General features: G+C 38.0%; 2 protein-coding genes and 1 long non-coding RNA gene across 3 annotated transcripts in view; 1 reads left to right on the forward strand and 2 right to left on the reverse strand.

The window, feature by feature from the left end:
- Positions 1 to 235: 235 nt before the first annotated feature.
- Positions 236 to 62117, reverse strand: LOC121387819 (limbic system-associated membrane protein-like). Its single transcript, XM_041519038.1, has 11 exons — positions 61937 to 62117; positions 59936 to 59988; positions 58722 to 58745; positions 53425 to 53637; positions 52764 to 52909; positions 42487 to 42637; positions 22375 to 22579; positions 10042 to 10194; positions 8392 to 8520; positions 5863 to 6150; positions 236 to 468 (listed from the first exon to the last, which is right to left on the reverse strand). The coding sequence occupies exons 1-11, from the start codon at positions 62115 to 62117 to the stop codon at positions 236 to 238; spliced, it is 1776 nt and encodes a 591-aa protein (XP_041374972.1).
- A 30609-nt stretch (positions 62118 to 92726) lies between these two features.
- Positions 92727 to 130132, forward strand: LOC121383090. The gene is made up of 3 exons (XR_005959256.1): positions 92727 to 92852; positions 118353 to 118475; positions 129913 to 130132. It is a non-coding gene; the product is annotated as an uncharacterized LOC121383090 (long non-coding RNA).
- Positions 115816 to 144179, reverse strand: part of LOC121383080 (deleted in malignant brain tumors 1 protein-like) — a 135642-nt gene continuing 107278 nt past the window's right edge. The window contains exons 25-32 of the mRNA XM_041512856.1: positions 144114 to 144179; positions 137175 to 137516; positions 133474 to 133580; positions 131931 to 132138; positions 130284 to 130646; positions 127103 to 127450; positions 126220 to 126540; positions 115816 to 117786 (exon numbers count right to left, since the gene is read on the reverse strand). The exon at positions 144114 to 144179 is cut by the window's right edge and continues 258 nt beyond it. Of these exons, the coding sequence (XP_041368790.1) occupies positions 117293 to 117786; positions 126220 to 126540; positions 127103 to 127450; positions 130284 to 130646; positions 131931 to 132138; positions 133474 to 133580; positions 137175 to 137516; positions 144114 to 144179 (2249 nt within the window). The 3' untranslated portion in view covers positions 115816 to 117292. The remainder of the gene's footprint in view (positions 117787 to 126219; positions 126541 to 127102; positions 127451 to 130283; positions 130647 to 131930; positions 132139 to 133473; positions 133581 to 137174; positions 137517 to 144113) is intronic.

Consider the following 144179-nt stretch of genomic DNA (forward strand, 5'->3'; position numbering starts at 1 on the left):
TATCAAACATTTGGTAATTCTGACATATAGTGTAAGACAGGAAACCCGCTACATTTTTCCAATAGTAGCAAGTGATCTTTCATATGCACTACTCCAAATCAGGATAGCACATACCACGACGTTTGATAAACCACTCGTGGTGCACTGGCTTGAGAAAGAAATAGTTAGATGTGCCCATTGACAAGGATCGAACCTAGCCCGACTACGCATCAGGCGAGAGCTTTATTGGGCCATATTATATACCTGAAAGATTATTTTCTTTTTTTCTTGGAAATGGTGGCGTGGTTTTTCTGGGGAATAAATTGAAGTATTTTCTGTCGATGCTCTCCCCTGCTGGGTACAGTGGGTACACCCTGGAAGGTGACGTGGTCGTCGATGTCGTTCTCCAGAACGGCTTGAACTCCAGCTTGGTCCTCCTCGTCGTCGTCACTGACGCCACAGTCGCCGGTCGCCGGTAGGCGGAGTAGTCTAGGAAGAAACAAAGCAGTGACAATTACAACACTTCATGGATATATTCATAGTTATCAGATATTTGTTTTCAGAGAATGAATAGATTAAAATCTAGAACTTCATATATTTTGGAGAGTACCAATTATTACCCTCAAAATTACAGAATGACATTTTAGAAAAGTTAAAAAGTAGTTTTTGTTTTAATGTTCCTGTAAGCGTCAATGACATGCAATAGTGAAACACAGGCTTCAGTTATCATTCATTTATCAGTAATCATCTAGCATGCAATAGTAAAACACAGGCTTCAGTTATCATTCATTTATCAGTAATCATCTAGCATCAAAATTAGAAGGCATTATTTTTCTGTGATCACGACGGGGGAGTGGGGAGGGAGCGAAAAAAAAGAAAAAAAAAAAAAGGAAACGAATCTCCATACCTCCCATAACAAAGCACCCCACGTAAAAACACACACTTATCCCACAAAAAACCCCAACACCCATACAAAGAACCTCCCCCCAAAAACCCCAACAACAACATAACCCCCCCACCCCCAAAAAACAACAACAAAGAAACACAAAATAAGTAAAGAACAAAAACCTAACAAGCAAACAAAAGAAACAACAACAGAAAAAACCCAAACAAAACAAAGCAAAACACAAAGGACAACAACAAGAGCAAAACAAATATAATATAATAATAATAATAATAATAATATTATAATAATAATAATATTATAATAATAATAATATAATAATAATAATAATAATAATAATAATAATAAAAAAAAAGTGTTAAACAAAGCAAAAAATAAACAAAACAAAACACACAAAACATTCCTGGTGAAACTAATAATTTAAAAAGCTATCGTGTGTTTGCTATTCACGAGACGGTTTATTCAAACACATCTTCATAAATCAAGGCTAATATTCGTTCCTCGTATTCAGCCTTGATACATGTAGTCAAGATTACTGATATCCACTACTAGCGCCCTCTATTGGAAGAAAATTTGTAACACCGATTATGTCCCTTACACGATGACATCGCTGACCAATCACAGCATCGGTAACATGTTACAACCTTGAAAGCAATATATCAGTGTTCGCCCGCCAACATGGAGTTTACATAACAAGGAAATCTATAAGGAACGTTGCGATTCGTTGCAATCAGATCTCATCGCATCCAATGAAATTTAAGCATTTTGTGGCACGATTTCTTGACGACATGTATCAAGGCTGAATACGAGGAACGAATATTAGCCTTGATTTATGAAGATGATTCAAACATAGACTTAAAATTAATAGATGAGCTTCCTTGTCTCAGCAATCAACGATTGCGACAGTAGCTACTTACGACAGTCGTAGCCTTACGACCACGTCTTGAAAGTTTGGATTCATATTCCAGTACGGATTCCCACACAGAGTGCGTGTTAACAGCCCAGCTGAGAGGTGCAAGGCTACTGCACCAACTTTTTTTGTCTTACACCCAATAACAGTGTCCTTTGTGCTGGGATGTCGTTAAACATCCATTCATTCTGACATTCTTTCTTCATTTTAAACTATTTATTACAAGACAATAAATAAAGACTCTCCAAACTATTAGCCAATAGACCTCTAGTATACGATCGAGAGAAATCCCCGACATGAAACATATTTATAACTACAGTATCATAGCTATAAAATTACAGTGGCTAAATAATCCTCCGTTTGGATCCACCAAATGCAAGAAATCGTTTATTCATGCTGAGAATTTACGATTGCCCTCAGGAAGTAGGGCGATCTCGCCACCGGTCGATCTCGCCCGGGCGATCTCGCCACGGGAGAGATCGCCGTAAATTCCATATACTGCTGGGCGAAATCGCCGTACTATATATATCTAACTAAAGAGGAATTTTATTATTTAAAATGTTTATATTACTATCATTTACTGCATGAAATGATACGAACAATGTTCAAATCAAATGTGATGTGTCCTTTTTTTCTGTCTTTGCCTGTTAAAGTGTTTCTTGTGAGTATAGTTTTCTCGCAGTGACCACTGTGCATACCGTTTTAAAGACGATTAACACTAATAATAGTGAACTCTAATCAACATATAGACATAAACTGTTATAATGAATTATAATTTCCCTGTAATGAAACTGAAATCGTGAAATGCTAATAAGCAATATATCTTTATATCTGTCCTTGTATCTTATCTCGTTAGTTTTCTGTTACTGGTAATTTAATGTGATCAGTTCTATAAAACCGTAGATGTAAAGAACATATCGAAAAAAGAAAACGTACACAAGCTTTTAGTTTGACATTTTATTAATTTGTAATATATAAGTGTACTATGAAATGGAACACACAAACATGTCGGCGACCACGCCCAACTTTTTGAGAAACCAATATCAAACCCAAAACATGCACTGAATAATAATAAGCTTAAAGTACTGTCAGTCGGGCCAACTTTGTTGTAAACAGTATGGAAGACAGAAAACAGACAGATGGAGTTTCAGTTTGAATTTTATTAATTTGTTACATTAATATGTTCTCAAACAATAAGTAAGTGTGCAATGAAATGGTACACAAAACGTCGGCGATCTCGCCCAACCTTGCTGATATGGAGTAAACTGAACAAAAGCAATGACAGAAAAAACAAAAGCTTGGGAATAAAGAACAGTATCAAACCCAAAACATTAATTAAATATTATTATAATAACCAATTTATTGTAATAAACAGTGACATTCCCGTCTGCTTATATGTATATAGAGTACGGCGATTTCTCCCAGCAGTATATGGAATTTACGGCTATCTCGCCCGTGGCGAGATCACCCAGGCGAGATCGACCGGTGGCGAAATCGCCGGACTCCGCCCTGAGTATACAAACATAAACCATAACAGGGATCATCGTAAACTAGCTCGATGCTTTAAATTCTTTCACTGCGTGAGTGGACCTTTCCAAGCTTGAGACAGTAAAATAACCACAGGTCAAAGTAATAACGTGTGTAATAGTCTAATGCTCTAGAACTTACACCTAAACCGACGATAAACCGATTGTGACTTTTAGTAGATTCTTTTACGATAAATTAATAATTCATTGTTGCCGTTTAACATAAGGCGGCAGGTAGTGGCACTACTGTCCAGTAATAAATATGTGACATCTGCCTGACATGGTAAATGGACACGGGTGGTGGAAGTGGAGGGCAAGGAGGCTACCCCCCCCCTCCCCCAATAATTTCATTGGCGCCCGAGTAATCATATTGCTTGTAGACTTTTATGGCGTATAATTAGGTACTCCAAGATCTGAGTTTGTATTCTATATTAAATTGATATGTATCTCCAGAATACAAATGATGAATCATGTCCCACTATGTCATGCAAAGCCAGCCCCCCCCCCCCCCCCCCCCGTAATATATTATATTTCCGCCACGTATGATAAATAAATGAATGAACGGACGAACGGATGAATGGAAGGAAGGAAATATCTTAAACACAGAGTCAGCTGGTTTCGGATAGGTGTCGGGTTTCTTCTTGTAGCGTTTGTGCTGGTCATTTACATTTAAGTTTAATGCTATGTGAAACTATGAAAAAACTAAAAGTATGTACATAGTGTGTAAGATTCAGGAAAATGTGTGTATGTTGGATACAATATAGGCACGGGTGCAGGAAAATGTGCGTGTGCGCGCGCGTGGTTGTCTAAACTGTAGCGAGCGAAGTGTTGGGGGGGGGGGGGCGATGTCGTGGTGCGTATGTGTGTGTGTGTGTGTGTATGTGTGTGTGTGTGTGTGTGTGTGTGTGTGTGTGTGTGTCAAGTCATGCTTCTCTGCTATACAATAAATATCAAAATAGGCTTGGAACAGGGTGGGAGTTTCGACCTATAACATCCTCCCTTTGTATATGCGCCTGCAGTACCTGGCGACCGTTTGGTTGCCAACAATTGACAACCTGATACACAAGAGTGCACTGTAGCGGTATTCTCACATATACAACCAGAATACGACCAGAGAATACGACCAGAGACCTAAGGCAATATTCACCACCAGCATTACAAGAACTGGAGTGGGGAATCGATTCAAATTTCGTCATTGATCATCGGTTATAATCGGTTTACACCAACCGATCAACTTTCGATTTTACAAACGGTTAGAATTGTATGAACATAATTTGAATTAGAATCACCATCACATGACCATGCACTTATTGTCGTGGGATGGCCCCTCTGAATCACATCGGTAGAGTCAAACCGATCAATATCCCATTGCAATCGATCATCACATCGGTAGAGTCAAACCGATCAATATCCCATTGCAATCGATCATCACATCGGTAGAGTCAAACCGATCAATATCCCATTACAATCGATCATCACATCGGTAGAGTCAAACCGATCAATATCCCATTGCAATCGATCATCACATCGGTAGAGTCAAACCGATCAATATCCCATTGCAATCGATCATCACATCGGTAGAGTCAAACCGATCAATATCCCATTGCAATCGATCATCACATCGGTAGAGTCAAACCGATCAATATCCCATTGCAATCGATCATCACATCGGTAGAGTCAAACCGATCAATATCCCATTGCAATCGATCATCACATCGGTAGAGTCAAACCGATCAATATCCCATTGCAATCGATCATCACATCGGTAGAGTCAAACCGATCAATATCCCATTACAATCGATCATCACATCGGTAGAGTCAAACCGATCAATATCCCATTACAATCGATCATCACATCGGTAGAGTCAAACCGATCAATATCCCATTGTAATCGATCATCACATCGGTAGAGTCAAACCGATCAATATCCCATTACAATCGATCATCACATCGGTAGAGTCAAACCGATCAATATCCCATTACAATCGATCATCACATCGGTAGAGTCAAACCGATCAATATCCCATTACTTTCGATCATCACATCGGTAGAGTCAAACCGATCAATATCCCATTGTAATCGATCATCACATCGGTAGAGTCAAACCGATCAATATCCCATTACAATCGATCATCACATCGGTAGAGTCAAACCGATCAATATCCCATTACAATCGATCATTGGAACCACTTAGAACAAAACAAGTTTGTTTTGTATAACGGCACCACTAGAGCACATTGCTATTGGGTGTCAAACATTTGGTAATTTTTATATATGGTCTTAGAGTGGAAACCCGCTACATTTTCCCATTAGTAGCAAGGGATCTTTTATATGTACCATCCTACAGACAGGATATCACATACCACGGCCTTTGATATACCAGTCGTGGTGCACTGACTGGAGCGAGAAATAACCCAATGGGCCCACCGAAGGGGATGGATCCTAGACAGATCAGACCGCGCATCGAGCGAGCGAGCAGTTTACCAATGGGCTACGCCCCGCCCCCTTATCTAGAACAAGAACACTTTGGTATTTTGCCTCACCATATAACACCATGCTCTCTTTGTCGCTGCCCAGGTCGTTGGAGGCGAAACACGTGTATTTGCCGAAGTCGTCGTCCTCGAGCAGTTTGATCTTCAGACTGAGTGTGATGGTGTTGTCGCCCTCGTCGTACGTCTCCAGCCGGTACTTGTGGCTGTTGGCGATTTCCACTCCGTCACGCAGCCACACCCGCTTGTCGACGGGGTTCGCCGATATGACACACTCCAGAATCGTCTCCTTGCCCGTGTCCTGTCCGATGCGTTTGTTTGGTAGCCGAACCTCTGGAGCAACTGTAAACAGAAAAGGAAAACAAAAAAGTTTGTTTTGTTTAATGACACCAATAGAGCACATTGATTTATTAATCAGCAGCTATTGGATGTCAAACATTTTGTCATTTTGAAATATAATCTTAGAAAGGAAACCCGCTATATTTTTTCCATTTGTAGCAAGGGATCTTTTATATGCACCATCCCATAGACAGGATAGCACATACTATGGCCTTTGATATACCAGTCGTGGTGCACTGGTTGGAACGAAAAATAGCCCAATGGGCCCCATCGACGGGGATCGATCCTAGACCGACTGCGCGTCAGGCGAGCGCTTTACCACTGAACTACGTCCCACCCTATACGAAAGGAAGGGCGTTCGCTTTTTAACAACACCCCATCACATTGTTTTAATAATAACAAAACAAACTAACCATCCATCTATCACATTGTCAGCAATGCGCCGATGTACATGATGAGTAAACATAAGGGGAATAACTCTAGTAAATATTTTTTTGTAAAACAACGTATATGTACAAGGGGAAATAACTAAGATAACGTCGTTGTCGAATACGTTTTATAACGCTCATTAAACATCTTTTATATAAAACAGTTGTGGAGGACTAACACGCAGACATAATTATTAGGCTGGATACGGTAACACAAGCGATTTGCACATTAAAAGGGACTGCCCTATGTTTGTTGCCAATTTAATTAATTAATTAAGACGTTTCCAATTAATAGAGGCAGTGTTTAAAAATTCTTTTTCATTTTATACTCAATTGCCGATGTATTTTTAGTGCCAGGGTGTCGTTAAACATTCATTCATTCATTATTATTATTATTATTATTGTTATTTTTTTTTTTTAAACACTAAACTTAGTTATTAAATGTTGTTTTGAATATTAGTGTCTGTATATACACGTGTTTGTGGATACTCAAGCGTCATGTTGCCTCCTACTTACATATGGTTTAGGCCATTTATTGTGGGGTTTTGTTTACGTACAAAAGTATTGGGACGTAAAATTCAGTTCGAACTACCACACACTCTAAGGCGATCACGATTTATATATATATATATATGAAAGCATATTGGGAATGGCATAGGCAGCCAAAAAGTTAATTGCCTCCAAATAAAATAAATTGATTATATTTCAAACTCTTTTGTGTCACAACATTACAATTTTCTGTGTATCCTTTTCTGTGTATCCTTTTCTGTGGAAATAAACGCAAGTTTATGTGTGACCTGAAGTAGATCTACACCACTTACTGTTAGTGACCGTGACGTCGGACGATGTTCCAATGTAAACATTCTTTGCAGCAAGCTACTTGCTTTTTTGTTTCAAAATGTTTACGGGAAGTGTAAATGTCAAGTATACAGTTCAACAATTATTGCTGTAAATGAATGTTTTAAAAATCAGGAAACGACCGACCTGAAAATTGAGCATACATCCGTTATGCCCACGGAACTCATTTCTTATTGACTTGATGACACATACAACGCAAGGTTATCATGCTAGCAACGGAGGTGTTATCAGGCAGTGACATAATAACACTTCGAATTATCATGTAGGGGTTATCAGGTCACAGGAAGCATGGTTGCAAGATAATATGCTGTAATCTACTCGCCATTATAAAACCAAAACAATATAACATTTTATAAGTGTTTATAAGCCATAACATACATGGCGATATTACGAATCTGCTATTAGTACATTCAATATCGTATATCTGCATAAGACTGATTCTAAAAGAAATTATGCAGCCAGGACTCACAGTCATGTGCTTTGCCTACTGTTCTCAACCACGATATATGGTTAAAGGTTTTGTTTAACGACACAACTAAAGCACATTGATTTATTTATCATCGGCTTTTAGATGTCAAACCTTTGGTGATTTTGATAAATTGTTACAGAGGAAATCCGTTACATTTTTCCATTAGTAGCAAGTGACCTTTTATATGCACCATCCCACAGACAAGATAGCACATACCACGTCCTCTTATAGTCGTGGTGCACTGGCTGGAACGAGATATAGGCCAATGTTCCCACCGACGGGGGATCGATTCTAGACCGACTGCGCATCGAACGAGCTCTGTACCACTAGACTACGTCCAGCCACTAAGTCAGTGTAAGTGCCAAAAAGCTTTCTACAGCTTCTGTAAACATAGTTTTGTCTGAATGTGCATAGAACGATTTCAAGCAAGGAACTGTGCTCAGTGTATTTTATGGGCGAAGTACATTTGATGTTCACGAGATAGCTTACACTCCACCACGATCTTCATGAGTCGGTTGACGGCGGGAGGGACGCCGTTGAAGGCGACACACTCGTACACGTCGCCGCAGTATCTGCTGACGTTGTGAATCATCAACACCTCGCCGCTGACGCCGATTCCTAAAAAAAAAGGTATTTATTAGAATGTATACATTTTGAAAATTCTAATATCAAGTTTAGAGGCTTTCAATCAGACCTGGTTATGTTCAAAATCGTGGTTTTCAGAAGAAATAACAACAGACACGCCCACCCCTCCCCATCTCATTAAACAAAAAACACACAAAATAAAACAACCCAACAAAACAAATTAAACTAAAAAAAATACTAGAGCACATTGATTAATTAATCATCGGCTATTGGATGTCAAACATTTGGTAATTAATTAATCATCGGCTATTGGATATCAAATATTTGGTAATTTATTAATCATCGGCTATTGGATGTCAAACATTTGGTAATTCCGACTCGTAATCATCAGAGAAAACCTGCTACATTAATGCAGCAAGGGATCTTTTATATGCACTTTCCCACAGATAGGAAAGTACATATCATAGCCTTTGACCAGTTATGGTACACTGGTTGGAACGAGAAAACCCCCAATTAGTTGAATGGATCCACCGAGGTGGTTCGATCCTGCGACGCAACCACCTCAGGCGCCAACAACAAAACAACAACAATAAACAAACCGAAAGCAGTTAATTATTATTATTCATGTATGTACCCCAGCCCCCTTACCAACATCCCCAGACCTAAATTAAACGGGGGTGGGGTATTGCATGTATGTCTCCCAGCCCCCTTACCAACACTCCCAGACCTAAATTAAACGGGGGTGGGGTATTGCATGTATGTCCCCCAGCCCCCTTACCAACACTCCCAGACCTAAATTAAACGGGGGTGGGGTATTGCATGTATGTCCCCCAGCCCCCTTACCAATACTCCCAGGCCTACATTAAATGGGGTTGGGTATGGCATGTATGCCCCCCAGCCCCCTTACCAACACTCCCAGTTTATTCGGTAAGCGATAATTGCCGAATGCTTAAGACATGAGAGTTATCTCCCTTATTTTCGTGTGAAGGTCGTTAGGCCTAGACTGTATTTCAACGATCACAGAGTTTCATAAAAGGTATTTGGTATATATTAGATCCATTTTAACACAAAGAGTTAGTATCTTTGTTAGAAAATTATCAAATCATTATCTAACTGCCATTTGACAGCTACGTTAGTGGCTTACAACTGCCTCGTACCAATTGTAAATTTTCACTGTAATTTACTCGGCGTTCGATGAAAAAACATTCTAGGCCATACGACTTTCACACGAAAATACGGGAGATAACTCTCATGTCTTATACATTCGGCAATGATCGCTTAGCAAATAAACTGACAGTTACTTCATGGATATCCGATACCAATGAATACATCATAGGTGTTCCGAAAAGTCGGTAACCAATTCATTATTTAACTAATTCGTACTTCTTCGTAAAGAATATTTTAATCGTTAAAAGGGCACTTACGACTACCGTAAGGTTGCTTTGTAGAACGGCTGTAAAGTTTACAGTGCCAGTTGTAAAATTCACCGTAAGTCACTACAATAAACCCTAGCTACAATTCTTTCGTGGAACGGGGCCCAGACGACTAACTTACTTTCTTTGACAATGGAGTCGAGTGTGGCTTTGTGTCTGTACCACGTGACCGTGGGCTCGGGTATTCCTGTGACGTTGCACACCAATGACACCGTGTCTCCCTCGACCGCTGTCAGGTCTCGTGACGACAGCTGACCAATCACTGCCGCTGGAACTAAAAAGTATATTTCAACCTTTAAATCACATGTGCTTATAATTCCAATCTCTGAAAATGCCTTCGTTATAAACCCTTGAATTGGTCAAATTCGTATCATGTGATGATAAAAACTGACATTCATAGCACCATGAATCTCAATTTAGCGCTATTTTTGGCTTATAGCCGGAACTACTTTATGAATTATGTCAACAAAGGAATCCCCGAGGAATTTCCTTGAGATTCTATTTTTAGACATCAAACAGTAATCGTCTGCTGTCAAACTTCCAAGTGTCAGCGTTAGACATCGTAACAAAAAAGTAAAGTTTGTTTTATTTAACGACGCCGCTAGAGCAAATTGATTTTTTTTAAATCTTATCATCGGCTATTGGACGTCAAACATATGGTCATTCTGACACTGTTTTTAGAGGAAACCCGCTGTCGCCACATAGGCTACTCTTTTTTACGACAGGCAGCAAGGGATCTTTTATTTGCGCTTCCCACAGGCAGGATAGCACAAACCATGGCCTTTGTTGAACCAGTTATGGATCACTGGTCGGTGCAAGTGGTTTACACCTACCCAGTGAGCCTTGCGGAGCACTCACTCAGGGTTTGGAGTCGGTATCTCGATTAAAAATCCCATGCCTCGACTGGGATCCGAACCCAGTACCTACCAGCCTGTAGACCGATGGCCTGCCACGACACCACCGAGGCCGGTACATCGTAACATGTCAGATGTTCCTATACAATGTTTTGGAGATTTTAATTTAAACACGTTAAATCTCACAAATACTTGTGTCGCACCACTTGAAGTCACTCACACGCCAAAACCATCCTGTGTTGTCGCCACTTCCACAATTACAAGGCCAGTAAACACAGAAACTCGCGACACACCTGTTTCATCCATTTCCAGAAACATTGAAACCACTTTCTCCATGTCAAATCTATCAATATATGGAATTTTCACGCACTCACAAATTTGATAATTGTAATTTCAACGTCGTAATTGCCATTGGTAAATCTGGACAGTAATTAAAAAATGGCACCCATGCAGTTCGTAGTTAAATATTCATACACCAACCGCTTCACATATAAATTATACCATACAAAATAGGTCGCTTCATACATTTTTATTACAGGTTAAAAGTTATTGAAATTACTTACGTTATATGTTTATAGTGAATTCAAAATGTTTCTAGTTGGTATTGACATTTAATGCAAAAAAATTAATATGAATTGTATTAATGATTGTGAGTGAGTAAAAGTTTTACACGTGCGTATATACCACGAAGGTTTCACGCACGCCTGTCACGGGCTTAATCTCTGACTTTCGCCAGTGACTAAGTCCGGGCCAGGAGGGGGGAGGGGTACGTTTGAGGTGGGCGGAATTTGGAATAAAAAATTTAGTGGTCGGTCAAAGACCTAAGTCCTAAAATCCTAACGACATTCTACACTTCTACACATGTCCGGACTAAGAATTTAAAACCAAAAGTTTTTGACTGCTCGGCCTAAAAGGTTTTAAGGTGATTTGAGCAATTGATCGGGCACCAAAGTAAAATGCGTTGGACTATTTATAAAAAAATAAACATAAGAATTTTGAGCCGCGGCCGAAAATGTTTTAAAGTCCAACTAAGCCCAAAAAAAGAAAATGGAGGTTGGTGTCTACTTTGGCGAGCCTGAAGATTCCCGGAGTAGAGGCAGGAGATGTTGGCGTCGTAGCAAAGTACGCACTACAGCACCGTAGTCGGGGCCGCAGACCGCCCGGATCATCTTGTGGATGTTCTTGTTGTCCAACTTGGCCGGAAGTATGACTTGGCGGTAGGTCTTGTCCCTCTGGTGCGTCACGACTACGGTGTCATGAGTTCCAAACATCTTGTTGTGGAGTTCGTATTTGCTGCCGTCCTCCAGGGATCTCCAGTCTGTGTTGAGGTGGCTGCCTCGTAGCTGCGTCGGGTCAGTCGTGTCCCCCTGCATGTACTGGTGAAGTTGTTTATTCAGTCCGTTCACAGCGACGGTCCATTCGGACTCTTCAGGGGGAGCGACTACCGGGGCTGGTCTCTCGGCCTTGGCTGGCCGGTCGGTCGGTGATGTTGCCTTCCTTTTTTCTCCAACGGTGGTCGATCGGGCCGATGGCGAGGCGACTGGCTGTACCGGAGATACCGGCCAGTTCTTCCTGGGCCATGTGACGGTCGGTGATGGAGGGTCGTTGGGCGTCTCACACACCGCAGTGTTGAGCTCGTCCAGTTCGGTGGCCGACGGTTCCCTTGGGGCTGGTCGCGTCGTCTCAGGTTGGACTGGGGGCGGCGTCGCAGAAGGGACCGCCACTGGCGGTTGAGCCGCCAGCTTAGATCCCCCCCGTGCCGCTCCTGGCGCAGGTTTCCTCTTCCTCCACTTCCGATTCCTTGTCGGTGAGATCGCGTCCCCGTACACCAAGGTCACGGAAGCCCGTGACCCGGTGTGCGTGACGCGATACTCACTCAGCTTTCCAAAACTGGCGAGCAGTCCCCCCAGGTGGGGGGGGGGGGGGGGGGGGTAAGTCAAGAGCGCAGCTAACCACGTCTACTCTCATCGCGAGTTGAGTTGAAAGTTCTTAATGATTGTAACATTGTCATTCTCTCATTCGGCTACTGACGGGAAAAGCCGAACCACTATAGGGATTCAGCTAATGTTGAGTATGAATTTCGTGTTAATAAAATAGTAAATAGTTGGAAAATAGAGTTCACTTTTTATTTCAAAGAGCTTTACATTAATGACATGGTTATGTGTTTGTAATTATAAGAATTGAACGCCATTCATACAGTGTGTAAAGCGGTTTTGCGTTTCATACTAGCATGAAACTCAAAAATGTTCACGTTCAATTCTTAAATAAACAGTATTATTATTTTATTTTATTACATTTATTATTTTATTTTTTTTGTCCGGTTGTTTGTCCGTCTGTAAGTTCGTTAATTTATTTATTTTTGACAATTATATAGGCTTGAACTCTCCCCCACCGTCAATAACAAACAACAAAACAACAACAACAAAAAAGGAGTAAAGTTTGTTTTATTTAACGACGCCACTAGAGCACATTGATTTTTTATCTTATCATCGGCTATTGGACGTCAAACATATGGTCATTCTGACACTGTTTTTTTTAGAGGAAACCCACTGTCGCCACATATGCTACTCTTTTACGACAGGCAGCAAGGGATCTTTTATTTGCGCTTCCCACAGGCAGGATAGCACAAACCATGGCCTTTGTTGATCCAGTTATGGATCACTGGTCAGTGCAAGTGGTTTACACCTACCCATTGAGCCTTGCGGAGCACACACTCAGAGTTTGGATTAAAAATCCCATGCCTCGACTGGGATCCGAACACAGTACCTACTAGCCTGTAGACCGATGGCCTAACCACGACGCCACCGAGGCCGGTAACAACAACAATACTCCGACAAAAACAGACAAATTGGAGCCCCATCTAAATTTGGCTATAAATAGTCATTAACGCTTAACATGTAAGCCTGTTAACATTATGCTTCTGGGTTCACCGATGTCGGATGTACAGTATGACAAGTAGATGCTAGCTAACCCCTGATATAAACACGCTTCCTAGGGGAGTGGGCCTGGAGGCAGCTCTAGCACCCCCAATAATTCTGGATCAAAAATATTATTGAGAGTAAATGTTAAGGCAGAGATGAATTTTACTTGTAGAATGCAGGAAATTGATGGAGTAAATCAAATTCGGGTAAAAATTATAGAGATATTCGGGCAAAATGAGCTGGTGTGAAAACTTTTCACCATATATTTCCATCATTCTACCCACAATAATATTTATAATCCATGTAAAAATGCATAACCATTCGTTTGTGACCCTGTTTAGCTGTTTGGCAGTAATGCTAATATGAAATCAGAATAAGTGTTGTTATCCAGATTCGGACATTTTAGCCTATGCGCTCTGTCACTGGTCCATCTGGGTTATAATGCTTTTTCAAGATCAATTCATCTCAACGAACCATGTAGGCGCGTGTGCAGGGGGTGGGTGGGTGGGTCGGTATTGGACTCTCCCCTTTTCAAAACGAATTTTCTCTTATTAAAATATATTTTCCGAGAGAGCATGACCCGAAACCTCAGAAAATTCACTCGCCGCAGTCTAGACTAGACGCTCCCTCCCCCATAGTCATTTGCACACTCGCCTGCCAAGGCTGTGGAAAAGACAGGGCAGGGCAGGGCAGGGCAGGGCAGAGCAGGGCCATTTCTAGCGTGGGGGATAGGGAGAGGGATATACAGCTCCTAGAAAAATATAAAGTTACTAGCCTTGGTGGTGGCGTGGTTAAGCCATCGGACATAAGGCTGGTAGGTACTGGGTTCGTAACCCGGTACCGGCTATCACCCAGAGTGAGTTTTAACGACTCAATAGGTAGGCGTTAGACCACTACACCCTCTTCCACTAACTACTAACAACTAACAACTAACCCACTGTCCTGGACAGACAACCCAGATGTGTGTGCCCAAGACAGCGTGCTTGATTGAACCTTAATTGGACGAAAATAAGTATTTACTGAAGCTTGATATTTTACAGCTTCTTTTACCCACTTGAGGACGAAAATGTAAATTTTTGGTCCTACTTTATATAAATATAGTTTAAAATCTGGCTTGTGCGAGCCCCCCACACCCAATTAGATACTGTGCCCCCAACTAGAAAGTGTGCCCTCACCCTCCGGTTTAACGTACTTATATCATTTTATTATTTTAAGGTTAAAGCACGCTCGTTGTGGGTGCAAACTTAAAACGCGACTGCTTTACCACAGGCCGTGGTTTGTGTTACTTACTGATTTAATTATTTATTTAAAATACTAGTAATTATGATAATGCAATCGTAGTCCAGCAGAATTATTCCACCAGTTTATAATTCAATGTGAGAGACGAATTGTTTCTTTAATTATACCTACTCGCTCTGGGTTGGAACCGGTACCGGGCTGCGAACCCTATACTTACCAGCCTGCAGGCCGATGGCTTACCCGCTGCGCCACTGAGGCCGGACGGTTATATACAGTAAATGTGCGGAAGGTGTATGCGATTTGGCTCCCTTGGGGAAGTCGAGTCGTCGGCTGTGTTAATTTTAAAACTGCGTTGGCGCTTAATGTTTTCACGTATTTGAGTATTTTACTATGGAACATTTGCGTACTGATGCATACAGTTATGTGTTTTTGCGATGTATGTTCGAGTGGATTGATGTGGTTCGTGAACTGCGAAGTTACATAAATGTTCTAACTTTCAATTTGTTGTGTTATTTGGAAAGTGCGAGAAACAGGCATGAATTTAAATCGACTGTGAAACCCGTATAAAACTTATTCCTATACAATCGCTAAGCAGATACACTGATACTGTGTTTATCTTTAATGTTACTGTTCTAATGTAAAGGTTACTTGTATGTTTCATATATTTAATATACATATATGGAGATCGAAATACCGGTCTCGACTTTTTTAAATGTGGTAACCGATTGCACCGTGAATAACGCCAAACTAGGATACATGCATGATTCCTGAAACTATATTTCGTTGAGTACTTTGAGTCCGTAAAATCTAAAGTGGACTGCATAAAAGCTACAGTTAATATCATACATAAACACTGGTAACAATGACGTAACAATATGATGACAGTTTGCATCCTTTCGAAATGCGCCTCCAATTAAAGCATTAAAACACCAATACGAAACGGACAGGAAACAAAAGAGCATGATGGTCATCTAGAAAAGAAACTGCTTAAGCCAATTACTTTCTCCAACACGTCTGGCGTGCCTTCTAAGAACCTGTCAGCATTTATTGCATTTAGAAACACTCGGATAACTCTTTCGTAAGATCATCCGGATGTGGCGCGTTTATAGCGAAGCCCCACAAAGAGGAGAAGCCATTTAGTAGCATTAGCGCCGACAATAACATCGATCAGGGATTATCACAAAGACGGGATCGGTTTCTCCTCCATCAGCTCGAGCTAGACTTACGAAGAGCGGATTTCACTCAAATATATCTCTATATTAGAAACGACCCCCCACCTCTGTGTGTCTCTCTCGCTGTCTATCTAGCCGTCTGTCTCTTTCTCTAACTATATGTCAAAATTACCAATTGTTCGACATCCAATAGCCGATGATTAATAAATCAATGTGCTCTAGTGGTGTCGTTAAACAAAACAAACTTTCTCTCTATCTTTTCCTCTGTCTCTCGCGCTTTTTCCATCTCTCTGAGAGAGAGAGAGAGAGAGAGAGAGAGAGAGAGAGAGAGAGAGAGAGAGAGAGAGAGAGAGAGAGAGAGTGTGTGTGTGTATAATTGTGTGTGGTGAATAGGCGCACAATGAAAGTGGACAAGGACTGTGATGTGGAACTGTGTAGTGATGGAAGGTGGTTGTTTTACAAATATAGCGAGATTCAGTTCATAAATGGCTACTAATGTCAGACATTGAACCACCAAACAGTCTAGTATTCATTACACAGTTCACTTCCGGGTTAAAGTTCATTGAGCACGGTATACGATAGTTTCTAACTGTGACACTTGTTATGGTTCACACACTCCGTTCTACAGTGACGTAGGAAGGTGCCAAATGGGGGGGGGGGGGGGCGCACACACACAGACACACACACACACACACACACATATATATATATATATATATATATGTGTGTGTGTGTGTGTGTGTGTGTGTGTGTAAACAATCGCTGCTGCTACTGGATCAAGAAAAGTGTGTGTGTGTGTGTGTGTGTGTGTGTGTGTGTGTGGTAGGGAGTGCACATCCCCCCGTGGGATGAATTACAATGAGTTTTATTATTTAACGGTAGTTCCTTGTACTGGAATTTGCCGTTGATATGTTGCCATATGATAATGAATGTCTTGAGACATGGCTGTTTAGGCTTGAAATAGGAAGTTAAAATATTACCTGCTGTTATTATTATTATTACTTTTTAAACGGAAGGTCAACAGAAATATGTCCTGCTAAGGTGTAACCTGGCCTGTCACCGGGTGTAACGGGAAGGTTCGAGTATAAACAAGTAGGACCCCTGAGGTGTATTTTAGAGCCGGGTGACCGTTGTGGATGAGTTCTCTCACATCTCACCACCTGTAAAGATTGATGCTACAGTCTTACGGGGTCATGCAGCACAAAAACCCCCAACCCAAAACAACCTCAAAACAATACAAAACCAAAACCAAAACCAAAAACAACAACAACAACACCAACAAAAAGAGAGAGAAAAAAAAGGAGACGCAAATGTTCCAAATTTTAGAGTGAAAACAATATATTGAAAATATATCTTCCAAATGGTGTATGTCGTTAGAGCCAATTACTTCTATTAGCAATTTTGATTCTAAAATCATAGTGGCAAATGGCATCTGTTTAGTCAAACCTTAGTTTGAGCCACTTTGAAATAGAAAAACAAACAACTACAAGTACAACATCAAATTATAAAAATACAGTAACTAGAAAGCTTAACGTTTATAGCTTTGATTACCAGATTTTATTATTAAAGGGGGGGGGGGGGGGGGTATATATGCAATAGTTAAAATGTATGAAAATATTTACAATAAGTTTCTCAGACATAATTGTGTTGGCATAAATACGTGTGCGTGTATTTGTGTGTGTACATGCGCGAATGCGTGTACGTGTGTGTGTGTGTATACGTACGTATGCGTATGCATGCGTGCATGCGTGCGTGTGTATTTGAATAAAGTACTTAGTCAAGAACGACGAGAAGCGTACTAAGTGCAAACGGACAGATTTCAATTTAATTCCTTTTTTCTTTTCTTTCTTTCCTTTTCTTTCCTTAATTTCTAACGATATCACATCTAATAAGTGGAAACCGTATCTAACGTTTCCAAATCAAGCCCAATACACCAGGAATGGACCACATTGAAATAAATCTCATTTCGTAACCAAAAAATGCAATCATTTACATTTAGCCCTTAGCTTGGTATCCCATGAGGCGCAGTAATTGGCCGGCCGTCACAAACCATTCTGTGAACCAACTGACAGCATGAATTGGTGTCCGGCCCCTTTCATAATAGACTTTCCGGATTTTGCCGAATCCGAGACAGTTGAGCATGGGGATAAAGCGGCTAATTCCGTATAATAACGTTAGCTACAGTAACAATTGGGAAATAATTTTCTGGTAGATTTTGCAGATTTGAAACGATCGGATGGGATGGTGTCAGCCAAATGGGATCAGTGGCGAGTATCTCGGGAGATCTGGGATATTAAAGGAATAGATAAGTCGCGAGCTTGGCACCGCACTTGGTCGTCCATTGATCTCCGTAGAGACAGACGAGAGACGAGATAATCGCGGGAAAAGACATCAGATCGGCGTAACCGGAAATGCTTCACGGGATAAAATGCTAAACTCTCGTTATTAGAAGACACATGTGGTCATGACAGATCAATCCAATGTTATATAAAAATTAACCTAGCTCGGGCAAGCCAAACGTTTATGGAAGGAGGAAGAATGATTACTAGTATTCATTTAGCAGTGAGACGTTGCAGAAAAACTGAGGGGTTGGCTTGGGTTTCAAAGAGCGCTGTCAAAGATGTAGACTGTATTAGTCAAGGACAATGAAAGGCTAAAAAGGGGAAACAAAAACAGTGCCCCTCTCCTTACCTCCACCCGTCCCTGTTGACATAGGCCTATAATAGTATGGTTCCATGGCTACTGGTAAGAAACACCTGACAATAACACTATGCTAGGTCAACAATCCAGATAATATACTGTTATCGAGACAAAGATGAGTGAGATGTTTTGGGTTTGTTTATTGTTGTTTTTGTTGTTGTTGTTTACAACTCGAAATTAACACTTCTGTTAACGAAACTTTTAATTCGCATAAACTGACTGATTATGATTAAACCAGTAGCAGGTGAACTGCGTTTCGCGCTCTTTTACAGTTTGTACAACAACAATTCAAACAAAAACAACTGGAAAAAAGTTAACCCCCCCCCCCCCCCCCCCCCCCCCCCAATACTTTATATCCAAAGTCAAAGTGACTACTGACAGTGACTACTCCCAGGACACCAGCTCCGATGACCTAGTAACGGCACTGTCAGCGCGGTCCACTAGACAAGAGTGTGACGGATGACCTGTGTGTGTACACAGCGAGCGCTGGCAGACTATCTTAATGGGATTGTGTCTTGTCGTGCCAGCCAGGCCCGCGGAGACAGGTGCTCGAGTTCTCTGACGAGCGTCTTTCCCCACGCAGCGCGACAACGTGTCGGATCACAGATAGTCCGTTCACAGACGTCATCATAGCTATATTAAGTACATTGTTGTTGTTTTTAAAGGAAAGAAAAAAAAGGAATTAAACGAATCTTTTACTTACGCTGATAATTTCCTTTCAATAAGTGAAGATGTTAAATGAAAGTGCATGTACGTTTGTTACGTTTTTTGTTTGTTTGTTTTGTTTTGTGTTTTTTTTAGTTTCGTTTTTACATGGTACGTTTTACAACAGTTATTTGGTAGGTTAGACATCTTACAGAGGTAGCCTACACATGACGCCAAGTCAATGACTGATACAGGAGCATTATAGATTTATTCTTCACTGTATGGTGTACATGTAATTATATAATTCCCAGTTGTAATCTTATCTAGATTAGTCTTCATCTAACACATGGCGACGCACTGAACGTGCAAATTTGCTTTTTTATTTTACAAATGAACTTACATCATATGTGGAGATTTAATATAATATTTTAAATCTTCACTGAGATGTTTAAATGTAACTGTTGTAAACGCGCTTACCATGCACGTGTAAACTTATATTTTCACGTTTGCCTATTTAGTTTAGATGTGGTCATTCATTACTCTGTATATGTAGGTTTAGTTTTGATCTTCACTGCATTAATGTAGATACCCGTCACTGGTACTGGAACATTTAATCTTGACGGATTTGGTGTATAGTTTTTACCTTATATGTGTAGATCTACAGTTTTAATCTTGAGGGGTTGGTGTATATGTCCTTACCATGCACGTGTAGATTTACAGTTTTGATCTTGGCAGGTTTGGTGTATATGTCCTTGCCTTGTACATTTTACAGTTTTAATCTCCAACGGTTTTGTGTATGTCCTTACTTTGTACATGTAGATTTACAGTTTTAATCTGGACAGGTTTGGTGTTGATCTGACAGTTGTAGACGCCCTAGACGGTGTGACCTGACCATGTACGTGTAGATTTACAGTTTTAATCTTGACAGGGTTGGTGTTGATCTGACAGATGTCGACGCCCTAGTCGGTGTGTCCTTACTTTGTACGTGTAGATTTACAGTTTTAATCTTGACAGGGTTGGTGTTGATCTGACATATGTCGACACCCTAGTCGGTGTGCCCTTACTTTGTACGTGTAGATTTACAGTTTTGATCTTGACAGGGTTGGTGTTGATCTGACAGATGTCGACGCCCTAGTCAGTGTGCCCTTACTTTGTACGTGTAGATTTACAGTTTTGATCTTGACAAGGTCGGTGTTGATCTGACAGATGTCGACGCCCTAGTCGGTGTGTCCTTACCTTGTACATGTAGATTTACAGTTTTAATCTTGATGGTGTGTTATTAATCTAACAGTTGTAAACGCCCTGGTCGGTGTGTATGTACTTATCTTGTACGTGTAGATTTACAGTTTTGATCTTGACGGGGTCGGTGTTGATCTGACAGTTGTAAACGCCCTGGTCGGTGTGTCCTTACCTTGTACGTGTAGATTTACAGTTTTGATCTTGACGGGGTTGGTGTTGATCTGACAGTTGTAGACGCCCTGGTCGGTGTGTCCTTACCTTGAACGTGTAGATTTACAGTTTTGATCTTGACGGGGTTGGTGTATATGTCCTTACCTTGTACCTGTATATTTACAGTTTTAATCTTGACGGGTTTGGTGTTGATCTTACAATTGTAGACGCCCTGGTCGGTGTGTCTTTACCATGTACGTGTAGATTTACAGTTTTGATCGTGACGGGGATGGTGTATATGTCTTTACCGTGTACGTGTAGATTTACAGTTTTGATCTTGACGGGATTAGTGTTGATCAGATAGTTGTAGACACATTAATCAGTGTGTCCTTACCTTGTACGTGTATATTTACAGATTTAATCTTGATAGGGTTGGTGTTGACCTGACAGTTGTAGATGCCATAGTGTCCTTATCTTGAAGGTGTAGATTTACAGTTTTGACCTTGACGGGGTTGGTGTTAATCTGACAGTTGTAGACACTCTAGTCGGTGTGTTCTGACTGTGTACGTGTATATTTACAGGTTTAATCTTGACGGTGTTGGTGTTGATCGGACAGTTGTAGACGCCCTAGTCGGTGTGTCCTTAGCTTATACGTGCATATTTACATTTTTGATCTTGACGGGGTTGGTGTATATGTCTTTACCTTGTACGTGTAGATTTACAGTTTTGATCTTGACGGGGTTGGTGTATATGTCCTTAGCTTGTACGTGTAGATTTACAGTTTTAATCCTGACGGGGTTGGTTTTGATCTGACAGTTGTAAACGCCCTAGTCGGTGTGTCATTACCGTATACGTGTAGATTGACAGTTTTAATCATGGCAGGTTTGGTGTTGACCTGACAGTGGTAGACGCCCTGGTCGGTGTGTCATTATCTTGTACGTGTAGATTGACAGTTTTAATCATTACGGGGTTAGCGTTGACCTGACAGTGGTAGACGCCCTGGTCGGTGTGGTCTTACCGTGTACGTGTAGATTGACAGTTTTGATCTTGACTGGGTTGGTGTTGACCTGACAGTGGTATACGCCTTGGTCGGTGTGACATTACCTTATACGTGTAGATTGACAGTTTTAATCATGGCAGGTTTGGTGTTGACTTGTCAGTGGTAGACGCCCTGGTCGGTGTGTCATTACCTTGTACGTGTAGACTGACAGTTTTAATCATGACGGGGTTAGCGTTGACCTGACAGTGGTAGACGCCCTGGTAGGTATGTTCTTACCTTGTACGTGTAGATTGACAGTTTTGATCTTGACGGGGTTGGTGTTGATCTGACGGTGGTATACGCCTTGGTCGGTGTGACATTACCTTATACGTGTAGATTGACAGTTTTAATCATGGCAGGTTTGGTGTTGACTTGTCAGTGTTAGACGCCCTGGTCGGTGTGTCATTATCTTGTACGTGTAGATTGACAGTTTTAATCATGACGGGGTTAGCGTTGACCTGACAGTGGTAGACGCCCTGGTCGGTGTGTTCTTACCTTGTACGTGTAGATTGACAGTTTTGATCTTGACGGGGTTGGTGTTGATCTGACAGTGGTAGACGCCTTGGTCGCTGTGTTTGACGCTACGTATGTGCAGGTTCCAGTCTTTGGTGTACGGACGCTCAATACTCATCCGTTCATCGTCGATTATCCTTCGGTCTTCGAAGGTCAGCAGTGTTGACCACTGGTCAGTCCACACAACCTATAATATCGAATAGAGCATCCGCTTGGTAACAGAAATATACATGGCCGTCATTGACCTATATCAAAGATCCACCTTTTACTTAACATTATATTGTATCATGTTAGGGTATAATTCTCAAATACCCCAAACAACAACAGTAATAATAATAATACAAAAATATATATGCATATTACAAATATATGTATATGCATATGCACATGTATATGCACATGCATCTGTATGTGTATATGCATATGCATGTGTATGTGTATGTGCATGTGCATCTGCATGTGTATATGTATATGTATTATTATGTATTAGTATATATATATATATTTGGGGTGTCACGATACACTTACCTTACGATACGATACGTATCACGATACTTAGCCATCGATACGATACCTGATTCGCAATGTTTTTTCCCGTAAAACAAGAAGTTGAAGCTTGAGTGAAGTGATTTAAAAATTAAAAATAAACTTGATAATATTAAAACACTGATTAAACTCTGATTAAATGTAGAACTACCACATCACAGGTATATTGACATAAGCAGGCACATGTATGTATATTCTCTGTCCACTGTCGTTTTTTGTCAATAAGTATATACCAGTACAAACTGGTGTTGGTAAATGGATATATAATTAATATAGGTATAAATACGTGGCCAAAATAGGAATCGATACAAAAGCAAGAGCATCATGTATAGTATCGCCAGCAGTAGTATCGTGATACATCGGTGTATCTTTACACCCGTAAATTAATATATATATATATATATATACACACACACACACACACACACACACACACACACGTATACACACACACACACACGTATACACACACACACAATGTGTACATAGTATTTATGTATGTATGTATGTATGTATGTATGTATGTATGTATATACATGTATGTATATATGTATATATATATGTACATGTGTAAGTGTGTGTGCGTGTGTGTGTGTGTGTGTGTGTTGTGTGTGTGTTGTGTATGTGTGTGTTGCAGTCGTGGAGTAGAACATGGGGGTACAGAAGGGGTTTGTCTTTAAGTGCTGGTTTCTGAAATGGTGCACTGACGTATCTGATATACTATCAGCGACTACATGCGATCGACTAGCTAGTAGAAGATCTTGAAAATACAGTAACTTGTGGAAGCGTTAACATTGTCAAATACGATCAGGGCCCGTGCTTATAAAACTTAAAGTCTAGACTTTAATAAAGTCCAGACTTTAACGTAATGCTATTTGAATGAGGTTTATAAGCACGGGGCCAGAAGCATGAACGTGAAGTGTGTATGTGTATGTGCGTGTGTGTCCGTGTTTTTTTAAATATAGAATCGCCAAATAATATTTCTACTAACAAATGCCACTGATATATGATTGTAAAAGGCTACCGTATACGAAGAATACAGAGCTTGGCCAATATTGCAAGCTTATTTTAACAGTGATGGAAATGAAAAGTTAACTTCACGATAACTGACCCGACACCAGTAACAGCATGGCGCGAATCGAATCCCAAGAGAGCCATATTCTTGTGTTGCGTTAAATTCCAGTCATACTCCGTGAGACACTCACACCGACCGATAAACCAATTGCGGCCGGGCAGAAGCAGCTAATTCTTGCAGTCCTTAATTAAAGACAATGCAGGAAAAACGTAATTTCTTAACCTCATCAGCCTTCGATCAGTTTCAGAGCGGCAAAAGGGGGTTGACCAGACAGCGTGAGTTACGGACGTAAGTCTCGCCTTGGCCTCCCCAAGCACCGTCGGACGGGTCAGTAAACAACAAGAATAGATGTAAATATATTGATTCCGAACAATGAACGAAATCATATTTGACAGAAGAAAAAGCCAACGGAGAAATAAAGATGGTCAAACGCTCTCCTAGGATGGCGAAAGTGTTCGATACTTCCCACTGAAAACCTTGTTCACAACCTTCTCGCCTTGTTCTTCGACGGGAGGCAATTCCCAGAGCTGGTGGCAATCCTAATTGAGTATTATTCAGCCTGTAGAAGGAGTCGGGTCGGATCAGAGTTAAAAGTCGGTGTACTGTGAAGGAGAGACACGTGTTTTCATTACCGAAAAAAAGGCAATAGAAGGGAAGTTTTTTATGCTTTAAGAGACTTGGAATTGGTAGAGAGGTGGATAAACCATTAAAATTATTGCTGGTATGTACTGGGTTCACATCCCGGTTCCAGCTCTCATCCAGAGCGAGTTTTAACAACTTAGTTGGGAGGAACATGACCACTACAAAGACGTCTCTTTCACTAACAACTAACGGGTAATCGCTAACCCATTGTCCTGGACAGACAGCACAAATAGTTGAGATGTGTATGCCCATAGAAGCGTGCTAGAACTTTAATGGGATATAAGCATGAAAATACGTTAAAAGAAAAATGAAATGAAAAATTATAAAAAATTAATCCATACCTGTAACGTCACACTATTGTTTAGATTAGGTGTAGATTATTTTCATGAATCCACACGTCCTCGTACATTCTCCACTACAGCATATTCCGATTTTGCTACTACTGTAACATGGTTCTGGCTAATAGAGCCTACATAACGCTTAAACGTACTTATAATTAATACACTTTCTTGTTTAGTATCAGTATATATATGTACAATGTGAAATATGGTCGTTTTAATGGTTGTAGTAAACCGCTTGTTTATCTCCTAGTAATTTCAAACCTACGAAAAATAACTAAAAGCTATACTAGGAAGTAAAATGATGTTTAAGCTTCTACAAAGACACGAGGAGGGCAGGAAACAGTGTGGATATACAAACACGCAAAGACACGAGGAGGTCGGGAAACAGTGTGGATATACAAACACTCAAAGACACGAGGAGGACGGGAAACAGTGTGGATATACAAACACTCAAAGACACGAGGAGGACGGGAAACAGTGTGGATATACAAACACTCAAAGACACGAGAGGGCGGGAAACAATGTGGATATACAAACACTCAAAGACACGAGGAGGGCGAGAAACAGTGTGGATATACAAACACTCAAAGACACGAGGAGGACGGGAAACAGTGTGGATATACAAACACTCAAAGACACGAGGAGGGCGAGAAACAGTGTGGATATACAAACACTCAAAGACACGAGGAGGGCGGGAAACAGTGTGGATATACAAACACTCAAAGACACGAGGAGGGCGAGAAACAGTGTGGATATACAAACACTCAAAGACACGAGGAGGGCGGGAAACAGTGTGGATATACAAACACTCAAAGACACGAGGAGGGCGAGAAACAGTGTGGATATACAAACACTCAAAGACACGAGGAGGGCGGGAAACAGTGTGGATATACAAACACGCAAAGACACGAGGAGGGCGGGAAACAATGTGGATATACAAACACTCAAAGACACGAGGAGGGCGAGAAACAATGTGGATATACAAACACTCAAAGACACGAGGAGGACGGGAAACAGTGTGGATATACAAACACTCAAAGACACGAGGAGGGCGAGAAACAGTGTGGATATACAAACACTCAAAGACACGAGGAGGGCGGGAAACAGTGTGGATATACAAACACTCAAAGACACGAGGAGGGCGAGAAACAGTGTGGATATACAAACACTCAAAGACACGAGGAGGGCGGGAAACAGTGTGGATATACAAACACGCAAAGACACGAGGAGGGCGGGAAACAATGTGGATATACAAACACTCAAAGACACGAGGAGGGCGAGAAACAGTGTGGATATACAAACACTCAAAGACACGAGGAGGGCGGGAAACAGTGTGGATATACAAACACTCAGAGACACGAGGAGGGCGGGAAACAGTGTGGATATACAAACACTGAAAGACACGAGGAGGGCGGGAAACAATGTGGATATACAAACACTCAAAGACACGAGGAGGGCGGGAAACAGTGTGGATATACAAACACTCAGAGACACGAGGAGGGCGGGAAACAGTGTGGATATACAAACACTGAAAGACACGAGGAGGGCGGGAAACAATGTGGATATACAAACACTCAAAGACACGAGGAGGGCGGGAAACAGTGTGGATATACAAACACTCAAAGACACGAGGAGGGCGAGAAACAGTGTGGATATACAAACACTCAAAGACACGAGGAGGGCGGGAAACAATGTGGATATACAAACACTCAAAGACACGAGGAGGGCGAGAAACAATGTGGATATACAAACACTCAAAGACACGAGGAGGACGGGAAACAGTGTGGATATACAAACACTCAAAGACACGAGGAGGGCGAGAAACAGTGTGGATATACAAACACTCAAAGACACGAGGAGGGCGGGAAACAGTGTGGATATACAAACACTCAAAGACACGAGGAGGGCGAGAAACAGTGTGGATATACAAACACTGAAAGACACGAGGAGGGCGGGAAACAGTGTGGATATACAAACACGCAAAGACACGAGGAGGGCGGGAAACAATGTGGATATACAAACACTCAAAGACACGAGGAGGGCGAGAAACAGTGTGGATATACAAACACTCAAAGACACGAGGAGGGCGGGAAACAGTGTGGATATACAAACACTCAAAGACACGAGGAGGGCGGGAAACAGTGTGGATATACAAACACTCAAAGACACGAGGAGGGCGGGAAACAATGTGGATATACAAACACTCAAAGACACGAGGAGGGCGGGAAACAATGTGGATATACAAACACTCAAAGACACGAGGAGGGCGAGAAACAGTGTGGATATACAAACACTCAAAGACACGAGGAGGGCGGGAAACAGTGTGGATATACAAACACGCAAAGACACGAGGAGGGCGGGAAACAGTGTGGATATACAAACACTGACATTCTAAAGAAGACAGTCTATCTAAATGTATCTATGGTCGATCAATCAATCAACCATTTCACTCGTGCTGACATCCACTGAGGTTCAAGCACGACTGTGTTGAGTACATCCTCCAAGATTCCCCAAGACAGTCGTGCTTGAACCTTCAGTCGGTTAAAAGTCACTATTAGTTACACACATCTTAAAAAGGGTAAAGTTTGTTTTTGTTTAAGACCGCCACTAAAGCACATTGATATATTAATGATCGGCTATTGGGTGTCAAATATTTTGTAATTTTGACATATAGTCTTAGAGAGGAAACCCGCTACATTTTTCATTAGTAGCAAGGGATTTTTTATATGCATTATCCCACAGACAGAACAACACAGCCGTTGATATACCAGTCATGGTGCACTGGCTGGAAGGAGAAATAGCCCAATATGCTACATCCCGCCCCTTTAAAAATGGAAGCAAAGTCTCGATAGTATCTTTAACGGAAAGTTAAAAGTCCAGTACTTATGGAAACTATTTATGATAACGAGACAATCAGAACAGAAGCCGGTGATCCTCTCTTGTTTGTGTGCCGCTATAAGCCTCTTATGTATCTGCAGAACCTAGCGGCACATTCGCCGCCTCACTCGGAGAGAACTCTCTGGCGGAGTGAGAGGTGTGCCCATGACAGGCGTGTTGAACAGTGATAGAAGCAAGCCAAATATTGACCACACCCACACCACGCCCAGCGGTACACCGTGCACGTTATGTGTAAATTCACAGTATCACTTAGCGCCCTGCTTAATCTGACCTAAATTTGAGCTCACAATAATATGATGATCTTAAACAATTCGGGGTCGTAGTTGTGTTTCTTTTTGCACTAATAAATGATAAATAAATGGTGAAAATGAGAGATAATGCATCTAACAACACCCCATTAAATTGTTCTCAGATATGACATAATATGTATCTACACCATAAGGAAAAATCTTTGCTGGCGTCTCATATGTTACTATTTCAGATCTCGTAGTGAAAAAGTGGGGTGTAAGTGTGTGCTTAATTTGCTACCCTAACTTACATTATAGGGTGCCAATTAATACCATATTTAATTAATGCCATATATAGTCACATGCTAAAAGGAGCTGACAACCACTCTCCTTAAACTAGTCTCAAGGAAGAGATGGGGATTGAGAGTGATATCTCGTTTTAGCAGTAAAATAACAAATTCACCACAAGAAACCCCCGTTTGTTTTGTTTAACGAGACCACTAAAGCACATTCATTTAAAAATCATCGGCCATTGGATGTCAAACATTTTGTAATTTTGACATATAATCTTAGAGAGGAAACCCGCTATATTTTTCAATTAGTTGCAAGGGATCTATTATATGCACAATCCAACAGACGGGATAGCACATACCACGGTCTTTGATATACCAGTCGTGTTCAGATGATAAAAAAACAAAACAACTATGAGACAAAAGCCTTGCTATCGCCACAGAAACTCGTCCTTCAATTATATACGTCTTCGTGTGTTCGCATACAGCACAACAAAAACGTACTGGTAATCAATTATATACGTCTTCGTGTGTTCGCATACAGCACAACAAAAACGTACTGGTAATCAATTACATACGTCTTCGTGTGTTCGCATACAGCACAACAAAAACGTACTGGTAATCAATTATAGATGTCTTCGTGTGTTCGCATACAGCACAACAAAAACGTACTGGTAATCAATTATAGATGTCTTCGTGTGTTCGCATACAGCACAACAAAAACGTACTGGTAATCAATTACATACGTCTTCGTGTGTTCGCATACAGCACAACAAAAACGTACTGGTAATCAATTATAGATGTCTTCGTGTGTTCGCATACAGCACAACAAAAACGTACTGGTAATCAATTATATACGTCTTCGTGTGTTCGCATACAGCACAACAAAAACGTACTGGTAATCAATTATATACGTCTTCGTGTGTTCGCATACAGCACAACAAAAACGTACTGGTAATCAATTATATACGTCTTCGTGTGTTCGCATACAGCACAACAAAAACGTACTGGTAATCAATTATAGATGTCTTCGTGTGTTCGCATACAGCACAACAAAAACGTACTGGTAATCAATTATAGATGTCTTCGTGTGTTCGCATACAGCACAACAAAAACGTACTGGTAATCAATTATAGATCTGCTCGATTGTCTTTGACGTAACGTAATCGTACTTTATTGTTCTATATTTGTTTCTTTGGACTCTTCACGCTGTTTTATGGAGTCTAATCATATATTATGCCGCTGTGAGCTAAGCGAACGCGATCTACTTCTTCAGTACATGGGAAGTAATTTATTAATGACTTGTCTAATAAAGTATTCCAATATTCCGAACGGGCTGAAAACCGACTCGGTGCCATTTCCAGCCAACAAAGACCAATGTCTAGTTTTCCTTTTCCATTTTCCCCAGCTGTCTGTTGATAGCGTATGCTTTCAGCAAATAGTGAGCATAAATACGTTTAGCCAATGGCAATTTTGGACTAGACCTTTCGGATGGACGTTTATTTAGCATTGCATTGTATTCTGGGGTCATTGAACTTCGCATATACATACACGTTCGAAGCTGTGATTACGTTCGTAATAAATGCTTAGATTGGCTAAATGCATTATCACGTATTTTAAAATCTGAACTTTATAATTCCATGAATATGAAAAATTATCAAATTAAATACACAGCAAATTTAGCCATAAGAAATGCTCTTTATGGGATGAAGTTATAATCCTCTGCATTAAACCCCAAGTTTTTTGGGTCCTTTTTTCCCTTTTTTTCATTAATTTTTTTGGCAGAAGAAATAGTTTTATTCTTTAAATGTTTTGAAATAAATACACGCGACGTGAACCTCAAGTATGGACTGATCGAGACTAACGTTTATCATACACCATTAATAATATAGTCGTTACCGTCAAATAATTATTTACAGTTAATAATACAGTCATGTATTTACAGTTAATAATTACCTTTAAATGGTTAGTTACAGCTAAAAATCAAGTAATTACCTTCAAATTATGATTTTAACTTGTAGGGAGTGAACAATCTTCAAATGAGGCCAAAGTACACCATTACTTAATTATTTGTTCATATTGTAGATCGTTTGGCTTGGTCAAGAGGTGGGTTATTACATTGTTGAAAAACAACAGAACAAAACCAAATAAAGTCCCACCCCCAAAAAACTCAACAAAAACAACAACAAGAACAAAACCTCCAACAAAAAACAACTTATAAGTTCTGCTTAAAACGTTCACACACATTGTTCATAGCTATGTTTTGTTCATTATGTTCACTACCACCCCGCCCTCCTCTGTTTCAAACGTTTCTGGTTACCACTACTGTGGACGTATCATTGTATGTAACGTGGATTTTCGGAGCATAACGAGTTTCATTTATAGTTATCCCATTGTACACTATTATCATTTTCCTGTTTAATTTATATGCATACCTATATCCAATTATGGACAGTTAACGTTAGGCGATAAAACCAAACTGGTGTGCGATTGCGAGAGCTCGACCTGAAGATACACAAGGTGAAGAGGTACTAACAGAACACGGTGATATTAATTGAACAGGCCTGTTGAATTACTGAGTTTGACTTTGTTACTTGAACAGGCCTGTTGCATGACTGAGTTTGATGTTCTTACTTGAACAGGTCTGTTGAATTACCGAGTTTGATGTTCTTACTTGAACAGGCCTGTTGAATTACTGAGTTTGATGTTATTACTTGAACAGGGCTGTTGAATTACCGAGTTTGGTGTTCTTACTTGAACAGGCCTGTTGAATTACCGAGTTTGATGTTCTTACTTGAACAGGCCTGTTGAATTACCGAGTTTGATGTTCTTACTTGAACAAGCCTGTTGAATTACCGAGTTTGATGTTCTTACTTGAACAGGCCTGTTGAATTACCGAGTTTGATGTTCTTACTTGAACAAGCCTGTTGAATTACCGAGTTTGATGTTCTTACTTGAACAGGCCTGTTGAATTACCGAGTTTGATGTTAGTACTTGAACAGGCCTGTTGAATTACTGAGTTTGATGTTAGTACTTGAACAGGCCTGTTGAAGTACTGAGTTTAATGTTCTTACTTGAACAGGCACGTTGAATTACCGAGTTTGATGTTATTACTTGAACAGGCCTGTTGAATTACTGAGTTTGATGTTATTACTTGAACAGGCCAGTTGAAGTACTGAGTTTAATGTTCTTACTTGAACAGGCCTGTTGAATTACCGAGTTTGATGTTATTACTTGAACAGGCCTGTTGAATTACTGAGTTTGATGTTATTACTTGAACAGGCCTGTTGAATTACCGAGTTTGACGTTCTTACTTGAACAGGCCTGTTGAATTACCGAGTTTGGTGTTCTTCCTTGAACAGGCCTGTTGAATTACCGAGTTTGATGTTATTACTTGAACATGCCTGTTGAATGACCTAGTTTGGTGTTCTTACTTGAACAGGCCTGTTGAATTACCGAGTTTGATGTTATTACTTGACCAGGGCTGTTGAATTACCGAGTTTGATGTTATTACTTGAACAGGCCTGTTGAATTACCGAGTTTGGTGTTCTTACTTGAAAAGGCCTGTTGAATGACCGAGTTTGATGTTAGTACTTGAACAGGCCTGTTGAATTACCGAGTTTGGTGTTCTTACTTGAACAGGCCTGTTGAATGACTGAGTTTGACGTTGTTACTTGAACAGGCATGTTGAATGACTGAGTTTGGCGTTATTGCTTGAACAGGCCTGTTGAATTACCGAGTTTGATGTTATTACTTGAACAGGCCTGTTGAATTACCGAGTTTGACGTTCTTACTTGAACAGGCCTGTTGAATTACCGAGTTTGGTGTTCTTCCTTGAACAGGCATGTTGAATGACTGAGTTTGGCGTTGTTACTTGAACAGGCATGTTGAATGACTGAGTCTGACGTTGTTACTTGAACAGGCCTGTTGAATTACCGAGTTTGACGTTATTACTTGAACAGGCCTGTTGAATTACTGAGTTTGATGTTCTTACTTGAACAGGCCTGTTGAATTACTGAGTTTGGCGTTGTTACTTGAACAGGGTTGTTGAATTACCGAGTTTGATGTTCTTACTTGAACAGGCCTGTTGAATTACTGAGTTTGGCGTTGTTATTTGAACAGGGCTGTTGAATTACCGAGTTTGATGTTCTTACTTGAACATGCCTGTTGAATTACCGAGTTTGATGTTCTTACTTGAACAGGCCTGTTGAATTACCGAGTTTGATGTTAGTACTTGAACAGGCCTGTTGAATTACTGAGTTTGATGTTAGTACTTGAACAGGCCTGTTGAAGTACTGAGTTTAATGTTCTTACTTGAACAGGCCTGTTGAATTACCGAGTTTGATGTTATTACTTGAACAGGCCTGTTGAATTACTGAGTTTGATGTTATTACTTGAACAGGCCAGTTGAAGTACTGAGTTTAATGTTCTTACTTGAACAGGCCTGTTGAATTACCGAGTTTGATGTTATTACTTGAACAGGCCTGTTGAATTACCGAGTTTGATGTTATTACTTGAACAGGCCTGTTGAATTACCGAGTTTGACGTTCTTACTTGAACAGGCCTGTTGAATTACCGAATTTGGTGTTCTTCCTTGAACAGGCCTGTTGAATTACCGAGTTTGATGTTATTACTTGAACATGCCTGTTGAATTACCTAGTTTGGTGTTCTTACTTGAACAGGCCTGTTGAATTACCGAGTTTGATGTTATTACTTGACCAGGGCTGTTGAATTACCGAGTTTGATGTTATTACTTGAACAGGCCTGTTGAATTACCGAGTTTGGTGTTCTTACTTGAAAAGGCCTGTTGAATGACCGAGTTTGATGTTAGTACTTGAACAGGCCTGTTGAATTACCGAGTTTGGTGTTCTTACTTGAACAGGCCTGTTGAATTACTGAGTTTGACGTTGTTACTTGAACAGGCATGTTGAATGACTGAGTTTGGCGTTATTGCTTGAACAGGCCTGTTGAATTACTGAGTTTGATGTTATTACTTGAACAGGCCTGTTGAATTACCGAGTTTGACGTTCTTACTTGAACAGGCCTGTTGAATTACCGAGTTTGGTGTTCTTCCTTGAACAGGCATATTGAATGACTGAGTTTGGCGTTATTGCTTGAACAGGCCTGTTGAATGACTGAGTTTGGCGTTGTTACTTGAACAGGCATGTTGAATGACTGAGTCTGACGTTGTTACTTGAACAGGCCTGTTGAATTACCGAGTTTGACGTTATTACTTGAACAGGCCTGTTGAATTACTGAGTTTGATGTTCTTACTTGAACAGGCCTGTTGAATTACTGAGTTTGGCGTTGTTACTTGAACAGGGTTGTTGAATTACCAAGTTTGATGTTCTTACTTGAACAGGCCTGTTGAATTACTGAGTTTGGCGTTGTTATTTGAACAGGGCTGTTGAATTACCGAGTTTGGTGTTCTTACTTGAACAGGCCTGTTGAATTACCGAGTTTGGTGTTCTTCCTTGAACAGGCCTGTTGAATTACCGAGTTTGGTGTTCTTCCTTGAACAGGCCTTTGAATTACCGAGTTTGATGTTATTACTTGAACATGCCTGTTGAATTACCTAGTTTGGTATTCTTACTTGAACAGGCCTGTTGAATTACCGAGTTTGATGTTATTACTTGAACAGGCCTGTTGAATTACCGAGTTTGGTGTTCTTACTTGAAAAGGCCTGTTGAATGACCGAGTTTGATGTTAGTACTCGAACAGGCCGGTTGAATTACCGAGTTTGGTGTTCTTACTTGAACAGGCCTGTTGAATGACTGAGTTTGACGTTGTTACTTGAACAGGCATGTTGAATGACTGAGTTTGGCGTTATTGCTTGAACATGCCTGTTGAATGACTGAGTTTGGCGTTGTTACTTGAACAGGCCTGTTGAATGACTGAGTCTGACATTGTTACTTGAACAGGCCTGTTGAATCTCCGAGTTTAGCGTTGTTACTTGAACAGGCATGTTCAGTTAGTGAGTTTGGCGTTGTTACTTGAACAGGGCTGTTGAATTACTGAGTTTGGCGTTTTTACTTGAACAGGCCTGTTGAATGACTGAGTTTGACGTTGTTACTTGAACAGGCCTGTTGAATGACTGAGTTTGGCGTTGTTACTTGAACAGGCCTGTTGAATGACTGAGTTTGGCGTTGTTACTTGAACAGGCCTGTTGAATCTCTGAGTTTGATGTTCTTACTTGGACAGGCCTGTTGAATTACTGAGTTTGGCGTTGTTACTTGAACAGGCCTGTTGAATTACTGAGTTTGACGTTGTTACTTGAACAGGCCTTTTGAATCTCTGAGTTTGGCGTTGTTACTTGAACAGGCTTGTTGAATCTCTGAGTTTGATGCTCTTACTTGAACAGGCCTGTTGAATTACTGAGTTTGGCGTTGTTACTTGAACAGGCCTGTTGAATTACTGAGTTTGACGTTGTTACTTGAACAGGCCTGTTGAATCTCTGAGTTTGGCGTTGTTACTTGAACAGGCCTGTTGAATCTCTGAGTTTGATGTTCTTACTTGAACAGGCCTGTTGAATTACTGAGTTTGGTGTTATTACATGAACAGGCCTGTTGAATTACTGAGTTTGGCGTTGTTACTTGAACAGGCATGTTCAATTAGTGAGTTTGATGTTCTTACTTGAACAGGCATGTTCAATTAGTGAGTTTGGCGTTGTTACTTGAACAGGGCTGTTGAATTACTGAGTTTAGCGTTGCTACTTGAACAGGCCTGTTGAATTACTGAGTTTGGCGTTGTTACTTGAACAGGCATGTTGAATTAGTGAGTTTGATGTTCTTACTTGAACAGGCATGTTCAATTAGTGAGTTTGGCGTTGTTACTTGAACAGGCCTGTTGAATTACTGAGTTTGGCGTTGCTACTTGAACAGGCCTGTTGAATTACTGAGTTTGGCGTTGTTACTTGAACAGGCCTGTTGAATTACTGAGTTTAGCGTTGCTACTTGAACAGGCCTGTTGAATTACTGAGTTTGGCGTTTTTACTTGAACAGGCCTGTTGAATTACTGAGTTTGGTGTTATTACATGAACAGGCCTGTTGAATTACTGAGTTTGGCGTTGTTACTTGAACAGGCATGTTGAATTAGTGAGTTTGGTGTTATTACATGAACAGGCCTGTTGAATTACTGAGTTTGGCGTTGTTACTTGAACAGGGCTGTTGAATTACTGAGTTTGGTGTTATTACATGAACAGGCCTGTTGAATTACTGAGTTTGGCGTTGTTACTTGAACAGGCCTGTTGAATTACTGAGTTTGGTGTTATTACATGAACAGGCCTGTTGAATTACTGAGTTTGGCGTTGTTACTTGAACAGGCATGTTGAATTAGTGAGTTTGGTGTTATTACATGAACAGGCCTGTTGAATTACTGAGTTTGGCGTTGTTACTTGAACAGGGCTGTTGAATTACTGAGTTTGGTGTTATTACATGAACAGGCCTGTTGAATTACTGAGTTTGGCGTTGTTACTTGAACAGGCATGTTCAATTAGTGAGTTTGGCGTTGTTACTTGAACAGGGCTGTTGAATTACTGAGTTTAGCGTTGCTACTTGAACAGGCCTGTTGAATTACTGAGTTTGGCGTTGTTACTTGAACAGGCATGTTGAATTAGTGAGTTTGATGTTCTTACTTGAACAGGCATGTTCAATTAGTGAGTTTGGCGTTGTTACTTGAACAGGCCTGTTGAATTACTGAGTTTATCGTTGCTACTTGAACAGGCCTGTTGAATTACTGAGTTTGGCGTTGTTACTTGAACAGGCATGTTGAATTAGTGAGTTTGATGTTCTTACTTGAACAGGCATGTTCAATTAGTGAGTTTGGCGTTGTTACTTGAACAGGCCTGTTGAATTACTGAGTTTAGCGTTGCTACTTGAACAGGCCTGTTGAATTACTGAGTTTGGCGTTTTTACTTGAACAGGCCTGTTGAATGACTGAGTTTGACGTTGTTACTTGAACAGGCCTGTTGAATTACTGAGTTTGGCGTTGTTACTTGAACAGGGCTGTTGAATTACTGAGTTTGGCGTTGTTACCTGAACAGGCCTGTTGAATGATTGAGTTTATTAATGCAAGAAAAACGTTCCACAGAGCCAAACATATTTATCGGTTACACAATAGCGAAGACAATAAACAAGCTGATATCACTGCTAGCAAAAAGTACAAGAGGACGATCAGAAAGCACAGTAAGGCTTATAATTAAAAAGTAGAAAAAAATCTTTCAAATGTAATAAAAAGTGACCCTAAGCATACTTTAAAAATAATAAAAGGTTAAAAAAAAGTATTATCTAGCCCCTCCCTAGAAGAATTTCATTTATTTTAAGAATACCAATTGTTATAAAGACGAGTAGATGATGATGTTGTTAACGTGGACGAGATAGCTTCAGCAGTTGACTTGAATGACTTTTTGAACAAGCCAATAACAGATGAAGAAATAAAGAAAGCAGTAAAACAATTGAAAAATAATAAAACACCAGGACATAATGTTTTAAACGAATATATAAAAACTACGCTAAACAATCTTTTACCAGTTTATATATTTTTTTTTAACCTAGTCGTGGATAGTGGTAAATACCCAAGTGAATGGCTAAATGGCACTATAACTACAATATATAAAAACAGCGGAGATGTACATGATGTTCAAAACTATAGACCTATGACATTAGTATCCTGTTTTAGTAAACTATTTACAAATGTACTTAATAACAGACTAACTGCTTATGTGGATAAATACAACATTTTATCAAAAGTCAAAGCTGGCTTCAGAAAAGGTTACGCTACAAATGATTATGTGTTTCTACTTTATGCTTTAGTTGAATTATTGAGAAGGAAAAAAGGAAAGTTGTGCATTCATTGGTCTTTGGTGGAAGTTATTGAAATACAACATAGATCGGAAAATGTTCAGAATAATTCATCACATGTATAATGGTATTAAGTCATGCGTTAGAAAAGATGAGTTTTTTCCATGTGATATAGGAGTGAGGCAAGGAGAACATTTATCACCTTTTATTTTCATTGTATTTAAATGATCTAGAAGAATTTTTACAACATCAACAATGTACAGGTATAACTATCAATGCATTTGATTTTGATATATATTTGAATATTTGTTATGTTGTATGCAGATGATACTGTATTATTAGCTAGAAATGAGAATGAACTTCAAAAAGTATTAAATGCTTATGATACTTATTGTAAAACATGGCACCTGTCGATAAACACATCCAAGATCAAGATTGTGAAATTTGGTGGGACAAAGAAAGATTATAAGAAAATATTTTATTTGGGTAATCAAATAATAGAAAACATGAATGAATACAAATATTTAGGTATCTGGTTTGAAAAAAGTAACAAATTTAATTTATGCAAGAAACATTTAACACCACAAGCAAAAAAAGCCATGTTTTACATTTTAAAAAAGTCAAATGAACTTTCTTTGTCGATAGAATATAGACTTCAGCTGTTTGATGCAATAGTTGTTCCTATATTACTATATGGCTGTGAAATTTGGGGATTTCAAAATATAAATATTATAGAAAAGATTCATACTCAATTCTTACGATATTTAGCGCCTATCAGGGAAAGTACTCCAATATATATGTTATATGGTGAATATGAAAGAACACCTCTATCTCTGAAAACACATCTAAGAATAATTTGCTTTTGGTCACGACTGTTAACGGCTAAAAGCCTAAAACCAAATACCAAATAATGTATTACGATTTTATTCAATTCGGTACGCATTATAAATGGATAATTAACATCAGAGATCTATTTTACCAGCTTGGATTGAATAACGTTTGGGACCAGCAGTCATTTAAATCAGTGGAGTGGTTAAAAAGAGTTGTGAAGAGAAGACTGTCTGATCAGTATCTACAAACATGAAGAAATGACATCTTTACGACCAGCAAAGGAACTACTTATAGAATATTTAAAGAAAAATTGGAACTATAATCATATTTTAACATTCTGGATAAAACAATGTACACAACATTTTTTCGATTTAGAATTTCAAATCACTTTTTACCAATTAAAAAGGGGAGGTGGACAAATATTTTATATGAAAATAGAAACTGTACGCTTTGTAATAGCAATATTGTTGGAGATGAATTTCATTATCTATTTATATGCAAAAAATTAGACAAGAAAGATTACAATATTTTAACAAATACTATGTAAATAGACCAAATATATACAAATTCCAGCAACTCTTCAGCTCAAAACGTATTAGTGTTCTTAAAAAAATTGTATAAGTTTATATCAATTATTAACAAACAATTTTGTGCTTCTTGACTTACTTGTAATTTTAACTGTTTTTAATATTTAGCTGCTCATCTGTTTGTATCGTGGTATATATGTTTCTGAAATCATCTTGACAATTTGTATGCTTATTATTATTTATGTTCCTTTGATGCCACCGAATAGGGCCATGAGAGTAAATAAAGTTCTGTTCTGTTTGGCGTTATTACTTGAACAGGCCTGTTGAATTACTGAGTTTACTACCAGTGTAAAACTGACTTCGAGTGATACGTGCATTGTTTGTGAATCAGCTCACGCACGCCAACTCCAGATCCAGATCTTATTTGGCCAAATAACTAAGGATAAGCATTATGATAGTTTTTATATTTACAAAAGCGTCAACAGCAACAAGTGAAATGTGTAGTGATACCTAATAATGTTAAGAAAATGCGTGATAAAGTTGAAATTATTATTAATGAAATTACTTTACTACATCTAACTCGACGAGCCTCCAACTTGTTTTATGAAAACAAGTAAACATTTAATTAATAATGACTAATTGTTGATATTTTTATATCTAGATATATAACACAACAAAAATTGGATAACACACATGTATATGTATTTGTTATAAGATAAATGTTACACGTCCTCTACCTGAATTGGCTAACTAACCACTAGAATCCAGTAATAATCATCGATCACGAACTATCCCGGTGTTTATGTTACAGGTATGACACCTACATCAAAATATAATACTATTAATATAGCTGAGTTACAACCCATCGGCGGTTGGGATAAAAAGGCGGGGTATATACTTTATTCCATTACACTGTAATTAGGTTGGTTATCTCTTGCGTAAAAACCTATTTGGGCAACGGCCCCAGTATTCGACCACTTAAGAAAGAAAGGATTATAACATGTTCATTTTATTGGCATTTGCTAATATTTGGGGGGGTTTTCGTACATACTTACTGGCAATGCAATTCATGAAATAGACTCAAGTTTTGTTCATGCGGTATACCCTGACTAGAGTAGGACTAGAGTAGGTTTGAGTGCCGCAATGAACAGTATTCAGTATTCGACCAGATGACCCAGTATTCGACCACTTTCAATTTAACTAATAAAACTAAACTTTGAAGTTTATTTATAGTAAACGCAACATATATCAAACAACTAAATAAAAAACCTGTTGATTTTAACAACTGTAACACATATTAATGCATTTACGCACGCACGCACATGCTTGTATACACATTCACACACGCACACATACGTTCTGAAAAACAGTCTATTTGGTCCTATCTCAATTTACAGATAATGATATTAGACTGAAAATAAAAGAAAATATAATTGTGTAAGTCCTGACAAACAGCACCAAAAGACATAAAAGTAATACATTTGTGGTTCTTGGGAGTTTATTTTGGGAATGTATCCTCAAGCTTTTCTATTGGTCGAATACTGGGGCAACTTTATGCCATGATTTGATCACGTGGTCACGTGATCGAAATTATAATGACTGAGGTCAAATTGCATTGCCAGCTCTGTTTGATCATAAATAAAAACATTAAAGACATTTTCAAAGATTTCAAATGGATTAAAAGTATTGCAAATGTTTACGGAATGTTGGATGGTGTAATAGCATGCAATAAAAATGGCCGACTGTTCATATACATGCATATATACTTACGTTCATTCTCATGGTTATCGTCTGCTATTGCGTTTCCGGAAGAAAGAATGTTCACCCTGTCCAGTATGTTCAAAATACTTTTGGAAAATCTATAGGCTATTAAGTTTAAACGAGTATCGTAATTAATTAAATACACTGGTCGAATACTGGGTACTGGTCGAATACTGGGGTCACTGCCCTAATTATTCATACTCCCTACACATATATAATTTTGGGATAGGCAAGTTACTCTGGTCCATAAACACACTAGATAAAAGTACCAGGCTACGACACACTGTGTGCCAGACTATAACAAAATACAAGAACATCTACCACATACCCTGCCGGACCATAATAACGCCACATCCGGATATCAGCTCGACTTGGTGTTTTCATCTCCCCATCACATATATCTTCCAAACCTCTACCTCAGTGACGTTACGTAAACTTTCAAACAGCTGATTCACTGACGTAACTAACTTTGATAACGTTCGGTTAAGCTATATATATATCTGAAGAGGACGTTATGGAAAACACCTTGACGTAATGATGGCTCATAACGTTCTAAGCGCTAATTGTCTTAAGTTGTGTTTGTTTAATTAACGTATCTGGTAATTAGTGCTCACATCCCTGGTGTTAGATAAGATTATAATACATCTAATTAAACTGTGAGCCGCGATGAATACAGCTATCTAAACAGTAATTATTAACAACTAAAGGTAAACATGTATTTAACGGATAACCCTTGTGCAAAGCCCAAATAAGCAATGATTTACCCGATTAACTAATTAGTACAACTTAACTACAACTCCCAACTAATTTCCTTTTGCCAATTTTCTCTACAGTGGGGATTGGCACAAACTACATATCAAGATATATTAAGAAAATAAACTAGGAAGTTATAAAATTTAGCCAAAATCAAATACCGGTATTGATAAACTCAGAAAGATTGCCATACATGTATAACACATACGGTCACCTCAGTGTGCTAAAAGTGTGTTGTAATGTTCGAACAAGTCGAAGCTAAGAGATCGGTGTTTCCTATTGGCCAATAAAATGGAATTTAGTAAAATGACGTCCTACATGTTTGTCCGTAGATACATTACCCCGTGTCGATATTGTGGGTTGTGAATTCTACGTTACATTGACTGTATTAGGAAACAACATAGCATAAATTGTGTATCTTAATCATGGTCCCTATAAAACCTGTAAACCACCACATGTTGCCGCTGACCACACGCAGATATAATGTTCCCATACATTTCAACTTCTCCGATTCGTCGCAAATCTGTTGGATAGACCATTTGAGACTGTTCCCATAAATATTATTGCTGGTTTGCGACGATCTGCGTCGTGATACATATTATATAAGAACCAGGCTTTAACCACTGCATTACCGATGTGGGTTAGTTGTCTTACTGTCTAACTGGGTTAGTCAAATAAGAGACCTGCTTCTCACTAATGGTTTTGGTCACATATGGTATAATCAAAATGTAGAAAATCGCAATACATTTATATCACTATTCAAACAAAGAATGACTGATCAATTTATCCAATCTATGTATGCTGTATTCAACAATTCTCCAAAATGTCTGTTATACAAATTCGTTGTTAATAATTATTGCTTACAACCTTATCTTCAGAAACCTATTGCCTTGAAATACAAACATATTTTGAGTAAATATAGATTATCTTCCCATAATCTTTTTATAGAAACGGGCAGATACCACAATATTGACAAGAATAATAGAATTTGTCGTCTGTGCAATATGAATGTAGTAGAAGACGAATATCACTTTGTTCTAGTGTGTCCTTTCTTCAGTAAGATAAGAGATAAATATATTAAACCTTTTTATTACAATAAACCATCGACATTTAAATTAACGCAACTACTATCCAGCGACAATTCAAAACAGCTAATTAAATTGTGTAAGTATTTGAAAACTGCTACCACGCATAGAACAGACAACATTGATACATGACATATGTTATTATATTGTATATTATTGCTATGCATGCATTACCCATTTACTATAGAATTTTATCGATTGTAACCCGATGCTACATACCATTCCCCGCAGTGTGTACATTATATTATTTTATATATAAATATGTATGTATGCCTTCAAAATGTATATTTTTTGGCAAAAATAAAATGTGTGTTTATTACCTGATGTTGTCCCAGGTATTTGACCGAGCACGGCAGGATGGCGGTGGCGCTCTCCTTGACGGTCACGTTCACCACAGGCACGTCGAAGTTGGGTTCCAGGATCACGCTACCTGAAAATAAACAAACAAACAAACACAAACTCGTTATACAGCTGAAATATCAAATTATTTTCCGACAAATAATTTAAAGGAGCATAGCCCTGTGAAAATATTGTGTCGTACTTCTAGTTCAAGCTTGCAGATTCTTATAGTTCGTCCCATCATCCGAAAAATAATAAAAAAGTTTGGTAAATAATTTCAGCTTGGTTTGATGTAGGAAGAAAAATAAAAGTGTTTTGGAAATAAGTTATTTTTTACTATTTTTTTTGTGTCCATTTTAGAAAAAAAATCGGCTCAAAAATAAATAGCGTGTAGTAATTACCATAGTATGAAAAAAGCATTCCTATGGAGTATCTTTGTTTAATGTCTTTTTTTTAAATGAATAATGTTCAACTTAACATTTTGCTCTTTACATTTATATATGAAATACTTAGCTGGAAGTAGCAAAAGATCAAAGATATTATCTGTTTTAAGGTGCTTTTAAATCCAAATATGATTAGTTGGAGAGACAGTTTTTAAAGTTTCATAAGTGATTACAGTATTGCAATAACCAGTTTAAAAACGAATTTCAAAACGTTTGAAGAATGTTACATTCCCCAAAAAGGACATTAAGATATTAATTGTTTTAATATTCTCTTTGTTTTTGATCATACTAATCTCTACTAAACCCAACATAGTGTCTAGATGTGACGTTTGAAGCGCTTCGGAATTTTCTTCATACTAGATTACTGTAATTACCTTCTAGAAATACACCCTTAATGAATTGTCATAATGTATGACCACTGAGAACACTTCAGCTGATCACGAACGTAAGTATGTCTCCTGATACATTTTGAACATTTTGGGTTTACGAATGATGGACAAATTTGTAGATGATTATACACTTACAAATAACTCACATCACTAGATGTGAAGAAGATATTATGGTTGCAAACAAGAAACGATGTTTTAAACAGAAATATCACTAGAACTATAGTGCACGTTTATAGAGAATGTCGAAAGTGTCAGGGAAGTGGCCCTGAATCACTGTCTTACAGATAATGTTGAACATAAATAACATTATATATATACTCTTCAAAAAAAGAAACGCAAAAGGGTACAAATGGGTTATAACTCCGATTTTATGTTTCCTACCGGTTCATGCTTTGTGAATATAAGGTCATTATAAACACAATACGGTTACATTCGATAAAATACTGTACAATAAAGTTAAATGTGAATATTCGCAAAAACGCAGCCACGTGCAAACCATGTCACCACTATGCAACATGAACACCGACAGTATAAAAGTGCAGGGTGTTCGCTTGCCTGGCCTCTGTATCTGGCCGACAGTTGACAATCCAGGACATGCCAAGTCTCAGTGAACCGCAGAGAAACAATGCCATCGGCCGACTAGACGCAGGCGAATCCAGAACGGCCGTTGCCAGGGCATTCCATGTGTCTCCAAGCACCATCTCCAGACTGTGGGACCGTTTACCAGCAACATGGATCAACACGTGACCTCCCTAGATCCGGTCGACCACGGGTCACTACCCCCGGGCAGGACCGCTACATCCGGGTACGCCACCTTCGGGAACGACTGACTACTGCCACCTCCACAGCCGCAGCAATACCAGGTTTGCGCAGGATATCCGACCAGACCGTACGGACCGCCTACGTGAGGTAGGAATTCGTGCCAGACGTCCAGTTCGAGGTGTCATCTTAACACCACAACACCGTCGACTCCGACTGCAGTGGTGCCAGATTCATTGGCCTCAACTGCGATGGAGACAGGTGTGGTTCAGTGACGAGTCCCGTTTTCTGCTCCGACGTCATGATGGAAGTACGCGTGTATAGGCGTCGTGGTGACCGTTATGCGGCAAACTGCGTGCAGGAAGTGGACAGATTCGGCGGGGGTAGTGTCATGGTGTGGGCAGCCATCTCACACACTGGCAGAACTGACCTGGTCCACGTGCAGGGCAACCTGAATGCACAGGGCTACATTGACCAGATCCTCCGGCCACACATCGTTCCAGTTATGGCCAACGCCAACGCAGTGTTCCAACATGACAACGCCAGGCCTCACACAGCACGTCTCACAACGGCTTTCCTACAGAACAACAACATTAATGTTTAATCGATATCACCGGATTTGAACCCAATTGAGCATCTATGGGACGAGTTGGACCTACGCCTCCGACAGCGACAACCACAGCCCCAGACCCTGCCCGAGCTGGCAGCAGCCTTGCGGGCCGAGTGGGCCACCATCCCCCGGGACGTCATCCGTACTCTGGTTGCTTCAATGGGCAGGCGGTGCCAGGCAGTTGTCAACACACGCGGAGGCCACACCCGGTATTGACTCCAGATGACCTTGACCTTGGTGGTTGTCCTATCACTTACTCACAATGGACTAGAGTGAATGTGAAGATCCTGCAACATTTGGTAATTATCGGACTCACCATTCAATAATTTTCAATTCTCCAAATGTTACGACAATGTGGTTTTGCGTTTCTTCTTTTGAAGAGTATATATATATATATATATATATATATATATATATATATATATATATATATATATATATATATATATATATATATACGAATAGAAAATCCTTCTGTTCATTATTTTGATCTTTGTTTTATTTACCCTTAATTATTATTTTATTCCCCCTACCCACACTTCGTTTTACCTCAGTCATAAAGTGTTACCATACTTTTAATCTTTGACCAGTAGTTTGTTCTGCAGCTTGTATCTTACGTTACTTTATTTGTAGGTTCTTTTTTTATATAGACTTAAGTATATTATTTATTATTTTAATTACAGCTTTAACTCTGTTTTTGCTAGTGATTTTATGTGCGTATTTTAATTTTTGTCGACAGATTTCCCCGATGAAGCCTGGACAGGCGAAAATTTGAATTAAAGAGGGATATGGAGGCTTCTGACTTTTTCTTTATATATAATATATATATTATATATATATATATAATATATATATATATATATATATATATATATATATATATATATATATATATATATAATACATAAAGAGTAATGTATGTTATAGTAAATATGTTCAGATTGATTGTACATTTTGTTCAGAGAAAGGGAGGGAGAGATAGAAGGGAGAGAGAGAGAGAGAGAGAGAGAGAGAGAGAGAGAGAGAGAGAGAGAGAGAGAGAGAGAGAGAGAGAGAGAGAGAGAGAGAGAGAGAGAGAGAGAGAGATATGAAGTAAAACAGCAAGACAGTTCTAACATTAAAAAACCCATACACGCACATACACAAGCACGGAACATAGCTTGATAACAATTGTATTCATGTGATTAATTTCCTATCAGTTGTATTATAGTTTATTAATGTTCTGTGATACTTCGGGAAGTAGATGTTCTATCAAATTACTATATATTACATCTGCTGCTGGAGACGAGAAGATTAAAAAAAAACCCCAACAACAACAAAAAATAAATAATAATAATAATAAAATATTAGATGAAACATGTTCAACTAATGAATGATACAGTGACCACTTGGTAAACACATGGCTAAGACTGTTCTTACTAAAATATAAATGTTTTTCTATGGAGTATCTTTGTTTAATGTCTTTTTTAAAAATGAATAATGTTTAACTTAACATTTTGCTCTTTACATTTATATATGAAATACTTAGCTGGAAGTAGCAAAAGATCAAATATATTATCTGTTTTAATGGTGTCTTTAAATTCAAATATGATTAGTTTGAGAGACAGTTTTAAGTTACATAAGTGATTACAGTATTTCGATAACCAATTTGAAAACGTTTGAAGAAAGTTACATTCCCCCAAAAGATGTCCTATTGTTTCTTTACTTACATTACAAAAGGTGCATGTTTCAGTATCAATAAGTTTTACCTTGAAGGCAAAAATATTTGTCGTTAGTATTCTGTGTAATATCCTATATTGGAACCATCTTAATTTTACTTCTTGTGTGGTGAGAAATGGTTTCATATAGATAATGGGTCAGATAAGATCAGTACTAAAACGAGTTTGCCATAGTGGTATTTGGTACGTCTCAATATGGTAATGTTTAATAGTATAATTTTTAAGTTGGGGAAAACATGTCAATAAATAGTTTTCAAAGCTTTAACATTTAAATATATCTATCATGCCCAGGCCTCCCTCTTTAACATATTTACACATGGTGATTGTTTTAATTCTATCCGGCTTTTGGTTCCATACAAACTTAAATAATCTTTTATTTAATTCACGCATAAAATATTCAGAGGGATTAGGTAGTGTTAAAAGTAAGTAGCTGAGTTTAAATATTAATAAGGATTTTATTATAGCTATTCTACCAAGTGGTGTGATAATTCTTCATATCCAATTATTTATTACTTGTTTAATTTCAAACAATTTAGAATTATAGTTAAGTTTCGGCATTTCATCTAGATCAGTACTAAAGGTAATGCCAAGTGCTTTAAAAGTGGAAGGATTCCATTTTAAATGAAGGTTTGTAAATATCTGACTGCACTGTTCTTAAATGAGCCAATCCATATGATTTCAGATTTAATTATCATAATTAATTTTTAGTCCAGATAATTTCGCAAATATATTCAAAGTATTTATTGTCTCTTCGAAGGACTCTCTACTACCACCACAAAATTTGTATCATCAGTGTAGTGTGAAATGAGATACTCTTTATTTTGTACTGAAATTCCTTTAATTTTCTTATTTTTGCGTATAAGTCCTGCCAGAATTTCTATACAAAGGAGGAATATATATGGCGATAATGGGTCCCTTTGTCAGCATCCACTTTGTATGTCAAAAGAGGAAGATATATTGCCATTAACTATAACACTTGATTTAATATTTTTGTAAAAAACTGAAATCCAACGTTTAATATGATCCCCAAACCCCCAAAATGTGAGAGTCTTATGTATGAATGACCATGAAAGAGTCAAACGCTTTTTCAAAATCTACTCTTAGTAACATACCAGGAATATTTTGGGATTCATTGTACTATAAAATGTCCTAAAAAATCCTTATGTTGTTACCAATATACCATTTAGACATAAATCCAGTTTGATTTTCATTGATTAAAATATAGAGGACCCTTTTTATTCGTTCAAATATGTATGTAGATGCTAATGTATATACAACATTTAAGAGTGAAATAGGTCGCCAGTTAGTTAGATAACGTTTTGATTTATCTCCTTTAGGTATACAAGTTATTAGTCCTAGTTTCTGTGTTATCGATAATTCGTCATTAATAAAAGCATAATTAACAGACCTCAGTACAAAGCAACCTATATCTGGCCAAAATGTTTTTAAAAACTCAGCAGAGAAACCGTCGACTCCTGGACTTTTATTATGCGTCATACGTCTTAGAGCGTTTGATAGTTCTTGATACGTTAACATACCTTCTAAATCGTCAGTTTGCTCTTTAATAAGTTTATTTAGGTATGTTTTCTGTAAGTAAGTCATTTAAATCTATGTTACAAGTGGCGTCTTCTTTAGAGGCATATAAGTTTTGGTAAAAACGTTGTCTCATTAATAATTTCATTTTTATCTGTAACTATAGAACCATCTTGTTTCTCAATCTGAATCATTGATATACTAACAAAATTCCTATTTTCTAAATTACAAATATAATTATTTATTTTTTTACCCTCATTAATCCATTTAGCTCTTGATCTGATATATATACCGTCCATTTTCTTTTGTCGCAACTTTTCTAACTCAATTTTCTTTGAATAAATATTTTCAAACTCCAGGTGTTTGCTGTTTTCTATAATTAATTGTTTTTCATATTTATTATTTTCTTTTTTCAAATAAAATGAGTATGAAATTGTTTTTCCTCTAATTTCCATTAATAAAACTTCTAAAAATAGTTGGTCACAAATCTGAAACTCAATTTCATATAGTGGGATATCATCGATTGCATCCAAATTAAAGACTAATATAACATACTGTTTCTTAATATCTGAAATAACATTTTTGATTGTTGTTATATAATTTTTATTTTCTAAAAGTTAATTACTAAATCTTCAATAAGTACTGCGCCTTTGATGTTCATATTCAAAATTAAGACTTACAATAGCATGATCAGTTCTATACCCACAATTTATATCGGATTTTACTACGGATGAATACAATGAATCTGATATTAAGAAAAAATCTAGACGAGCTTGTTTAATTGGTGTGTTTCTCCTCCATGTACACTTGTGTAATTCAGGATTATGATCTCTCCATATATTAACAAGATCGATTAACAATGGTCTCTAATACTTTATAACGTGCTTTTGGGTTATTAATATTTATATAATTGTACGTATCGATATCAGGGTTTAAAACAAGATTCCAATCTTCACCAAATATACAATGTTTATTACTAAACAGTTTTACTTTTTCTAAGATTAATTGGTAAGAATCATCTGAATTTGGACCGTATAAATTTACTAAAGTCAATCGTATATTGCAAATAGTTATATCAACTACTAATACATTTCCTCTGTTATGTCGAAATATTGTGTGTATTTTGTATTCAAAAGTGTTATTTATCAATATTGCAACACCGCGGGATTGGCTACTATAAGAATTAAAATACATTCAAATTCCCATTCAGCGCGAATAATAGGCCCTTTTTCTTTTGTAATATGGGTATCCTGAAGAAAACAGATTGAAAATTGTTTTGATCTAAGGAAATTAAAAACATCCTTCCTTTTTTAACATCTGCTAGTCCCCACTAAGTCATTGAGTATCATTGTTAGAGAAGTGAACACTACAAGTCCTTTGATTGGTTATAAATGTGAGTGTGTTGATTGTTAAAAAAAAGTTTCATCTGGGCTAACAATGTATGCAATTTTATTTCATCTAGTACCACTGTGTCAAGTAGCCTTGTGCTTGGAACATGTATGGGGTACCTATAAAACAGTACTCAAATTCTGTGCAAAACTAGGGGTGTTGTAAAAACATCTGGTTATTCCGAAAATGAGTCATGAAAGGTACCATTTTCTTCAGTTGATACTTTGAGGTAGGGGTTGTAGTACTGATATTTATGGTTCATAGTTTGGTTGATATATTGCATATAGTATTTTTAAGCACACACGTTAACATGGTCGCCAGTGTGATTTTATTTGGTATAGTACAACCTATAGGGTCAGAGGGAGACGTCATGAGATCCATGAGTCCCAAGCCCTGTTACATATAGCCCTGTTTATATTGAACTTGTTAATTACACATAGAGGACAGACATGTCTTGTTTCTACAGGTATACATTGACAATTGCAACCATCCTGTTATGATTTCGATAGTGTATGGTTTCTACTGCATTGCTAAGACGTAGTATGTGACATGTTGTGGAATAAACAACATTGTCCGTGAGCGCGTGTTTTCAAACTACCGACACGTGACTTCTGTATATTCGCAAAACATGTACCGTTCTGTAAATAATATTTTAGTTTTCTGGAAATATTAAAAAGTAATGTAAAGTTAAAAGTTTGTTTTGTTTAACGACACCACTAGAGCACAATGATTTATTAATCATCGGCTATTGGATGTCACACATTTGTTAATGTTTACATACAGTCTTAGAGAGGAAATCCACTACAGTTTTCCATTAGTAGCAAGGGATCTTTTGTATGCACCATCCCACGGACAGGATAACAGATACCACGGCCTTTGATATACCAGTCGTGATGCAATGGCTACAACGAGAGATAGCCCAATGTACCAACCGACGGGGATCGATCCCAGATCGACCGCGCATCAGGCGAGCGCTTTACCACTGGGGTATGTCCCGCCCCGACCCCCCCCCCCCCCCCCCCCCCCAAGTAATATGATACTGCAACCTAAAAGTATAGATATTAGAAAATATTATAATTCTTCAACCTAAAAGTACCAACATTTAATTAGTAAATCAACAACTAGTACCGAATAGTCCAACAGAGGGCCCGCTAATTATCGACAAATTTGCGGGAATGATGCACATTAAAAAGAAAAAGCCAAAAAGAAGAATATTATTTTAATGTTATTATTGCGTTAACGTTCAGACTAAAACAGTAAATGACAGCGAGGTTTTCTCAAACGAAGCTTGATTTCTCCGGAGAAGCGACCGAGTGCCTCGTCAGTCGAGAACTGACCAATCAGGTCTGACAGCTGGCGTGAGGTCAAGCCCAACGGCCCGAGGGTTCGTGATCGTTTTGTCTCTTATGTGTGTTTTTTCCTCCTTTAATTCTATTTCACGCCTTCCACTTACACATTCCGTCATAACAAAATGTCAGTGTTGTTTCGCATCAAACGGAAATGGAAAAACGTGCGTCAGATAAGTAAACCCGCTGTGAATGTTTGTATCTCATACAGGCGTCGGAAGATGCCTGGAACTGTGTGTGCGTGTGTGTGTGTGTGTGTGTGGGTGTGGGGGGGGGGGGTATGTATTAATTCGACTTAAATAATCGTCAGTAAAGTTTGTTTGTTAACGACACAACTAGAGCACATTGATTAATTAATCATCGGCTATTGGATGTCAAACATTTGGTAATTCTGACACGTAGTCATCAGAGGAAACCCGCTACATTTTTCCTAATGCAGCAAGGGATATTTTATATATACTCTCCCACAGACAGGAAAGCACATACCACGGCCTTTGTCCAGTTGTGTTGCACTGGTTGGAGGTGGTTCGATCCTGCGACGCAAGCACCTCATCCGAGCACTCAGCCAACGAAGCAAAATCTCACATCCCCCCCCCCCCCCCCATAATCGTCAGAGTTGGGGATCAGCGCTTCTTCATCTTACCAGGGGCGGGACGTAGCCTAGTGGTAAATCGCTCGCTTGATGCGCGGTCGGTCTAGGATCGATTCCCATAGGGCTATCTCTCGTTCCAGCCAGTGTACAACGACTGGTATATTAAAGACCGTGGTATGTGCTATCCTGTGTGGGATGGTGCATATGAAAGACCCCTTGCTACTAACGAAAAAATGTAGCGGATTTCCTCTCTAAGACTATATGTCAAAATTACCAACTATTTGACATCCAATAGTCGATCATTAATAAATCAATGTGCTCTAGTGGTGTCGTTAAACCAGGTATATGACATTTCTGTGTAAATACAGATATTATATTTAGTGTAAGCGATGGGTGCAATGCACAGCTAGAATTGCTCAGTTAGTGATAAAAGCATAAAACTTGGCACAGTCATTCTTCAGCCTATACTGATACTTTTCAAAGGTGGAACCATTGAATACAGCTTTGTGCTTAGCAACGGTTGCTAGGAAACATATTTACCCTAGCAACGAGCTTTTTAAGCCTATCTACTCCATTCGCAAAGGTTGGTTTTATATTTCAGACGTTTCATTTTAAAGACAATTAGTGTCACCAGAAAACAAAATAACACGTGTTTTGTTGCTAGGAACCAGACAGAAAAAACATACCAACTGTCTGTTTATATATGTATTATATATTCGTAAAAGATGCTACTACTTCATATTGCCTAATAGTCTACAGAAGATAAATGTTTTGGGTAAATAATCTACACAGGTTGTCATAATTGTTATCAAAAACATTAAATATTTAGTTGCTTAGTAACCTATTTACAATACCAACCGGCTATGTCCACAAAGTAGACTACCTGTAAACATGGGATTCACTTAACTCAAACAGTCATTTTATCAACAGAAGACCTAATTCCTGGAAACAATGAAAGCAAGGGTATTATACACCATACATCAAATCAAAACATTGTTGCTATGCAACGCATTCACAGTAGCAACCAGCTATTTTCAATTATGTTATCACCTTGAACCATCTTTAGACCTTTGCCATAGCTTTAGGCATTGTCACAATCTCCCCTGCACGTGCAGTAAACAGTGCATTCTAAGTGCGCCTTGTACACATTTGCACCCTCTACACCTGCTCCTACACGCACACGTCAGCAGCTCTGGGCAGGATGCTCTGGCTTCCGGCAAATTTGTCCACAGGGGCCTCCGCTATTCTGGGCAAGTTCATCCTCACTCAGCACAGGAGGGTAACTGGCGATATGGCATGGTAGTACGCCCCCAGTAGTGCTCATCTCGCAATACTGCCCCCCTGATATGTTGCTGTAGGGCAGCCTTGGTGGGAGGAAGGGCTGACATCTGACACACTTTGTGTATGAATAGAAGCTTTCTAACCCCGTTGATTGAGACACATGTTGAAGTGCTATCATAGAGAAGGACAGTGAAATACTCTAGGGAAGCTTCTTTCTCTTCAGATATTTGCTCTGGTGAATTGTGCAGCACATAGAAGGCTTTAGTGAATTCATCATGTGTTCCCCACACTTTCCATGCAGTCTTCTTTCCCCACTTGGGAAAACTGGGATACAGTGTCACAGCCTGTGAATACGTGAAACACCGGTAGTGCCAAGTATGTTTTGTGGGCCAAGTGATGCACATATCTCATGAGTCGGGATATAGTGAACTTCCTTGCCAGTAGCCATTGCAATCCACAGTTCTATCCTTCCTAACTGCTGCACAGTCGATACCGCTAGTACAACTACATCGGTATCTACTGTTCGAACAAGGATCTTGTAAAAGCCCTGCATGACGGCATCAGCAACATGTACCATGATTCTGGAATCTGCTTCCTCATGATTGCAGGGAGCTACGTTGGTCGTATCTTAAGCAGATACACAGACTACAGTATCACTATCGGTAACAAGAGGCTGCTCTGCAGATGCACTTGCCATCAGTTCATCGTTCAGAAGTTTAAACGAAGGAACTGCTGCCAGTTCTTTGGTATGCGGCTGGACACCTCCACGCGTCTCCGTTTAGTAGGACCCGTAGCACGCTTGTCTCTGGTCTGTGCCTTTTAGACTGTTGTCGAATTACTGATCCCAAACAATGTCTACTCGTCGAGCCTGATTTTGCTCCCTTTTGATATGCGGAACAAACACCTTTGCAGTGTAGTCGCCAAACGTCTTGCATCCTCCATGTCTAAGAATGTTCACGAGTACAGCACCATCCATGATGCTCACGCCCGTCTCTGACCTTACATCATGTGTAGACTGTACATGTTGTTCAAGACAATCTATGAGATCCGACTTTTTCCCTGGCAAACGTAACTGCCCATAAGAAGATAGAGATGGTGGAAATGAATGATTTTCGTGGCTGAAAAAATTGTTCATGTCACCATATCTCGTCTGGCATGCAATATACAGCCTTGCGAATAGAGAGAATTCAATTGTAAGAAGATCGACCTTTGTCCCTGCTTTATTCAACCTTTTTGCTTGTGCGTTGAACAGTACAGCCTTGTTCCTAGTGATGGTAGCTGTTATTGGCTTGATGTTTGGCCTGAGACGCTCGTCCACGAAGGTTGCTTACTGCTCTTGACCGTTTGATTGTATAGTTGTGAGGCACTCGATCGACTGCTGGTCCATAATGTCCTTTGAATATAGTCCCAGAAGGTCATGGCTTTCTTCCTCAAATGTGCAGTGAACAATTGCTCCAGACTGATGTTAGCATGAAGAGTAAAGTTTTAGATATTAAATGCATTATAATTGTTTTGCAAAATTAGTCTGCAGGCAACCTATATACTGGTTGCTAAGGAAAATATGTTGCCTAGCTACTGTTGCTACGCTATGTACAGTTCACATTGGCTCCACCTCTGTAAATGTTTAGAATGTTGTGTTGGACACTTGTGCAAAGTTTAGTGCTTTTATCACAATCTGAACAATTTTACACCCCTCACCTGGACTAATTTGAAGGAATTAAATATTGACGTGTAAAAGTGATGTGTAAAATAAAATGTAAAGTAGAGACAGATATTTTTAATATAGGCTCATCCATTCATGTATTTGATAAAAATAAAATACTATTTAAACCAAATACTGTTTCACTTGCTGCCCTACAAAAGAGAGGAAATTTCATACACGCAAAACAACAAAAAACCCAACAAAAAACAATTAAAAGACCACTAACAAACAAAATTAAAAAAAAAACCAAAAAAAAAACCAATAACCCCAACCTCCCCCCCCAAACACACACACACACACACACACACACACACACACACACACACACACACACACACACACTATAATGATTAAACATTTTATTCTTCATATGCCCTTTGACAGATCCACTTAATACATTCCCATATGTGAATTCAACATGAGCATTCATATGTATGAAGCATTCAAGTAGTTTGGGTATTTATCCTGATGTAAATATATCTTTACATGATGCCCTAACATTACGAACATCAAACATACGAACATCAAACATACATACGAACATCAAACATACATACGAACATCAAACATACATACGAACATCAAATAAAATTCACATTTTATGACACAAAATGTTCCAACAAAACAGTTGGAGAACAACACTAAATTCCCTTGAAAACGTGTGCTTAATCTCCAAGTTTTCCAAGAAGCAAGATACCAAAGCCCCTTTACATATAATGTTCCCTTCTGGAGTTCGCCTCATTTGCCTTCGATAAACTTAAACTTGCCCTTTAGATTTTTTTTTTAGATCGCCCTTACAAAATCGTGTACCCGCCCCTGATTCCATATCACTATTAATTTCTTACACAGAAAACACGCCCGAGAACGATAGATTGGTAATTCACGCATTAATGACACGTACTAATGACAGAACAATTCAGACATGTTTTATAGCCGTCACCGTCTCTTTCCGAATAGGAACTTTTGCCACGGCGAACCCAATAGCCGTCAAACAGAAGCATGTAATTGCGGGAATCGGTCGTAGATAAAACCAAGTAATTATATAGTGATATTAAATTTGCTTGTTTTATGGAAATATAAACAGAGCGATTAGATGCCGATCGAGAAAGGAGGGCCCCGCGGATTACGACAACCATAAAGCGTACAAGACCATGCGCGGTCGGTGCTTCATCAACGTCAGATTACTACGCAGACGATAAATCTTAGTTCCCAGTTGGGGACACTTTTGTCATTACGTACATGCGCGAGCAAATAGACTCATGTTCTGCTTGTCCATTACAGCGAAACCAGAGTGTTCATTATCTTAAAAAGTAGGAATGAGTTTGACAAAAGGTAGGCGGCCATATTCACTGAATGCAGTGAAGTGTATAACTGTAAACATGAAACGTTAGCGGCGATTTGAATTTTCACCGTCTTCCGCCTACTAATGGGCCTACGCCAGTGGTAAAGGGCTCGCTTGATGCGCGGTCGGCCAACGATCGATCCCCGTCAGTGGGCCCATCGTTCTACCCAGTGCACCATGATTGGTTTATGAACGACCTTGGTATGTCTGTGGGATGGGGCATATAAAAACATCCTTGCTACTAATGGAACGATGTAGCGGGTTTTCTCTCTGAGACTATATGACAAAATTACCAAATGTTTGACATCCAACAGCCGATGATTAATAAATCAATGTACTCGTTTTCTGCTTATGGTAAAATGTAGCGGGTTTCCTCTCTAATACTATATGCCAAAATTACCAAATATTTGACATCCAATAGCCAATCAATGTACTCTAGTGGTGTCGTTAAACAAAACAAACTTTTTAAATAGCAGTAATCCCACCATTCGCCTAAACGTGTCAGGACGACACCGCCATGTGTGTGTGTGTTTACTTTCTAATAGACTGGTAAAAAGAAGAGAAAACCCCCACATTACGATTCGGTTTATTAATTATTTAAGGAAGATGTGGGTGTACCGAAATGCTCATATACATAAAAACATGCGTACGTAAAACATATACTAGTATACTGACGACCAAAAGAAAGTATACAGAAACCTTTATACGGCACATTCGACCCCTAGTGCCGTTTGTGAACCGATATACATGTGAAGGATCCATGGGAATAACCTGTGTCACATTTTTAGTAAGGTGATGTATTTTAATTTTAACATTTACAACTCTGCAATCGTGAAATATTTATGCCTAAGAAAACATAATTTATCAACTTGTAGTTTAACGGCTTACCATAATGACAGTTTTAAAATTTTGTGTGTCATTGTGACCTCGACATACACGAACGTTATAATACTATCTATCTGTTTGGACATCATAGGTTATTCCCGTAGAACCTTCATATTTCATGGTAATTATTGTGTATATTGTGTTCCTATTTTGCCAAATGATAATACATTCGAAATACAACACTTGCATCAACTTGTGCTTTGTAGCATTTTTACTATTTATAACAATTGATCGGTATGCTATTTTTTGATCGTCAGTAAACTAATATATTCTTTATAGTGAAATAACCTAGTTATATCACCTTATATTATGTTACATATCAAACGTGTTCTTCTAGTCAGTATATGTACTATTATATGCTGCTAAACCTAAACAGACGGTTAATGAGATGTGCACCATTATTGCAGCCAATGTTTGTCGGAATAAGAACTGGTTGGACCGTTAGGTTTTGCAGTGTTGTAGGGGTGGGGAGGTTGTGCAGTGTTGTAGGGATGGGTACATTATGCAGTGTTGTAGGTTTGGGGAGATTTTGCAGTGTAGTAGGGGTGGGGAGGTTATTCAGTGATGTAGGGGTGGGGAGGTTGCAGTGTTGTAGGGGTGGGGAGGTTATGTAGTGGATGTAGGGGTGGGGAGGTTATGTAGTGATGTAGGGGTGGGAAGGTTATGCAGTGTTGTAGGAGTGGGGAGGTTATGCAGTGTTGTAGGAGTGGGGAGGTTATGCAGTGTTGTAGGAGTGGGGAGGTTATGCAGTGTTGTAGGAATGGGGTGGGGTACATCTATAATTATGGTGTAAAAAACAGGATTGATTCCTGCATCTAAAATTGAATGTCATAACATCTTGTAGTGTTTTTGCCTGTATACTGAGCTTTAGTAAGAATTGTTTCCCTTTTGGACCCCTCGAAGTAAAGAGCAGTACATTCCCAGTCTGGAGCTCGCCGCGGTAAGACGTGTTTATTTTTCATGTGCACACTGCACGTGCTTTCGTGTGCTAGACTTGGGAATTCTCCATTTTGTTTTGTTTTTATCAAGAAAATTGAGCTTTCTACTGGGATGTATGCGGCCATTGGAACTGATTGAATGCTGGGACGCGTCTCGTTTCGACAGCCTGCATCATCAGGTTGGATTCCTTTTCAGCAAGATTCCTTGCCTTCACTTTATTTTTGCGGCTGACTTTTGTCGGCTTGTTTTTACGTGACTCGTATGACAGCCATTCTGCAAAACGCCACGGTTACATGTCCGAGCCTGTCCTAGCTGCACTGGAAGATTGACCGCCTCACCCTAAGAAGAAATAGGAAGCGGGGCTGGCCCGCACTACTCTTTTCTAGACTTTACTTTATTTTATATTGATACCATCTCGTATACTTCGAAGCCGGGTCTGTCCGCACCTCTATACCGGTCATGACGACTGGACTATACTCTAATCTGATACTCTCTCGTTCAGACGGATCCGGCCTCTCAAGGTCTGTATATCAGCACAGCACTACACCTTCTACATCTAATGACTGTCACTCATGGGGTTTTCTTGACGAGATGCAACCCATCTCGTCCCTATCAGATGTACATCTTAACGGCCTTAACGAGGCCACACACGTGGACATATAGATCGGACTTTAAACTTTTAGACATTTGTTCAAAATTTCATGTCGAAATTACTTCTTTTTAAAATATTATTAAATAGTCCGATCCTCTCTTCTTTCTATTATTTATTTTCGGAGTATCCTCCTAAAATGTTCCAAATTATATAAATATTCGGCCAAGCAGTCAATTCCTTTTTATTTTTGGATTGTTAACTTTTTAATGTATTTTTAAAATTCTATTAACGTTTTCACTAATTGCTATTTTAAAAATTCTGCCCATTTCCAACTCTGTCTCAACCCCCTTCTGTCCCAGACCCAGTCATTGGCGAAATCAGAGATTGTGCCCGGGAGAGACGTGCTTGAACCTTAATTGGATATAGGTACATTAATGTGTTATTCGATCCAATTCAAAGAGCGGTAATATTTCACTCTAGGTGGCGAACTTTTATTAGTAGTATTTTTTTTAAATATTAGAATAATGTCACAGGAACTATATTCATGTTCTAAGGTAGAAAGTTAACATTATATGCGCATTTATAATGTTAAAAAACAACAACAGAAAACACACACACCCCAACACAGGTGAACAACAGTAAGGTTCCTGTTTTGTACCTATATTTGTATATGTTTTAATAGGGTTATTTAATTACCCGACAGTTCATAGACAGCTTATGCTGAAAAACGAACATGAACAATAACAATCTCCTTCTCAGACCCACCATCCCCCAAATTAAAAAAAGAAAGAAAGTTATTTAAAGGGACACACCCTAGTTACGGCTATTTGTTAACCATTACGGTGTTGTTTTTCGCTATTAAACCCCATTTTTCACAAATAAAATTGCACTTTACTTACATTTTATTATTTAGAATACACATTTCCATTCACCTGAAGTGCTTTTTGGTAATCCTGATGTTTGTAAAACCACGAAATGCATTTTTTGCATTTTTTCACAAGACGTTCTGTCGAGAAAAAAACGTTAAGCAAGCGAGGTCCAATCTTTTTTAGAGGGGATATTTCCATTTCAATGTCACAGACGTTGGTATATCACGTGACCGTTATCATTTTGGTTCGGTTTGTTTTCTCGTGCACGGTTCGCGCAGTCAACATCCGATTTGTTGTTGTTCATTTGTGAGATTTTTCTTCACAGTTCGTGAACATTTTCAGTAACAATAAAGTTCAGACAAGTAAGTGTCTCAATACAAAACGTTACAAACCCTTAAAACCAATAATTTTGCTAAGTCTTACGATATCTGGAGAGGGGATACAACCAGGACAGAACAGTTGGAACATGTCCAGGAGAGGTGAAACGAACGCACACCAAGTCTGTGAAATTTGTCGTGACGTAGGCATTGTTGTGCTTCGAGCGACATCTACCGGTGACATCAGAATACTAACTTTCAACATTATTTCAAGCAATTGGGACATGGGAATTCCCATGGTATTTATCGATATAAAACCTGCTTTTTCACTCCATTTGATAAAAACGTGATCTAAGTGTGTTACAGGTTTGTAGATTAACCAAATTATAATTTATTTTCGCTGGATGGAACTAGGGTGTGCGGCTTTAAAATAAATAAATAAATAAATAAATAAAATAAAATAAAACATAAGCCATCTACCCACCCACCAACACTGTTTGTTTCAATATTCTGAAGTCATGACAAAAAAGAAGTTATTTCATTATTTCCTGTGATTATGCATTATTATTGAGAGAGAGGAGTTATTAAAGTTTGGATTTTTTCGTAGAATTGTTAATGTGTTCGACTATTTATGCAAAGCGCCATACCGCATATCACATAACGATCTGTGTTATTGGAAATACCAAGACGTGACATGTGCTGCTAGGAACAGGCCGTCACGCACCGAATGCCAGGACAACTTCAATATCTGATATTTGTGTTTCTCGAAATCTGACCCTGAACAAACATAAAAGGCATAAATCGTTATAACATTCTCATTCGACGAAAACAACCCGAGAAAGCTGCCGCCGTCATCTTCATTTCTTCATCACGTGACCAACAAGGACAGATGCCCATTGGCCTAATTTACATATTTATGATTACCACTCTATCTGGACTAAAAACCCACTATCTTAGAGAGACCGTTTCACAATGATTACTCATGGAATAAACTGCATCCATTTTACAACTGTTTTACGGGTCACGTTTTCCCCAAGAATAGTATTGATTAAAACAAATTGTTCTTTTATTGTTCTTTGAATGGACCAGCGGTTCCGGTTAAAGTCCGTTTTTGCGCACTGCGCATGACAAAACCGGATACCTGACCACAAAAGTGGCACTAATATGGCGAACACTGTTCCCATGGGAGCCGTAACCGCGTGTTGTGTACGAAGTGCTTAGTCTTTGACACACCCAGTCATCTTTCCCTTCCACTTAAGAATATCGATAGCTATTTAGCTACTTTTCCAAAATAGATTGATTTCAAAAATGTGAAAATGTTTGCAGAACAAATATCAAGTAATCGTGTTACATTCACTAGCGAGGATCTCAATTTTAGTGCGTTAAATTTTTTCAATAGCTGTGATATAATTGCTTCGTTTGATCGTTACTAATCAAACGGATCTGAAACCAATTCCCGATACAGTGTAATTAAAGCGCTAATTGCCCATTTCCGCATATTTTGTTGTCAAGTTTTGGGGTAGCGATTCTTTTTTATATTATTGGAGTACAATGAAACTACTGTTTACCGAAATTAACGCGACATTTTGACACGGTTTTCGATGTATGATGTTATGCCAAACGAAAGCACATTTTTAAAATAATGAACGTACATCATGTCTTCGCGCGTGCTTTGTTGACTTATAGTAAGGTGTTCATTTTCCAGATTTTAAACACTGCGCTATTCCCAGAAACATGATAATATGAGGATACATAAAAATATAGGCAACAACCTGTTCAGGACCGTCACAGTCTGACTGCTAAAACGAAATCTTAAAATATTTTATACTGAAAATTTAATAAAAAGTTAAAGTTCGTTTTGTTTTAGAGCACATTGATTTATTAATCATCGGCTGTTGGATGTCAATCATTTGGTCATTTTGACATAAAGTCTTAGAGAGGAAACCTGCTATATTGTTCCAGCAGTAGCTAGGAATATTTTATATGAAACATACCCACAGACAATATAGCACATACCACGGCCTTTGATATTCCAGTTGTAGTGCACTGGTTAGAACGAGAAATAGCCCAATGGACCCATCGACGGGGATCGATCCTAGACTGACCGCGCATCAAGCGAGCGCTTTATCGCTGGGCTACATCTCGGCCCCTCTTTCTAGACCATGACAATGTGACTGCTACAAGAAATATTAAAACATTTTTCAATTAAAATTAAATAAATTAAAAATTAAGTTAGCAAGTATTTATATAAGTATACACAAAACAACAAATAAATGAAATAAATAGAATGGACGAATGAATGAATAAATGAATAGATGGTTGGATGGATGGATGGATGGATGGATGGATGGATGGATGGATGGATGATGAATGAATGAGTGAGTGAGTGAGTGACTGGATGGATGGATGGATGGATGAATGGATAGATGAATAAAAGCGACACCGGTGTGATACGCCTGTAGATTTCCATGACTTGTGTATATACTATATACTAATGTACTGCATGTTAATGTCTAACATAAACGCTATTTCATATGTGAATAGTGTATGTGTTAGAGAATAATAATAATAATAAATAACACGAAAAAAACCCCGCTCCCAGTCGTCATGATCGTCAGAATAAAGCACAGCACAGCATGGTAACGCCACTTTACAAATCGCGGACATGATATATGAAAGCTGGGGCAAAGGGCGCCGATATGAATTTGATAACGGCTTGTATCACCGTGTAGTAATTCCTGGTTCAGCTCCCTGGCCGATTCCTGAGGATGATGCGGGGGTAATTTAGTCGTTTCCAGCTCACGTGGGATTCCACAATTTATATCTGCCCACTCCAGAAGTGCTCCAGCGGTTAAAGATATGAATATGATGTAACGAACATGACAATCAATGTTATTTGCATTCATTTCGCCCTGGGCGATGTCTTAAACAATTTTAGTATCTGGACCCGAGAAACAGAGCTGAGTAAACTCGTGTCATACAGAGCCGGTTAATTAGTAAAATAAGTGAAAAACCAAGCAGCCGGCCGGCAAGCGCGGGGTGTAGTTCAGCACGCCTGAGATGCGGGTTTTTCCAGTTCAAGTTCTTTATTGCTTTAGGGTTTTACAACTTATCAGCATAACACAGTGCACAACAAAATAATAAATATATACAGGATTATGGTGGAGAATAATAATAATAATAATAATAATAATAATAATTAATTAATTAAGGTTCTATTGACTTATATTATTTAATACATACAAGTCATTATTAAGTATACTGAGAGATACATGTATTATTGGTTTAATATACATGTAAACAAATAGTACTATACTGAATAAATAGAAGTAATATTAATATTAACCAATTTGCTCCAATAGCTGATCTCTAACGACATTTGCTCTAAATAAATATTTTCCGAGATTATTAAGTTATTTAGCATTGTCAGCCGATAATAGCTGGGCATGTTTGAAAACGCTTGGACGTCTATGGTAATATATTTTAATAAATCATTCTTAAATCATTATATCGTGGGCATTGAAGGATAAAATGGAACTCGTCTTCTATTTCATTTTTGTCACATAGTGTACATTTTTTCTGTCATCTTTCAATATTTCTATACCTGCCAAATTCTATATTTAATTTATGTGCACATATTCTGATTTTAGTTATTTCCAATCTAATTAAAATTAGTTCCACTATTACATGTGGATCTAACAGCAGCCCGTTGGAGCTCATGTCCAGTTGACCTTTCATTTGACCAATGAAAACCTTACTAGCAAAATCATGCCAGTGATTTGAAAATAATTTGAAAACATTCGGGATTATGCCGACGATATACGAAATGATTCGGGTGATTACGAAGTATGCCGGAAACTAAGTGCAATATAAAATTTTATATAAAATTAGTTTCAAGACGAAAACAACTGTGATGGTGTAGCCATAAAATCTGTTTATACTAGTTACAATCCAAAGTGTATTATTGCACTTTTCCCCCTGTTTTTTCAATGTTGAAATTAACCAACAAGTTCGCCTATTGCATAAATAGTCTCGCCCGATATTTTTAGAATTTGTATGCTCCCGAATAACGCTATAAAAGGCGAAGTGTAATTTGTCGATTGTTATTTATAGATGAAATGTCACCTGGACATGGGAGTCCACGCAATGCTGTTAGCTCTACTGGTAGACCCAGTAGAGCTAATTTGAATCAGATTGAGTTATTTCTTTTAAATGACGAACGTCCAATAGTTTTCTAAGATAATCTTGTAATATAAAATTATTTAACAAATGTTTGTATATAGACTTCCCTTTGGAGTTACCATTATTCTACTGTAACATTGTTGCTTGAATATGTGTTATCCTTTCTCTAATTACATTGCAAACATTGTTATCAACATGTGCTAAGTTCCATATATAATAGTTCGTTTAGTTCCTGTTTGACCTTCATTAACCAGTCATCTTCATACTGAACCATTTCCTCACATATTATTCTTAATATACTGTTATTAGTGTTGCGCAGCTTTATCCAGTATTTAAAAATCCATAATTTTCGTATAATTTGCATTGGGAATTGTCGTAATTCAATATAAACAAAATCATTACAAGTTCTTTTTTATACCCCTAATAGTCTTTTACAGAACTGTATATGAATGTTTTCAATGTCTTGGCCAGGATTAAAACCCCACACTTCAGGGCCCGGTAACATAAAGCACTCGTAACACTTGTGTCAGACGTGCACCATTCATAAAGTACGTCTGACGTAAGTGTTACGAGCGCTTTATGTTACCGGACCCTGATCCGTAACTAAGAATACTATTAACATAGGTGTCAAACACAGATAGCATTGTTTCAGTATTAAAATAATTATTATTACACACTTTCGGTACTGAAAATAGAACTTTTCGATCCTGTTCTGCTACTCTCTTCTGTGTACGACTAAATTTATCACTATAAAAGAATATGCCTAGGTAATTCACAACGTCTGTCTGGCAACCGTTATAAAAAACATTTATCATTTTCTTCCACTTTTCCTCCATTTCTAAACACCACAATCTTTGCCCTAGTTGTATTTACAGTCAAATCCCATTTAAGAGTATAATCAGATAGTGAATCAAACATTTTCTGCAGTGCCTCTGGTGTTTCAGTCAGCAGCACCATGTCATGAGCATACATTATTAAAAATATGTTTAGCATTTGTATCTCAATATAGGGAAAATTATCCGATAGCAACTGCATTTCACAATCATTCACGTACATAGAAAATAATACTGGAGATAAAACATTGTCATATAAAGACCGTATAATAATAACAATTCTACCCTCGACGCCCTGTTGAATTATTTTATGCCACAGATTTTGTCTATTAACAAAATACAAAGCTTTGCTATAATCTACAAAACAACAATAAAAGCGATTTCGATTCTTCAGTGTTCTATGTATTAAGTATTGTAGAGTAAATATGGCATCTATAGTGGACAGATCTTTTCTAAACCCAAACTGTGCGTCAGAGATAACATTATTCTTTCTATCGAAATCTATTTATCTGTTATTTAGGATAGAGGTAAATAATTTTCCAAACAGCTAACTAGAGTACTTCCTCTTTAATTATCTGTGTCATTAACATTTTCCCTTTTTTAAAACAGGTATAATACAACCAACTGACCAAGTATGCGGGAAATGACCGGATTTGTAAACATTATTAAACAGCAAATGTACACATGGTATCAGAACATCCTTACAAGTAATAAAATATTCGTTTAAAACATTATCATACTCACAGGCTTTATTAGGCTTCAGGCCGTGTATCGCATCACACCGCGTTAGATCGTAGGATCGACCCATATGGTTATTTCTGGTTCCAACCCGTGCCCCACAACTGGTATATCAGTTATATTATCATATATGTAACAAATTGAAATTTTTACGTAGTTCAATCAAATGGTCAGTAATTTACACAGAAACATGAATGAAAATAGTGCTTTGTGCTTCCATGGATATAGTACATGTGTGAATATTACTGAATGTCGAACAAGAACAAACGAGGCAATCGTAAGTAAAAAATATTAAAATAAAAAATAAACCCAGGAAAAACAACAACAAAGAAACCTAATCAGTGATTTATTTTGTGTGGGGTTTTTTTTAATTGTTGCCTTTTTTCGTTTCGTTTCTTAAATGCACAGGTATTTTCAATTTCTTTTTCTTACCTGTTTTCTTTCTTTCTTCTTTCTTTCTTCTTTTTTATCTACTTTTCTTTTTTTTCTATTCGTTTTTCTTACTTTCTTTTTTCATATATTTACCTTTGACACCCAATTACAGATATATATCTTTGTTGCTGGGGTGTCATTAAACATTCATTCCTTCTTTCTCTTTTTTTCTGTCTTCCTACTACTAGTATATTATCTTGCAACACGCCAACAGCGTAATACGAAACTGAAACACAATATTAGGCTATTGTATGTAGTTTGGATGGCCTTTTCTTTACAGTATCTATAAACTACCTATTGTATGTAGTTTGGATGGCCTTTTCTTTACAGTATCTATAAACTACCTAAAATGGCCACTGTATTTCGATTTTACATTAAATCATAGCGACGTCTCATTTTAATTAATTATTAACAAATAACAAACTCTAATACCTTCAGTTCTTTTAGAGCTTTTAAGTGTCACTCTGATTTATAAATACATGTAACTGACATTTGAAAGTTATACTGAGCATTATAAGAAACGCAAATCAGTTTTATGGATAGTTTTTGAGGAGATATTTATTTGAAATAAATTACATAATTAAATAATACTGCAACTTGTCATTAATTGTGTTAACCTCTACAGCAATTGCTGTCATTGAATGATGGATCTTTCATTTCAGGCAATGTGTCGAGAAATTACCTTGAAAAGTCAGGCAATGTGTAGATTTCCTGAAATATTTAGGCAATATACAGATTGGCTGAGTGAATCAGGCACTTTACAGATTGCCTGAATTTTTCAGCCATTCTACAGATTGCCTGGTTTCACACATTGCCTGTAACATACATAGGCGGGATTTAGCTCAGTCGGTTAAATGATCGTTTGAAGTGCTTGCGTCTGCAGGATCGAACCACCTCGGTGGATACATTCAATTAATTGGGTTTTTCCTTTCCACCCAGTGTACCACAACTTGTCAAAGGCTGCAGTATGTGCTTTCCTGTCTGTGGGAAAGTGCATGTAAAATATCCCTTGCTGCATTGGGAAAAATGTAGTGGATTTCCTCTGATGACTATGTGTCAGAATTACCAAATGTTTGACATCCAATAGCCGATGATTAAATGATCAGTGTGCTCTAATGGTGTCGTTAAACAAAACAAACTTTTTTATATTCGTATAGCTATTACTGTCTAATATCGGTGGAACATTTTATAAAATGATTATTGTTACTGCACGAAAATATGCACATTTTATATTTAAATACCGGATACTGAGAATAAAAGATGAACATTTTAGATCGCTGATCATGTAGGTAAACTAAAAGCTATTCTAAAATGCTTAACACCGTCTTATTGATCTCCAAATATGTATCCACTAATTTACGAAACGCAGACCCCTGTGCGAGTGAATAGAACTGGTGGGGTCCACACAGTATTGCTATCCAGTTTTGTTAGTAAGTAATTATTGCTAAATATAAGGAAAATATCGAATTTTAAAGTCGCAAACCCTAGTTTGAAGGTGTAAAAATTAACACTAAGTTTGGTTAATCGACAAATCAATAAGACACTTGGATAAAGTTACAATAGAGTGAAACAACTCTGTGAGGTTGAAACGAAGAAAAACACGTAAACATAGACTAGAGCGTGTTTCCATTACTTACTAGAGGTACGTCCGTTTCTACAAATATGAAAACTGGATTTTATCGTGTTAGAAACACGAGGGCGACCAGAAACACTTCGAATGTATGGAATGAATAATCTAAATTACAGAATCTAAATAATGTCTGATTTTAATTATCAAAAATGTTTGTAATAATGGAAAATATACCGTAGTGTTTAAAACTAGGGTCTGTCACATTAACTCAAAGAAAATTAAATTAATAGTCGCATTTCTTTTATTGTTCGGTATAGTTAGAAATAGTCATTGTATGTTTAGTTGGCGAAATACCAAAGTTGCAAGAAATATGTAATATATTGCATTGTACTTTATTTATGACTGACGCATGTAGGTTTTATTTTCTGCTGCTAATTTCAATAATTTGAAGCTATATTCCGTGTATCATCACTTGACCTAGTTCACAACATGACTCAGATGGATATAATGTGCAGCGGCCCCGTTAAAGTGTCACTGTTGTCTTTTGAAAGGCTGTGGCAAATGTTAACTGCATCTTGCTTTTTGCAAAATGAGCATCACATCCACGCGACTACTATCGCTCCCCGGCCCGCCCCTTGCTTTGGGGTTTTTCACCACACCAAGGAATCACTCGGCGTGCCGAGAAGTGGTCATTTAGACCCGTGTGTAAAGAGTCCGGCGATCGGTGATTACTCTTTAATCAATCGTGTGTACACATCTGTCTGTGTGATGGTCAGACACACCAAAGATGACTTTCTGAACTCCAAAACCTGAGAGGTGACGGAGGTTACACACTAAGGCTCGATTTCTCCATGGTTCAAAATCGGTTTGAAAGAGGAAGGAAGGAAAATGTTTTATTTAACGACGCACTCAACCCATTTTATTTTACGGTTATATGGCGTCAGACATATGGGTTAGTGACCACACAGATATTGAGAGAGGAAACCCGCTGTCGCCACTTCATGGGCTACTCTTTTAGATTAGCAGCAAGGGATCTTTTATATGCATCACCCCACAGACAGGATAGTACATACCACGGCCTTTGTTACACCAATTGTGGAGCACTGACTGGAACGAAAAATAGCCCAATTAGTCCACCGACGGGGGTCGAACCTAGACCGACCGCGCATCAAGCGAACGCTTAACCACCGGGCTACGTCCCGCCCCGTTAGAAAGCAGATCAACGATGAACGATTGACGGAACTTTGTATTTGACGTTAAAGATTCACTAAACTAATGTAAACTAATGCCTCATTAGTCCCCTACCGGTTCAACCGGGTGTGAGGGTGGGGTGGGGGTGGGGGAGGGACTATTAGGTTTCATCTCCGTCCTTCTGTCTGTCCGTCCGTCTCTCTCGGATTTTTCTTTCACAATGTTTTGAGATATTAAGCTGAAATTTTGTGTGTAGCTTTATTATATATTGCTACAAATTAAGTGTCACTTTCATGGCGATTTACCCATTTTTAACAGAATTATGGACCTTGAACTTGGAAGATACGAATAAAGTGTTTTCCGGACTTTCTTTTTGCAAAGTCTCAAGATATCGAGCTGCTATTTTGTGTATAGCTTTATCACATTCTGTTACAGATAACGTTTAACTTTTATGGCGATTTACTAATGTTTCTCGGAGTTATGGCCGTTGAACTTAGGATATATGAAAATGTATTTTCTGGACTTTTCATTTTAGCAATGCCTAAAGATATTTACTCATTTTTGACACAGTTAAGGACCGTGAACTTGGGAGATTTGTTGGGCCCTGTAAGGGACGTGTAATCTCAGAATGCTTATTGTTTTAAATGCGACGCCACACGCTACTAGTGCTCTCTGGTTATGATATTTCTGTTACGTGTACATTTAGAGAGAGAGAGAGAGAGAGAGAGAGAGAGAGAGAGAGAGAGAGAGAGAGAGAGAGAGAGAGAGAGAGAGAGAGAGAGAGAGAGAAAGAGAGAGAGAGACGATGGATGTAGGCAGAGATGATTCGCTAAATGGTATAATTGGGGGGGGGGGGGGGGAAATGGTTAGCAAAAAGAAAAAAAAATCAAAAAACGAAAGAACACCCCCCCCCCCCCCCCCCCCGCAAACAAACAAACAAAGAACAAAACTTGGAACAGCAGTAATAACCTTTAAACATAACATTGACTGCAAGTCTTATACTGTAAATGTTAATATGTGTTTTACGATATTTATAAACATTTTGATTATGAAACATGATTTATTGTGCATTTTCTTCCAGTTTTATTTCATACTCTAGTACAGAACCAAGAAACCTTTTCTTTCTTTTTTTAACTCGCTGTTTTGTTAACATCAATAAACTTACATATATTTATCATAATATTGAACGATGTAAATAAAAATGGTTTATTTTTCAAAACTTATTTTTTTTTTTTTTTTTTACTTCTGGTAGAATTATGTTGTGGTAGCAGGTTTTCTCTTGTTGTTTAGACCCACCATTTCAAGTATCGTAAAGTCCAGCACACACGGTGACAATCTTGCTAACCAAAGTGACACGACTACCACTTTGCTCACGATTATAGTTCAGCACACACGGCGATAATCTTGCTGACCAAAGTGACACGACTACCACTTTAATGGAGTATCCCTAGCTACCTACTGTGAAGTGGCAATGCACTTTGTATGCATTTTATATGCTGATGATACTGCGCTTATAGCAACAAATGCCTCTGATCTACAACAATCTTTAAATGTGTTTTTCCAGTACTGTAACAAATAGAAACTAAAATTTAATGCAAATAAAACTAAAATAATAATTTTTAATGGCAACAGAAATGATTATAAAAAAGCTTATACCGTAGGAAACCACAAACTAGAAAACGTAAATGATTACAAATATCTAGGTCTAACTTTCACTAAACTAAATTTTTTTAATATAACCAAAAAAATTTTAAAACAAAAGGCAACAAAAGCAATGTATTTTGTTCTATCAAAATCCAAAGACAACAACTTATTAATAGAATGTAAACTAAAATTATTTGACTCCTTGGTACTTCCGATTCTTTTATATGGGTGTGAAATCTGGGGTTACGAAAATATAGACATTATTGAAGCCATCCACATAAATGTTTTGAGACATATCTTACCTGTGAAAAAAGGAACCCCATTTTTCATGTTATATGGAGAACTAGGAAGAAAACCTCTTAAGTTTATTATCCAACAAAGAATTATAAGTTTCTGGGCCCGGATTGTCTCTGGCAAACAAACAAAAATATCGTTCTTATTGTATCGGCTAATGTTAAACGACTCTCCTTTACATAACTATCATTATAAATGGATGAGACATGTAGAAGATATATTCAATAACTTAGGTATGACAAATATTTGGTTGTCACTTAGATTTACCTCAGTACGTTCTCTTCTTGATCATGTTAAATTAAGGCAAAATGACCAGTATTTACAACAATGGAATAGTGACAAATCCTCATCTTCAAGAGGCAAAATGTACTCCATATTTAAAGAAAATCTTTGTTCAGAGAAATACTTTACTTTATTACCACAGAAATCCTGGACAACTTTACTAAAATTCAATACATCCAATCACTATCTGTCAGTCGAAACAGGATGCTGGAACAACATTCCAGTAGAATATAGAACATGTATATTTTGTAATAATGATATTGGTGACGAATTTCACTATTTATTCATGTGTACGTTTTTTGCAAACTCTCGTAAATCATTGTTAAAACCATATTACTATATTAAACCTAACATGCTTAAATTTAAACAATTAATGACAAATAATAAAATAAGTGTTCTTAGGAAATTGTGTAAATTAATAAGAGAAATCATGGACAAATGCCATAAACCCTAAAGAACAACAGAAAAGTATTTTTGATAATTATGTTCGAGTGTATTATTTATTTATTATTAGAATTAATAACTCATTTATATTGTGTATATAGTGTTCACATACGTGTCTTTAATATACTATATATCATACAGGTACTACTTGCATTACTTGTATATTATCACTATTTTGTCAAAATAATACGAGTATGTAATTAGCAAATTACCATATTATCTCCTGTAAACCCCATCTTGTCACTGTTTTATATTGTGTATTGCATAAACCTCATATGCCGTTGTGTAACGGCCCGAGTCGTAATAAAGTTTCTGTTTCTGTCTAAAATGGCATCGCCACCTGAGACAGTTGAAATTGATATACTGTTAATTTTATGGAGGAGACGTCGTCGTTGTAGGCCGCTAGAAATTCACGGAATACATGGATGCGACAATGGCTTCAAAAGAGACAATGCTAGGGCATTTTTTCGATACTGCTACAAGAACGATTTTGTAGTGTCATTTCACTAATATGGTCGTTTGTGTTCGCCATTTTGGACAGTCACGTGATCAACTACTGCGTTCCTATTGGCTGACACACTAGAACAAAGTGATATTCGTCTTATACTACATTCATATTGCACAGACGACAAATTCTATTATTCCTGTCAATATTGTGGTATCTGCCCGTTTCTATAAAGAGATTATGGGAAGATAATCTATATTTACTCAAAATATGTTTGTATTTCAAGGCAATAGGTTTCTGAAGATACGGTTGTAAGCAATAATTATAAACAACGAATTTGTATAACAGACATTTTGGAGAATTGTTGAATAAATATATTGGATAAATTGATCAATCATTCTCTGTTTGAATAGTGATATAAATGTATTGCGATTTTCTACATTTTGATTATATCAAAGATGACCAAAACCATTAGTGAGAAGCAGGTCTCTTATTTGACTAACCCAGTTAACAGAATGTGGTTTTCTTATGCACTCGCCATATAGGGTGTTATAACACTCTTTCAAAATACAGTTATCTGTATTCAACAAATTTATGCAATATTTAACCATACGGATGTTCCTACTTATGTACAAAGGTGATCTACCCAATTCAAAATAGGCCATCATATTAGTAGTGCTCCTTTCCACGCCTAAAATACGTTTACAGAATTGTAAATGTAGGATCTCGTGACTATTTGCTTTGTTAAAACCCCAAACTTCACAGCCATAATTTAAAATACTGTTAACATATGTATCAAACAGTGATAGTAATGTTTCTGCATTTAAGAAATAGTTACTAGTTTTACCAAATAGAGCAGCCATAGCTTTTCTACCTTGGTTGCATATTACCTTCAGAGCGGTATTAAATTTTCCATTATAATGAAGACAGACCCCAAGATAGTTAAAACTGTCAAAAATTTCTAAATCGATTTCATGGTATGCCCACCTTTCTTCAGGTTTCACATTTCCACCTTTTCTGAATACTACAATTTTACTTTTATTAATATTTACTTTTAAATTACATTTATTTGAGTATATATACAAAGTGTCTAACATACTCTGCAACTCCATACAGATCACACGTAGTTTGTCTCTTTAATTTGTAGTCTAGACGTAAATATCTGCAATGATTGGCCGGAACCGCGCATGCCCACTATTATTGTATTTAATGGACGAATTTGTAAAACGCTGTCTGTGACACGAACAGGTTCTGTGAACTGATGTGAAGTCCAGAGGTAGTTATTTAAACCAATAAAATGTTTCCAATGCTGTCACAAACACGAAGACTAGCAGACACGGAGTTTTTAATGTTTGAAAGATCGCTAATTGACATTAAATGGTTCTCTAGGTAGAGGTCTGTCGGTCATAAGAAACAACGCAAGTCTCCCATTACTAGCTTTAGTGAAATTCGCGAAACGATTTGCCATTATTTTTCACAATTAATCTGTATCTTGGAAAAGTAAAGTTCCATCTGTAAATATAATTACGGAGTGTCGGTTATTTCTGTTACATTTCATTCGACAAATCTAATAATATGTAAAGCAGGACATTCCATAAAACCAGAGAACAATTTCCGCAACAACAACCCCCCCCCCCCCAAAAAAAAAAACCCTACAAATTTTAAACACAAAATACCAAATCCGTAACATATGAAGCGAACTCACAACAAAATAAACAACCCACCACCGTCCATGCCATCTTCAAACTAAAAACAAAACAAACCCAGCGGACCCCCCTCCCTCCCCTAACTAATCCAACCAAATAGCCATAAAAAGTAACCCCAAAATGTGAAGAACATGTATATTAATACAACCGTGTACATCTCCAGTACTAGTATTCTCTAACTTACGAATATTTAGATTTCTTTTTTAAAATCTATCCTTCAGAGTTGCAGTCCTCCTACAGTCGAAGTAGGAAGCGTTTATCGTGCTCGTAATGGCAAAACAACTAACAGTGACTTATTGAGCTACAATTTGAGGTTCTAATAGACCAAATCAATTCATACTGCGATAAACTTAACGTTTACTAATAAAACTGATATAAGCAGCGTATCAACACACCCAGGAAGTACAGCAATAAAATGTGTGTCACATCTAATCTACCTGTGTGTGTGTGTGTGTGTGTGTGTGTGTGTGTGTGTGTGTGTGTGTGTGTGTCACATACCATTTAAGAGATTTAATTAATGTTTTTAATAGCAACCGTCATTTTTGCTGAAAATTGCACTTCCATTTTTGGGGGTACCCCGCATTAGTTTCAACCTCTGGTTTATACTGCATAACGACTGTATAACAGTGTATTTATGTATTGTCAATGGATAATAGTATTTGCACAAATAATTAATGTCGCATGTTACTACCAATCACACCCACAGCTACTTTTACTCCGTTGGTACTATGCAACCTATACGAAAAAGGAGTATTTTTCAAAAAGTGTCCAATTGGGTGTTTTCATGACTATCAGGGTCTTCTGTATTCTGATATGATGTGGAAGCATCAGTGTTATGCAAAGTTGTATACACATGCAATGTATCATATTTAAAACCAATAATAAATAAAAAATACTACTCTTGAAGATACATACTATGGGTTGGTTGTGTATGCTTAGTTGTATATGTAGTGTGTGCATGCAAAGTCAGAGTATCTGATTTCCAATAAATAATTCCCTTAAAATTCATTTATTGCAGTGACCCCGTGTTTGAAATAAACACCACTGCATCCACAAACAGTAGTAAATTAATGTGGTACACATCATGGTGGGAGGGGGGGGGGGGAGGGGGGATACACCCAATGTATGGAATATGCTTAGATGTCAAGTCACTGAATGCAATATTTTCAAACCTATCAGCCTAGTTTGTTTTCATATATGTATTATTAAATCCACTGACAGATACCAACAATATGTGTTGATATTTTATTAATAATCTCCAATGATTGGTGTTTACAGACATGTATCATATCTTGAGTTATCATTAGGTTTTTACATTTTAATTTTTTTATTTGTTATAAGAAAAACACATTCAAAGCATCAAAAGTGTGCGAAAGTAATTTTTCTTTAATTATTTTATGTTTTAACTGAATATAATATTTATATTGTATGCATTACTACAATCTGTAATGTAACAAATCATTTACATAGTAATATTGGAAAATATAGCTTTACATGTGTGGTAATACTGGAAGATAATACTAAAACACTCCTAGGTAAATTGCTCTTGTACTTGGTATATACTTCAAATACCCTTCTCTATAGAAAACTCACAGAATATATGGACAAGATTTAATGAATAGACATAAAGCTATCATTACCAAGCTTATATTTGTGTACAAATAAAGGAAATAATGCAAAATGGCAACACAGAACCCACTTCTGTATATTTTAATGTTTTTGCCAAACTAAAAAAAAACAATGGTAAAAAATTCCATATTTGCCTAAAATATAATTTACAAACCTAAATAGTAAATTAAAATTACAGCAGAAATCAGGTTCTTTAAATATAGTAATTCCAGAGTCAATTGCATTCAAATACACATTGTTAATGGAGATCTAAGAGGTTAACCTAGTATCAGCTAACATTATTTTTTAAATAAAAATAAATTATTACTAATAGCTTATTTCATCTTGCCTAGACTTGTTATCCTAAATGAGATTAGTGTTATATGACATGTCCATCACGTTGAATAAATAAGCTTTAAAACATTTTAAGTAAAAAATATGGGCAAAATCTCCAATTCGTCAACTCAGACTTTTTTTGAAACTCTATTCTCAGCAGTGCACAGTAAATGAATGTCAAGGTCACGGTCATTATGAACTCCCATGCCTGAGTGTAACCTAATTAAGCAATTATTACTGTCAAATAACAGTAAATGACACACAATATAAAATACTGATAATATAGTGAATATATGCTATAGGTTCTAATAGACCAAATCAATTCATATTGCCGATAATGTTAACGTTTACTAATAAAACTGATATAAGTAGCGTATCAACACACCTAGGAAGTACAGCAATAAAAAGTGTGGCACATCTAATCTAATCTACCTGCAAAAAAGTGGTGGATCACTTACCATTTAAGAGATTTGTTTTTAATAGCAACCGTCATCTTTTGCTAAAAATTGTACCCCGCATTAGTTTGAACCTCTGGTATATACTGCATAACAACTGTATAACAAATCAATGTGTATTTCTTTACTGTTAATGGATACTAGTATTTGCACAAATAATCAATGTCACATATTACTACCAATCAAACCCACAGCTACTTTTACTCCGTAAATATTTGCACCTCAAACTTTAACACGGAACTCTCTTCTTTGGTACTATGCAACCTGGACTGATCAATATATATCAGTAGATATCAGTATTAGGTTACATGCACGGTCTTGTATATATAGATTTGTATTAGATTTAGATACACACAATTGTATAGTATATTGTTCATTTTAAGCATTTCTACTATTCGGTGTTTGTTAGAGATGTAACAATAAGGTACGATACCCGATTCGTGGGTTGCGATATGATACGTATCGCGAGATCTAATGACACTGACTATTTGTGTTAAATTCAACTCTTTTTTTACCATTAAATTACTTATTACTTACATGTATAACGTTTTCCTTACATTAGCAATTCCAAGGTGAATTTGTCCTCCTGATGTTTGTTGTCAATTTCATACAAGACAGATAAGATACGTGCCTCAGGAACAAGGGACAGTGAATTTAAGACGTATGTATCATATGTATCGCGATAGTTGTTTTAAATCGATGCATCGTATCGTGAATTTCATATCGCGATATGATACTGTATGACAGTTTCTTTACACCTCTAGTATGAGTAGCCTAAGCGGTGACAGGAGGTTGTCTCTGTCAGTCTAGACTCAATTATTGCCACAGCCATAATAATATTATGTTACCAAAATAAAAATGTGCTGGAATGTCGTAAAATAAATATATTCTTTTCATGTGATGTACTGTTTTCGAAAGGTCTTCACACATCAGTTACCTTTAGTATTAAAATGGACACAGACAACAGAAAAACGTCCTCCAGATAATAATTATCATCATCATTTCGAGAGATCTAAGCTGGCAACTAGTAAAGAGCAGACGACACATAATATAGGGACTTTCCTTCGAACAGCGATGCTTTGATGACAGAAGGAGGAAATTATGAACAAAGCAGATCATCACACATTAGGAATGATCAAATTATGAAAGCTGGCAAGGAGAAGACTCCACTCTATATCAATCAAGATCAAGAGATATCAAACTCGTCTGCAGGGTCAAACGTACACCTTGGCTTCTTCCGTGGTCTTCTGATAGCTTTCAAAATGGTTTACAACATATCGGGAGATAGCTCGAGTGTCGTGTAGCCGTCGAGCGAACCGGCAAACTGGTGGTTTCATAAAATGACGTGTCGTTGAGAATGAGTGACGTGTCACACGTGGATATTAAAATACTTCATGAGTGGCTGTTAAATATTATTTAATACAAGTTATTTTAAAACGTATGCAACGAGCGAAAGCCAGCAGTACGTTTCATTGGTTGGTGCAGATTTTATTTTATTTTATATATATATATATTTTTTTTATTGTCCCCAGAAACATAAGCAAGGTCAAGGTTGGGGCCTTGAATCATTGCTGTACATGGTATTATTGTATATACATAAACGATAAATAATTAAAGCTATACACTCGTATATAAAGCACTTATTAAACAATATGTGTATACATATGCCTGTGCGTCTGATATATATATATATATATATATATATATATATATATATATATATATATATATATATATAGAGAGAGAGAGAGAGAGAGAGAGAGAGAGAGAGAGAGAGAGAGAGAGAGAGAGAGAGAGAGAGAGAGAGAGAGAGAGAGAGAGAGAGAGAGAGGGGGGGGGGGGGGGCGGGGAGAGACAGACAAACAGACACGGACGTGTGGAGTAACAGGGATGAAGCCGAAGATAGACGAAAGGGAACACAAACGGCGCGAGCCGTATGCACACATACATAGTATTCAATATTAAGATGAAACAGATAGGCGTAACATGATACTGTAAAACAGGATATTAGCAATGCAAAAGCCTTACATAACTGAAGAGGTTGGTGCAGATGTGGCGTGCGAGTCATAACCCAGTATTTGTAGTTTGTATATATTGGCTGAAATGATATTTTTGTAATGTTATGTTTTAAGTTTATTATTCATCCAGTTATGCAATATATAACACCATCTCGTGGAGAGGCATTTATACAGGCCTACCATCTGTTTGCCGATCCACTTCATTTATTTAAAAAATATTAATCGTAGAGCAGCCAAAACAGATGGCTTTAAACCGATCCCCCGTACGTGTGATATAACCATGTGATACCGAAACCACACAGTGTCACCTACAACGAGTATGTAAGAAACTGTATCTTAACTTCCGGAAACAGAAGACATTGAAAAAGTACCGTGACAGAGAATTTGATACATGTAAATTGTATATCAGTGTCCTTTGGACTTTATATTCTGCAAAGCTATATTACTGTGTCGAAAAACTTTAACTTGTTAGAAATCATATTTATCATAAACCAAAACTTTTAATTGTGCCAACCCCTTCCTCCAACTTCACATGATGGTCCTAGAGGCCTGGTATTAATATGAATTTGTGTATATTTTAAATATATTTATCCTATAATTTACCTATAATATCCATGGCATAAACCCATTTGATATTGAACCATTATTAACTCGGTTAATACTGTTTTGCGGTCAGTGGGTCATTTCTTTACAGCCAACAAGACCTGTATACCTGAACGTAACGTTTTGACAATATTTAGTGAGACGACTTCAGAACTTTGACTTATTAAATATCGAATTAAAATGTTATTTTAGAAGTGTTATAGGATAAATAGAATTCGCTACTCGTGATTTTTAATTTGTAAAATATCATCTAGCTAGTCGGTATTTGTCGAGGCACAAATACCGACTAACACAGACTCGGTTGATATTTTACATATTAAAAACCACTCGTGACGAACCCTCTATTTATATAATTCCTCATTACTCTATGCAATTTGATTTGATATTTTATACTAATAAAATGTCTGTTTGCTTGTCTGTCTATAGTTTAAAAGGAAGAAGATGGGAGATGGGTCAAACAAAAGTATGTTCTACACCAAAGAACGAACCCGGAGTGTGACTGTTGTAGACATTTTGCAAGGGAACTGATTCATCTACCTAGTAAACCAAGTAGTGGATCCGCCCACGATGATCTACATACAAGAGGTGATTGATTAATCATAATTAGTAACCGCCAGTGTAATCAGTGCATGGGTTAAATAACAATGACGTAAGTCAGCTGTATTACTCAATATAATTGTAATGGGCCCCCGCTATTAAAAACCTTCTGGATCCGCGCCTGCTATTTCAGTAATGTAATGTACTGATACAAAAATAAATAAGTTTAGGTGCTATTGGGGATAAAACACTGTAAAGTAATTATAAGATAGGTTGATACATTATGAATGTCAGGCTGTATGTCCATGAATAATATACTCTTTCAAAAAAAGAAATGCATAGGTGATAGGGAAAGAAGAAAAGTATTTGATTTTACAAAATATCTTCTTCTTTTTTTCAATGTTGCTGAATGGACATGTTTGTTAATGTTCCTGGAATGGGACAGCATGCCCAAATGCACCCTAAAACAAATTTAACGCACGTTGTGCGACAATTGCAGGAAATCGGCGTGAAATGGTCAGATTTTGGCGAATGCACGTGAAACTCGGGGAAAAGATTGGGGTAGTGATGGGTATTTAAAGCTGTAATGCTCGCAATGATGCCTCATTTCCATTTCGACGTAGACGAGTTACAAGGTGCCAAGACTAAGCCTGCCGAATCGAAACATTGCAATAGGCCGCCTCCAGTTAGGTGAATCGCAGTCAGCAATCGCACGCCACATGAACGTCCATCAGAGCACCATTTCACGTCTGTGGGACAGGTACCAACAGTTTCAATCAGCTGAAGACCGGCCCAGAAGTGGAAGACCTCGCATAACAACTGCAGTACAAGATCGCTACATCCGGGTTCTGCACTTGCGTCACCGAACTGCCACAGCAACGAACACTGCTGGACGCATACCTGGTTTGAGAAGGGTGTCTGCACAAACCATTCGGAACCGACTTCGAGAAGTTGGTTTACGGGCTAGGAGACCGAATGTTGGCCCCGTCCTGCGACGTCAACATCGACATTTACGTGTTCTCTGGTGCACGAATGTACAGGGGTGGAACTTGGGAAACTGGTGGCGAGTATGGTTCAGCGACGAGTTACGTTTCCTTCTACAGCGACGTCATGGACGACAACGCTGACAGATTCGGTGGAGGGAGTGTCATAATATCGGGAGCCATCTCATACACCGGCAGAAGTGAACTTGTGTTCGTACAAGGCAACCTGACAGCTGTACACTACTGGGATGGAATTCTTCGCCGTCACATGCTTCCCATTTTGGATCGACAGAGAGAACTCTTTCAGCAGGACAATGCCAGGCCGCATACGGCACGTGTAACAATGGATTTCCTACAGAATGAGAACATTAATGTGCTGCCATGGCCATCAAGATCGCCAGATCTCAACCCCATTGAACATCTATGGGACGAACTGGACTGACGTGTACGCCAGTGTGACCCGGGGCCTCAGACGCTTCCGCAACTGTCACATACACTGCAGGAAGAATGGGCTAGGATTCCACGTGCCCAGATTCAGAGACTCATTCAGTCTATGCCAAGGAGATGTCGCGCAGTGATTGCTGCTGCTGGTGACCACACAAGGTACTGATTTCAGAGCCCTTGTGTGACGCTGTTTGCTGACGAAAACGTCTCCACTGCTGTCAGTCCATAGCAAAGCACATTGTCACATACTCATGTCAAATTTGACTGTGATACCATCATAAATAACAAAATTATGCCACTTTGTATTAAAGAGATAATTCCAGGAATATTTAGCCTATGCGTTTCTTTTTTGACAGAGTATATATAATACTTATTATTTACTAATGCATGAGCAAGTGTTCAGCTGAAGGCCACGGAGGCGTGACCCTCTGCCCAACCCCACACCCACCTCTAGCTTCGTATGTAGGTGTATTTTATTTGGTTTTATACTGATTGTCCGTCTTTTGTAATACACATTTATATTTGTTCAATTGATAGGTTGTTTGATAGTGACTGATAATGAATGTCATGGGAATAAATTGTTTTCAATGTTAAAGAGTTGATAAATGCATTGAACGTTAAATGCTTGATGGGTAGGGAGAAGCAAATTAATCACTCGACGAACTCATTTCTTCATCACTGTCTTCGTTAAGGGAGACTATCACAGGTGGTATTTTACTTTCTTATAAAACTATTTTGCTTTCTGAAATCTTCTTCGATCTTTATTACGTGTTTAACGGCGTCAAAGAAGTTTGTAGGTGTGACAGAGTTCAAACCAAGTGACAGTTCTTTCTTTACCGTGGTCATTTTACCATCATTATGACGAGCTATGTGCCCTTTTATCGGACTCCAAATCAGTTGTGTTGGGTTCAATTCCGAATGTTTTGGCGGCAGTTTTAGGCATAAATATCCATGGCGTTGGGCAATATCATCAGTAACAAACTGCGGTGCACATTTGTTACTTTTCACAAAATCATAAAGAACTGGTTTTGTCATGTTATTCTCAAAAGGTATTTTCTTGGTTCGTAGCCACGACTGTATGTCGTCCTTCTTGGCGTTAAGTGTAGGACGTCGTGTTATATCAATTATTTTGTTGTGATAGCTTGCATTATTCATGACGATGACAGAAGACTCAGGTAAAGAAGGCATAAGTTGTTCTGCAAACCATTTAATAAACTTTTCATGATTCATCTCACCATGGTAGTCTCCTTCCGTTGTTTTTAGCTTCAAATACCCAATCGCAAGCATCTATCAGTCCATATTTATCACAGCCAGCAAGACAGATAATAAGTCGTTTTCCCTTCCCAGTCATAGAACAGAGTTTAGGAACTCGATGAGTAGCGTCTAATTTAGGCAGGCGATTGGCGGTGCTTGTGCCCGGATAGATACATGTCCAGTGCTGGGATGTTATATGGTTAACGTTCACCTACGTCTTATTTTGATTGTAGAAATATGTTGATATTTAAAATCGGGGTCGTGAAGTGTTCTACGTAATGTTGATATCGATATGTTGATTGCGCATTCCTCCTTCAAAACCAAATTAATCTTGTGTAATGTAGGTAATTCGCCCTCTCTATAAAATCGGTTTACTCGTCGTCTAATAACATCTTTATCAAACAAATCGATGAGTTTTCGGTCAGGTTCTTTAACAATGCATTCTGTGCTCGGATTGGTAGCGTTTAGATTTTAAAAAAAAAAGGTTCACTGTTGAAACCGAAACTTCGATAAACGGCATATCTAGGTCTACCACACTGATATTCGTCTTCAAAATAATCGAAAATTATATATAAAACTTGGCAGAGTTTGGGTTTGTTTTCACGCGTATGTGAAAAAAACACCAAGTATTGAATAGGAATTAAACGTAACATTTGCAAAAAACTTAGGGTCTAAACAATTGAACAGGACTATAGTTGTATAATCTACCACTTAAAGCCACTGACCCTAGTTTTAGGCAGTGTAAAAATATTTCTGCTATTATAGCTTGTTTTTACAGTTAACTTTTACAGTTAACGATTGTTTCCTTAAATTATCAATTCTGACATATATATATATATATATATATATATATATATATATATATATATATATATATATTAGAATGAAGTGTATCGGATGAATATATAAAAAGATAGAATTTCACGTTTTAATGGAATAAGCGCCTTTCACCCTTAACGGATTCATCGGGTGAAAGGCGCTTATTCCATTAAAACGTTGTGAAATTCTATCTTTATATATATATATATATATATATATATATATATATATATATATATATTTATATATATACACACACACACCCTATGCGCTTTATCTGAGACTTTGTTCAAGTCTGTCTCTCAGTTTATTTATCCGTCTGTGTGTCTGAAACAAATCTACTTCTTCTTGATATATTATTATAGAAACATACATAAACGCTGTCATGATAAAATTAGTTATGTTTTTTTTTGTACAATGTATTATTAATGTATTTCAATGCAACAAATACATTATGTCGTTTCAAGATAAATTTTGTTTTGTTTCACAAAGTTTCATTGATTATTTGTTATTTTGCTGCGATAGCTTGCATTATTCATGACGTTGACAGAAGGCTCAGATAAAGAAGGCATAAGTTGTTCTGCAAACCATTTAATAAAATTCTCATGATTCTTTTCACCATGGTAGTCTCCTTCCGTTGTTTTTATCAGTCCATATTTATCACAGCCAGCAAGACAGATAATTAGTCGTTTTCCCTTCCCAGTCATAGAACAGAGTTTAGGAACTCGATGAGTAGCGTCTAATTTAGGCAGGCGATTGGCGGTGCTTGTGTCCAGTGCTGGGATGTTATATGGTTAACGTGCATATAAACGCTATCATGATAAAATTAGAATAAGTGAGTTTTTTCACAAGTTATGTCTTTTTTTTTACAATGTATTATTAATGTATTTCAATGCAACAAAATACATTACGTCGTTTCAAGATAAATTTCGTTTTGTTTCACAAAGTTTCATTGATTTTTATGAGAATTATGTTTTATAATTTTTATAACTGTTTAAAAACTCGTCCCTAAATCCAAATTTTGTGATAAATCCTTATAGTTAACAACGAAACACAGTGATATTATCCCTATTCTAATACTACACCTATTAGGAGTATCTTTAAGACATTTTATTGTGTTTTTATTAAAGAAATCCCACGAATATTAAAAACCTAATTATCTATTCTCCTTACTTACGATATTCAATGAAAACGCTTGTAGTAAGTAAAATTATGACGTTTTGTTTTTGTTTTTTCGTTCTCTTCACATGACGTCACTGACTTAGGAGCGAACCACATGGCACATTTATCAGCATTGTAGTCTGTCTTTTGAACATAATTTATTGTAATACAGGATACACTAAAAGAGATATTTTCGATGGCTGTTAATTTCTGTTGCAAGACACATGGGCGGATCCAGGAAATATTTTTAGGGGGGGGGGGACCAAAAAAGAAGGGCACATTGACTCGTCAAAAGGGCACCTTACTACAAGTTTTGATATTTACAATTAATATGAATTCCTACAGTTCTACGTCATAATATACTAGCAATAATGAAGTAAATTGGCGTCACTCGCGTTAGAACCTCATTGAGACTCAATAACACAGACACATATCTGCAAGCTTGCGCATGTACACGAAAATCTTGATTTCATTTATCTACAATATAATTATTGTTTACTTAAAAAAAAAAAAATTCTACAAACAAAAAGGGCACTTGGACATTTTGAGGGCACTTGAACAATTTTTTGGGGGGACGCGTCCCCCTGGTCCCCCCCCCCCCTTCGATCCGCCCATGAGACATATGGATATGATTGGACTTTACATTTGTGAGCGGTGTTTCAACCTCGTATTGAATTAATTCGAGGAATTCGCCTGGTTTAATTTTGTACAAAAACCACGTTGATAGTGTAGGTCTACAAGTTTATAACTTGCTAGCATATTTTCACTTAAAGTTTATATAAGTACATACAATAATATTCATTTACTAAAGGGCAACTATTATTTTCAAAAGTGTTTTGGAATTGTGCGATATTGTAAAGCAGTTAGGGCCTAATGTTGTTTAAAATTGCGTTTAAAAAATCAACTCATTTCCATCTTGTCTTCTTTATCAATTTTATTGTCCCAAAACATATGTTATAAACAAAAATAAGGTACTTCAGATTGCGATATAATTATTTCTGATACACCTGCTTACACCCTTTAGAGAACACAAACTAGAAGAGCAGACCTCAAGGCACTTGCTGGTGACTGCTGCGATCGATCAGTGACCGGACCTTACTCTGGGTGGGTGGCAGGGTTTCCGCCAGAAAAAAATGATGGGGGGGGGGGGGGGTTGGACCGGCGGAGGGAGCCCCTGGTAGACGGAATGGCTGAGTGGGCGATCATGTGACGCATCGTCACGATATAGGACGGCGAACTTAGAATTCTGCTGTCTGGAGTTTGCCGAAGCTTAACTGAATGTGAGTGCTGTCGGGTTTCTTTCTGTAGTGTGTGTATTAGTGATTAATATCTGAATTTGTTTTAATCAAGCAACTCGAAAATGGTCGATGTAAATGTATTTGACGTCAAACATAGGATTGTTGTGGTATTAGAGCGGAAATCTTTGGCAACTTTTTGGGTTGTCGGCAATTGCCCAAAAAATACATAGCTTGGTCTCTGACTGTAATGAGAGCGTATTTATGTCCAAATGTCCGTCTAGCTCTCTTACAGTCAGAGTACTCGGGCTAAGATGCCTGGAGATGCGATTTCCTGGCATCTTTGAACACAATCCGGCAGCCAAAACAGTCGGCAAAATTTATCTATTCTGATGCACTAACCGTGAAAATCGTCACAAATCTGGACAAAATAAATTATGTATTCCATTTTATAACTTTTATTCTCATAATGTATACATTTAAAAATTTCCTGTCGTCGGCGTTGTTTATCATTTGACTGCGCATGCGCCAGCAGCCATAATATATAGCCGATGATTTCAGGTGGCAGAGAAGTAAATAATAATACACTGTCGACTATATTAACATAAAAGCAAAAAGTTGTTGTCAACATATGCAGGTGTAATTATTGTCAAAAATCAAATGTCTTACTCAATTGCAAACCACATTGGTATTTTTTTTTCAAAATGAGCTGAATTAACAGCGTCCTATATTCGTATACAACCTAACGCTCATTGGTTGATTTACCTCTCTGCCTCCTTCAGTTTCTCTAGGTACAATCACAAATTATCGTTACTGTTCATGTATCTTGCAAAATAAGCACCCAGTGTTGGCTTTAATTTTGTTCCCAAAAACATGCAAAATAGGTAGATAATTAACATTTGCTAATTAACATATTCTCTCTACCTAGCAATTTCTTAAAAAATGTTATGCTAAGAGCTAAAAATGACCTTACAAAACCCACTGCTCTGCAGATTGATGGGTGGGAAATCCCCCCGTCCCCCCTCTGTATGAAACCCTGGGTGGGTGCAGGTTCATTGCTGCTAACGAAGTGTTAAAAGTTACAATGGCACGAAATAATAACAAAATAGTAATAATAACATAATTTTCATCTGAAGTTAGTAATTTTGTTGAAAATTATTTATATCGAAGTTTGAATATACTAACGAAAACACCACACCAGGGCCGTAGCTAGCGGCGGGGGGAGGGGGGGGGGGGGTCCGGAAAGCATTATAGAAACTTAAAGAAAATTGTTTAAGGAGTTTTAGACTATTAACTATTCAGTTGCCCCCCCCCCCCCCCCCCCCCCCCCCCAAACAAAAAATCCTAGCTACGGCCCTGCACACATGAGGCTAAGTGACAGCATATTGGACGAGTTCTTGGAATTTTGTTATTGTAATAGATCCTGGTTGCCCATGACAGCGTACATCTATCATCCGATTTATCACGAAAATTAACCAATGGGAAAAAGTCTTATATGAAAGTTGTATTAGAATGTTATTAATTAATTTATGATTTGTCTTCTTTTTTTTCAAATATCTTGTACACATAATATGAAAACAAACTGACAAAAGTGATACTTTATAACTGATTCTGTTACATACAGAACTATAACGTATTCTTCAAAAATTAAGAAAATGTTGGGGTTTTTAAAAATTGTTTATTGTCCACAGAAACATAAGCAAGACCAAGGTTGGGGCCTTGAATCATTGTTCTACATTGTATTATTGTATATACCTAAACAATATATAATTAAGGCTATACACTCAAGGGTATATGATGCATTACTAAATAATATATGTATACATATGCATGTGTGTGAGAGAGAGAGAGAGAGAGAGAGAGAGAGAGAGAGAGAGAGAGAGAGAGAGAGAGAGAGAGAGAGAGAGAGAGAGAGAGAGAGAGAGAGAGAGAGAGAGAGAGAGATTAAGATGAAACAGTTGATTTACAGACAGTAACTTTATAACAATTACAGTGAGCTGTCTTTATCCACTTTTGTTTTTGAGCTGTCAACGGTCGTTCGCGAAATGTACACGTCGCGAACATGCGCTAAGGTATACATTCGCGAAAAAAACACGTCGCAATATTAATACGGTTTACAGTAACCCGAAATTAGTGAGTGTGTGTGTGTGTGTGTGTGTGTGTGTGTGTGTGTGTATGTGTGTGTTTGTGTTTGTATGTATGTGTGTGTGTGTGTGTGAGTGTGTATGTGTGAGTGTGTGTGTATGTGTGTGTGAGTGTGTGTTTTTGTTTATGTGTGTATGTTTATTTGTGAATGTGTGTGTGCGTGTGTGTGTGTGTGTGTTTGTGTATGTGCGCGTGTGTTTATGTGTGTGTGTGTGTTAGTTTGTGTGTGTGTATGTGTGTTTATGTGTGTGGGAGTTTGTGCGTGTATGTGTTTGTGCATGTGTGTGTATGTGTGTGTGTTTATGTGTGTATATGTGTGTGTCTGTGTGTGTGTGTATGTATGTATGTGTGTGAGTTTGTGTGTGAGTGTCTGTGTGTGTGTGTGTGTGTGTGTGTGTGTGTGTGTGTGTGAGTTTGTGTGTGTTTGAGTTTGTGTGTGTAAGTTTGAGTGTGGGTGTGTGAGTTTGTGTATATGAGTTTGTGTGTGTGAGGTTGTGTGTGTGTTTGTGTGTGTGTGTGTGTGTGTGTGTGTGTGAGAGAGAGAGTTTGTGTGTATGTGTGTGTGTGTGTGTGTTTGTGTGTGTGTGTGTGTGCGTGTGTGTTTGTGTTTATTTATTAATAATTTATTTTAAAGATACTGTCCCCTACCTAAAACGTTTAAAAATAAATTACACTGACAGTATCAGAGACATTCAGAATCTGTAGAACCGACTAAGAAGTTTGAATAATAATTCATGTAGCTTTATTTCACGGAATCCAGAAACAGCTGGATTTTTTTGATTTTGTTTGTTTGTTTGTTTGTTGTTGTTGATTTAAACAGACATTTTTCTCTATTGATTTAAATGGACATTTTACTGTCTGGATTTAAACATAATTTCTTCCTGGATTTAAACAGGCATTGTTTTCTGGATTTAAAGGCACATTACCCTACATGTGTATATGGTAATTGCAGTTACATTATTGACGAGGAAAATGACAGAAACATACCCTGCATTTGGTTACATTCGTAGTCCGCATTCAAGACTTTCAGAGTGGAATCAATGAATACACGCGGAATGCGCCAAAGCCAGGGGCAATAGTTCACACATGATCAAGTTATTCCAACATAGTGTGTTAGATGGTTCTACACCACTATTAATTTTTATTAAAACCATTCACCAACATCAACCCTGGCAATTAACCACGGCAATCGGCAATGCCGTAGAGATTTTTGCGGGGGTTTTAATTTCCCTCAGCAATTTGTTTTCTGTATAACTTTTCTTAATTTTAATATTTGTTTTTGTTGTAATAATGAAACATTAAACTGCTTTGGTACATATTAACAGTAAAACTGCCGTTGAAACTGCCTTGGAGACTATTTTTCCACAGTGTATTTTTCGCTGTGGCTGTTTTCTTCACGGCCAAAGTTATGGGATCGATTGGCGTCGGTGGGCCCATTGGGCTATTTCTCGTTCCAGCCAGTGCACCACGACTGGTATATCAAAGGCTGTGGTATTTACCACCCTGTCTGTGGGATGGTACATATAAAAGATCCCTTGCTGCTAATCGAAAAGAGTAGCCCATGAAGTGGCGACAGCGGGTTTCCTTTCGCAATATCTATGTGGTCCTTAACCATATGCCTGACGCCATATAACCGTAAATAAAATATGTTAAATAAAACATTTCTTTCTTTCTTTTGCCAAAGTTAACTCGAAAAAGCCTTTCTGTGGTGAAGTTCATGCCTTGCAGAGTACATTATACTTTGTTTAAAATAAATTAGCAAACAAATAAATAAAAATAAATAAATAAACAAATAAATAAATAAATAACAATAAAATTAAAAACCTCCCAACTGTCCACTTTTAAAAATAGGACGCTGAACCAACTTCTAGTAGTATACTTTATTTTTCACATGTCTCTCATCAGGTTTTTTTGTTACCATATGCAGAACAGAATAGAGCTTTATTACACTCAGGGAATCGTTCAATGGCATTTGAGGAATACAAATACATACATACATACATACATACATACATACATATACATATAATTATTCCCTGCGCCAGTGCGTTAATATCTATGTATGTAACAGTCAATCTCGACATACATACAATATATAGATATTCATACATCAATACATACTAGCCAGTGCCAGGTCTGCCCACTGTTTCATGCACGTAAGCGGGATCGACCGCGTAGATTGTAGGCCCCATGCATATGGTTGAGTTAAAGAACTTCCTTTTTATGGAAGCTTCGATAGCTCAGAGCGTATCGTGGTTAGCCTTGCAATTTGCGGGCGAATCGGTGCCACAGGTTCGAGTCCCAGCAACGGCATGGGACAATTTGTGAGGCCAGAAAGGATTTAATTATCCCCTGCGCCAGTGCGTTAATATCTATGTATTTAACAGTCAACCTCGACATACATACAATATATAGATATTCATACATCAGTACATACATACATACATACATACATACATACATACATATATAGAGATAGATAGATAGACAGACAGATAGATAACTTGTTTAACGTGTTTATATACCACTAGAGTTACGAACACGCCCATCCAGAGTCCGACCTCGGATAAGATCGGTGGCCTGACTCGCGATGGGGGTTACATATATAATATAACAGCATCAAGATGATAGGGTTTGAATTTTTTTTTCATAAACTGTAAATAATGAAAGTCTTAGGAGGAACAGAAATGTTTGTTAATAATAGTTATAAATCAACACAAGTTTCTAAGGGTGCCTATATGTTTACAATTAAAAAGCTGCTTAAATCGGTTTACATTTGGTCTTGTAAAATAATATTTGTGAATATATTTACATCTATCTTCTGTAAATAAGTAGTGAAATCCATCACCAAAGTGCACACTAGTTTATAACCGTAAACTTTCTACAATGAATAATATTTATACTTTTGTGCACTTTGATTGGTTCATTCATTCATTCATTATTCATGTATAACTATATATTTTAAATTGCATTTCACATACCCTTTAAAACAGTTTACATATATTTTATTCTTTCCAACTCTAATAGTACAAAACTGTCTCTTATTTTGTTTCTATTATTTTCCTGTGTCTTTGATATTGTCAGTTTGGGTTGTGTTCACCGTCAACTCAGTGTTCATGCCAGGTAGTCGTTCAGTTGCAAGCTGTTCTTTTGTTTCTTTTGTTACCTGGTGTTCTTTGGAGTCAGAGACTTTAAAACATCCAAGCAAGACAAAGGTGCTTTTTTGCTGTGCATGTTTTATATTTGATCAAGTTCTGCACAGCACAATTACTAACAGCACAGGTTATCAATGATGTAACTCAACCAGCATCATTATTCGAACGATCCGACCCACAGTCGGGTCACTATGTGTGTGAATGTATATTTTTTTATATACATCGGGATCTTGACATGCCCCATGGTGATCCCTGAAAAAAGACCTTTGAACCCAACTGAAGTCTTCTGCACTGTATAGAGCCTTCGGTAACAAATGCATTCATGCATGCATTCATTCATTTAAGAATTGTCTGTTATTTCTTTTACGTTCATCGGGGTATGAACAACAACAAAAAACCCATCCACAAACTATGTGAATCGGCGATTCATACCCAGATGAACGTAAAGTAAATAACAAACAACACTATAATTAAATATGAAACATACTTGCTAATAATAAAATTAAAAGTTCATATTTTATTTTCAGTTATTATTTTTTGTTGTTAAAACAATAACACTCAGTAAGACAAATGACCAATATAAAATGACGTCATGAGGTATGCCGTTCCCTGACGACGAAATGTTTATGTTCATCGAGAAATGAACAAACTCACGTTGCTGCGGCTGGACCAATGGGATGATGTTATGTTGTAATTAATGTAACGGAAATTTAATTATTAATTCATGCATTCGTTCATTCATATCTTTATTTCGGTGCACTCAGGCCGTCAAACAACAGCATATGAGGAATTATTGTACAGTGGGTATTTTCTGTGACAAGATGACAACGTGAGTTCTTTGTAGAATATATACAAACATAATTCAACATAGGTATATACACATTTTAAAAATGAAGACACATGGTGAAAAGACAATCAAATATAGCAAAACGACTTTTACAAGTCAGTATTTTTAAAAGTATCAAATGGTTTACTGAATTTACTTATAATTTCAGAAATGAATTTTCACATTTTACGGAGTGTGCTTATGCTATTACAATTAAACAGTTCTTTGAATTTAAGTGTGCTAGGTTTTTAAAAACTAATAATATGGCTTTATAAGCCTTTTGCGTGTGTTCATAAAATAATTACATTTAAATAAGTGGTGTTATTCATCTCCAGTATCATTTTCTTCGCACAATGTACATACTCTGTTTTCGACTGGGATGCTATTCCAGAGTCCTGTTTCTGTGGAGAAAAAGTGATTACATGTTCCGAATTTCAGAAGGATGGTCCACAATTTTTCGGGTAATATAATAAAGTATTTTTTCAAATTTAAAGTTTGTTTTAAAAGAAAATATGTTTTGCCTTTGAATGTAGACTCGATGTTGTTATGCCATGTTTATAAGTATTGGTCTAATTGCCTTCGTTTAACATGCTCAGTTTGTATTTTTATGGATGGGAGATTTTTCGACTTTCTAGGTTGTTTAACAGGCGTATTAAGTTTCCTAGCTAGTTATGGTTGTGCCCGTTTGCAGTAGAGTCTTTTATCATATAATTAAGAAGTAATGAGAGATGTTTGCAGATTTACCTTCAACTGTACGTGCCCAGAATCCTATAATTCTTTGATCAATAATTAGTTTTAGCGGCGTTCTACCAAGTTCTCCATATCACATCAAGTTATCAGTGTGTGACTGTACCGATCTGGACTGCGGTTTATTTAACGTTATTAGGTTCCCATAAATCTAAGGTGGGGGGGGGGGGGGGGGGGGGGGTGTGTGTGTGTGGCAGGCTGCTTTTTGCCAGAATTAAACGAAGATGCCCGAATCTGAATAACAACATTTATTCATATTAGCATTACTACCAAACAGCTATAGAGGGTTGTGAAACGAATCACTACGCATATTTACATGGATTAAAACTAATTTTGAGGGTAGAATGATGGAAATATATCGTAAAAAGGTCTCAGATTAGCACATATTGCCCGAATATATTTATCATTTTTGCCCGAATTTGAGTTTATACTCCAGCGCTAGTGGGAGGGGGCAGTTGCCATCAATGTCCCCTGTTTCGTACCCTTGTAGGCAGTGGTGTATTTACGGAAAATAGCGCATATGGCAAGCACTGAAATTGCGCCCCTGTCCAAACATCTTTTAGATAACTTTACCAAGGTTTCTGCCAGAGGGTAAAATGGGTACGGCGCCATACCCAAATTTTTATGCATATTTTTTTTTTTAAGTTAACTTTTTGACAAAATTAATTACTCTTATCAATACTGTATGATTTTTTTTAACCCTAACCCTAACCCATTTTTTTGGGGGGGGGGGTACCCTATACTCCCTGTTGACTGTTGTTGCATTCAATTCCATAGCGCCATACCCAAAAATTTCTTTCTGGCAGAAACACTGTTTACTGTCCGAGGATGGCTAGTCTGACTTTAATAGAAACTGCTCGGTGGCGCCCTTTTCAAGTGGCGCCCAGGGCACGTGCCATACCCTAGGTACGCCACTGCTTATAGGAAGTACTAAACCAAATAACTTCCGGCTGGGTCAAAGTTCGAGGTGCAACCAACTTTTGATAGAGAAGTGAACACCACAAGTCCTGTGATTGGTTATAAATGTGAGTGTGTTGGTTGTCAAAAAAATTAGTTTCATCTGGGCTAAAAATGTATGCAATTTTATTTCATCTAGTACCACTGTGTCAAGTAGCCTTGTGCTTGGAACATGTATGGGGTACCTGTAAAAAAAAGTACTCAAATTTTGTGCGGAACTAGGGTAGTCATAGGCGCTAACCGTTATCTCAGAAATGAGCAGCTTGACACCCACTTTTTTGTGATTCACTTTAAGGGTGAGTGGTGGTAGTATTTAAATCCATGACGTTTATGTCGATTGATACGATGCAGGTAGGAGTTTTAGCCACATATGTTACTATTGTCGTCTATGGGATTTGATTTGGTAGTATACACCCAATAGGCATCGGCAACAGGGTAATACCAATGACGTCAACAATAATTTGACGTCACGCGGTGTCATCACAGGCATTACAAAACATCGTGCAGTCTAACTATTACGTCAGCGGTTAGCAGTACTACTAATATGTGACATCAACTACAAAAAGAAAACTAAGTCAGTATGAAAGTTGGGTCACGGTAAGGATACAATAGTGATTTATGTATATTTCGAACTGTATTATTTGTACTGTATGTAATTAATAATTATAGGTTTTCACTTGTAAATTTAAGATTATGGTGCATAATACTAATGGAAAAAATGTAGTGGGTTTCCTCTCTAAGACTATATGTCACAATCACTCAATAGCCGATGATTAATAAATCAATGTGCTCTAGTGGTGTCGTTAAACAAAATAAACTTTAACAAACTGTATACCATATTTACGTAATTTTCTGCGTAACATAGAGATAAAAACACGTTAACGTACGGCTTCTAATCTTAAACACACGTTAACGTACGGCTTCTAATCTTAAACACACGTCAATGTACACGTTAACGTACGGCTTCTAATCTTAAACACACGTTAACGTACGGCTTCTAATCTTAAACACACGTCAATGTACACGTTAACGTACGGCTTCTAATCTTAAACACACGTTAACGTACGGCTTCTAATCTTAAACACACGGTAACGTACGGCTTCTAATCTTAAACACACGTTAACGTACGGCTTCTAATCTTAAACGAGCGGGATGTAGCTTAGTGGTAAAGCGCTCGCTTGATGCTCGGTCGATCTAGGATCGATTCACCTCGGTCGGTCATTTCTCGTTCCAGCCAGTGCTCCATGACTAGTATATCAAAGACCGTGGTATGTGCTATCTTGTCCCGAAGGGTGCATATGAAAGATCCCTTATTACAAATGGTAAAGTGTAGCGGGTTTCCGCTCTAAGACTATGTCAAAATTACCAAATGTTTGACATCCATTAGTCATGATAGACACCCCCCCCCCTCCCCTTTGCAAACCCTGCGTAGGCCTGTATATGTGGTAATACTATTTTTGAATGTATACGTTAACACATGAATATTAACTATTAAAATAGATTATATTTATGATCTACGTAACGTCTATTCAATAATGATGCAATACGAGAGGTTGGGACACGAAGGGTGATGGTGTATGAGGGTGCTTTCTGGAAGAAACTACTAGTTTTGGTCAGATTGGGGAGTTTTAAAGACATATCAACATGTTTTATACTAAAGGTTTAATTTGATAATGGTGCAAAAAAATTACAATAATAATAATAATAATAATAATAATAATTTAAAAACAAAGAATTCGTCCAAGTTACACGCCTCACCGTGAAAACATAGATGAGGGGACTAATTAATTGCCCGATCTACTAGTTTATACTATGGGGAACCATTTAAAATATGACCATATTGTAACCATATAAATTCATATTCAAGCGAGCCAACCACTACCCTCTTTTTCATGGACCTTGAACTAGTCTCGGGAGAATGTAGGCGGGGGCACAGAGATTTTAGCAAGGTGGGGTTTAGACTGCGGCGAGCGAACTTTATATGGGGGGGGGGGGGGGGGGGGGGGGGTATATTGAAAAAAAGAGAGAACATTTGCTTGAACAGGGTGGAGCTTCGACCCCAGAAACCCTTTCCTATACGCGCACCTGGAGTGATGGGGAACGAGAGTGATAGCTTCCGTTAGAGGGCGAGGTCTGAGTTAATTGTTAACTCTTTTGTTTGCACCTAAAAGAGAAGTACGTGTATACTACTTATACTTACCCATATCTAGGATCTGGGTCGTCAAGAAGAGAACACCAATCATCTTTAGACAACACACAACGCGTGCTAATTTAAATGTTCCCACACTAGAACTTGTCAGCGAGCTTTTAATCCAGGTGAAAACGACTGCCGCTCTTCACAACCATCGCCAAAAACTGGCTTCGTGAAGTCTTGTTTAAGAGAGGAGGAAGTGAAGTCGGGGAAATACAAGATACAGTAAGAGAAAGTTATTTGTTTTGGTGACAAGTCGATATTGACAGTAAAGCCATTTTCAGCAATCTAGAAAAACTGATTCGGTTCTCCCCGCGTGATGTCCGTTCACAGCAGCCCGTCCCTTGACAACTGTCACATTGATATGAGCACGATCTCGCGCGCCACTGTTTCTACTTCCATCTGCCGCGCGCGGCGTCATTTTGTTGCTAGCCGGAAATAAACATCTGATCGGCGTGTGTCGATCGCAAGAATACCAAATGTTATTGACTTTTCTGGTGTGAAAGGGGCGGCTGTCCTATAAGATTCCATGAGAAAATCGAAAAGGATTTTTTTTTTTTTTTATTAATTTCGCAAAAGCGACAGGTTCACATAATCGGCCGATTTAATGAAACGAGTTCCAAGCGACACGTCTGTCACCTATATATCGTCTGCTTGATTCTACACACGCGGTCACGTGTTGTTGCTTTTTCAACAGGTTATAGGGCTCACATAGTAGGCCTCATCTAACAGAACATTTATTTAAAGAAGGATCCTCCTCAGTGTGAACACTGTCAGTGTACATTGACTGTGCGCCACATTTCGGTGGTGTGTAATCAACTGAAGCCGACTAGAAACGACATCTTTGGCAACATAAATGTTTTTCAAACATTCTGATTTCTATACAACGTTTTCAAATAAACATACCTCGATTTTTGTGTTGTATAAATTTAATATTGATATTTGTAATTTTTTCTATTGTACGTTTTCCACAGCTCTTTATACTGTTTTTACATAATAATACATTTTTTATTTTTTATTGAAATAATCATATTGGTGTACGTACCTTTGTTTGACTAACAATAGCCGATCTTTATTTTTGTACTGGGGTGTCGTTAACCGTACATTCATTCGGTCTAAGAGAACATAACACAAGAGAACAGAACAGTTTATTACACCCTGACCGTTCGGCAACCGATCGGAGTTGTGTTAGCCAATTTCGTGTTGGTCAAAGTTGTAAAGTGTTTGAATGAACGTTTTTCACCCGCCTACATTTGCCAGTGACGTCTTCATCTGAAGAAGAGTCAAGTGATCTTTTCAAACACGTTTTACAGTCAATTCTATTATGAACTGGCTTTTCTTCCCTGCAGTAAGGAAAGGAAATGAATGTTGGACATTGCATTCGATTCACCTGCATCAGTGGCTGTTAGGTGGCTAACATAATAATATAGTAATTGCGATACATGATTTAAAGAAAAGAGGCGTATCCCGATGCCGCCACAGAGGTGCTAGAATACGGTGGCCCGATGCCCGATGCCAGTGGTTTTTAGAATCAGGCCACTAAAAATTACTTTGTGCTATCCCTACCGCACTCGGTGGTGTCGTGGTTAAGCCATCGGACATACGTATGACAGGTACTGGGTTCGCCACCCGGTACCGGCTGTCACTCGGAGCGAGATTTAACGACTCAATGGGAAGGTGTAAAACAACTACATTCTCTTCTCTCTCACTAACCACTAACCAACTAACAACTACATACTGTCCTGAACAGACAACCCAGATAGCTGAGGTGTGTGCCCAGGAAAGCGTGCTTGAATCTTAATTGGATATAAGCACGAAAATAAGTTGAAATAAAAATGAAATTTGCGATCCCGATGGCAAGTGGTCAATTTTTGTTTTAAATCTACAAAGCTACGATCGTACGAAAACAAAAGAAATCTACAAGTAACTTACTGATCCTGATTAGCAACCAGATATGTTTTATGCTAGTTTGATGCGATGACGACTTCCTGGTATTGAGATGTTCTCTTGGAACGATTAACTCTTGATGCCATATAAGGTGATATCCACCTTTTATATATATATATATATATATATATATATATATATATATATATATATACACACACACACACACACACACACACACACACACACACACACAGAGAGAGAGAGAGAGAGAGAGAGAGAGAGAGAGAGAGAGAGAGAGGAGAGATGGAGAGAGAGAGGAGAGAGAGAGAGAGAGAGAGAGAGAGAGAGAGAGAGAGAGAGAGAGAGAGGATTCGCCACGAGTGTTTTTTAATATGTAAAATATCAACCAAGTCTACGTTAATCGAAGAGCCTCGACAAAATACCGATTAACTAGTCGAGGTTGATATTTTACATATTAAAAAACACGAGTAGCGAATTCTATTTATCCTATAACACTACTAAACTAACTTTTTCATTCGATATTTAGTAAATTACAGTACTAAAGTCACCTCCACCGGTAATATGACGTCATCACGATTGGCACAAATTAGTTTGACGTCACGCATTTGAGTAAATCTTATGTAAACGTTACGCTTAGGTATGCAGTTATTGTCTTGTAAACAAATGATCCATTCACAGCAACTAAAGACCTTGCAAATTTGCATATACCTTTAAATTTGCACACCGTTATTATTAACCGGGTTAACACACTGAATTATCACATGGATTTATGACATGGATATCATGAGTAGGTTATATATATATATATATATATATATATATATATATATATATATATATATATATATATATTCTTCAAAGTAGGGGCACTCTAATAAGAATTTACAATTGCCAAAATGGTTATATGATAATAGTGAATTAATTGGGCAAACATTACAACCGGTAGTTCAGTATTACAGTAGGTTTTATGACCACCAAAGATCTTGAAGGACGATTGGGGTCAGAAGTGAAATTTGAAAGTTAACGGGTTTTTTTATCAGTAAATCGCAAATTCAAGCAATAAAAATGACTAAAAACAAAACAATAACAACTGTACGATCAACAGAATGAAAAAGATTGACATAAATAATGTTCCACAGTGATTAATGGACCTTCCTGGAAATTGTCAAAATCGAGAATGACACCCCACGCACGTGTACGGGGCAAATGCTTGATGCACGTGCAAACTATGGAATGTGTTTCGGTGTTGGTAAACTAATCTGAACATTCATTACATTAATATTTCAGGTTCCCCTACTTTTTTTGAAGAGTATATATATATATATATATATATATATATATATATATATATATATATATATATCCAACAATCACTGTATACATAGGCAAAATATGATGACTAGATAAATCTCTATATTTTCGGTCACTGACCAAAAATATATGTCACGTGACACAAGCCCAACTCGACTCCAGTATTTCAGAGTAGATTTTCAATAAACATACTCTTTAAATCATTTGTTGAAGTATAGTAAATATAAACTACTTTCAGTTTTGCGATGACAATACAAAACTTGTATATTTATTTATGAATTAGAGTTTAGAAACGCTTTTTTAATGTGCAGGATTGCAGGATAAAAGAAATAACTGGTTACTGTCTTATGATATCGGCTATATCCAGCTCAGAGCCTCGCTGCATTCGCCATTCTAACCTTCGCAGGATAAAGCCGATATCTTAAGACAGCAACCAGTTAATTATTATGAGTATTTGTAGTAATGTACGAAATCACGTGATTAACACGTTGAAAAGAATATAATAAATATTTAACGACACCCCAGTACGATAACACGTTAATAGCAAACAGCTGATTTTGACATTTCAGCTGACAGTGAAGTTACTTCACTTGGTAGACGATATTTAGATGAACTTGTTAGACTGTACGCATTGTTGGTACTGACTTTAATGTACTCTAAATAGTCTAGAATTATGTTTCTCTTAGTTAATGTATGTGCGTATTCGCAGACAAATTCATCGATGTTCGCCATTTTGACTTGTTTATAATGCATACAGAATTACTCTGATATGCTGTACGAATTTACTCGTGATTGTTATACAGGGGCGTATGCTGGAGGGGGGGGGGGGGGGCGGGGTTATTATTATTATTATTAACACAGTGCTGTATATGGCTCTATATTCATATAGGCGTCCATGCATGTCCTGCGCTTGTTATTACACAGTTTTAGCTTGTTATAAATGTATCACACCGAGCTCATGTTGAGCTTTCGAAATGTTTGATCATCAAGAAGGATATGACTTCACGCGTTGACAAAAATAGTATGCGCAGTGTAGGTTTTCCTTGTTTCGTTTACAAGAGTGTTGTTGGATGAATAACAAAAGTCGCAAATTGTATTGTAGGTTGTTACTGTCCTGTCCAACATGACACGTGGTTTACAACAAGGTAGAACCGATAGGGGAGAGTGGGGCAAAATGGCCACCTTAAGCTTTACATCAATATTTTTCCATCATGATGAACTGTATGAACTCGGGTCAGTGTGCTTTGTAATCTTTGTTCACTAATAAATGTAATGACCCTTGGAGAATAGAGCCAAAATTAACCATCAACTGTTGATAAGTAAGAAAAAAAAAATGTGCCTGCTGGGCCATTTTGCCTACCCCATGGGGCAAAATGGCCCACAACACTGGGGCAAAATGGCCCATTCATGATAAAACATTTTGAGTGGTCTACTGGTCAAGGAACAAACTGCAAATATAATTATAATTTTAAAAACAAGTTTTATCCTAAAAGTAACACACAGTACATACTAGTACAAACCTTTTAGGAAACAACATTGCACCCCCACCCCCACCCACACCACTACATGGAACATCAATTACAAAATAATAACATCTAGATCAGAATGTCCTTGTCCTCTCATGGTAGCCTACAAATCAACCTGTGCTCTGACGGCTAAAGTAATTTGTTGAATCAATGGTTGTCTAACAACAGAGACCACCCTGGTCAAAAGTTCCTTGTCATCTCTGCGAATACAACTGAAATGAGGTGATTGTCATATAACACACAGCAGAATTAACAATGTTCTTATACCATAGATCATGTAGCCAAGAGATGAGGTGCTCATGACCTCAAGAAACATGATTATGTACATATGTCACAAACAAACTCGTCATCATCACTGTCAACACCTGCACAATCATCATGTGCCCAACGTCTACAGGTAGTGTACTGGACCGCCTTAAGCATGCTGTATGCTTCACTGCAGAAAAGACAAAAGGTTTCATCATCCTCAGATTCGCTAGAATCTGGTTCTGGCGGTGCAATTTCAAGGTGCTTCCCCTTGCCAACCTAGCAACTTACAAATGTTTGCGACAAATGATGGACGACGTGGGGTCAAATGGCCCCCTGGCGGGTCAAATGGCCCCTAGGCCATTTTGCCCCACCTTGCCCCACCTACTATTTTGATACAAACATGGCCACGTGGGAAATTTTACAAATCGGGCAGGAAGTTTAAGCTGTCATTTTTGGTCACTGATTTCTACCAAAGAAGCATTCAATAACATTAAAACTTGTGAGTATAGGGTGTCACTACAAACACACTTTCCTCAGATACCTACCGATAGATCAGGTGTGGATGGAATATGTCATCTCAGACTGTGCAGACCTCTGCTGTTGTGCAGAGGTATAAGTACTATGCTTGTCAAAAAGCTGGCAGCACTGGATGGCTGGGATTTCGGGGGGGGGGGGGGGGGGGGGGGGGGGGGGGCATATTACCCGAGGGAGCCATTTTGCCCCACTCTCCCCTATAGGTCTCAGTTCTCGGGTGAATGACACACAGGTCCACCCACAACGTTGACGTTGCGACCGAGAACCACGAAAGCTATGAATATAAACGACAAAACAATAATCGTGGTCAAAAAGGTATCACTGCACAAGGCAGAGTCGATATGGCGTCCTGCCAACAGCGTTGTTCTACTGACGTCTCTGTTTCGTGGGTAGAAGACGCATATTTATTAAGATACGCTATACATATATTTGTTGACACGTAACTGTCATGGTTAATAGTCCTAAGCTCTGTTTGTACACTACTATAACTAAAAAAACATTCATTTCGAAACGGTAACATAAACAGACCCAAAAATAAAGCATAATGCAAGTTAACTGAAGTCCGAACCACAATGTTAAAGGGGCATTCCTGAGTTTGCTGAAATGTTCAAGATATTATCGACTAACAGAGACTTTTTAACGATTGTAATTACATATCAAATATATTATTCTGCATAAAATGTAAGTGGCTGTATATTAAACGTGTTTCTGATCGTTCTTATATTTGTACTACGTTAATTGTCATTTTATTTCCTAAAATATTTGTTTTTCGTACGTACGAAATTATTTGAAGACAAAATCCAGTTTGGGCTTCTTACAGATAATAAGACGACCAAAAACACATTGAATATTCAGACACTGATATTCTAAAGAAGAAAATATATTCAATACGTAAGTTTAATCGTAGAAATATTTTATTCGTCGGAAACATCTTACAATGCAGCAAACTCAGGAATGTCCCTTTAACAGCGCGTAATTATCTTGAAATTTTAACCCGATTTTGTCCAGACACAAATTGCGGAGGAGAAAAAAATTACACCGATACCGATTTTACTTACCAGATTATAACCATGTTATCAATATCGATTTCACTTAGATCGCATAGGCCAAATAGTATGTAAATTCAAGTTGGCCGCCATTGGTTTTTACGGAAGAAGGGTGGAAGGATATGACATAATCTAAAAACGTCATAAAATGCCTTATGTCATGTAAACATTTATGTCAAATTCAGTTGGTTATAAAAGTAATATTTATGTAACTAGATCAATTACGTCACATACTTCAGTGGTTTCCATATTCTTCCATCCCTCTTGGAGATGACTCCGTTAAAACAACAACAACAACACGCACACACAGAGAACCCACACAATATGGCCGCCGGAGAAAACTTTACATGTTATTCAGTGGGCCCATTGGGCTATTTCTCGCTCCAGCCAGTGCACCGCGACTGGCATATCAAAGACTGTTATGTACTACCCTATCTGTGGGATGGTGCATATAAAAGATCCCTTGCTGCTAATCGAAAAGAGTAGCCCATGAAGTGGCGACAGCGGATTTCCTTTCTCAATATCTGTGTGGTCCTTAACCATATGTCTGACGCCATATAACCGTAAATAAAATGTGTTGAATGTGTCGTTAAATAAAACATTTCTTTCTTTCTTTCTTTATTTGTCCTGTGTTATTTCGGTGAAGCCGATACAAGGTGTTGACATGGTTATAATCTAATAAGTGGAATTTCTGTAGGTTTGTTTGTTGTTTGGGTTTTTGGGGTTTTTTTTTTACGATTTGTATCTGGACAAAATGTGGTGGAAAACTAATGGTAATTAAAGACATGGTAATTTATCGTAGTTGTTAACTATATGGTTCGGACAGTAAATAGAATAAGACTTTAATTTAAATTGATGAGCAGCGTGTTATCGGGGGCTTATAGAGAAAAGATAACCAGACGATCTCCAAACGGTTATATATAAAAACATATTCTGCATATTACTGTGCCATGGTTTAATTTGTTGGATTCGAATGACTAAAAATGAGTTTCTGGTGGTGCAAAAAACAAAAACAAAAAAATTAGAAAAAGGGTCCATATTCGTCCCCCACCCCCAGATCCAGATCACGCAGCGCCCCTGTTATAGGAATTGGTAGTCTATTTTTATTACACGGCTTTTGGATACATTACCACAAAATAGGGGGGCATTGTTTTACGTTGACTTATATCGTAAAATGAATTGTTGTATAATGTTAAGTATTGCTGTGCCCCACTAATTCCGTTTGGGGCAGTGTTTGCCCCTTCGTATTTACTGAATCAAAAATAAAAACAAGTAGCAATATACGTAAATGTTCGAAGCAGGTCGAGCGGCCGACTAGATGTTTGTCCTATAAATTGTACAGCTAATACTTACTTGATTTTGGGGCAGTAAATAGTAGATGCTATAATAGTAGATTCTGGATCCGTTAGGGGCAGAACCTGCCTCACCTTATTTTAATGGTTATTTAGCATTTTCTTTGTGAAATAGATCCGACCAGGGCCCCGTTCTACGAAGCGACCTTAGCACAAAGATCACCTTAGTGCATAAGGTAACTATGGACTTAAGGTGATCTTAGGGCTACGATCGCTTTGTGGAACGGGGCCCTGGTGTATCGTCAAGCCAAATTACGTAACGCGATTGATTAGATGACGTCATGCGACGACATATGAAAAGTATAAAAGGAGAAGGAACGTCTGTTTATCATCTAAAATAATAATTAAAAGAAAATGGAAAATTACCTTTATGACACGCAATTTAAAGTATTTAAACCAAATGAAATCATGATTGTGCCTGTATTCCTCTTATACTACTTTTGCCAAGTTCGTAGCTCAGGTTCACTTGAACACCAGGCTGGATAATTATGTTGATGTCGCTGTTATTTTGGCTGCTTATCTGCATTGATGTTTTCTACCATTTCTGACTTGTTCCTTTTGGACCGTTTGAGTTATTTCCCATTCCAACCACATGGGTCGGGAACTAGGTAAGTTGAGGTACTTAGGTCATAGAATCGAACCCCCTCCGTGAACCTGTAATCGAGTATATCAAAGGCCATGGTATTTGCTGTCCTGTCTGTTGGAAAATGCATATATGTTCTTCTTGCTGCTAATGGAAAAATTTGACATCCATAAGGGGATGAATAATAAATCAATGTGCCTTGGTTGTGTCATTAAATAAAACAAACGTTTAACTTTGTTCACCCTACTGGTATATCCAAGGCAATAGTTTCGGTAACCCTGTCTATAGATATCCTTTGGTTTAGCTGGAAGTAGCTCAATAATTCCAACTAGAGGATTCCGTCCTTCATGTTATAACAGCTCGATACGGGATCACTACGTAATGTTTGAGCAAATCCAGCATCTGTAGGTTGTACTAAACCAAATATCTTCCGGCTGGGTCAAAGTTCGAAGTGCACCCAACTTTTGATAGAGCAGTTAATACTACAAGTCCTGTGATTGGTGATAAATGTAAGTGTGCTGGCTGTAAAAAAATAGTTTCATCTGGGCAAAAAATTATGCAATTGTATTTCATCGAGTACCACTGTGTCAAGTAGCCTTGTGCTTGAAACATGTATGAGGTACCTGTAAAATAAAGTATTCAAGTTTTGTGCGGAACAAGGGTAGTCATAGATGCTACCCGTTATCTCTGAAATGAGCAGATTGACACCCATCTTTTCTGATTCACTTTAAGAGTGAGGGGTGGTAGTATTTATATCTACGGTGTATATGTCGAGTATAGGTAGGAGTTTTAGCCACATGTGTTACTATTGTCATCTATGGGATTTGATTTGTTGGTAGACACCCTGTAGACGTAACTGTTCAGCCCGACTTACAATAGGTGGGAGGTAGGCATTGAAGAAATAAGCGTTTACGGTCGGGGATTAAATTGTGGTTCCCTTTGAAAATTGGACGCTTTATTCAGTATACTCAGGGTGTGAGGGATCATTGGACAATGAAAATTTGCAGTGACAAGATGACAACGGGAAATGCTCGTGTTATACGCTGACATGACACAACATAATTATATACATATCACTTTAAAATTAGAGACGTAATATAGTTATAAATGAATGAAATGAGTTTTATGAATTAATGCTTCATGCAATATTTAGTGATACTGGAGATGTGCGAATATGGTTTACCAAATTTGGTTGTAAGTTCATACATAAATTTTTTAATATTTAAAAAAACACAAAAAAAAACATTTATTTTATTTTTTTAAAGTTAAATGTTTCAAGATAATATTTTTTAATTTTTTTATTTATTATTATTATTTTTTATTGACCCCAGACACAAGTATGGCAGTGTCAGGGTTGGGGGCCCTGATTTCACTACCTTACATCCATGTTATAAGTACATATGAACATTATTTATATATATAATATAGTGTAATTCGAATCAATATAATAATATTAATAAGCATGAATACATGAAAACATGGAGTTCACTAATATGTGGGGTTAACAGTGAAGATAGAGGTAGAGAAAAGATTTGAAGGAAATGGTAAAGGGAGAAAAGAGAAGGTAAGGAAGGAAGAAGGAAAGAAAGAGTGAATTAAATACTTTAATTTTGAAAGAGAAAACATATTTGTATTGAAATACCTCTAGAACATTGTATTGCCATGTCTTGTTTCTAGGTATCTGGACCAAGGTGCCCAAGTATATATTTTTCAATTTCTATTTTATCTTTTAAAATATTTAAAAAAGCATATATGTTAGGTCCATGTTTCTGCATTTTAGATCTATATATATAGTATTTAACATTGATAATGAGCCAATTAATAAATACCATCTTGCTTTTTTCCCTCTTTATGATTCCAAACAAGACTGTCTGTTTATCGAGTTGTGTATGTTCACCTTTGTCCTGAATCCATCGTTCAATTTCCTTCCATAAAAGAAAGACTTTAGAGCAGTCATAGAACAAATGCTCCAATGTTTCTGATTGTCTATGACAAAAATCGCAAACATTTGATTCTATGTATTTTATTTTATATAAGAATGTGTTTGTCGTGATTATTCGATGTAGAATTCTATATTGAAACCACTGTAAAGTTGTAAACATATAAATGGTAAATTATACACTTTTTCCCACTCCTGTAATGATAGTATGAAACCTAAATTGTAATATTTTCTTTGGGAAGTTGGCACTATTGTCGATTTGTTTAAAATATTATACATTTCTTTGCACCCTTTAGTAGTTTTAAAAAATAACTCCAATTTAAAAGGAAATATAGGATTTAAGGTGTTAACCTGTTGGTTGTTGATACTTGACAATGTGCAATGCATAAAGGTTTTAACTGCTTTGATTAAAGATGCATGTTCTAAGAAGTTTGATTGTATGTGAAATTTAAATCTAAATGTTTCATAGGTTAAAAATCTACCCTGTTTATCCATTAAATCTTGAATAAATATAACTCCATTTTTAATATAGTTTTCATAATATATAGGTTTGTGGTCAATAGTTATTTTACTATTAAACCAAATATTAATTCTAAATATTTCACTTTTACATTCGGGAATTAGTTTTTGTTGAATTAGCCACCAGCTATGTAAAACATTTTCCCAGAAAGAGTTACTTATTTTTTTAATTTGTATTTTGATAAAATAATCCCCACACGTAATAAGTTTTTGCACAGATAATTTTGTAGTAATTTCAAAAAATGTTTTCCATTTTGCGTTAGTTGAAAATAGTCTGCTAATCCAGGTGGATTTTAGAGCTATCATAAAATTCAAAATATTTAGCATTTTAAGGCCACCATTTGAGTAACTTTGAGTTAAAACATGAATTTTGATTTTTTAAAAAAATCTGCTTATCTTATTGCAATTACCGACCTTGCCGAGGAAAAATTAGGGGAGTGATTAATTGCTCCCCTAACTTCAATTATGGTGATGGTGGTGGGGGTGGGGGTGGAGGTGGGGGTGGCATTTAAGATCTTACCACATTGATATCATATAAATTCACATGCTGGGGGGGGGGGGGGGGGAGGGCTAAACATTACTCACCTTGAACTAGTCTCAGGGGAATGCCAGTGACAGTTTCCCTTGAACGGAGAGGTCTGTAATTACACAGTTATTTGAATTGTAGTGTGCTAGATTTCTTACAATAATTTCACAATGCCATGGTGAGAGGGGAACGTGAAGATTGCGGCGAATGATCGAGTTTTGTTAACTCTCCCATAAAAGGTAAAACAACTAACCCGAAAAACTTTTAGATCAATCCGAAAAACCTTTAGATCAAACCGAAAAACCTTTATATCATCCTAAAAAACCTTTAGAACAAGCTGGCGAAGGCTGTTTAATTGTATCATAGTTCTTTTCGTATTGTCCACCCCCGTCCCTTTTCAAATATTTTAGACTAGATACGGCCCTGGATCAATCTTAAAAAAATCCCCTGTACATCATCCTGAAAACCTTTAAATCAAGCCGAAAAACCTTTAGGTCAAGCCGAAAAACCTTTAGGTCAAGCCGAAAAACCTTTAGATCAAACCGAAAAACTTTTGTATCAAACCGAAAAATCTTTAGATCAAGCAGAATAACCTTTAGATCAAGTCGAAAAACCTTTAGAACAAGCTGAGGAAGACAGTTTAATTGCATTAAAGTTCTTTTCTTATTGCGCCCACCCACCCCCACCCCCGTTATTTTAGACTAGATACAGCCCTGGATTTTCTGAAAGGTGCACTGTGTTAAGACAAATCTAATCAAGTCGCTATGGGAGCAGCTGGGTCCACTCTTTAACAGGCATGTCGTGTTTACATAAGATTACACCAACTAGATTAGCAGCTTAGTTTAATTAGGATTCATATAATTCTAGAGGTAGATCAGTGTTAAAGCGCTCGCCTGAAGTGATAAGGGTCGAAGGATCGATCGCACTGGATGGACTCGTTTTTCTCCACAACTGTTATACAGAAAAAAAACTATGGTTATATATTGCCTTATCTGTCAAAGTGCTTATAAAAGATCACTTGCTGTTTATTCGGTAGGAGTAGCTTATATGACGGCAGCGCCCCCCCCCCCCCCCCCCCTCCCTCTCTCTCTCTCTCTCTCTCTCTCTCTCTCTCTCTCTCTCTCTCTCTCTCTCTCTCTCTCTGCAATTCCCCATAGCTAGGACATGACATACCACGACCTTTGATATACCAACCATTTGATGTTTAAAAGTATTTTAAATTGTTAGTATTGGTTGTTTCGGTTTGCTTTGTCTTGCTCTGTTTTGTTTTGTTTTGTTTTTCGTTTTTGTTTTGTGGTTGTTTTTTGTAAGTTTTGCTCTGGGTTTTTTTTTATGTGATTTTGTTTTTATTTTTGTTTTATGGTTGTTGTTGTTGTTGTTGTTTTTTTTTTTTTTTGGGGGGTTTTTTAAAGTCAATTTCATTTAGTGTTTTTGTTTACGGCGCGAAACAGAAGATAATCAGTATATCATGAGGGATGGACAAATTAAAAAAACAATCATCATTTTCTAAAATAGCCTTTAGAGTACAAATTAAAAAAAAAATCATCATTTTCTAAAATAGCCTTTAGAGTACTAATTAAAAAAAACAATCATCATTTTCTAAAATAGCCTTTAGAGTACTAATTAAAAACGAAACTGGTGAAAATCCATACTGACCGACTATAAACACAAAACACAGCATACCAGTTTTATAGTGACTTATTAGTTATCACCTGTGGGAATTGGTTTGGTAAGGTTTGCAACCTACCGTTTTCGAATTTCAAGATGGAAATTAGTTTAGTAAGCAGCCATATGCATATCATGTTCTCACAGTGAGATTAGTAGAGGCCTACATACAATCAATAACCAGTGTCGAATCCAGAAACTATTTTAGGAGGATGGAACATTATTTGTTTAAGCACACCAATACAATACATTGGTTAATTAATCACCATCCAGATATTGAATGTCAAACATTTGGAAGTCTTCATGGGTAACCTGCTACATTTTCCATTAGCAAACGTGGCATTATATACCACGACCTTTGATATACCAGTCGTGTGGAGCGGAATGAAACTGGAAAACCCCCAATGGTTTTGCTGAAGGATTAGATCCTATGACGCAGGCACCTCAGGTAAAGCATACAACACAGTACGACCCTCAGTAATACGACCGTAAAGTCTAATATTGTTTAGTGATGTTAATAATTATTTCAAACACTTCAGACAAGGCACCTTCGCCAAAAGAACTAATCCCTGCAGGCGCGTGCGCAGGAATTTTAACAAGGGGGGGGGGGGGGCTAGACTAGTTAGCGAAGCTCATATGAGGGTCGAGACATGCTTCCACGAAAAATGTTTTGAAAAAAAGGACAAAATTTGCTCGAGCCCCGAAACCCAACCCTGGCACACACACACACACACACACACACACACACACACACACACACACACACACACACACACACACCTGCATCGTGGCCTCCACCCCCTCAACTTCTTCCTGGATCCGCCAATGAAATTATTAATAGGATATTCTTGGCTAAATGATCTTTCAATTTTCCTCTTAGTTCTTGGCGTCCTCTGAGATGACATGACGGGGTAAACGAGTGTCTGAGCGGTTTGAAAGGCGAGTAACAAGGTTATAAACTGGCCGGACATGCATGTGAATCGCTTTGCTCGGACATTGGCCAACTCTAATTTGTTTCCACCACAGAGTGCCCCAAACCAATATGATTAATCGTAAACAGGAAATGCGATAGCACCAAGTAATGTCTGCATATTGGTGTTACTCTATGGCAGGATATAGTCCAGTGGTAAAGCGCTCGACAGTCGGTGAACCCATTAGGATATTTCTCGTACCAACCAGTGCTTCACGACTGGTGTAACAAAGGCCGTGATATGTATAATATTGCCCGTGAAATGATCTATTTAAAACATCCATTGCTCCAAATCTAGGAAAACAATATTTAGCTCATGAAGTGACGGCAGCGTCTTTCCTCTCATGGGCGTAGATAGATGGTAAAACAATTTGTTCACTGCATTATTAGTGAACATATAAGGTTCATAGTCAACACACTCAACCCCGGCCCAGACTATGTTAGGTCTCTGCCTCTCATCTGTGTAGTCCTTAACCGCATGTCCGACGCTACATAGCCGTAAATTAAAATGTGTTAAGTACGTACATAAAACATTATAAAACATTTCTCTATTTCTTTTCTTTCTTTTCTTTCTTACTACGACTGATGCAGACATTACTACGACTAATACAGGCAATACTACGACTAATACAGACATTACTACAACTAATACAGACATTACTACGACTAATACAGGCAATACTACGACTAATACAGGCAATACTACGACTAATACAGACATTACTACGACTAATACATTACTACGACTAATACAGACATTACTACGACTAATACAGGCAATACTACGACTAATACAGACATTACTACGACTAATACAGACAATACTACAACTAATACAGACATAATACGGTGATGACTGACGTATGTAAAGCCAAGTTTCAAATTTCAAATGCCAGTATTTTGGTGATTCCTGTATTGAAGCATTTCATTATTTTAAGTTCATATCAGATGATTAAATAGGCTACTCATTTCTGTATTATATTATATTTTCGTTTCCGGTGAGTACTGTGCGCAAAATGTCGTGGAATATGAATTGGGGAATGCTTCCATCTTTCTTTATTTCTTTATATATGAATGATGATGTGAACTTCAAATAATTTATGGTGATCATATCTTATTTTAATTAAAACCACAAAGTTATATGTATACAAGAATTGAATCTACAGCACCGATTCACGGGGCTTTTCATAATCCTAGGTCTAATTCACAAAAGTCGCCTTCACTCGCTAAGACAAGATCGCCTTGTCTTTGCGAGTCGTTTTGTAATGCACTGCGAGATTGCCCAGAACTCGCCATGAAAAAATGGAGGGGGAGATTAATTGCTCCCCTAACTTAGATTATGGGGTGCCATTTAAGATATTACCTTATTGATACCATGTGTCAGAATTACCAAATGTTTGACATTCAATAGGCGACGATTTATTAATCAATGTGTCCTAGTGGTGTCGTTAAACAAAACAAACTATATATATATATAATCATCGGCTATTGGATGTCAAACATTAGGTAATTCTGACACGTAGTCATAAGAGGAAACCCGCTAAATATTTCCTAATGCAGCAAGGGATTCTTTTATTGTATTTTCCCACAGACAGGAAAATACATACCACGGCCTTTGACCAGTTGTGGTGCACTGTAACCTATATCCTGCCAATATAGCCTTTTTGACCCTGAAACACATTACCTACACTGTCTTGTTTAGAATATTCATATTCTACACATATAAATTGTTTTGAGGTATCCCAGTTTTTGTAATGTCTCATAATATATACCGTACCACCAAGGTCAAAGAAATGCCAGAATTAGATTTATAAAAATGCTAAACCAGTGGCAGTCCTCATACATTGAACACAGTAGTACGGAGGTGTATGAAAATATCACTACACATTGGTGAACAGTATACAGTAAACACTGCGTACTGGCGGTCTTCACAAATCCATGTGTTTTCAGATGGAAATTGGAAAACCTATCAGTGGGTCAGGGCTCGTAGAAGCAGGAGTTGAAAGTGGCATTGTTGGTCCTAATACAACTGAGCGAGTCCTCAATAGAAAAGCATAAGACAATCCACAAGGGTCCATAAAATAACTGAAAGCACTGTGGACACTACTGATGTCAAGTCTTCTGACATTCCTCAAGCACTCTGATATAGGGCTACATTTCAAGAACTGTTCGATGTGTTTATTAAACACAAAATAGAGAAGAATGTAGATTACACTTTCTGGTGAAGCTACATGGAAACTCGGGCCCAGCGTGATGGACCGTGGGATCTCCACTTGCACAGTTTTCATACTTCATGATGTACGATTCTTACAATTATGGCAGATGGGCTATGGTCTATCTCGTGGAGATGCACCAAATTCATCAGGAAGTGTTGGATGAATTTCAACTGGGGAACTTTGTTATCAAGCGATCATCTTGGAAGTTTAACGAGGTAGACCATGACCATGCCCAGGAGTGGTTGAACGGTACAGGGAAAAGGAAAGTGGTGTAGTGGGAGTAACAAAAGACAACTACTGGTCTCAAATTGCTTCTGACACCCATGCATTGCTGCAGGTAAGCCACGAAGACAGTCTTAAACATAATGAGGCAAAGGCAGGGAGACTGAACCGTGATCTCTTCAAAACATTGCTTAACAAAAGATCTTGCCACTGATGAAATTCAGGAGTAACCTTTGAATGCAACAATACTTGGAAAGCATCATGTTGACTGTTTTGTCAAAGAGAGACTGGTGATGACCAATGGGAACACACGACCAGTTCTATTCCATGATACAATACGAAGGAACAATACTTCGGCCTTTGAAATTTTGTATGAAGTAGTGAAAAACAATAATAATAAGGACAAAACAACTGTGTTAAAATCTGACAGTAGTGTTCTTCTCAACGTCTTATCATTGCTTATGAAACAGGCCGCAAGGTTGACCTACATAATGTGTTGAAGCACAAGTTGTTGAACTGGCACAAAGTCTATCCTGGCTGACTTGCTTACAGCAGATATTGATTGCCCACAAACCCTCGATCTTGGAGGAATGCCATCATGTCTAGTAATAGATAGACATGCACTTGTAGCGCTTAGCAAGCCTGCTGGAGCAAAAACATTGGTGATTTTGTAAATATGTTCACAACATCAGTGTGGCATATGGGGTCACCATACAAGCGAATAGATGTTGTTTTTGACAAACATTGGCAATAATCCAGTAACACTGGCACCAGAAAGCGACGCACTAAGACCACTCGCCCAATTCGTCGTGTCACTGAAGGCTATGATGTGCCTCTTCCCTTTAGCTGGCAAAACACCCTTCATAACAAGGCTAATTTGGCAAGATATGGTTTTTTTTAATCAGAATAGCCATTACAAATACACCACCTGATCAGACAATTATCGTTGCATGGGGGTTTTCTGGTGAACGAATAATGCTGTCATCAGATATAACCACTGATCTATCGGCTCTTGCTGCATCACACGAACAAGCTGACAGCAGACTTGTTTATGCATGGCGTCAATAATAACTATAGCAATGTTCTTTGGATACGGATATTCTTTAACTGCTTGATTCACATTTTACTTGCTGTTCATGCCAAAAACTTTGGATGATTTTAGGCATAACAAATAAGCAAACACAAAAACTACATTCCCATCAAGGTCATCTTCGACCAGTCACCTACTGAAACGATAGTATTTCTCCTGCATTTTCATTCACTCGCAGAGTTTGACACTACTTCTTTATATACAACCACACAAAGTTTCCTGGAAAACTACATCTTTGTTGCTGGTTTCGGCAAAGGGGAACTAACAGACGATAAGATTGTCACAACAGAGAAAGTTGTGTGTAGTGTGTACACCGTGGATCAAATTGACTCGCTGTATTCTGTTCTCCAAAGCAGGAAAACTAGAGACTATGCCATTCTTTACGATTTCACACTATGCGTGTGCACTATCAGACCTTTATCTGGAAGTAGGCCTACTACCTAAACCAGACGTGACACTACAGCTAATCCTAATGACACTAGCTGTAATGCCAGAAGCCTGTCAGGAGGTCAGTTACTGTTCATGTCAAAGTGCATGTGGAACTCTCCGCTGTAGACGTCGCAAAGCCAAACTATTCTACATTGCACTATGCAGATGCAGCAAATTCTCAGATCAGTGGTAATCCAATATAACTAAATACATCTGATCATTTCAAGGCAAGTATAGCCATGGTGTAGTTCCTGTGTGACATCTGTATTAACCAGTTAGAGAAGTCTTTGGACTACTATCTTAAAATCTGGAACAAACACTGTTGAGTTAAAAAAATTAACTAATCTCATACTGTTTATAACGTTAGTTAACTGTTAAGATTGTCAGACATGTCAATAGCACTCGAAACTTGGATGTAGATGTAACAACATTGACAAACGTGGCATTCTACAGCAACAGAATACAGGAAAACTACATTTTGATGCCATTTTGAATTTAATTAATTAGAGGGTTGAAATCACAAAAGAAAGTTTGGTAACAAGCAGGTTCGTAATTAGTACACCCAAGTCATATAGAATCTGCTTATTACCAACTTCTATCAAAAATGCTTAATGCTTCATTTCTATGTGACTTTTTGGAAAATGTTGAAAATAAAAGGCCACATACACCATATTATCAAAATAATGTGAATGGTGGTGGCCATCTTGTTTTTTTATGTTATAGCAGCGAAATAACTGAAGATCCAGCTGGGTAACAACCATTTTTAGATTCAGCATACTCGAATTATGTAAAATAGCTACAGCAGTTACTTCTACCAAATATGCTTCAAGCTTTCACATTTTTGAAAAACTCGTCCAGTCTAATACCATATAAATTCACATGTAAGTGGGAACTAAAACCCATTCTCCTTGAACTAGTCTCGGGGCTGTGATGCGGAATGAACGTGATGGATCCCATTAAACGGCGCAGTCTGTAGACCTCGTAACGTTAAAGTTTGTTTTGTTTAACGACACCACTAGAGCACATTGATTTGTTAATCGGCTATTGGATGTCAAACATTTGATAATTTTGACATGTAGCCTTAGAGAGGAAACCCGTTACATTTTTCAATTAGTAGCAAGTTTTTTTATGCACCATCCCACAAACAGGATAGCACATACCACGACCTTTTATATACCAGTCGTGGTGCACTGGCTGGAAACCTCGTAACATTAACCACATTAACTAAAAATAATATACATGTAGCATGGCTGCAATTTCTGCTGGTAGTCATGATAATGGATTATGTTCATGCCTGTATCCCAGTAATGTTCAAGCACGCTGTCCTAAGTATATAGCAATTTGCGATGAGCAGATGTTAGCTAGTTAGAAACATGGGCGTAGGCTGGGGGGGGGGGGGGGGGGGCGGGGTCGGAAGTCCCCCATGTTGAGGCTAAAACATTTATTTTTTGTTTTTTGTTTTTTACAGTGCAGTATTGGGCTATTCATATAGGTACGCTCATGCCCGCGCATGTTAATTACGTTACATTACGTCTCGAAACGAGTGTTGGGGTATGTTTGTAAACAAACAAACAAACAATGTTAATTTAATTCATAAAACAATTGTTAAAACAACACATCTTGATTGTGAATATATGTATACAACTGATAGATAACAATTTCATTGAAAACATCTCTGAATTAATGCACTAAAAGTATACTTTTGCCAGGCTCGATCAACGTGTTTTTGTATCACCTGTCAACACGTGTCTGTCACCGCTGTAATGGTCATCCTTGTATATTAACTTACACAAGTTTACATAGAAGCTTCAGTACACACCTTATTGTCATTTATGAATCCATAAATGAAATCAATGTTTTATTTTATCTGTTAACGTAAACATCCAAGCATACTTTGAATTTTCCCCCGTGTGACACAACAAAACCAATGTGGCTGTCTAGACTATAAAGCCTACAGCATGGCCTATTTTTAACTATTGTCTGTTTCAAAACTATCACTGATTGTCCTATATTTTCAACGAACACTATTTGTGTTCATTTACACAGTTAACAACAGACAACTTTTGCTGAATAATGATTATAAATTTTGACATTGGCTTTTTTATATTGTCATTTTGTGTTATCCAAACTAAGGAGCATGGAACACTATTTATATTTATCTCATATGCACAATCTAAATTTTCCTGAAACAGACTATAATAGGGAGTGTTTGTTGTCTAGAACTTACAAAATGTCGGATTCATTACCTGTTGTTGTTTCTGTGAATATTAGCGTCAGAAGTGGTTGTTTTAATGTTTGCTGCGCAGACTTATGTGCCGTCATGCAGACCAGTAAATACTAAAAATGCGCTCATTACTACAGTTTTTTATTTTTTTTAATTAAAATAACTTTCAGTAATAACACGTTTATTGTTCCATTGTACTGTGGCGGTGATTTTAACACAAATGCTTAGGTGCGCAGAGTTAGGTGTCACCAGTGTATTCAGGGAAAACGTAGACAAACGTAGATCAGATTGTGGCGACCGTAGTTTATAGATGAGTAGAGTCATTCTCCCCCCCGGAAAATAATATATTGAGAAAAAAGAATATTTGCTTGCGCAGGGAGGGGTTTCGAACTCCTCCCCTTGCCTGATTGAACTGTATAATACTTTATTTTGAAAACATATTAGCGTAAAGCAATCTTTAAAAAACAAACATGAAAAAGTAGGACGTGTCTAATTTTGGTGGTGGTGATGGAGGGTGTGTGTGTGTGTGTGTGTGTGTGTGTGTGTGTGTGTGTGTGTGTTGCTAGGACTGAAACTCGGGATAGTCCTTTTAAAATATGCTGAGGTATCGTTATACAAATATTCCTTTTCTTCCCAGTATCTAATATCGACCGTATGACTATACTGCTTCACTGCCAACACCAGGGTTGGGTGTTTTGTTTTGTTTAACGACACTACTTGTGCACATTGATTTATTAATCATCGGCTATTGGATGTCAAACATTCGGTAATTCTGACATTGTCTCAGAGAGTAGTAGCAAGGGATATTTTATATGCACCATCCCACAGCAAGGATAGTACCTACCACCTTTGATATACCAGTTGTGGTGGACTGGCTGTAACGGAAAAATAGTCCAATGAGTCCACTAACGGGAGTCGATCCTAAACCGACCGCGCATCAAACAAGCGCTTTATCACCCCTGGATTGTATGGTATGATAATGGCAACTTAAAAGTCTACAATTACCATAAACACCGACTGTGATACAGCTATATTTCAACAACAAAGCAAAACTGTGTAATATCAAGCTCTGTTTATTCGCGACAATAAGGCACTAATAAATTGCATAGTAGTCCGACATAAAAACATGTATAAGTAGTATTACTAAAAGAACAAAAAGAATCAGATACGTATAGGTTAACAAAATAAAGATCCCTCTGTCTGTTTCCTCTCCCTCTCTCTCTCTCTCTCTCTCTCTCTCTCTCTCTCTCTCTCTCTCTCTCTCTCTCTCTCTCTCTCTCCACACACTCACATTCTATAATATTTCTGGATATATTATCTGTACATGATCTACACTATGTATATATTATTGACTGACGTAGTACATATGTAAGTATATTTAAAGACAGTAATTACACAGTAGGAAGTAGGATAACGTGATAATAAACAGTCGTGTGTAGGTAATATCACATGTGCAACGTTAGTACAGGTGACCTTTGAATAGAACATTAAAATATCAATAATCCTCTCTATAGACGAATTATTGCTATGAAATATATTTTACGATTCTAGAGCAATTTCTGTCCCCCAGCCCCGATACTTCCCCAGTCTATCCCCAACCCCAAGGTCATTTGCACTGCCAAAACTACAATAAACGCATTACACTGTATATGAAATGATCGGAGCGTAATAACAATTGGACAAAACGCTGAAGTTCAAGTGCTAATGGGAGACATTTGGAACTTTTAACAGACGTGGACAAAATGTTCACAATTAACATGGACAAAATGTTCACAATTAACATGGACAAAATGTTCAAAATTAATAGACGTGGGCAAAATGTTCAAAATTAACAGTCGTGGACAAAATGTTTAAAATTACCCATTTTATAATATCGTCCTGTTCAGACTACAAGGCTATAATAAACAACGATTATTTTAGGTGTAGATTATACGAAATGTATTAAATGACATCGCCTACGTAAGCTATTTAATTCCCACCCCTTCCCTGTAAAAACGATCGCACACTACAAGTTCGTATGATGAACAAAAATATATTAATTATTAGAAATGTGTATATGAGAATGTCAATATGCGTAAGATACAAGTCATTTAAAACTTTACCAAAAAGAGGGCATATAGGTATTGTATGTCACTATTATCACTTGATTATCGGTTACTAGTCAGATAGTATATGTCACAATTATCATATTTAATTAGTGGTTACTAGTCAGATAGTATATGTCACAATTATTATATTTAATTAGCGGTTACTAGTCAGATAGTATATGTCACAATTATTATATTTAATTACTGGTTACTAGTCAGATAGTATATGTCACAATTATTATATTTAATTACTGGTTACTAGTCAGATAGTACATGTCACCATTATAAGTTTCTTTCTTGTTTGATTGGCTGCTGTTAGCTACTTTTTCGTAAGGAACCAATCAGTTGCTCCTCTCAAGTAAGTAACCAATCAGATTTGCCATCTGCCAAAAAGTTATTATGATCAATCGCATTTGTTCGTTTGCTAAAGGAAAGCAAAGCAGCCAATCAAACTTGTTCGTCTGCCTCCACCTTGGGGTTGACTTCCATGGCTTCGAGGTCGAGCTTGATGTCTCCTATGGCGTTGTCGTACATGGGGTTGGTAAAGGCGTTGTTGTCCTCGTTGTCGCGCACCTCGGGCGAGTAGGCGACGCTGTCCTTGTTCATCATCACGGATCCCGAGGCCCCCGAAAAGCTGCTGCTGCCGCCGCTCACGAGGCTGCTCGTGTCGTCCATGCCCAAGTTGCGCCTGCGCACCAGGATGAGCACGCACGCCAGCACGAGGAGGATGACGACGATGGGGATGATGGTGGCGGGAATGAGCACGCTCTCGTCCACGCTGCCTGATGAGCGGCCGCTTTCGCCAGGAACTGCTGTCATCGTCTCCGACGTGGCCGGTTTCGGAGTCGTTATTACCGGTCTTTGAGTGGGAGTTGTTTTAGGTGCTGGTCTGGGAGTTGTCACTAGTTTGACTGTTGTCGTAGTTATCGGTTCTTGCTTGTCTGAAAGTGGTAACACATTCATTATAACGATTATTGTAATTTGTATACAAATTGTCAGACTAAGCCAACTGAAAAAGCTGATTTAAAATAGCAGATGTATGAAAAGGATGGCCACAAGAAACAAAGGTAGGTGGATTTTCACCACATTGTAAAAGAGTACATTGGAATTCTATATTGTAAACAGCAATGTATAATACTCTTATTTATCTCATAACTTACCAATAATGTCCATTTCATAAATTCATTTGTGTCAATTGTGATAACGTCATATTACCATGAAGGCAATTTGGAAGTGATTTGCTAAATTTATACATACACACATATGAATGATATGATATCCTGTTGAAACACAGAAGCTTATCAAAGTGTAGTTCATCAAGATAAATCTCGGCGGATCTCGACGTCTCTCTTGCTGACGGCTAAATATTTGTTCAATGCCAAATCTTGATAAAATCTTCTCTTTTTACCCCTTCTTTTACATACGTTTCAGGTAAATTATATATCCTTTTTATTTTACTTATTTTATTATTACTTAATTTGTTTTCCTTCTATGTGGCACTGGTCAGCTCGTCTTGCGTTAGCGCTGCCGAGGAACTATTGGTGCTCGATCACGTGGTATGAAACAAGCAGTTTGATTGAAAGAGACCGACCTCGGTGGTGTCGTGGTTAAGCCATCGGACATAAGGCTGGTAGGTACAGGGTTCGCAGCTCGGTACCGGCGCTCCCACCCAGAGTGAGTTTTAACGACTCAGTGGGTAGGTGTAAGACCACCTACACCCTCTTCTCTCACTAACCACTAACAACTACCCCACTGTCCTGGTCAGACAGCACAGACAGCTGATGTGTGTGTGCCCAGGACGGCGTTCTTGAACCTTAATAAGATATATGCACAAAAATAAGTTAAACGGAAAGGAAGGATTGAAACAGATATATAGATGTATAATAAATGACTTGTCCCAGTCTGGATTGTACAACAGAGTTTAACATTTCTCTACGTGACCTCCCGCGCAACGATGGGCGGGACGTAGCCCAGTGGTAAAGCGTTCGCTTGATACGCGGTTGGTCTAGGATCGATCCCCGTCGGTGGACCCATTGGGCTATTTCTCGTTCCAGCCACAACTGGCGTAACAAAGGCCGTGGTAGGTACTATCCTGTCTGTGGGATAAAAGATCCCTTGCTGCTACTCAAAAAGAGTTGGCCATGAAATGGCGACAGCGGGTTTCCTCTCTCAATATCTGTGTGGTCCTTAACCATATGTCTGACGCCACATAGCCGTAAATAAAATGTGTTGAGTGCGTCGTTAAATACATTCCTTCCATCCCGCGTAACACGCCTCATGCGTGTGGTTAGCCTGTTTACACGTATAAGTTGATAGATTTCCATGTAGTAAATGTACATGTAATTAACAGTGACGTAATATACATTAAGCTAATGTCTTAAAGAACATTATGAAATTAAAAAAAAAATTCTTTCTTCATAGATTTATATGAAATCATTAATTCAAAGCAGAGCCCAATTTCACAAAACATCGTAAGCCTAGTTTTGCACGTATGCGTAAATCTACGACTAAATCACAATTCGTATTACTATTATAATACAACATAGTTTAAAGTACACATATTCCATGCTCGTTTGTCCTTAAAATGCTCTATCTTCTGTAATGATATAATTTCCTGCGTGAAATAGATGTCAAACACATGTAAATGGATGTCCGGTATAACTGCTATTCGCAGACGTAAACTTACGATGTTTAGTGAAATAGGTTCCAGGCATATACGATTTTCCTTGAATCAACTAAAGTATTGTCAGGAAATAGAATAAAAATTATTTTCGTCGATTATTTCTTACATATTAAACAGACAAGTAAATATTATGTAAATATATATTTAATGATAGTGTACCTAATTTAGCATTTACTTGTTTGGGCTCTCATTGATGTACAAGGTGGTGTTTACTCTTCAAATTAAAATAAAGATGTCGGTAAACGGGTGATTTCTGCACTTTATTGGAACAGACTATAATAAATTTTGATCAACATGTGTCAATTTCATTGCTGTTACAATATATGAGGGACTGTTTCTGATGACAGGTTACCCCTATTCCTCTCAAAAACTAAATATTTGTAGACATTTATAAGTAACTTTTAAGCAAAACTGTCAGGAACCATTCTGAGTTTGTGATCTATTATACCGGTATTAAAGGTGCTATCTCAAAGTTGCATAATGACAGCTATTACAAATCAAGTTTTTATTACATTTTGCTTTAACCTTTAAAGACTACACCTTTAACTATATGAATTATATAAATGATTATAGGAAAAAAAAATATACTAGTAGAAAATACATTTTTATTGGAGAATCTTTATCACAAACAGATGCTCACATATAACTATGATATAGCACCTTTAAGTTGTTGCAAGATTGTGTAAATTTCTAATGTACTAATATTGAATATATATTCACTAAATATGCTGGTCATAATTAATAATTTATGCTGCGACTCAAAATAATCAGTTAACTTAAAGTTATAAATTAAAAGTTTGTTTAAGGGTAAATGAAATTGACACATATCATCAAAATGTGTTATAGTCTGTTCCAATAAAGGTCACAAATCTCCTATTTACTGACAACTTTATTTTAATTTCAAGAGTAAACACCACCTTGTACATCAATGAGAGCCAAAACAAGTAAATGCTAAATTAGGTAGAATATCATTAAATAGGTATTTACGAAATATTTACTTGTCAGTTTAATATGAAAGAAATAATTGACGAAAATCATTTTTATTCTATTTCCGACACTACTTTAGTCCAAGATTTGAAATAAAAGAAATGTACATATACACACGTATTTAAGAATACTGTACATACAAATGTAATACCACACGTCAACGTGAGAAAAATAAAATTCTTAAAACTGGGGGTTTTTTGGGGGGTTTTTGGGAGGAGGTATTTTTTCTTAACTGTACGTCGTCGAGGTACGCGCCTCACACACGTTTCGCGGACTTTTTGCGAAGAGAAATCTAAAGCTAGCCATCCATTGATACGTGATCTGTGAACCGTGTTCGCGTCCGCATCCGTGTCTGTGTATGCGTGAACTGAACATTCATAAATACGTGTTAAAATACGCGAAAACACTCTTTTACTCCCTGGATTGTGTAAAATATGAACACCCTCCCCCCCCCCCCCCCCCCCACACACCCACAATGTCCCACTGTCATTGATGTTATCGAGGTCATGCCAAGCTTCAAAATAACTCATCCGTGTCAGTGAAATATCGCCCACAGAGCGATTCTTCGCGGACATCGACACGGACACGGAGTTTCGCAACGTCTTCCCTATGTAGCGACTCGTATGACGGCCATTCTGCAGAACGCCACGGCTGTTCGCGTTTAGTCTCTACCTACTAGACCTTCGTTCAATATTTTATGTTAAAATTACCTTTTTTTCTATATTATTAAATAGTCCGATTCTCTGTCCTTTCTCTCATGTATTTTTGGACTGTCCTTCTAAAATGCTCCAAATTATATAAATATTCAACCGAGCAGTCAATTCCTTTTTATTTTTGGTTAGTTAAATTTTAAATCTTTTTCACTAATTGCTATTCCTAAATTCTGTCCACTTCCAACTCACCCCCCCCCCCCCACTCTTCTGTCCCGGACCCAGTCACTGGCTAAGTCAGAGATCGTGCCCGGGAGAGACGTGCTTGGACTAGTGGTGTTCCGATGATCGATTATAATGGAAGATTGATCGGTTGGGGCTCTAGCGATGTGATGATCGATTATAATCGAAGACAGATCGGTTGGGAGTCTAGCGATGTGATGATCGATTATAATCGAAGATAGATCGGTTGGGAGTCTAGCGATGTGATGATCGATTATAATGGAAGATTGATCGGTTGGGAGTCTAGCGATGTGATGATCGATTATAATCGAAGATTGATCGGTTGGGGCTCTAGCGATGTGATGATCGATTATAATCGAAGATAGATCGGTCTGGACTCTAGCGATGTGATGATCGATTATAATCGAAGACTGATCGGTCGGGACTCTAGCGATGTGATGATCGATTATAATCGAAGACTGATCGGTTGGGAGTCTAGCGATGTGATGATCGATTATAATCGAAGATAGATCGGTTGGGAGTCTAGCGATGTGATGATCGATTATAATCGAAGACTGATCGGTCGGGAGTCTAGCGATGTGATGATCGATTATAATCGAAGACTGATCGGTCGGGACTCTAGCGATGTGATGATCGATTATAATCGAAGATAGATCGGTCGGGACTCTAGCGATGTGATGATCGATTATAATCGAAGATAGATCGGTCGGGACTCTAGCGATGTGATGATCGATTATAATCGAAGACAGATCGGTCGGGACTCTAGCGATGTGATGATCGATTATAATCGAAGATTGATCGGTTGGGAGTCTAGCGATGTGATGATCGATTATAATCGAAGATAGATCGGTTGGGAGTCTAGCGATGTGATGATCGATTATAATCGAAGATTGATCGGTTGGGAGTCTAGCGATGTGATGATCGATTATAATCGAAGATAGATCGGTTGGGACTCTAGCGATGTGATGATCGATTATAATCGAAGATTGATCGGTCGGGACTCTAGCGATGTGATGATCGATTATAATCGAAGATAGATCGGTCGGGACTCTAGCGATGTGATGATCGATTATAATCGAAGATAGATCGGTCGGGACTCTAGCGATGTGATGATCGATTATAATCGAAGATAGATCGGTCGGGAGTCTAGCGATGTGATGATCGATTATAATCGAAGATAGATCGGTCGGGAGTCTAGCGATGTGATGATCGATTATAATCGAAGATAGATCGGCTGGGAGTCTAGCGATGTGATGATCGATTATAATCGAAGATAGATCGGCTGGGAGTCTAGCGATGTGATGATCGATTATAATGGAAGATTGATCGGTTGGGAGTCTAGCGATGTGATGATCGATTATAATCGAAGATAGATCGGTTGGGAGTCTAGCGATGTGATGATCGATTATAATCGAAGATAGATCGGTTGGGACTCTAGCGATGTGATGATCGATTATAATCGAAGATTGATCGGTCGGGAGTCTAGCGATGTGATGATCGATTATAATCGAAGATAGATCGGTCGGGATTCTAGCGATGTGATGATCGATTATAATCGAAGATTGATCGGTTGGGGCTCTAGCGATGTGATGATCGATTATAATCGAAGATTGATCGGTTGGGAGTCTAGCGATGTGATGATCGATTATAATCGAAGACTGATCGGTCGGGAGTCTAGCGATGTGATGATCGATTATAATCGAAGACGGATCGGTCGGGACTCTAGCGATGTGATGATCGATTATAATCGAAGACGGATCGGCCGGGACTCTAGCGATGTGATGATCGATTATAATCGAAGACGGATCGGCCGGGACTCTAGCGATGTGATGATCGATTATAATCGAAGACGGATCGGTCGGGAGTCTAGCGATGTGATGATCGATTATAATCGAAGATGGATCGGTCGGGAGTCTAGCGATGTGATGATCGATTATAATCGAAGATAGATCGGTCGGGAGTCTAGCGATGTGATGATCGATTATAATCGAAGATAGATCGGTCGGGACTCTAGCGATGTGATGATCGATTATAATCGAAGATAGATCGGTCGGGACTCTAGCGATGTGATGATCGATTATAATCGAAGATAGATCGGCCGGGAGTCTAGCGATGTGATGATCGATTATAATCGAAGATAGATCGGTCGGGACTCTAGCGATGTGATGATCGATTATAATCGAAGATTGATCGGTTGGCACTCTAGCGATGTGATGATCGATTATAATCGAAGATTGATCGGTTGGGACTCTAGCGATGTGATGATCGATTATAATCGAAGACAGATCGGTCGGGACTCTAGTGATGTGATGATCGATTATAATCGAAGACAGATCGGTCGGGACTCTAGCGATGTGATGATAGATTATAATCGAAGATTGATCGGTTGGGAGTCTAGCGATGTGATGATCGATTATAATCGAAGATTGATCGGTTGGGGCTCTAGCGATGTGATGATCGATTATAATCGAAGATTGATCGGTCGGGACTCTAGCGATGTGATGATCGATTATAATCGAAGATTGATCGGTCGGGACTCTAGCGATGTGATGATCGATTATAATCGAAGATTGATCGGTCGGGACTCTAGCGATGTGATGATCGATTATAATCGAAGATTGATCGGTCGGGACTCTAGCGATGTGATGATCGATTATAATCGAAGATTGATCGGTCGGGACTCTAGCGATGTGATGATCGATTATAATCGAAGACAGATCGGTCGGGAGTCTAGCGATGTGATGATCGATTATAATCGAAGACTGATCGGTCGGGACTCTAGCGATGTGATGATCGATTATAATCGAAGATAGATCGGTTGGGAGTCTAGCGATGTGATGATCGATCATAATGGAAGATTGATCGGTTGGGAGTCTAGCGATGTGATGATCGATTATAATCGAAGATAGATCGGTTGGGAGTCTAGCGATGTGATGATCGATTATAATCGAAGATAGATCGGTTGGGAGTCTAGCGATGTGATGATCGATTATAATGGAAGATTGATCGGTTGGGACTCTAGCGATGTGATGATCGATTATAATCGAAGATAGATCGGTTGGGAGTCTAGCGATGTGATGATCGATTATAATCGAAGATTGATCGGTCGGGAGTCTAGCGATGTGATGATCGATTATAATCGAAGATAGATCGGTCGGGACTCTAGCGATGTGATGATCGATTATAATCGAAGATTGATCGGTCGGGAGTCTAGCGATGTGATGATCGATTATAATCGAAGATTGATCGGTTGGGGCTCTAGCGATGTGATGATCGATTATAATCGAAGATTGATCGGTTGGGGCTCTAGCGATGTGATGATGGATTATAATCGAAGATTGATCGGTTGGGGCTCTAGCGATGTGATGATCGATTATAATCGAAGATAGATCGGTTGGGAGTCTAGCGATGTGATGATCGATTATAATCGAAGATTGATCGGTCGGGACTCTAGCGAAGTGATGATCGATTATAATCGAAGATTGATCGGTCGGGACTCTAGCGATGTGATGATCGATTATAATCGAAGATTGATCGGTCGGGACTTTAGCGATGTGATGATCGATTATAATCGAAGATAGATCGGTCGGGACTTACCGATGTGATGATCGATTTTGAAATTAATAATCGATTGTAGCAGAAAATGTTAACCGCAATAAATATTTTGTTGCTCGTTGTCAGAATTTGTATTGATCAAATCCAGTATTATTGGGCCATTATTGTGTACATTTCTTGATTTCTAGCCTGTTGAGGCTATGCCGCCATGTACTGGTAAATCTGTGTGTTCACTGACATTTATTTATTTTTGCATTTGTCATATACAATAAAACAAATAGTGAGATACTTTTTTATTATTATTAAAAATAAATCAAAATATATGTTACATTCAAAAAATCTTATCATTCATTCACAATTGGGACCAAGAAAATATATATTATTAGGCCTATCTAAGTACGAAACAAAAACTGGCTTGATTAAAGAGCGGTGCGAAACCACATACGGTGGCAGCGAACTATATCAAAACATGTCGAGCCCAATAAAATCGAAAAGCGGATAAATTGTCCATGGAAGATTCGTTTACTAAAATAAGTTATGAACTACCTTATACTCATCGTGAGTACCCAGCCCCAACCATATGTGCAAATATCATAGCTTTTAAACGGAGATTTACCTACACGTAAACACAAACCCAAATCCCAGCATATTTCATGTCTGAAGTATAGCTATTTTTACTTTAAGCAATTTTCTATGTTTTCCCTTGCATTTTGTTTCAGTTATATAACAAACTACTTACACAAAGTATCACTATAGAATGCTTAAATGTAGCTTTTCAGTTGCTTATGGATATGGAATTATATTTGAAGTCTACAATGTTCTACATAGTCTTTGCTATATTGTTCCCAAAAATATTCTACAAAACAGCAACAAAATTCACATCTCATGTAAAAGATATTTGTTTGGAAAATGTAAGAACATTTAAAAGTAAAATTACTACTTCAGACATTTTAGATTATCATGATGATGAAATATTTACATGTACATATATTTTTAAAATAGGTACATAGTTCCGAATTTGTCCGATCCTCTCCAAGTTCCTACACATTCTAAACGATTGTATAATCGAAAGTCGATCGATTAGTGCTAACCGATTACAACCGATGATCGATGATGAAACTGCAACCGATTCCCAACACTAGTTTGAACCTTAATTGGATATAAGCACGTTAATATGTTATCCAATCCACTTTCTCTCGGATGCGGACGACGATCACGTATGAATGGATTGCTAGCTTTAAGCTTTTTAATATTACCTTGACAAATAACGCCAGCATCTTCGTTGTGTTGACAGTTGCTCTCTCCGAAGCCCGCGTGCGGACACTGGTTAATGCTAGACTCATTCCCGAAACAGTTCACATCATCCAGCCATATAGGGCCAGACCCGGGGAAAAAGGCCGCCAATTTGACCGCCTTCCCTCCCTGCTTGTACCCGAGCTGCTGGCAAACCACGCTAGCATCTGTGTTGTCCCATAGGTCATCGCAAACGGTGCCCCACTTGTCTGGCCCCTGTAAAAATACCTCCAGTCTTCCTTCGTTCGCAGTTTGTCCATCTACAATTCTAACTTCTGTGATAGCTGAAAACAAAAGGGAAAGAAATTTTTGCTTTTATGATCGACTGTTTTCCCGTCCCAATCGGAACCTCACGACTGGTATATCAAAGGCCATGGTATTTGCTGCCCTGTTTCTAGTAAAGTACATATAAAAAGATCCCTAGCAGCTATTAAATGGACAAAAATGCACATATGTCGCAGATATTTTGTCATGTGTGTGTAATTTGGATTATATTACTATTAGGACTTGGGGCTTAATTTGAGCATGCATTTATAGCAGCTGGTTATACCCAATATATCCCCAGAAATCTGTTTAGATATCGGTGATGTGTCAATACGGAATATGAATCACACAAGAAACATCAATACCGGTATTGAACTTGAAATTTCAGTACAGCCCAGCTCTAATAAAATTATGAGAGAGAGAGAGAGAGAGAGAGAGAGAGAGAGAGAGAGAGAGAGAGAGAGAGAGAGAGAGAGAGAGAGAGAGAGAGAGAGAGAGAGAGAGAGAGAGAGTGTGTGTGTGTGTGTGTGTGTGTGTTTGAGTCAGATAATCTGACAACATACTTCCAAGACAAATACTTACCGATAGGTTTATTGAAGCATTGCACGGTCATGAGATAGCCCGTCTGACAGCGGGTGTTGTAGTTCTTGGTACTGTAGATCCTGTCGTATCCGTCGTTTATGCACTCCGTCAACATGGTCTCTTGGCCGATGCAGTAAATGTAGTAAAACATCATCTTGGACGATTCGCGGTAGGGTGCCAGGTACGGCGTCGATGGTACGAACATTCCACTAGAGTAGCCAGCGGATTTACACGCCACGACGGCGTTCTCCGGACGTCTGAGTAGGTCACAGACGGGCCCCCAGCGACCGTTCACCCTTATTTCTACCGCCCCGGTGCCGCTGCCAGATCCAACTTGATACTTAACACCTGACATAAATATTATATGAGTAGCTATTGCATACCATTTATGTTACATCTAAGGACAAAAACAAGTGATACATTCACCTCTATGGGTTCAGACTGATGAAATATTATGTATGTACTCTTTTTGCCTATATATTAATAAAACAAAAATTAAAAATTCGAAGAACAAAAATAATTATCCACTGAAAAAGTACAATAGGCCCTATTACAATATTTTGTGTAAGGTCACACAATTCCATTGTTTAGGCCTAACGAGCGAATGCCAGTACAGGGCTGTACCTAGCATGAGGAGCAGTTTCAAATATGTGCCCCTAACATGTTTACTATCACAACTTACAAGCAGACTAGTGTAAGTAGACGTATACGTTTTGAGTCCATCAATTCTATGCTAATTCTCCATGATCATTTAAAGGCACGTTCTAGCGTTCAGTTTGTAAAGTATTTATGACTAATGGTGCATTTCTGTGAAGGTCAATGTTAGTAACATCTACACATCCGATTAACATTAATATTTAACACTATCTTAGCGCGTCAGTTAACAGTTTCCAAGACCAGAGTTTTTTCTCTTTAACTCGCGAATACAATAAATATTAAATCGTCGAGAAACGTGAAATGACGATACATATAGACAGATATCTAAGCATGTTCACAAATACATTAAAAAGACATAATGATTCGACTAAACGTTATTTCGTTGGGCGGAATAATTTATTTGTTGTTACTATTAATATTGTTATTATATACCAGATAAAATGTTAATAATGAAAGCTGTTAAAAATCGATTCTTTTTATTTCTGTTCCTTTTCAGTATATTTTACTTTTTTATTTATTTAATTAATGAAAAATTGCAGTCATCCATATTGTAAAATTTATTATCTCGCCTTCATGTAAAATACTCGAATTTCGTTGGTTATTTAGCCTTGGAAAAAAACCCTTATGCCCCGCGTGGGCGGAGTCAAATCTCTTATACCCAAACCTGTAACATCGGACTGTTGTTATTGTATCAATGCGCCATGCAAAAATTCGTCTGTTACCAACGTAAATAAAACATGGCTGTCAAACGATTTGTCAACCACTCGGAAAATGAAATTGAAATTGAAGAAAAGTGAGTATTTTAATGTGGCGAAGCATTGTAATAATACAGCTAATTTTGAATTTGAATGACGTCAGTATTCCAACGACGTCATTACAATAAATCTCCTTACAATAACACTAAACTGGGTACATGATGTTGCTATTTATGTTTTTGGGCCCTGTTCAACGAAATAATTTTTACAACTGGGCCCTGTTCCACGAAAGAATTTTTACAACTGAGTTTTACAACTGGCACCGTAAACTTTACAGCCGTTCCACAAAGCAACCTTACGGTAGTCGTAAGTGCCCCTTTAATGATTAATATATTCTTTGCAACGAAGTACGAATTAGTTAAATAATAAATTGGTTACCGACTTTTCGGAACATCTTGGATGTATTCTTTGGTATCGGACATCCATGAAGTCAGTTTGTATGCCGAATGCATAAGACATGAAAGTTATCTCCCGTATTTTCGTGTGAAAGTCGTATGGCCTAGAATGTTTTTCATGAAAAGCCGAGTTTCATAAAAGGTATTTGGTATTACACAATAAGTTAGTATCTTTCTTAGAAAATTATCAAATCATCATCTAACTGCCATTTGACATCTACGTTAGTGGCTTATAAATGCCTCGTACCTATTGAACATTTTCACAGTAATTTACGACGATAGTAAGCTAAGCCACGTCGTGGAACGGGCTGGCGATCGTAGACAAAAATTAAGATCGCGATGGTAGGTATTTAAAGTCCAGACTCAATCTTTAATGACGTCACACGCATACAATTTGTATGGCGTTGTCATGACATTTCTGTCTCAGATTCTATTAGAGTCTTGAGTCTAGACACTAAAAGTTTTATAAGCACCAGGCCTGGATGTGTTTGAAGAAAATCTTATAATTAAACATGTCGGCAAGATACATTCGTTGTAGAAGCATCACGAGGGGTTTATGGATTTTTATAACCTCTATATGCTCTTGTAACCCGAGCCGAAGTCGAGGGATCCAAGAGCATACAGAGGGTATAAAAATCCATAAACCCCTTGTGATGCTTCTAGAAACACTTATAATATGTTTGTAATTAAGAGTGGGCCTCGAAAGTTGGACAATTTGTGCCCAATGCTACACTAGTTAATGTTCCTTTAATCGATAATTGATCGGTTTAGCTCTACCGATGTGATGACCGATTATAAAAAATACACAATCAGTTGTGGGGGAAAATGTTAACTAATTGTGCCTTCAATTTAGAAAATGGAATTGATGTAAATATGTTGGTGCTGAGGTTTATTGTCACCGAAACGTGTACACACAGAGCAGGCACATTACAAAGTACATTCTGATGAATATGATAATATGTTCATATTCATTATAATTCAAATTCTTCTTATGTTCTAACAGATTGTGTAATCGAACGTTGATCCGTTGGTGCAGATGGACTATAACAGATGATCGATGATGAAATTTAACCGATTTCCAACGCTAACATATACATTATATGCAATAAATATGTTTTCAATCCATCAACTCACCAGTGTCATTGTAGCACAGGACGCCAGCATATAAAATATGTTTTCAATCCATCAACTCACCTGTGTCATTGTAGCACAAAACGCCAGCATATAAAATATGTTTCCAATCCATCAACTCACCTGTGTCATTGTAGCACAAGACGCCAGCATATAAAATATGTTTCCAATCCATCAACTCACCTGTGTCATTGTAGCACAAGACGCCAGCATATAAAATATGTTTTCAATCCATCAACTCACCTGTGTCATTGTAGCACAAGACGCCAGCTCTTTTAGCCTCGTAATGACAGTCTTTCGTCGACGCCTTGGACGACCATTTGCAGGATTTTAGTGTCTTCTCAGTCCCCGAACAGTGGACATTTGACATGATGATGGGCGGCTCGTTATCTCTTTTCAGTTTGCCTCCATTCAAAAACCCGGATATGTCAAACTCCGTATCCATCGGAACGCCGCCGGCATACCCAATGTGTTTACACACCACTGTGGCCTCCGATGTGCCGAACCCCTTCATGCAGACGCTACCTTTGACTCCATCATTCTCCACCTCCAGCCTCCCGTAAAATGGCTTGGCAGGGTCCTCTGGTATCATCCTCATGTTGAAACCTATATAATAAATCAACAAGAAATATTTTCATTATTCCTAAGAAGTGCCAGACACCAGGCGTAACCTTAACTACCAGCTCTTTAGCTGCCTTTTCAGATATATTTTCATTATTCCTTAGAAGTGCCAGACACCAGGCGTAACCTTAACTACCAGCTCTTTAGCTGCCTTTTCAGATATATTTTCATTATTCCTTAGAAGTGCCAGACACCAGGCGTAACCTTAACTACCAGCTCTTTAGCTGCCTTTTCAGATATATTTTCATTATTCCTTAGAAGTGCCAGACACCAGGCGTAACCTTAACTACCAGCTCTTTAGCTGCCTTTTCAGATATATTTTCATTATTCCTTAGAAGTGCCAGACACCAGGCGTAACCTTAACTACCAGCTCTTTAGCTGCCTTTTCAGATATATTTTCATTATTTAACCATTTAGAGGGAGGGACGTAGCCCAGTGGTAAAGTGATCACCTGATGCCCTGTCGGTCTAGGCTCGATCCCCGTCGGTGGGCCCATTGGTCTATGTCTCGTTCCAGCCAGTGCACCACGACTGATATATCAAAGGCCGTGGTATGTGTTAACCTGTCTGCGGTGGCATGTTGCTTATAAAAATGTCGCGAGTTTCCTCTCTAAAACTCATAATTTCCAAATGTTTGACATCCAAAAGCCGATGATTAATAAATCAATCTGCTCTAGTGGAGTTGTTAAACCAAAAAACCCTTTAACTTTTTGTAAGACCCGCCATACTTTATGCTAAGCTATCGTCTATTTCATTATTTAACCATTTAGATTAAAAAGGTTTTGCCGAAGGCCACGAACGTAACCAAAGGGATTTTTTAGATTCTCCAACGTGAAAAATGAAAAAATGAAATTGATATATAACTGTCGCAAAATTCAGGGGGGGGGGGGGGGGGGGGCGCTGCATCCCCCCTTATATCCGCCACTGTTACTGCTGTTTCACTGGTTTGTGTTACCAAGTATTATTCTAAAAAGATGGCTACAAATTTGCATATACACATAAAAGGGTCAGTATGTGGGAGGTTGGAGTTTTTTGGGGGTAGTGCAATGAGCATATCTAATGGAAGGGGATGAGGGGACGGCCGGATCCCACCGGGAAATACAAAACAAGTGCCCATTTTAGTTAAAAGTGCCATACTTGTCTGCATAGAGAAGACCCTCTGTTACTATTGCCTGATTCTTGTTATAGCACCCACTTATTGTAAGATAGGTTCGCCCCAGGTGGCAGGCTATATATACATTAAAATAAAAGTCGTCTGCAAAATATTTACCTGAAGCGACGAATGGTTGTTTGGAACAGATAACTCCTGCATAAGCTTTGCTTGGGCACGTGGTTGATTTGGTTATTCTACACGCAGTGACGTCAGTCTCGGTTCCAGTGCACGTGAGACTCGAGATTCCCGTTGGATCCTTCATGGGCCCAAAGTTGGAATTTCCAATATCAATGCCTTCACTGAAGCCCAGCTGTGTACACACCACCTAAACAGAAAATATACTTGTAGGTATGGCATAGAATATTATTGTTATAAAATTGTACGGGTCGGGACGTAGCCCAGTGGTAAAGCGTTCGCATGATGCGCGGTCGGTTTAGGATCGATCCCCGTCGATGGGCCCATTAGGTTATTATCGTTCTAGCCAGTTCTCCACTACTTGCGTAACAAGAAAGGCCTTGTCCGGTGTTTAGAATGGATGTTATGGCTATAAAATGACGCAGCAGCATAACTAGTATTGTGAATCGGTTGGAATTTTATCATCGAATTATAATCGATTTGCACAATAGGTTAGATTATATGAACACAAGAAGGATCTGCAATGCAAGCACCATGCACCTGTTGTCGTGTTTACTGAGACAGACCCCATAACTCGTTCAGTTTACCTTTAACAACTAGTTAAGGTCAGGTCAGGTCAGGTCATAGGGCTTATCCTGTGTACAAGAGCCGGCCTTGGCCGGCTCCTCCGTCCAAGACAGAAAAGGTGGGGATGGAAGGAGGAGGGACCGCCTGCACTGGCAGGCGCAAGGGAGCACCAGTAGCCCGACCGTGGTCGGTAACAGGCGGGGGGAGGTTAATTGTGCAATGGAATTTTGAAGGAGCAAAGTATAATGCCAAAGAGAAAAGGGTGCGCAATTTTGATTTAAGGAAATATGGCGCAATAGTTTTTGTATTTAATGAGTTGAGAGTTAATTAGACCTATATGATGCTGGGGTGTCTCCCTCGGTTGCCCGTAGGGCCCTTAAAAAGGGCCTGGCCGCTTCTGGTCGTGGCATGACAACCCGGGGAGACTCATGCAATTGTAACTAGTTAAAATATGTTTCTCTTTATGTACACATGGAAAACAAATCCCAACCCCAAATAAATGTTACGTCAGTTCCATCATCTAAACTGGAGAAAGAATTACATTCCACCACACAATCGATTGTGGATTTCTTTAATCAATCATCAAATCGGCAGATCTTTTATTATAATCGATCACGGGAACATCACTAAGTACAATAATATCTAAGCAAACTGTATGTCACAACTCGACACACTTGATATTTACAACCGTAACCTTCATTCAGAACATGTTAGACCGAACAGTCCAACCTGAATAACATTTTGAATATTAAAATGAATACTTTGCTGTCTGTTTTCACTTTTATGCTACTATTGTTGTTATAACAAATCTATGTTTGTAAATTAAACACAGTTTCATACGATAGTTAATATTTGTTTAAAAGAAGTGGTATTATCAAGTCTTACAATTGATTCATACATTATACATGTATTTGTGTGAAACATTTCTTTGACTTTGTTACACAGGACACGTTAGTACCTTCGCTGCATGTGCGTTGAAACCATCCGCACAGACAGTAGTCCATTTGTGATCCTGGTAGATCTGAACCGCTCCTTGGGAGGCATTCATTCCAAGATTCAACCTCACTGATAACGAAACAAAACAAAATCATTGTTAGGCCCTTAAAAACGTGAACAAATTGTCGTCTAATTGCCATTGTAGGATGTTTCTGACAAACAGAGTCCATTTATGGACTATAATTACATACACACATACTGTTTAGAATGTCAGTGGTCAATGCGCTCCTGGTCGTCTTAATATCTGTGGTAGACGAAACTGGAGTTTACCTTCCAATAAATTTGTACGTATGAAACCATGTACATGTATTACAACGTAAAACGAATTTTGATATACAACCATATACTACAGATCAGAAACAACACAATTAAATAGTCACAGTGCGTTGTGAAATATAAGTTAGTCCCAAAATCAGGGTGATGCTTAATTAATTTCCAGGTGTATATATATAGAGACGCTGACATTCTAAACAAAAAACTTTATTTAATGTTTTTTGTCAGTCTCTAAAAGGCTCTATTCAGGCGCGTCTGCAGGAATTTATGTGGGTTCTAGACTGTGGCGAGCGAAATTTATCAGGGGGTTGAGTCATACCCACTCCACCCCCCCCCCCCCCCCCCCCCCCCCCCCCCCCCTGCACACGCGCCTTCTATCAGCCGGAAACTCAGAGCAGTGACTCTCTTCGAAAGTAAGAAGAAATAAACTATTACATATATTTATGGTAATGTAGCTTATAAACTATTACACTTCGAGTCCTGGAAATAAAAATGTAATTCAGTAATTAATTTTAAACTTTACAAATTCAATATTTGAAATTAAATCCCAATAACAGAACCTTTCTTCACGACTATACACTATAACCGGACAACAGTCTATACAGATTTCTGAATAAACAGACTAAGACGTAAACAACTTCATACCATGAACGTTTTACATATAAACGGACAAGCATATAAACAATGTCATACAATAAACGAACTAAAACAGACATACTGTTTCGAACAATGAGCAGACTAAGACAAAATCGATTTTACAAAATCCTATATACTTTCACACAATAAACGGACTAAAATCACATGATAAATCCTACCTGATTTCAGACAATAAAGTGACTAAAACCTACATATTTTCACCCACAATAAAGTGACTAAAACCTACATATTTTCACCCACAATAAAGTGACTAAAACCTACATATTTTCACCCATAATAAAGTGACTAAAACCTACATATTTTCACCCATAATAAAGTGACTAAAACCTACATATTTTCACCCACAATAAAGTGACTAAAACCTACATATTTTCACCCATAATAAAGTGACTAAAACCTACATATTTTCACCCACAATAAAGTGACTAAAACCTACATATTTTCACCCACAATAAAGTGACTAAAACCTACATATTTTCACCCATAATAAAGTGACTAAAACCTACATATTTTCACCCACAATAAAGTGACTAAAACCTACATATTTTCACCCACAATAAAGTGACTAAAACCTACATATTTTCACCCATAATAAAGTGACTAAAACCTACATATTTTCACCCATAATAACCTAAAAAAGGAAGGAAATGTTTAATTTAACGACGCACTCAACACATTTTATTTACAGTTATATGGTGTCAGACATATGGTTAAGGATCACACAGATATTTGAGAGAGGAAATTCGCTGTCGCCACTTCATAGGTTACTCTTTTCGATTAGCAGCAAGGGATCATTTATATGCACCATCCCACAGACAGGATAGTACATACCACGACCTTTGTTACACCAGCTGTGGAGCACTGGTTGGAACGAGAAATAGCCCAATGGGTCCACCGATGAAGATCGATCCTAGACCGACCACGCATCAAGCGAACGCTTTACCAGTGGGCTACGTCCCGCCCCTCAATAATAAACTAAAGGCCACATTATTAAATTTACACGACTCCAAACAATTAAATAACAGACTAAAATATTATGATTTCACACAATGAACGGCCTAAGACCAAAACCTACTATTTTCACAATACGAGTAGACTATAATCTACACGATAACATACAATAAACAGAACCCCTCAACACGATTTCACTTAATAAACGACTAAACTCATCCTTAATTCCACACAATAAACAGACCCCCCCCCCCTTCCAACACGATTTCATTTAATAAACGACTAAATCCGTTCTTAATTCCACACAATAAACAGACCCCCCCCCCCCCCAACACGATTTCATTTAATAAACGACTAAACCCGTGCTTAATTCCACACAATAAACAGACCCCCCCCCCCCCCAACACGATTTCATTTAATAAACGACTAAACCCGTTCTTAATTCCACACAATAAACAGACCCCCCCCCCCCCCCCCCAACACGATTTCATTTAATAAACGACTAAACCCGTGCTTAATTCCACACAATAAACCGACTGAAGTCAACACGATTTCACTTAATAAACGACTAAACCCGTGCTTAATTCCGCACAATAAACAGACCTCCCCCCCCCCCCCCAACACGATTTCATTTAATAAATGACTAAACCCGTGCTCAATTCCACACAATAAACCGACTGAAGTTTACTTGTATTTCACACAATAAATGTAAACAGTCTAAAGCTTACACACATTCAAACAATAAACACGACTAAAATCTACATGATTTTTTGACAATAAACGGACTGAAGTCAACATGATTTCACACACTAAAAAGACTAAAACTAACATCACTTTGCACAGTAAACGGACTAAAATTTCGCATACAAAAGCGGACCAAACCTACATCATTAATTTTCATATACAAAAACAGAATCAGACCAAAACGTACATGATTTCACATAAAAATAAACTAAACGTACATGATGTAACATACAAATGAACTAAACCCACATGATGTAACATAAAAATTAACTAAACGTACCTGATTTCACATACAAATGAACTAAACCCACCTGATTTCACATACAAATGAACTAAAACCACCTGATTTCACATACAAATGAACTAAACCCACCTGATTTCACATACAAATGAACTAAACTCACATGATTTCACATAAACAGCAGACTATTAATTGCCATTCATTTATTTTTATTTTTGTGTTTATGTCCAATTAAGGTTTAAGCACGCTGTCCTGGGCACACACGTCAGCTATCTGGAATGTCTGCCCAGGACATTGGGTTAATGGTTAGTTGTTAATGGTTTGTGAAATGGTTTGTGAAATTATGAGAAATTATGCCTTACACCTACTCTGGGTAGGTGCCGGTACCCGAGTGTGAACCCAGTACCTACTAGCCTTGTGTCCGATGGCTTAATCACTACAAAATTGAGGCTACAGATTAAAAACCTACATTATTTCACTTAATAAACGGAGTGAAAACCTACATGCTATTACTCAAACGGAGTGAAAACCTACATGATTTCACTCAATAAACGGAGTGAAAACTTACATGATTTCACACAATAAATGGAGTGAAAACAAAAAATACATGCTATTACTCAATAAACCTACATGATTTCATATAAATAAACGGACTGAAAACCTACATGTTTTCATATAAATAAACGGACTGAAAACAAACGTGATTTCACACAAACGGACTGAAAACCTACATGATTTCACACAAACGGACTGAAAACCTACACATTTTCCCATAAATAAATAGACTGAAAACCTACATGATTTCACACAATAAACGGACGCGTCGTCAGCATGGCTCTCACAGACGCGGGGGAAGAAGCTGCTGTCGTCGACAATCTCGTCATGGAAGCCTTTGTGTGGACACGTGTGAAGGGTCGTCTCCTTTCCAGTACACATGAGGTGGCTCAGCCAAACCGGACCGCTGCCCTGCCCATAGGTGGCCTTGTCGAGGGCGTAGCCGTCGTCAAAGCCTTTCTGTCGACAGAACACGCCCGCCTCTCTGTCATCCCAGTACTCATCACAGACAGTGCCCCAGACTCCGCCCACTCTAATATCAACACGCCCATAATTGGCGCCTCCAGACATGTTATATTTTATATCTAAAATGGTAAAGTATTAACATTTATTATTAAGAGATTGTTTTTGATTTACTTTGATAAATTAAGTGGATAATACAAAACTGGGTATATAAAATGATTATAAGCAATGTTTTAAAGAATGGTTTTATTGTGGTCGCATGTTTTATTTAAGGGCACCACTAGATGACGTTAATTAATTACTAACTGACTACTAGTATTTGATGTCAAACATTTGATGATTACGACCGTCTTAATTTTTTCATCAGCAGTCATGAATCTTGTATGCGCACTTCCGTAAAGACAGGACAACACATGCCACATCCTGGTTGGAACGGGAAAAAGGCAAATGTTCCACCGAGGGGATTCGATTCTACAACCAAAGCATATCAGGCGAGCAGTCTACCAACTGAGTTGGTTCACGTCTCTTGGTTATAGTCAAGCAGTAGTTTAAACAATTACCGTATTGTGGCCGAATGGCGATTGGCTATTTGCTGCCGTTGTAGCTAGGGTGTAACGAATACACATGGTGGAGAATACGATACACATCACAAATATGAGGTGACGAATACGAATATTTATTCACGTCCATGAATACAAAAGTGAAAAGGATTTGCAAAAAGGAAGAACAGTATATTTAAAAAAAAGTAAAAATGGATTAATCATGGGCAGCAATTTTTTAATATGTAGTAATCAATTTAAAACCATATTTGTATTGCCAGAGTTCTAATTAAGAATGATCTAAATTTATTTTGCTTTAATCAGCTAATTAAACACTTGTATATTGAAGTTACACTAACAAAATACACTCATGATCAAAACAATCGAATCCGATTTGCGTTTTAGTTAGTGTGAATTAAAAACAAATTTTACAGTTAGCATTACATATATGTATTGCTGTATTCGGTTCAGCTAGTGACGAATACGAATGCAACTACGATACTAACTGCTGTTCGGTGTAGCGAATATTCGAGTATATCGGTACACCCCTAGTTATAGCATCTGTAGTAGCCCAAACAACATTTTACATACCAAAACGTTTGTACGTATAAACAATCTATGTATAAAACCATTTGTAAAACACGTTACGCCGATCAACAGCGCAAGGAATATATAGGCACTGTTACACCGCATAGAGCTCCTAACCCATAGAGCTCCCCGAGGAGCTATATGCGTCATTAAAGAATCGCATAGAGCTCCTAACCCATAGAGCTCCCCGAGGAGCTATATGCGTCGTTAAAGAATCGCATAGAGCGCCTGTCCCATAGAGCTTCCGAGGAGCTCAATGCGTCAACATGCCCGATCGTCCCGCATTCAGCTCAAATATTAAATACAACAACATAATATACTGACTATTTTTTTACTTTAAGTTCTACTCCTTTATTCCTCAATCAACATCATCAAAAACAATAAATCACCATCGTTGTGAACGTCATCATCATCAGTTATCATCATCATTATCATCATCATCATCATCGTCGTCATCATCAATTATCATCATCATTATAATCATCGTCGTCATCATCACCATCATCATCAATTATCACCATCATTATCATCATCGTCATCATCATCACAATCATCATCCGAATAATCATCATCTATGTTCTAGAACGTTCGTCTGCGACCATTTGCCTCTCATCAATGTAGGTTAAAAGTTATATACTAGGCACAAAAAATAAAGGAACCCCTATATCTGTATATTTTGCATCTGAAAGGACCATGTTACACTTGACCCAGCCAAATCCGAACCCAGGTCCATTGGTCATAAGTGTTGTCCCACACAGATGCAGCGTTCCTTACCCTTCATGGTTCATATTTTTAAATGCCACTAAAATTCGTAGAGCATCTTAGACATTTGAATGATCTATGTTTCCATACGTAGTAGATTTTAAAGCCCTGGCCATACATTCACAACGTGGATGCCGATCACGCCGACTATTCGTGGAGCTGTTTGTCATACTGGGTCGTGTTGAATCGGCATCTACTACCCGACTCAACAAGACTCACGACGACTTAGTATAAATAAGCCACAAATTGTTTTTGTCATTGTGATTCAGGGTGCATTGTCCTGATTCGTACTTATGTCGTTGAGGGTCGTGTTACATCGTCCTGAGTTGGCGTGAGTCTTGACCGTTGTCGTTGTGCATCGTACTGGTGTCGTACCAGATCTTAGTGATTCGTGCTTAAAAATTGATGCCGACTCATGACGATTCACCAGAAATAGCATGGCGAATAGCTATGACTCACCAAGACTCACTTCGACAATTTAACACAACATTTTTGAACATTTCAAAATAATCGGCGTGCCTTCCCGACTCACCAGGACTTAGGACGACTTACCAAGGCTCAAACCAACACCAGTACGATCCACCATGACTCAACAAATTGTTTTCAAGTCGTAGCGATCGTGACAGTGTGACCAGGGCTTAATGTCTGTGATGCTCAACGAAGTCCAAGTGTTATGTACTGTAAGATATTGATAATGCAGTGACATTGATCAAGAGGCTTCTGGAAGAAGCTATTCATCAAGAATTTGATATCGTTGAGATACTTCTGTACACAACGCAAGAATAGCCATGGTGATTAATTAGACACCGCATATGATGATGTTAAGGGTTGTACTGATTACAGTGAGTCATTATCGGAAGTGGGGAGCTCTATGCGTCAAGGTGAAAGACTCATTTTAAAGTTGATGTGTACCTTCGACCCATAGAACTCGCGGGAGCTCTTTGTGTTGTGGCCTAACGCATCATGAGCTCTATGCGGAGTAACAAGGCACTACTATTCTAAATAGGGCCTCCACGAGTACTCAAGCCGAGTCTAGCAAGACTCGAGTCTGTTCACAGGACGAGTATTCTCATATAATTATATTGTTTTACCGTCACTTTGTCATATGCTTATCGCCGGTTATTTTACAGGGATAACAATGGAGGGAAAACAGAAGCCGAATGTGTGGAATGCAATATAATGGCCTGATTTGGCATCAATATTCAGCGCTGGAATTAAGATGTATAATGCTGTTTTACTTTCTTACACAACCGTTTGATGAGAACATCATTTGTAATTTTTGACAACACATACTTGTTTACACATGTAAGTTTGTTAACAATTTCAAGACATACGACTGGCTGCTCCTAGGTGATGACTGGGTCACCAATGCCATACACTCTAATTAAAATTAGCTCCACTATTACATGTGGATCTAACAGCAGCCCGTTGGAGCTCATGTCCAGTTGACCTTTCATTCGACCAATCAAAACGTTACTTGCAAAATCATGCCAGTGATTTGAAAAGAATTTGAAAACATTCGGGATTATGCCGAGGGTATACGAAATGATTCGGGTGAATTACGAAGTATGCTGGTGTAAAAGGAACGCAGGTCCGTAGGAACAGTAGTCCTATCGGACTTTCATTCCTGGTTTATTTTTAAGTTGTTTTTATCCTAGTACTTGTATTCCTACCGGACTTAAATTCCTTCTACAACAGTGACAGAAATACTAGTCCGACAAATTAGATGTCCGTTTATTATACTCTGCAATTTGCACGAGCTGCCATAAAGACAGGAGAAAAAAAAGAGGTTTTGGCAGCCTTCCCTGGTAGTGTGATGGATAAGCGTATTGTGTATTGTAACAATAAGATTATTGTGGGTTCAAATCTCCATGTCAAAAAATATTTTTAAGTTTGAGTATCATCTTAATTCTTTTTTTACGTCATAGACTTGTGGATCAGACACGTGAGTGAATTTTTGTAATCGTCTTACATTTCTTTTACAATATTGAAGTAGGACGAATATCTTGCTTTTTTCAAAAGTATATAAAGCAACTACAGATATAAAGTAGGCTATATGTCCATGTGTTCAACACGAAGAAATATACCCCCTCCCCCTCAATATGTAGCCCAAAATTGTTTTACAAATATATATATGAAAACTGGTAACTCCAAAAAAACTAACATTTGGTGAACAACAAAAGACAATTTCTATATGCACCAGCATAATGTTTAATAATATGTTTTGTAAGTTTATATTTTGACAGTAAGTCACAATCTGATTAATTGTGATTTTCTAATCTTTGTCCGATCGGACTTCCATTCCTCGGAATCCTAGTCTGTGGGACCTGTATTCCTAGGAATTTAAGTCTCTGGGACGTGCATTTCGAGGAATGTAAGTCCGTGGGACTTTTATTCCTGGTACTCCTAGTCCACAGGACTTTCAATCCTAGTATTCCTAGTCCTCTGGAATTTATTTCTTTATTTATAACTAGTACTATAATGATCAGTTACTACAGTATAAAATAACAGGAACAATAACCATGAAGTTTTGACTTTTATTGATGAACAATTAAAAATAGCATCAAAACACTTGAAATTACTTATCACTGACTGCCTTATGGCTGTTTCGACCATAAAAAGCATAAGATATGAGTTGGGGAAAGGGTCTCTGTATAATTATACCTGGCCGTTAGGAACATCATAAGCGTTCGAGACTGGGTGGAGGTGTGAGGAGGGGGGGGGGGGGGGGGGGGCAAAATGAGCTGGTCTAAAATCTTCACCATGCAATTCCATAATTTTACTCACAATATTAGTTGTAATCCATGTAAAAATGCAGACTGATTTGTTTGGAATCCTATTTAGCATCTTGGTAGTAATGCGAATATAAATATACGTTGTGTTCCAGATTCGGACATTTTCGTTTCATTCGGGCAATAATGATCAGCATGCCTCCCCCACCCCTTCTCCCAAAAAGGGAGTCTGAATGCCTGTTGCGACCAAAACGTTCAGGTGTAAAAGTGTCATGTGTAGTCTGTTTAAAAGGATCTTTGTAAACTGTGTGTGCATATTATTGACAGTATCATAATTGTTCAGGGATTACTGTTTTGTTTTAGTCGGTGTAGTAGCCCATTGAGCTGCTAAAACCCACTCTTAGTCATTGATATTTCTATTAATTGATAAACATTAATGAAAAACATTTAACATATTTGTTTATCGATGGTATGGTTTGTTGGGACTAAGATATCATAGAGGCTAGAGTCTGATATGTCATATGTTAGACCAAATTAATTTTTAAAATGAGCAAACTTGACAAAGCAGGCACATGTTCAGTAAGCTATGCAGGGGAGAGGTCAAGAAATTTGCTTTGAATAGGTGTGTTTAGAACACGCCACCCCACCCCACACCCTATGTACACGCGCCTGCAACATTATTGACAGAAAGGCACAAACTTAAAATTATATAATAACAAGATAATATATATAACGCAAATATCACATTTTTATAGTTAAATTATTATTAATATTATTATTATTATTATTATTATTATTATTATTATTATCAAATACCAATATATAATGTCTAACAGATAATTGTGTTGGTATATCATATGGGCAAGTTATGGTAACTGTTTTTGAGTTACTTTTAAATGTTTAAACATTTATTAGTTGGAACAATACGCATTGAATAAAGACCTTGGTTCTGCTCATGTAATAAGGTCAACAAAATGTGTACAAACAAATATTGGAATAAATAGAAAATATTTATTTAAAGAGAGGCGCTAGTATCCTAAGTTAATTAAATAAACCAAAAAGGAAACTGTTTTTAGTTTTGTTTACATTTATAATTTATTTTTTATGTGTACGACCGGACTTAAATTTTGATTGTCCAGGAATGCAAGTCCGGCCCGGACTTGATATCCTGGCAGTCAGACCAGTATTCCTAAGGAACATAAGTCCTAGGACTTGCATTCCTAGGTATATTAGACCTAGGACCTGCATTCCTAGGAGACTAAGTCCGGGCAGACCACTGTTCCTACGGACTTGCATTCCGTTTACACCGGAAACTAATTTCAATATAAAATTTTATAAAAAAAACCGTGATAGTATAGCCATAAAATCTTTTTATGCCTGTATACAATCCAGAGTTTATTACTGCACTTTTCCCCCTGTTTTTTAATGTTGAAATAGACCAACAAGTTCGCCTATTGCATAAATAGTCTCGACCGATATTTTTAGAATTTGTATGCTCCCGAATAACGTTATAAAAGGCGAAGTGTAATTGGTCGATATTCTTTCCTGTCATGGACGGGCGTGCGCTACAACAGCTTGTTCTGAATGTGCACATAAAACCCTATGACATGACATGACATGCTCGATGTTTAAATTGTTATCTATAGATGAAATGTCACCTGGACATTGGAGTCTATGCAATGCTGTTAGATCTACTGATGAGACCAGTAGAGCTAATTTTAATCAGATTGCAATGAAATACATCCAATGAACAAACAGCACGAACGAAATCGATTACACTGTGGCATATAGTTAACCTCACAATCATTTGTCTGTGATGCGTAAGTTAGCTACAAGTGTAAAGGCTGTAAATAACTTTTAGTCAGAAAAGATGTTAAAATTTACTTAAAACCTATTTGAGGTAAGAACTAGAATAATACATTCGTGCCCATTACATACAATTTATCGTGTTTTAAAAACGTATCAGACTTGCTTTCGCTCTTGTAACAACTCGTTGTAAGATAAATGGTATTTAACGGCCATGCATGTATTATTCTCTAAACACGAAAATGTATTTCATGTGAAAACACGGGACTGTCTCTTTAAAGATTAGCCATACCGTGGTCTCCATTGAAGCAGAGGGCGCTCGACACATCGGAATAACTGCAGTTTCCAAGCGACATGC

The sequence above is a fragment of the Gigantopelta aegis genome, chromosome 2 (genome assembly GCF_016097555.1).
Source record: "Gigantopelta aegis isolate Gae_Host chromosome 2, Gae_host_genome, whole genome shotgun sequence".
NCBI classification, from domain to species: Eukaryota; Metazoa; Mollusca; class Gastropoda; order Neomphalida; family Peltospiridae; genus Gigantopelta; species Gigantopelta aegis.

Excerpts from the sequence above, each read along its gene's own strand:
- LOC121387819 (XM_041519038.1), bottom strand. The coding sequence starts at position 62,117 with ATGAATGCAAATAACATTGATTGTCATGTTCGTTACATCATATTCATA. Across the intron at positions 52,910-53,424 it reads AGCAAAATCAGGCTCGACGA|GCTGTGACACTGTATCCCAG; the intron begins GTAGACATTGTT and ends ACGTATTCACAG. Across the intron at positions 10,195-22,374 it reads TGTCAATCTACACGTACAAG|TTCCAGCGGCAGTGATTGGT; the intron begins GTAAGAACACAC and ends TATACTTTTTAG.